This window comes from Carcharhinus amblyrhynchos, chromosome 1, assembly GCF_965287045.1.
Source record: "Carcharhinus amblyrhynchos chromosome 1, sCarAmb.v2.hapA, whole genome shotgun sequence".
NCBI lineage: Eukaryota > Metazoa > Chordata > Chondrichthyes > Carcharhiniformes > Carcharhinidae > Carcharhinus > Carcharhinus amblyrhynchos.
Window position 1 is genome coordinate 71,536,803 of NC_137324.1, and position 144,179 is coordinate 71,680,981.

Genomic DNA, 144,179 nt, shown 5'->3' on the forward strand with positions numbered 1-144,179 from the left:
TTTGTCTCTGTTTTTGCTGGGGGTTTACTATGCCTGTTTTTTTTAAACTCTGAACACTCCTCAGCAGACAGGTTAAAATATTAACCAAAGGCTGTTAACCCTGAGGCTGTTTTCGACTTCATCAATACCTTGTATCAGCACAATATTAAAAAAGAAAACTTTACTCTAGTATTCCTGTTTTTTCACTGAGGACTGATGTATCAAGTAATATGAAAAATCCGTAGTATCTACAAAATCCCTACAGTGCAGAAGGAGGCTGCTCGACCCATTGAGTCTACACCGACCACAATCCCACCCAGGCCCTATCCCCTTAGCCCCACATATCTAACCTGCTAATCCCCTGAGGCTAGAATCAATTTAGCATGTCCAATCAGCCTAACCCAGACAGCTTTGGACTGTGGGAGGAAACCAGAGTACCTGGAGAAAACCTACGCAGACACGGGGAGAATGTGCAAACTCCACATGGACAGTGACCCGGGACTGGAATTGAACCCGGGTCCCCGGTGCTGGGAGGCAGCAGTGCTAACCACTCTTGCAAATTGATTTGCAAGGATGCCAAAGGCAGCTTGGTTTTGACCCTTGGGGTTGGATGAGTTAGATTTATAATATATTTTGAAAATTTTAAAAGTCTGGGTACAGTTTTCACAGATTTCAGGATCCCAGGGTGGCATTGCCTATTGTTGCAGATCAATGGATCTTCCTGCAGTTGCTGGTTTTTGGTAGGCTTACCAAAATGGTAGCAGTACTTTTCTGCTTGAAATGAGGGGTCGGCAATGGCTCTGTGAGTCGGTCAGCTGCCAACTTAATTGAAACCACAGTAAAGTGTTGTGGGTTGGATTGTGTAGAAAAGAACACAGGCTTGGTGTTTAGGAAATCAGACAGTCATGTGCTACCCAAAGTACACAACATTAATTATTCATTTTCCTGTTTATCCTTTGCTGAACTCAGGACCCAAGTGTTAAGACTCCAAGTTCGGGATCGGGATTAGTGACAGGTTTCATTCAAATAACGCCTCCAAATGAATGAATGAAAAGGGGTTCCACAGGGCTGGCTGGCTTTAAAAACTTATCTCATCTTGCATGCTGTGAGCTCCACTTGCTGATGCTGCACTTCCAGTGGAAATTCAATGGAGTTTTATGCTGGAATAAGACTTCTACCCTTTCTCCTTCAGGCTCTTCTCTCTCTGGAGCTTTTTCTTTCAGCTGAACTTTTTGTGCATCTGTAGCTTCAGTTGGGAATTTCTTTCAACTCAGAATCCATTGAAGATGTCCTTTTGTTTTTAATTTTTCTGTGTTCTTGTGAGTATAAAGGCTTTTGATCCGGGTACTGCTATCATGAAGAAACCTGTCTCAGACACCATGAAGTAGACTTCATAGTCTTAAGTATATTAAGAGCAAGTCATCATTAACAGTTCATAACTGTCCATATTTACAATAGGGAGTATTGGTATGGAGCTAACTCCATCCTCGGTCTTTGTTCTCCTCTGCCCATCTCTAGACTGACCCTGACCCCGGGTCATGTTCCTTCTCACATCACAGTGTAGGCAGTTTTACTTTCAATCCCACATTAACCCTGTACGTCCCCTATCCTAATATAACAAATAACTCATCTCCTGACTCTGCAAGGGTTGCCCATCACGTACATAGTGTAGGTCAGGACTGTGATGGAATAGTCTCCACTTTCCTGGATGAGTGAGGCTCTCCCAATACACAAGAAGCTTGACACTATCAAGGGCAATGCAGTCTGTTTGTTTGGCATCACAAGCATTTTAATGAATATGGAGTGAGGACTTGGTTTGAAGGTTTATGCCCAGACACGCTGCTGTTTCAATGAGAAAGTCTCCAAACTGTCCTGAGTTTCAGTCTTCCATTCAATCTTCACTTCTATCCCTAAAATTTCAAAATTGTAAAGACACAAAATAATGTGTTAATCTTTTTATCCACATGTGACTGGAGCATTTATCAAGCAAAAGTAAAAGTAAGTCACATATCTCCCACACAGAGTAACCTGGAGGCTCATATGCACAAATCTTTGAAGATGACAGGACAAGTCAATAAAGCTGTTAATAAAGCATGTTGTTCTTTGGGTTTACTTTTGATGCATAGCCAGAAAGGCAAGGTAGCACTTGTAAATCTTTGTAAATCACTCAGCTGGAGTATTATATGCAATTCTAGGCATCACACTTCAGAAATTATCTCAAAGCTTTGGAGAGAAGACAGGGATGAGTGAAGTCAGTGATGTAAAGATACCAGGAAAACTTGTTTTGCTCTCCTCAGAGCAAAGAAGGTTAAGGGAAGATTTAATAGAGAGTTTTCAAAATCCTAAAGGGTTTTGGTAGGATGGATGGAGAGAACCTGTTTCAAATGGCAGGAAGGTTGTTAGCCAGAGGATTTGCATTCAAATTAATTGGCAAAATATGGCATACCAGAAGACAATTTTGTACTCAGCGTGATGTTATAATCTGGAATGCTTCCTGTAAAGGTGTCAAAGCAGACTAAAAAGTAGCTTTCAAATGGGAACTGGAAAAATGTATTAAAATAATTTTAAAAGTTGTGGGTTTATGGGGAAGGAACAGGTGAGTGGGACTAATAGATCCCTCAGAGAGACAGCACCAGCATGATGGGCTGAATGTTCTCATTCTGTGTTCAACTACTCTATAGTTATTTGATTATAGTAATGGTTCTCTGATTCTGATGAGCTAGTGCAGTGTTGAAGGAATGCTGAGTTGCATACAATCAATAGTGGTCAGATCATCTTTAAAACATTAAACAGGACTCATTCATCATATCTACAACAGCAATGTCCTGCTCCCATTAATACCTGTTTCAGGATGTGTAGCACTGTAGCCTTGGAATTATTTACCTCTTCATCAGGGTCAACCTGACCTTTATTGGATAGCAATTCCAAAAGAAGAGCTTATTGTCTTACCGAGTTTATTTAAAATGCACTGCTTTTATCTTGTGGCAGAAGAACAGTTGGATGATCTTTTATTTCATTATTTGTTTCTGTTCTCCTTGGGTTACTGGAGGAATTCCAGTCTAAAGAAAGTGTTCGTTTGCTGCTTGGATTACTGCAAGGTGATCGGGGTGGGGTCTTCTGAACACTCTTGCTGGAGGGGGGACAACCTATCCAGGTTGGAGAAAATTAACTTATCCTGTAGTTCTTGTTTGTCAAGCAGACATAAAGCACAGTGAGCTGATTGGGAACTATGGAATGGGAAAATATATCATGCTTATCTTGCAAAGAAAAATGTAAGCAGCACGTAACACAATATTTCATTGTGAAATCCAGATCACGATTGCCTTTAAAGGGTAGAGATGATTTTACTTGCATAACCAAAATAGGATAACAGTACTTGTTGCTTAGAGAATTCCATGTTGAAAGTATGGCCTAAGGTCAATTTGTGAAAATGGGTTTCATCTGTATAGGATAATAATGGAGGTAAAGCAGGCCTGTCAAAGCTCAGTGACAGGCTCTGCATTTTATGAACAAAAGGAACCTCTTTCACTGGGCTCACATAAAGTAAAATCACAGCCTTTCTCATTTCAAAATATCCCAGTTTTATTGCTGACCATCACTATTCAAATAGCTTGAACATCAAATGTATAAACCTTTACAAAAGCTTTTGAGATGAGCAACAAAAAGGATCTAAATTATATCGAAGGACATTTTGTTATTTATTTCAGCACCTGACAGCCCCTGTTTTTTCCTCACTAATTTATGAACATCAGAACTGTGCATAATTTGAATAATTTGGTGTTTCTTTCTTCAAGAAATGACACAAATCATATCCAGAGAAGGTAAAATATCCTTGCCATCTTTTGATTTAGTTCCACGTTGAATTTTATTTTAAAAGCTTCTATAAATTTTAAAAAGGAACCACTTGGTTAAGACAAATGTGTGCCAATACTGGCAGAGTCAGGAGAATTCATAATAGGGAATAAGAACTGACAGAGAAGCTAACTGATTGCTTTGTGTCTGTTTTCACTAAGGAATATACAAGAAATCTCCCAGATGTAGAGATCCAAGGGACTAAAGAAAATGTGGAGTTGAAGGAAATTATTATGAGTAAGAAGGTTGTATTGGACAAATTAATGGGACTGAAATTTGATAAGTCCCTGGGACCTGACACAATGCATCCCAGAGTGTTGAAATTGGTTGCTCCTGAGATGGTGAATGCATTGTTGGTCATCTTCCAAAATTCTATAGATTCTGGAAGGTCTCCTAATGATTGAAAGACTGCAAATGTCACCCCACTATTTAAGAAGGGAGTGAGAGAAAACAGGCAACTATAGACCTGTTAGCTTTATGTTGGCAGTAGGGAAAATGCTGGAACCTATTATAAAAGATGTAATAAGTAGGCACTTGTGCTAAAATCTTGCTGCCATTTATGCCGATGGGATCTCATGATTGTGCCAATGGAGCATCCCTGCTGTGGGTCTCCCTACACCCCATCTCTGTAACCCCTGACTAATCCCCTAATCTATATATCTTTGGGCACTTAGAGGCAAGTTAGCGTGGCCAATCCACCTAACCTGTACATTTTAGGGATAAGGGAGGAAACTGGAGCACCCAGTGGAAACCCACAGATACATGGGGAGAACATGCGAGCTCCACATAAACACCCATGGCCGGAATTGAACCCGGGCCATTGGCGCCGTGAGGCAGCAGTGATAATCAGTGTGCCATTGTGCCACCCTACAGCAGCTACTGGAGGATTTGGACTGACAATGAGTGGGCAAGAACTTGACAGATGAAATGAGGGGCTTACCTTATAAAGAAAAGTTGAACAGGTTGGGCTTGTATCCATTGGAGTTTAGAAGAATGAGAGCTGATGTACTGAAACAAAAAAAATTCTGAGGAGAATTAATAAGGTGGATACTGGGAGGGTGTTTCCACTTGGACTAGGAGACACATTTAAAGATGTTTTTTTTTCTCTCAAAGGATTGTTGCTACTTGGGATTCTCTTCCCCAGAAAGCAATGGAGGCTGACTTAGACAAATTTTTGGTAGACAAAGGGATCTAGGGTTATGAGGCCACAATTAGATTAGCATCATCTTCTTGGATTTCAGAGCATTCTTAAAGATCTAAATGGCCTATTTCTCCTCCCAAGCACTCTATTGCTCAGGTTAGGCAAATGTCTTATACATGGAAAGAAACAATAGGTTAAGAGTTGGTGAAAAGTTGTGAAACTTCTTTCAGAATGAGAAATTATCCATTTCAAAACTGTGGGAATCAGCATATGTCAACTTCTTTGACGTGGGAGCAAATGATTACCTTATTTTGGTTGGTAACATAGGGCAAATAAATGTTGACTCTATGTCCAATATCACAGGAACTGAAACTATTGAGAGTTTGGGAAGTTAGTTTGTAATTTATGGGTTGCCAGGGGTATTGGTGTTAGATATGGTTAGAACATAAGAACATAAGAACATAAGAAATAGGAGCAGGAGTAGGCCATCTAGCCCTTCGAGCCTGCCCCGCCATTCAATAAGATCATGGCTGATCTGTCGCTGCTCAGTTCCACTTTCCCGCCCTCTCCCCATAACCCTCAATCCCCTCTCTTATCAAAAACCCATCAACCCGCGTCTTAAAAATATTTAGCGAGGCAGCCTCCACCACTTCAACGGGCAGAGAATTCCAGAGATTCACCACCCTTTGAGTGAAGAAGTTCCTCCTCAACTCCGTTCTAAACCGCCCCCCTTTTATCTTGAGGCTGTGCCCCCTAGTCCTACTGTCTTTTTTGAGCGGGAAGAGTCTCTCCACCTCTATCCTATCCATCCCATTCATCATCTTATACGTCTCAATGAGATCTCCCCTCATTCTTCTAAACTCTAACGAGTACAAGCCCAGTTTATTCAGCCTCTCCTCATAGCTCAACCCCCTCAACTCCGGTATCAGTCTAGTAAACCTCCTCTGCACTCCCTCCAAGGCCAAAATATCTTTGCGCAGGTGCGGCGCCCAAAACTGCACACAGTACTCCAGCTGCGGCCTCACCAATGCCCTATACAGCTGCAGCAAGACCTCCCTACTTTTATATTCAATCCCCCTCGCTATGAAGGCCAGCATCCCATTCGCCTTCCTGACCACCTGCTGCACTTGCAAGCTGGGTTTTTGCGACTCATGCACAAGGACCCCGAGGTCCCTCTGCACCGTCGCCTGCTGCAGTTTTTCGCCCCGTAAATAATAGTCCTTCCTACCATTCTTCCTACCAAAGTGGACCACCTCACACTTGCCAACATTAAATTCCATTTGCCATTTCCTGGCCCATTCGCCCAGCCTATCTAGATCCTTCTGCAGACTCTCCACACCCTCCGCACAATTTGCCGTTCCCCCAATCTTGGTGTCATCTGCAAATTTCGACACCCTACACTCGGTTCCCTCCTCCAGATCATCTATATAAATGGTAAAAAGCTGAGGCCCCAGCACCGACCCCTGGGGCACTCCACTAGTCACCATCCGCCAATCCGAATAGCACCCGTTGACCCCCACTCTCTGCCTCCTATTTGACAACCAATCCTCTATCCACGCTAACACCCTACCCCCAACTCCATGTCCCTCGACCTTCTGCAATAACCTCTTGTGAGGTACTTTGTCAAACGCCTTCTGAAAATCTAGAAAGACCACATCCACCGGCTCTCCTCTATCCACAATTAAGTCAAGACAGTTTGAAATATTTCTGAATAAGAGTGGATTTTAACATACTCAAATCGCACCATATTATCCAGCATTGAATAATCCTGCAGAAAGGAGTGTACGATTGTGAAGGGGTCTTTGCTGAAGTATTTGTGAGTTGACAATCTAAATGGTAATAACTGTGTTTTCCTTTGACAGAGGCTAGATAATTTTTGTCCTCCCACAGAGCAGGCGGTTAGAAGATCTTGGTGTAAAACCACCGATAAGGAGAGGTATGTGAATGGGGCTGTTATAAAGCGGTCTGGTGAATTAACATGATTAGTGAAGGTGGGAGACAGATTCCATCAGGTGTCAGGTAGATCGCTTGCTCAATACAAGAACATGATAAACCCCCTATAGTCCAAATTCCTCCGACATTCCAAAGTGAAAATGGGAGGAAAGTGAAAGTCACAAAAATACTGAAAATTTGCTAATTGAGTTAATCTACCACTGGAGTAAAGTGAACAGGGTCTTTGCTTAAGACAAATCAATCAATGTCACAGCCCCAATCACCAGGTAAACGTGGTAGACAAAGTCAAAACTCAGGTTTTACACATAAGAGATGTTGAGAGATTAAAATCACACGAAATGGCAGAAGATACAAGGCATGAAGAGGAAGAAGCCAGATTGGTTAATTAATGTATGTAGGAAGGAAGAAGAAGCAATTTGACACCTTCATTATTTGATGACTGTAGACCGAGTTGTCACATCATGCAGATGCATCATGCATCATGTCACATCACATCATGTCGTGATCACATCACGACATGGCTACTTAAAGGTTCATGTGTCAGGAATGTGGGAGCTCTCCCCAGAATGCGGGTAGAATAACAACACATAAGAGTGCTCAAAGTACTAATAAATTATTGCTGTTGTAAGTCCTTGGTCACCAATCATTGGAACCCAGCACATCTACAAAATATTTTTATTACTGGTGATTGAGAAAAATCATTTGATTTTACATGGGAGATACTCGGTATATAATGGTCTTATATGTTTCATCTGTGATTACAATAACCATTAAACCTGTTAAATTTTCTCCTCTTGAGTGAGTTCACTTTCAAGGAGCTATGACCCCTACCCCTAGATCTCTTTGTTCTGTAACTCTCCCCAGTGCCCTACCATTAACTGAGTAAGTCCTGCTCTGGTTTGATCGACCAAAATACATCACCTCTCATTTATCTAAATTAAACCCCATCTGTCATTTGTCAACCCACTGGCCCAATTGATCAAGATCCCGTTGCAATCACAGATAACCTTCTTCACTGTCTACTATGCAACCAATCTTGGTTTCATCTGCAAACTTACTAACCAAGCCTCTTAAATTCTCATCCAAGTCATTAATGTAAATGACAAACAACAGTGGACCCAGCACTGATCTCTGAGGCACACCGCTGTTCACAGGCCTCCAGTTTGAAAAACAACCCTCTGCATCCACCATTTTCCAAGTTAATGTGCATATATTTTAAATGGGCAGTGTGTATTTTGCAAGAACTGAACATTTTGTTTTACTGCCCTCTCTGTTCAGGAGCTGTTAATAAAACTGTTCAATAATTGAATTTGTGTGGTGAGTGTTCCGAAGTGCAAACCATGATAAGAAAGTAAATAAAAGGTGCATGCTTACACCAGCTGCCGCTTTTAACTCAAAAGAAGTTAAGGAGTCAGAATGAAGTCAGATGGAGACAGGGATCAGGATGAGAGGAAATTAGGTATGATGATATTTTCGTCAGTGTTTTCAACCCCACCACTAGTCCTCCATGTACACAGTGAGAATATGCAGTGGAAACTGATAGTCATGGACATCATGCAAGGAGTTCAGCACTGAGGATCTGGGTGCAGTGCTGCAGGAATTTTAATAATCTCAAATGACCTGGTCAGTAAATGCATCTATAAATTCTATATCCCACCAATTGCACCACCAGCTTCACTGACTTCTCAATTCACCACATTTACTGATTGCATTGAACACAATAACAGGAACCTTTTTCAAGCTCTGATTCAGTGCTAACTACAGTATTGAATCCAGTTTTGGTCACCACATTTTAGGAAAGATCTGAAGGTCTTTAAGAGGGTGCAGAGGCGATTTATCAGACTAGTTTCAAAGGTGGGGTGCTTTAATTACAAAGGAAATTGAAGGAAGATTTGATGGAGGTATACAAGATTATGACAGGCTTAGATAAGGTAGACAAGAAAAGAATCTATCCATTAGCTGGTGGTACAAGGACTCCAAGGGGCACAGATTTAAGATTTTGGGTAAGAGAGCAGAGGAATGTGAGGAAGAACTTTTTTAAGCAATAACTGGTAATGTACAGGAACTCACTGCCTTCATGGATGGTGGAAGCAGAAACAATCAGTTATTCCAAAAATATATTGAAAGGGCACTTAAAGGAAATTAACTGGGCGGCACGGTAGCACAGTGGTTAGCACTGCTGCTTCACAGCTCCAGGGTCCTGGATTTGATTCCCGGCTTGGGTCACTGTCTGTGTGGAGTTTGCACATTCTCCTCATGTCTGTGTGGGTTTCCTTCCACAGTCCAAAGATGTGCGGGTTAGGTTGATTGGCCATGCTAAAATTGCCCCTTAGTGTCCTGAGATGCATAGGTTAGAGGGATTAGCGGGTAAAACATGTAGGGATAGGGGGGTATGGCCTGGGTGGCATTGTGGTCGGTGCAGACTCGATGGGCCAAAGGGCCTCTTTCTGCACTGTAGGGTTCTATGATTCTATGAACTTGCAGGGCCGCATGGACCAAGCAGAGGAGCGGAACTGATTAGGTTACTCCTCAGTCAGCTGGTATGGACTCTATGGGCCCGATTTTACCAAAAATTCATGCCTGTTTTCGAACACAAAATCGCGGCAAACTCAGGCGTTGGGCCTATAACGTGATCTGCACCCGAATCTGAGCAGATTGCGCCTTTACCGACACCCGATTAGCATGCATTTAAATCGATTTAATGAACCGCGCGCCCAACGCTACCACCAAATCCCACTTTACCTTCTTCGGATCTGTTTCGGATCCACGCTGTTACCAACCCGTAGAACAAAAATCCGAAGCGGATTCCTACTCTGCAGGGGAATCTCCAAAGCCCATCCTCCTCGAACACCCTTTGCAGACCCCCCTACCTCGGCAGTCGGACCCCCCGGGAGGCAGTCCCCCTCAGCAGAGCACACCATCCCCACGATCCACCCTCCCCCCCCGGAGTCGGCTCCCCCACCCCAGCGATCCACCCCCCTGGGAGGCAGGCCCCCCTGGCAAACCCCGCCCCCCAACACCGGTCAGATCTCCACGGGAGGGAGCCCCCAACCCCAGTGATCAGGCCCCTGGGCAGAGCACAGCCCCCAACCTACCTCGGATGCTGCACTCCCTCCACCATCCTTCTGACCTGCACTCGTTGATGTGGAGATGCCAGTGTTGGATTGGGGTGAACACAGCAAGAAGTCTCACAACACCAGGTTAAAGTCCTGTTGGAGTTTAACCTGGTGTTGTGAGACTTCTTACTGCACTCATTGGACATCCTGCAGCACCTTCCTGGCCTTGTGCTGGCATCTGCTGGAGGAAGGGGCAGATTCAGATGGATCTGTGGTGTGTGTGTGTGTGTGTGTGTGTGTGGGGCGGTGGGGGGGGCGGAGGTGGTGGCTTGTGGAGGATGGGGTGGGAGGAGGATGTACTTGGGAGAAACTCCACCACCACCCCCCCAACCAGAGATCCATCTGAGCCCACCCCTCTCCTCCGGCAGATGCCAGCGGAAGGCCAGGAAGGTGCTGGAGGCTCTCGAAGGATTGCAGGTCAGAAGGATGGTGGAGGGACAGCAGCAATTGAGGTAGGTTGGGGGTGGATTCTGCCGAGGGGGGGGGCCTGCCTCCCGGGGGTGGTCTGACTGTGGGGCGGTGGGGGGGGGGGTCTGCCGGAGGAGGGGTCTGCATCCCGGGGGGGTAGATCACAGGGGCGTGGTGGCATGCCTCCCAGGGGTGTCTGATTGGGGGGGCTGCCTCCAGGGGTGGGGCAGAGGGGGTCAGATCCGGGGGTGGGTGGGGGGGGGTGAGGAGGGGGTCTCTGCCAGGGGGCCTGTCTCCCAGGGGGGATCAGATCGTGGCTCATCCTCCCCGCCATCCCCCGGCTCTCTCTGCTGGTTTTGTCTTTCATGCCCAGGCACGCTGGTTCAGATTTTTTTCAATCGTTCAGGCAGTGTTAAGCCCCGCCTACAGTGCGGGCTGGACTGAAGCAGACAAAATGCATATGGGCGCGCAGGAACGAGGATTCCGGGCTCGGATCCATTTTACATCTAGATCCGGCCTTTCGCCTCCGATTGATAAAATCAGGCCCTTTGTCGTTCAAACGCCATGTAATCGATTAAAGCCAAGAAATGGAAATGAACTTGCTCCCCCATTTTGGATTATTACATTTCCTGTGGTCTTTATCCTGTAAAATTCCTTTTCTCTAACTCTCCTTTACTGTGCAGATTTGATGTGATAAACACTTACGTGAGTTTTGAATGTACAAAATAAATTAACCTTCTGAGTTAATCCTAATACAAGTTTGCTGTGGATTATTAGTAAAGCTAAATCCTAAAAATTGAGGGATTGTGAAAACATGCAATTGTCTACTCTTTTAAGAACTAATTCAAAATAGCTTGTGCTGACAGAGTGGTGGTTAGACTTAATCAGTGCAGTTCGACTATCTCTCTCCTGTCCATAACATTCACCTCTCAACAATCTCCATCACGATTCAGAACCTGTGAATTCACTCAATCTGCTCTTGTAAGATCTGTACAGAACTCTAACCACAACTGATGCTCTATTGATCTGGTTTGAGTCCACTACTGTCTTTTTAAAATGCATTCTTAACTAAATTAACCAAACCCAAGCAAGAACAGTTTTCCTTACAAAATTTTTGCTCTTGGGTTTGAAAATGTGTACAGTATTTTTTCTTTGATTCGGAGGACTTCAGAGTATCTCTGATGAAGCATTCCTGGAAAATTTGATCCCTTACAAGGATTGCTCTGGGCAGGTGTATTTGAAGTTTTTTTTGCAGATGCCAGGGACCAACCATAAACCTGGCAGCAGTCCTACTGTATGGTTTGGAAGACAGCTATGCTCAACTGCATGGGTAGACAGGAATCCTCTGTATGTGTCTTTTCCATTTCCAGAACTCTCTTAAATATTTCTACAACATCACCTCCCAGACATTTTTCTGGGCTGAAAGATCCAAGGATTTCCAGTTTTTCTACAAGCCTATCCTTTGATACTAATTCTTTGTTTTCTCAAAAATGCCGCAGTGCTGAAATTAGATGCTGTTCTCAAGTTGTGATCTAAATGAGTACTGCACAATTTACTTAAGCCTTCCTCTATATTGTATTCCACTATTCTAGCTGTGTGGTTCAATATTCAATTGGTTTTGCTGATTGCTGCTCTCCATTGCTTGGACATGTTTCTGAGTAAGTCTCCTTGGTCTTTTCCCGTGTCTACCTGAGAATTCTCAATAGAGTACATGTGTTGATTATTGTTTCCTTCCAATGTGTAGCGTTTTATTAATATTGAATATCTTCAACAACTCATTCTGTAGCTTTTGAATCTGCTCTGGATCCATTGGCCCTCATGGTTGAGTAACATTTACAAGTGCAAATTTCTGAACCCAGCTTATTGACATAAATTAGAAATAGTAGTGGTCCATACACTATGCAGCTTTGTTCTCAATGTTGTGCAGTTTTGATCTCCACATTTAAAACACAGGAACGCAAGAATTAGAAGTAGGCAAATTCAGCCCTTCGAGCCTGCTCCACCATTCAATCAGATCATGGCTGATCTCTCCCTAGTCTTAAATCCGTCTACCCACACGTTCTCCATACTCCTTCATCCTTTTTTTATTAGAAATATATCTATCTCAAAGAAGAGATGTGCTTGCATTGGAGGCAGCACAGCCTGGAATAAGATCCCTACAGTTCAGAGAAAGGCCATCTGGCCAATTGAGTCCACACTGACTCTCTGAAAAAGCATCCCACGGAACTCCCTCCTTCTGCCCTATCCCTGTAATCCCACATTAACCTACATATCTTTGGATACTAAAGGGCAATTTAGTATGACCAGTCCATCTAACTCATGCATCTTTGGATTGTAGGAGGAAACCAGAGCAACCGAAAGAAATGCACGCAGGCACGGAGAGAACATGCAAACTACATACAGTCACCGAAGGCTGGAATTTAACCCAAGGCCCTGGTGCTGTAAGGCAGCATTGTGCCACCGTGCCATCCCTAAAAGAAAGGGATGTCCTATTTTCAGAGGCTGAGTAAGTGATGGTAGACAGCTCTAGTAGCACCTTTCCTGCTGGTCAGAATGACAGAATCCCATGACAGATTTTGCGCTTAGAATCTCATCACTTATGCACCAGTGATATACCCCCTGAAGCACCTGGCAGGTGGTATCTGATTCGTCCACCCGCCATCGGCTGGCAGGTTTGAAAGCCCCAGTGTCATGTTTAAATACCAGTGCAGCACATTTATATTACTCAGTCCAGTCTTTACTAGACTGTGCAGGATGACAGCAACCCAGGGGGAAAAGGTGAGCAGCCTCAGGAAGAAGTCAATTCCTTGATTCAACCATCATCTCCACCGCCACCCCCCCCCAAGCCCATCACCTGCAAGGAGTCATTGCCCACTTGGACCTCTACTCACCACAGATGCAATTTGTATCCACCCCCTTCCAGTAATCAATGTGATATCTTTGTTTTTGAGATTTTCATGCAGCCTTGTCAGGGTCTAGTTCAATATCCTCAGTCTTCCCTCTGCCTTCCATTGTTCTTCTTCTTCATCCACCTCCTTGCCTGCCATCATGAGCCCTTTCACCCTCCCAACTCACCCTCCCCAACCCACAACCCCATCCCCACCAACCAGGTTGCACAGCCCTCCTTCCAAATTGTTCTCCATGCCTTTGTCAGGCCAGCCATTCTCCGGTCTCATTTCGCAGTCCACCCCCGATTTAACTTTGAACCTTTGCTGTGGGAGCTGTATGATTTCCACAGCACACTGCAGTCCAGATAGAGAGTGTGTATGGCATCAGGAGGAAGAAGACTCCTGCACTCTCCAACCTCAGGTGCTCTGTTGATCCGACTCAGTGACATAGGAGGATCCATGAGTCCAGCAGCATGGTGCTGTCCATGACGACCGGCTTGGCAAGAAGTGGTCTGCCCCAGCAGAGTGGTGAACTTCACATCAGGAGCAACACAGCACAATGGTAATGTTGCATTCCTCCTGCAATCTCTTGCAAATTGAGGACTACCTAGTGAACACAGTTCTTTAGCATTCTAGTTTTAGACCAATGTAATTTCACGCTGTGTGACACAAGATTGGAAGGCCTGATGGTATTCTGGTGGGCAGCTGTTTTAATGAGCATTCATGAGATGCAAATGAATGCAAATAGCATTCACACCACTAACAGAGGGGAAGATCAACCTGCCACTAACCCGCCATTCTTTGGGAGAATTGCAATGTGACTTTACGTTGGTGGGTTTCGCACTTTTTGGTGCCTGCTAGCCTTGCTGCTCCCGACTATAACCAAACCCACCGCAGATAGGATAAAAGGATTCCACCCCTCATGTTCTAGTGGGCACTAAAGTTCTTCCCTCCTCTGCCTGGCATAACCTATCTAAGTAGCACTTGCTACTCAGCTAATTTTTAATTTATTCTCTAGGTTTTTGTTGAATCCCTGCAGCTTTGAATTTACATACACTTTCATGTTTGCCCTTTTTCAGGCACCTTTCGGAAGTTGAGGTACAACATGTCTTTGAGCTTTTCACAGTCACCACCTCAAAATCACAATTCCCTGGCAAGTGCTCCTGTTCTGCTGTTGGGAAGGTTATTTATGCATACCAATGGTATTTCTGCTACACTTCCTGTGAAGCTGCAATATCCGAATGGAAACAAATCTGAGGGAGTTCCCAGCTGTAAAGAAACTTCTTTAGAAAGGATCATGTCTTCTGGATCCATGCTGATTATCGTTACATAGGTTATTTTTGTATAAATTAGCTTCACATTTCCCCTTGATATTTGTTTATTTATATGGAGCCAGTGCAAATGAGTTTGAAGAGTTGGAGGATTGGATATTTATGGAGACATAATGAGATAAGGTGCATTTTCCTGCAAATATTTGTCCAAGCCTAGTTTGTGGGAATGGGAGGTAAATTGGGATTTACATGTTAGGATCCTGCAAAAGTCCTGACACGTAGACATGTGTGAGGAATTTCCCGGGAAGTTTAAACTTGTAATGATCTGTCTTGCACAGCTTGGAGCTCTCTGCAAATGTCTCAGACCCTGAGGTCAGGGTGAGCTCTTGGGACTTAGCTGCAGACTTAACCTAGGAAGGTTAGATGGTTTAATAGTTATGAAGTGATTTTCCCAAAGAAATTCTAAATGCTGAATTCACATGAAAACTGGAATAAATGCATCCCCCTACAAACTTTTTAGCATGACTTTCAGAATTAATCTCTGACACTGAGCACTGCAGAATGCCCCAGTGGGATTCATACTGAAAGTAACTGATTGGGGTCTATTCTTACCCTAGAGGCCTGCAGCATAGTGCTGATTGAGCCACTGTGCATGCGCTGATCTTTCAGATCCGAGATCGGCGCATGTGCAGTGGCTCCACACGATTGGCGTCCTGATCGCTGGCCAGCCCTGCAACCCCCAGTCGCTGGCTTTCTGACCCTCCCCCAGCCATCAATTATTGGTGTCCCAGACCTCTCTGGGCAAGCCCTGATAACCCGAAATGACCCCTCCCCACCCGCTCCCCCAACAGCCCTGATCTCCCCCAACTGGATGGCCTGTCTCGATAACCCCTTTCCCTTCCCCTGTCTGTGATCCTTTTGCAGACCGCAGCACCCTCCTGGCTACCCCCCCACCCCCCACCCGGCCTGTATAGGCACCACGTCCAATAGGCCCCACCCTCCCCAATAGGCCCACCACTTTGGCATTGCCCACTGTCTGGTGAGCAGTGCCAAGGTGACCCTTGCATAGTGCCAGTTTGCCCATGGGGCAGTGCCAGGAATGAGGCTGGCACTGCACAGAGGGCATCCCCTGTCTTGACTTCCTGAGGGGATCTCCATGGCCTGTGTTCCCTCTGGAGTGAGCCACTCCTGGTGGGGAGGTGAGATGCTAGACTTCAGTCCTGGGCCTGCTAATGACATTTAAATTCAAATTTAAATCAGCCCTGTGCCGACTAACCCCTGATCAAACCTGACCATATCCCTTAGCAGCCAACTATATATGATCATGAGACTATAAGATATAGGAGCAGAATTAGGCCAATCAGCCCATTGAGTCTGCTCCAGCATTCAAGCATGGCCAATAAGTTTCTCAAACCCATTCTCCCACTTTTGTTCCGGTAATCTTTGATCTCTTTATCAATCAAGAACCTATCTATCTCTGTCTTAAGTACATATCTGACCATTTGACTGCCCCCTGACCAGAACTGAACACCACCCCCAACCAGAGTCAAACACCAAAATGGAACCCAACCTCACCTTAACCATTTGATTACCACCCCATCCTTCTCCAATTGCTTGAAAGCCAATGAATGCATTGCTACGCCTGGCCTGACCGTCCCCCTGACCTGATTACCCACTCATCCACCTACCCACCTCACCCACCTACCTATTCATCCACTCTCACACACACATCTACCTATCTACTCACCCACTTGTCCACTCACCCATCCAGTAACTCATTGACTTCCTGAAAGACCTGGACATTTAAGAACTGACCTGCACAAGGCAGTTACGGTGAGGAAAGGAGGGCATGTCCTCCCTTCATCCCTCTGATGTTCATCCCCTGGAGAGGCTGCACTGACCCTTTGATTCTTCAGCCAGGTATGGAAGACATCACTGAAAAGCCATGAAAGGGTCAGGTCATTGAAAGCTCTGAGGGCAGTGTCAATGCACTCAGCACTGATCCTGACTGAATGATTTGAGCAACACGTTTTATAAAATAGCACATCAGTCAGAGTTTTCTGCTCGCACACCTGGCAGCCTGTGACTTTCCTGTCCATGAAAGCAAATGGAGTAAAAAACATTACGGGCCAGTGAACACCTTGACGGAAAAGCTCAGGCCAAACCTACCCATTATGTTACAAAATAGAAAAGGGAAAAACAACAAAGTTTAAATGTATTTAATGTCACTGCTGTAACGGGCTGCTTAAATGCAAGTGGTACATAACTTATGATGCATAGACAAATTCTTTCACACAAAAACACCCTGCGGGCTAGATTACAGAACACTGGTAGCAACAGATAAGCTATGCTGAGCAATGATCCTGTTTCAATGTTTAAAACTGTTATGACTTGTGATTTCAGTCAGGATCCAGGATTTTCCCCCCTTGCTAAATACATTGTTGACCCACATTGCTTGGTTCAAAGTGGTGGCGTTACCAGCAGTGTAGGGAATAGACTACCTTTTAAGGCTACATTCCACAAATGCCAGCAGAGTCGGTTCATTAACACAGTACAGTCAGAGCTGCTATCATGGCAACACTGGCAGGTAAAAAAGCTTTTCAAAGTCATTTGAGCAGTGTAGTGGAGCACTGAGCAACAGTGGTTTACAGCAGTGCTTACAGTTCTCTGTAGGCTGCATTCCTGAAATATTCAAAGCTTTAAAAAAATTTCTTGCACAGGATGTGGGCGTCGCTGATTAGGTCAGTGTTTATTTTCCATCCTCAATTGCCCTTGAGAAGGTGGTGGTGATCTGCCTTCTTAAATCGCTGCATCCATGTGATGTGGGTACACCCACAATGCTGCTGGGAGGTCGTTCCAGAATTTTGAACCAACAACAGTGAAGAAACAGTGAAATATTTCCAAGTCAGGATATTGTGTGGTTTGGAGGGGATCTTGCACATGGTGGTCTTCCCATGGGTCTATTGCCCTTGTCTTTCTAAGTGGTAGAGGTCGCAGCTTTGGAAGATGCTGTCGAAGAAGTGTTGGTGAGTTGATGCAATGCACTTTGTAGGTGGTGCACACTGTTGTCACTGTGCATCAGTCTTGGAGGAAGTGAAAGTTAAAGGTGCAGATCAAGTAAGCTGCTTTGTCCTGGATGTTGTTGAGCTTCTCGGAACTTGTTGGAGCTGCAGTCATCCAGGCAAGTGGAGTTGAATGAGTGAGTGTGCATGAGTTAAATGAGTGAGTATTCTATTCCACTCTTGACTTATGCTGTGCAGATGGTGCACAGGCTTTGAGGAGTCAGGAGGTGAATTATTCATTGCAGGATTCCCAGCAGAATTCTTTGACCTGCTTTTGCAGTGTTTATTGGCTAGTCCAGTGTAGTTTCTAAAATGATAACTCCACGATGTCAACAGTGAGGGATTCCATGACTCTCAAGGGAAGATGATTATATTCTCCTTTTTCATAGAATCCCTACAGTACAGAAAGAGGCCATTTGGCCCTTCGAGTCTGCACCAACGACAATGCCACCCAGGCCCTACCCCCATATCCCTACATATTTTACCCACTAATCCTCTAACTTATGCATTTCAGGACACTAAGTGTCAATATTTTTCAGCATGGCCAATCAACCTAACCCGCACATCTTTGGACTGTGGGAGGAAACCGGAGCACCCAGAGGAAATCCACGCAGACATGAGGAGAATGTACAAACTCCACACAGACAGTGACCCAAGCCGGGAATCGACCCCTGGTCCCTGGAGCTGTGAAGCAGCAGTGCTAACCATTGTGCCACAGTGGGAGTAATACAAGTGACAATAATAAATCAAATCAAATCAAAAGGGATTCTATGACTCTGCCTATGATTCAATGTGAGTCCAGGTTCACAATAATGTGGTTGAGTCTGAAATGGCATCACAGGCCACTCTGATCAAGGGCAATTAGTGATGGGCAGCAAATGCTGTTTCTTGTCTCAGGAAAGAATAAAAGAAAGAACAAGGGCAGATTGATGGCACTTTCAGTATTATCTTTCTGTGTGATTGAGGGGAGGCTGATGCTGTAATTGGCTGGATTGAATTTGTCATGCTTTCTGTGGGTAGGCCAGAACTGGTCAATACTCCTCATTGCTGGGTAGATGCAGTGACCCCAGTATTGATGCCTGTAGAAGGCTATGTTCTGCGTTTTTTTTTTAATCAATTTTGCTTTCATTCAGCTTTTTGTTTCTCAGCTTCACATCTCCTAGTGTTTGCCACGAGCACACCATGTGGTGCCTAGTTGAAGGCTATATGACATTTGCTATATTATCCTTGTCTACTCTTTTTGTTACCTCTTCAAAGGATTCTGTCAGGTTATTTAAACTTGATTTAGCCTTTTGGGATCCAAGCTTTTTTTTTATTAGAACTTCTGTCTCTAGATGCTCTTTGAACACTTCCTTTCGTGTGGATTTCACAATATTTTTTATCTTTATGTTAAGCACACTGGTCTATAGTCCCTCAGCTTTAAGCTACATTCCTTGATATGTATATAATATACAGCACAGTCATACCACACACAGACACATACACATGCACACCCACACACATACACACCACACAAAGGCACACACACATCACAACACACAGACACAACCACACACACACGCACACATGCCTTGGCTTTCTCTCCAGCTTCCTTGAATATGTGTGATTACATATCCTACAGTTCATCGAGGGACGGGAAACAGAGAGGTCGAATTGTGAAATAAGGTGCCCTGCCAAGTGGTGGGGAAGGTGCCAAGTGGGTCAATCATCTCTGGCCTAATTTCAGCTCTTAATTCTTGTTTGCTGAAGGCCCTCATCCTGCCAATGCTCAGGTTTAATGGGCAGCAGGAGCGGCCTGCCCTTAACATGCAGACCAGCAGATTTGTCTCTGCAGGCTGCTGGTCAGTATTTCCTGCTGCGAGCAGAACAGAGAAATCCCACCCTTCAGTATATCTTTTAAATTCCTTGCTAATTTGATTTTCTCTGACTTCACGGTCATATTTTAAACTCCCTTCCTAAGTTTTCCCTATACCCTTCTTACCTTCTTCCTTTTCAAAAGACATCCAAAAGACATGCTGGTTAGGTGCATTGGCCATGATAAATTCTCCCTCAGTGTACCTGAACAGGTGTTGGAGTGTGACAATTTGGGAATTTTCACAGTAACTTGATTGTAGTGTTAATGTCAGCCTACTTGTGACACTAATGAATAAACTTTAAACTTTTCATATCCACATACTTCTTCAATTACTGCAGTTTTAGATACAATTGGTATATTAGTTCTTTATTCATTTACAGTGCTACATTCTTAGTTTACTTCTCTGTGGCTTTTAGTGGAATACTTTTCTCTTGAACTGTATTAGTTGTTGTGTTAAAGAGTTTCCACTGTTTTTTGCTGCATCAATGGATTGAGTTTTACACAAGGGATGGGGTACCTGGATGTAGAAATCGGGACAGAGATTTTTCTACTGACATTATGTTATTGTTAACCAGCACAACTTATCCACCCCTCTGATTTTCTTCCCGTTGCTTCCTATGTGTGTTATATTCTACAATACTTAATTGCTAATCCTGTTCTCTTGCACCATAAACTTTAGGATTATGTATTCAATGACTGAAGTAAGAAAAGAGTACACAGGCTAACATATCATAGAGGATTACTATCAGGAAGCAGAGGAAGGGATAAATTAGTTATTTTTAAGTTGGCAAGCTATAACAAGTGGAATGCCACATGGATCAGCACTGGGACCTCAACTATTTACAATATCAATAATTTAGAGGAAGGGACCAAATGTATGACAGCTAAGTTTGCCAATAACACCAAGATACATAGGAAAGTAAATTGCCAAGATGTGGTAGATATTCAGCAAAGTTGACTTTAGGTGAGTGGGCAAAAAATTGGCAGCTGGTGTATTATGTGGGAAAATGTGAACTTGTCCACTTTGGCAGGAAGATTAGAAAAACTGTATAATATTTAATTGGAGGGAGATTGCAGAACTTGTTGGTACAGAGCTGGTACGTGAATCATATAAAGTTAGCATGCAGGTACAGCCAATGATGAGGGAGACAAATGGAATGTTCGTGTTTATTGCAAGAGGAATGGCATATAAATGTAGGGAAGTTTTACCGCAGCTGCACAGGGCTTTGATGAGACCACATCCGGAGGACAAAGTATAGTTTTGGTCTCCTTATTTGAAAAATATATAAGTCTGTTAGAAGCAACACAAGGAAGGTTCGCTTGATGCATCTCTGGGACGAAGAGTTCATCTTCTGAGGAAAGGTTGAACAGATTCGAGTTTAAAAAAAGAGGTGAAATTATTGAAACATATTACACCCAGAAGGGATTTGATAGGTTATTTCCTCAAGGATGTTTCCACTTGTGGGAGAGACTGGAGCTGGGAAATACAGTTTAGGAATAAGGGATCTACCTCTTCGTAAAGGTACAAAGATGAGGGGTGGGATTTTCCACCTGCCAAAAGTGGAGGTGACCTTCCATTAGCCAGTCATGCAATCTTCCTATCCCATCGCTGTCAATGGGGGTTTCCTATTGTTCTCACCCACTGCCATTGGGGAACCCACAAGTTGATGTCATTGTCAACATGGCTGGAAGATCCCACCAGTGGGGACAGGCAGAAAGTCACGCCACCACCCCCCCCCCACCCATCCCGCTCCCCCCACCAAAGAGAGTTTCTTTCTTTCAGAATATATGTGGAATCCTCTTCCCCAGTGAGCAGTGGAGGCTCAGTCATCGTATATATTCAGGCAGAGGTAGAGAGGCTCTGATAGATAAGAGTTGTAGGGGATTGGCAGATGGCTAAGTGGAGCTGAGACCACAACCAGGTCAGCCACTGAATGGCCATCTCCTGCTCCTGAGTCCTATGTTCTTATGTACCTGTACACAATTTTATTTATTTATTAATCCCAAGTAGGCTTACATTAATACTGTAATGAAGTTACTGTGAAAATCCCCTAGTCTCCACACCTCCGACATCTGTTTGGATATACTGAGGGGGAATTTAGCCAATGGCCAATGCATCTAACCTGCACAACTTCGAACTGTGCAAGGAAACTGGAGCACCCAGAGGAAACCTACACAGACACAGGAAGAATGTGCAGACTCCACACAGACATGACCCAAGTCAGGAATCGATCCTGAGTCCTTGCCACTGTGAGGCAGCAGTGCTAACCGCTGTGCCACCGTGTTGCTCTTTTTATCAAAGTATTATGGCACAGTGGTCTAGTGAGTATGCAATAACAGAAATCCTTTTTGGAAAACAATATTCCACAACACATTTGCTCCTTTGTAAACACATATTTGAATACTTTGTGCTTTTTTTCTGAAAATATTGTCTTTGCCATTGTGGAAGTTTGAAATTGTATTTATTTTGAACATGTGCTGAACATAACCATTCATGAACTGGCTGCAAGAAGTATGGAAAAGCAATTGATACCACACACAGCAAGCAATTCTTGAAGAAAGATTCCTGTAAGTATTTGTGTTTCATTGTTCTCAGACTCCATTCTTTCTATGAAGGTGAGATTTAAGGCTGTGGATATGTCTCTGCAGGCTGACATATATTTTGTAATATATTTGCCAGGTCAAACATTAAACCCACATCAAACATATGTAGCAAGTGGGAGCTAACCAAACAATGGAAAAAGTTATCAAAAGAACTGTCAGCTTCACTATTATTTGCAAACTACATGCTCTGTCCAAACTAAAGTGATGCCTTATTTGCATTAATCTGAATTAAAAATAGTCTTGTCAAAAAGATTAATAAACAATACAGTGTGACCTATTCAAAAAAATCTTTCTGTAAGTTAATCCCACATTATGAATAGCTTATTGTTGAATAATGTACTCACTCTTTTTCTGATATGACCTTACAAATTCCATTTCATATTATCTGAAATAATTCCTCTAGATATGACTTTCAGTATCGTGCCAGTGTCGTGATTAGTCAGGATCCAGAACATAATAAATGTGTTAGTGATTTATTCAATGAATTATTGTTAAATCCATGGATTTTTACATTAATACCTATTTGGATTTCTTTAATGAAATCTGTCTTAGCAATCTCTCAACTCAAAATCAAATCGAGTGAAATTCACTGAGATTTTCTTGATCATGGTGCACCAGTGCTGAAGTTGTTGATTTAAGGTGAACTGCTTGGCTATAGAGAGAAATCCCTCCACACTGGATACATATCACTGGACAGGTGAATAGTAACTTTGCGGGATACTGAGAGGGGTATAAGCTCTTTAAAATGTTTTGTACTGCAACTGGCTATTCACAACAGGTCCATGTTGATGTTTCTGCACCACATGAGCTCCCACCTACCCTTCAAGTTCGCTTGCTCAATAGCATACTTCCTGGTGATGTACCATTGAATGCAACATGCCCAGGATTCATTCCTTGGGTTTCTGAGAGGTGGCATCAGCCACATTTTAAGTGGGGTTTCCTCGTCTCCTATCATCCAGTGGGATAAGTTTGTTTCAAGGTGCAAAAAGATCAATGAGGAATGCATCATGGCAGTTGCCTGGTGCATGCCTGCATAAAAATCCTTTTGCAAATGCACACTAGCAGTAAATTGATGGATTGGAAGTCTTTGTGGCTGATGAATAGTCCTGGGTAATCTATGGGTATTTCTATTGCTACATATGCATCCGTCACATATTAGGCAGGATTTTATGGCATTGCTCTTCCTGAAACCCTAAAATCCCACCCGAAAGGTCGACAGACCTTTCCATGGTCCACCCCTCACCCACTCTGATTCCCATGATGAGCAGGATGGTAAAATTCTGGTCATTGCATCTGTGGAAAACCAGCTAGGAATTCAAACCCGAGTGCTCGCTCATTCTGACTGGTATCATCTCAGGTGGAGTTGAATAACTGCTGGCCCTGGCAACCAAACCATCAGTCACTTGCCTTACCCATTTGGTGCTCCCACTGTAAGGTCCTGCACATGTCTCTACAGAGCCCTGGAAGAATCCAAATGCACAAAAATTGAGGGCAATATTGACTTTGATGGCCATTGGACCAGATGGCTGTAAACATTGCTCCAGCAGGTACAAGAGCCTTCCATCACCCGATACAACCATTGGGAGTCTGGTGCGACACCAGTGTTCAGACATGTTGAGGAGCTTATTCCTTGCTTGTAAACTGTGAGCCATCTGCGTGAACTTTTGCGAGCTGCACCTCTCTGTTGCCCCCCCCCTCTGTTCTGTGGACTAAAGATCAGTCAAGAGTAGCCTGTTGCAGCTTAATCCATTGCTGAAGTTTCTGAGGAACATCTTTGTCCTCATCAGAAGTCCAGCAGATGGCAACATAAGTGATACTAATCCAGCTGGCATGGAAATGAGCTCCAAATCACAGATCAGACCTCAAAGCTTCTGAAATATTGATGAAGTCTCTAAAATATGAAGAATATATATGAGGAACACAAGTACTTTCGTACAACCAGGTAAGAAAACATCTATCATTACTGAGTATTGGCATATACCGCTGAGATTACTTTAGTCTCTCCAGGTAAGATGGAGGAACAACACCTCCTCTTTCAGTGAGGCACTCTACAGTTTTCCAACTCAACATTAAATCCAACTATTTCAGCCCCTTCTATTCATGCCCTGACTCCACCAGAATCCTTCCCACCTTTATGCTCCAAACCACCTCATCCATTCTATAGACCCCACAACATCTCAATCTTTCCCCAACTACCAGCAACCCCCCCACACTCCCTGAGGCCTCCACATCCACATCACCTCATTATTCCTCTCCTCACTATCATTATTTGAATGAGAATATAGGGGGTATGGTTACTAAGTTTGCAGATGACACCAAAATTGGTGGCATAGTGGGCAGCGAAGAAGGTTATCTCCAATTGCAATGGAATCTTCACCAATTGGGCCAGTGGACTGGCAAATAGCAGATGGAGTTTAATTTAAATAAATGCAAGGTGATGTATTTTGGTAGATTGAACCAGGGCAGGACTTGCTCAGTTAATAGTAGGCATTGGGGAGAGTTACAGAACAAGAGATCTAGGGGTACATGTTCATAGCTCCTTGAAAGTGGAGTCACAGATGGACAGAGTGGTGAAGAAGGCATTCAGTGTGCTTGATTTCATTGGTCAGAACATTGAATATAGGAGTTGGGACATCTTGTTGAAGTTGTACAAGACACTGGTAAGGCCACACTTGGAATACCGTGGACAGTTCTGATCACCCTATTACAGAAAGGATCTTATTAAACTAGAAGGAGTACAGAAAAGATTTACTAAGATGCTACCAGGATTTGATGGATTGAGTTATAAAGAGAGATTGGATAAACTGGGACATTTTTCCTCTGGAGCATGGGAAGCTGAGGAGCGTTCTTACAGAGATTTATAAAATAATGAGGCAGAGGTCAGCTATATTTTCTTAAAGATGAGGGAGTCTAAAACTAGAGGGCATAAGTTTAAGGTGAGAGGGGAGAAATACAAGAGGGTCCAGAGGGGCAATTTTTTCACACAGAGGGTGGTGAGTGTCTGAGACAAGCTTCCAGAGGTAGTACTGGAGGCGGGTACAATTTTATCTTTTAAGAGACAAAATTGTACCCGCCTCTACTACTGTATCTGGCAACTTGTTTCAACCTTTTAAAAGGTGCTTGGAGAGTTACATGGGTAAGATGAGTATAGAAGGATATGGGCCAAATGCATGCAATTGGGACTAGTTCAGGAGTTTAAAAAAATGGCGTCATGGACAATTTGGGCCAAAGGGCCTGTTTCCATGCTGTAAATTTCTATGATTCCATGACTCTGATCCCCCCACCAGCTTAAACCCTCAGCATCGAACACTATCTCATACAACTGTTCACTTGCTGTCTGAAGATTAATCTCCCAAACACCCAACTATCCCCCAAACACCCGACTACCTCCCTAGCCACCCAACTACCCCCCAAACATCCAGCTATCCCTTAAACATCCTGATTATTTTATCCTGAATGACATTATTGTTACTAGAGAGGCGGTGCTCGACAGACTGGAGGGACTGATTGTGGGCAAGTCCCCAGGGCCGGATGGAATGCATCCGAGGGTTCTGAAAGAAATGGCGGAGGTGATAATGGATGGCTTGGTGATTATTTTCCAAACGTCGCTGGATCCCGGGGAAGTGCCGGAAGATTGGAAAACGGCTAATGTTACGCCATTGTTTAAGAAGGGTCCCAGGCAAAAAGCGGGGAATTATAGGCCGGTTAGTTTAACGTCTGTTGTAGGAAAAATGTTAGAATCCATGATCAAGGAGAAAATAGTGAGGCATCTTGAGGAGAATTGTTTGGTAGAGCAGACGCAGCACGGTTTCGTTAAGGGGAAGTTGTGTCTGACAAATTTATTGGAGTTCTATGAGGATGTGTCTAGGGCAGTGGATAGAGGAGAGCCGGTGGATGTGGTGTTTCTTGATTTTCAGAAGGCGTTTGACAAGGTGCCTCACAAGAGGTTATTACAGAAGGTCAGGGGGCATGGAGTTGGGGGTAGGGTGTTAGCGTGGATAGAGGATTGGCTGTCAAATAGGAGGCAGAGAGTGGGGGTCAATGGGTGCTATTCGGATTGGCGGTTGGTGACTAGTGGAGTGCCCCAGGGGTCGGTGCTGGGGCCTCAGCTATTTACCATTTATATAGATGATCTGGAGGAGGGAACCGAGTGTATGGTGTCGAAATTTGCTGATGACACCAAGATTGGTGGAATGGCAAATTGTGCGGAGGGTGTGGAGAGTCTGCAGAAGGATCTAGATAGGCTGGGCGAATGGGCCAGGAACTGGCAAATGGAATTTAATGTTGGCAAATGTGAGGTTGTCCACTTTGGTAGGAATTATGGTAGGAAGGACTATTACTTACATGGCGAAAAACTGCAGCAGGCGACGGTGCAGAGGGACCTCGGGGTCCTTGTGCATGAGTCGCAAAAACCCAGCCTGCAGGTGCAGCAGGTGGTCAGGAAAGCTAATGGGATGCTGGCCTTCATAGTGAGGGGGATTGAATATAAAAGTAGGGAGATCTTGCTGCAGCTGTATAGGGCACTGGTGAGGCCACAGCTGGAGTACTGTGCGCAGTTTTGGTCGCCGCACTTACGCAAGGATATTTTGGCCTTGGAGGGAGTGCAGAGGAGGTTTACTAGGCTGATCCCGGAGTTGAGGGGGTTGAGCTATGAGGAGAGGCTGAATAAACTAGGCTTGTACTCATTAGAGTTTAGAAGAATGAGGGGAGATCTCATCGAGACATATAAGATGATGAATGGGATGGATAGGATAGAGGTGGAGAGGCTGTTCCCGCTCAGAAAGGACAGTAGGACTAGAGGGCACAGCCTCAGGATAAAGGGGGGGACGGTTTAGAACGGAGTTGAGGAGGAACTTCTTCACTCAAAGGGTGGTGAATCTCTGGAATTCTCTGCCCGTTGAAGTGGTGGAGGCTGCCTCGCTAAATATATTTAAGACGCGGGTTGATAGGTTTTTGATAGGCAAGGGGATTAAGGATTATGGGGAGAGGGCGGGAATGTGGAACTGAGCCACGATGGATCAGCCATGATCTTATTGAATGGCGGGGCAGGCTCGAGGGGCTGTTTCTTATGTTCTTATGTTCTTAAACGCCTGACTCCCCTTGAACACGCAACTACTGCCCTCCCATCCATTCAACTACTCCCAAACACCTGACTACACCCCAAAACCAAACTAAATCCCTGACAGCTCAATGATTCTGCCCAAAACCCCCGACTTTCATTGATCTGACAACCTGGCTACCTTCCCGACATGACAACACCCTGACCAGCTGATTACCCCCATCCTGATTAACCCCGAGGCCTTTTAACCTCACCGTCCCCCTAACCACACCCCGACCACTTGACTACCCTCAATTTTGCTCTGAACCCCCAACCCCTGCACTACATCCCCCCTCACCACTCCCCCACCCCCTACCAACTCCCCCCCTCAGAACACAGGGTACCCATGACCACCCACCTGGTTCATGATGCAGAACAACGCCAACAGTGTGGGTTCAATTCCTGTATCAGCTAAGGTTATTCATGAAGGTCCCTCCTTCAAAACCTTGCCTCTCAGCTGAGGTGTGGTGACCCTCAGATTAAATCCCCACAAGTCAGCTCTCCCCCTCAAAGGAGAGAGGAACCAATGGTCATCTGGGACTATAGTGACTTTACCTTTCTGCCCTGGCACCTGACCCATGCTACCCCTCACCTCTTTACCCACCACCCTTCACCTCCAGCCCAACATCAGTCCCCCAAACACTCACCCATCCATTGCTTGAGGTTGGAATGAGCTTCCATCAGAAGATGGACATGTAAAATTGTAAAATCATACTGAGAGGTCGGGGAGGGTGGAGGGGTGCTGTGGGAGGTGGATGATGGTTAGTGATTCTGATCCAAATCGGAGGCTCTGTGCCTACTGGTGAGATTTTCCCATCCTGCTTGTTGCTGGGAATATCTAGCCCATCTGAAAGGCAATGGCCTTTTGGCTGGGCTGCCAAAACTCGGGCAATATGTCCTTCAATGACAGGGCAGACAATCCTAGCCTACTTCTAAAATGTTTCCCTGTTCTCATGAAAGGTTATAGGCCTGAAACGTTAAGTCTGCTTCTTTCTCCTGCGCAGATGTTTCCATTACCTGCTGAGAGTTTGCTGCACCTTCTGTGCTTATCTCAAATTTGCGGCTTTCTCATTATTCTGATTTTCAATCAATATTCTCTGCCCGTTGAAGTGGTGGAGGCTACCTCGCTAAATATATTTAAGTCACGGATAGATAGGTTTTTGACAGACAAGGGAATTAAGGGTTTTGGGGAGAAAACCGGAAAGTGGAACTGATCTTATTGAATGGCGGGGCAGGCTCGAAGGGCTAGATGGCCTACTCCTGTTCCTATTTCTTATGTTCTTATGTTCTTATTGCTGGAATTGAATAATTAACCTAAGTTAAGTGGCAACCCATCTCTCCCAGGGATGTTGATCGCATGTAGCCCATCATGCTGTGGTAAAATTCAGAGCTGGCTGTTTGGAATGGGCTTCCCAACATCCTGTCAAGTGTTTTAAACCCCCATCTGGTCCCAAACCCAGCTCACCGAATCCAGTCCCCTACTCTCATTGCAGACTGACCGCCAAATCTGAAAGACAGCTGATTATGTAGAACTCATTTCAAGATCACTGCTACACAGGGACTAAATGTCACAATACAAGAACAAGCAGGATTTATTAAATGAAGGCATTTTTCTAGACAGGAGTAGCAATCTTGAATTGAGTTTGAGTTCATGCTCTGCTAAATGAAAGGAAGTCAAATCAATTTGCTTGTGCTCGTGGATGGAGTATGTGACACGCAAACTGTTAGAGCAAGCAGTAAAGGCACCTTGAAAGCCAATTGAAGCAGTTACCCAAGGGACTGATTAAAAATTTCTGCTCACTCCAACCGAATTCCTGACTAAATCCCTACTTAGGTCCACACGTGTTTAAAAAAAATAGGATTGACAGTTCTACTTCCCCTTCACTGAAAAGGGTGAAAACTAATGATTCATTTGTATGTGTGACATCAGTGCACCTGTGCACACATATATGTGTGTGCATTCATGCATGTGTGTGTGTGTGCATGTGTATTTGTATACAAGTGTGCGTGAGCGTGTGTATGTACCTGCAGGTGTGCACGTATCCATATCTCTGCATGTATGTACGTGTGTGTCCGCAAGTGTGTGTGTATGTGTTTGTGTATGTGCATGCACATATCTGTGTTTGTGCGCATGTGTGTGTGTCTGTATATGTGCAAGTCTCTGTGCGCATGTATGTAGGGAGGCGTGGGGTAGAAATTCTGCATACAAAAACAAACTGTTCATCTCTGTAATTAAAATCCCACCCATAGAATTACTGGAATGCATGATTTGGAAAGGTATAAATTCTGAGAGTGAGAATTTGCCTGTTTGTTCATTTTAATACAGAGAGGTATTTCTCATTTTTGTATGAAAAAAAATCCAGAGATCAACTTTTTGTGGTGAAAATATCATATCCATAGAATCAGGAAAATGAATTATGCCATTGAAATGCGAGGCATGTTAGGAAAATAAGTCAGAAATGCTAGAAACATTCAACTGGTCTGTCAGCATCTATAAAATATAAAGATGATTTGTTGTTAGACAGGAATGTGAGTAAGCTGGAGCACGGAAAGGTTGTTTAGCACATTTTAAGTATTGCATTAGGAATTATTATGGCTTTAATCATAGATTTTTCCTCCTGTGCCACATGTTGATCTGTTTCTTTAGGAAATATTGATCTGTTTTCCTATCCTTGAAATAAATTGTTAAACATCTCTGCAACACTGTTTCTTGTTAGGGAGATAGGAGACTGAGAGTAGGAATCAAATATTTGTTCTGATTAATAAGGTATGACTAGTGGCGCTCCCTAGAATTCTGTGCTGAAGCTTCAACCTTTTGCTATATGATAATAACTTGGATGAAGGAATAGAGAGTTATATGTCCAAATTTAGAGATTACACTAAGTAGGAAGGCACAGTCAGTTGTTTGGAGGGGTGCAGTAAGTTATAAGGGAACAGAGATAGACTAAGTGAGTGGGCAAAGCTATGGCAGATGGAATTCAGCGAGGGAAGTGTCAGGTCAGTTCTCTGAATCTGGGAACAAGAAGTTGTAATATTTCCTTAATGGTGAAAGATTAGAAACTAAAGAGGAGCAAAAGAATGGAGGTGCCCATGTACACAAATCACTGCAAATTAGTGCACAGATACATAAAGTAATTATTGAAATTTCTTTGTCTCAAGGGGATTGGAATTGAAAAATAAAGCAATTAGGAAATATTTTGTTCACACAATGGGTGATGGAACTCTGGAACTCTCCCCCAAAAGGTTGAAGCAATCGAAATTTTCAACATTGAGATCAATATGTTTTGGTTAGCTTAAGGGTTTCAGGAGAAATGAAACAAAGCCAGGTAAACGGAGTCGAGCTACAGATCAGTCGTGATCAAATAGAAGGGCAGAATAGGAGTTAACTGATCTATTCATGTTCCCATGCAGCACTCAGCTCCAGTATTCAACAGAGATCAATTTGGCTTCTTTAAAAGATCCTGGAATTGTGTTTTTTCACTAGTGTAGTCACGACTTTTCACTTTATACATCCAGATGGACCTATTGTGTAGTTCCAGCATTTTGGGGGAGAAGTTAGTTTTCATAGCATTGCTTCACTGGTTAGCATTGATGAATGCTGCATGCACCATATGAGGAATGCTCCATTGCATTGTCTGCCCCATTGAATCGAAGTAATGAACAAACTTCTGCCTTTTGAAGTTTGTTTCTTTTTTGCTTACATCCCAGTTCATTTCTGTCCTTAGATAATAGATAACCACATTCTGCCATATATTTTTTCAAACAAAACTTTGATTCAGCAATGACTTGCAATTCAAGGATTTTCTTCAGTTCTTCAGAGATAAAGGTCTCTGCAATAAAGGTCACAAGGTCAAATCTACTCCTCAGAGGACATCACATGGTGTGATTATGCTGCCTGCTTAAATTTGACAATGAGATGACCCATTTCGAGGGACAGATTTCAATTTCTCATTCCTGAGGACCTGAAATGCTATTTTAACACTCACAATTTGCCAGTTGAATGGGGAGGGATTGGAAATTTTGACTCCTTTGTAGAATCCAGTCAGAAATGTCCTGTGGAAAAAGCAATTGTGCTGGCTTTGACTGGGGGCTGTGGGTGGGTGGGCGGAAGTGAGGGCAGTAGTCAAAGGTGAGGAGGGGGGAGTGAGGGAGGTGATTTCCCACATGGGCCAGCAGCAAACTGGAAGGTATTAGTACCACTCTCTGGAAACACTTAAGAAAATTCTGCTTACTTCAATCTAAATGTATTCATCCAGAAAACTATTAACTTTACCACATGCATACACACAAATGCACAGTCCCTCCCCCCCATACTATACCACCTCGACCCTTGCCAAAATGTGACTGAAATAAGTCATAAAACCTCTTCTGGAGCTGTTTAATAATGACTGCATTTGAATGTAACTGCTTGAATTGGCATTTTATTCAGTGAAGCATTTTCTGAAGCATCTGAGTAATCCATTGCAAATTGTAACCTTACAATAAATGTTTCAATGGAAGCAAGTAACACAAAGGTGCTGGTGCTGTTAATGTACTCCATTTGCTTCATAGGCTATAACTGGTAAGAAGCTGTTCTAATACCAGAGCATGTGAGGGCTCACACAAGCACAGTTACTGAAAAATAATATTCATTATTTTATATGTGAGGCTCCAAACTTTCTTTAATGCTCTGAGGGGAGTCTTGGGGCATTTGGAAGTAACCAGGTCATTACATTTGAATTACAACTCAATCTCTAAAGACAAGTGTCTCTCTAAAAGCTGTATTGTAATATAAGCAGAGTACAACATGCTGATTTAGAAAGTCTAAATAATTTTGCTATGAAAAATGCTAAATCAAAAGAGCTAAATGTTTATCTTAAAAGCTCACTGCATTTATAATAACATCACACATTGGCAGAAAAAGTAAAACATTTCTCAAGCTCTTTCCATTTGGTCTCACTCAGAGGCACAGGGGAGAATGCAAAGAGACTACAATAGCCGGCACAAGTTTCTCCTAACTGTACATTTTCGTTATTTCAGGATACAGAAAGGATTACTTTCCTTTGACCTCACTTCAAGTTGAATCAGCAACAATGAACCCTGAGGACACTTTGTCTGTATTTTAGCATATGTTAAATGCAAAAGATCACTGCCTAAAATTAAAGTGCCTGGCTACTTTATATTTCCAAACATTGATGAATCGAGGATAAAATGAATGCCTATTCTAGGAAGACAATGTAATTTTCCACAGTGTGCAATGTCAAAATTACAGTCACGTAAGATACACTTAGCACCTGGCAAAGAGTGGGAGGGAAAAGGAGGTCTACTGACACAATCAATTTGTGACAGACCATACAGGATGAAAATTAATGTCACAGTGCTGACAAATTGGGCAGCTCAAATAATTATCTTGCACATATGGTTCTAGACCTTGTACAGTAAAGGAGAAAAATAGAAACAAGTCCTGGGCTAGTTATGCTAGCCCTAATTCAGTTAAATGAATACCTTTGAGGTAAATTTGAGCCCGTGTTTGCTGTACATGCGAATACTGGTGGGGTCTCATGGTCCGTAAGTCGCAGTTCTCACCAGGGAGAATATGATTTTGGATCTTGCCCACCCCTCGCTGGTGACATCTTCAGATTCATGCCCATAACGACATGAATACATTTGACATTCATTTACATGAACTCAACGCCATTCCAGATATTGACAGCACCACCACCACTGCCCCTGCCCCCCCCCCCCCGCCCCCCCCCCCCCCCCCCCCCGCCGGTTATATATTACAATAGATTCTCATGGACCTGAACTTGCTGTGGAGGTTTCCTCAGGGGTACAAAGTAAGTATAGCACCCTAGGGATAGGGACATGCTCTAGCCTTGCCCCTGGCTTTGCCCCATGGCACATATTGGCACTGCAACACTGGCACTGCCAGGTTGGCACCACAGCTATGCCAACTTGACACCTTGATGGTGGGAGAGAAGGTTCAATGATCAGAAGGAGGGGGAGAGGGGAGAAGGGTCTGATGGTCAGGTGGAGGAAAGTAGGGGCCGACTCCAATTGAGACTGGGGAGACGAGCTCTTAAGACCTCCATGGTAGGCTGGTGGGCGGCTTATACAGGTAATGATTAGGGCACTCCATAAAGATGGTGCCCCGATCTCTGTGTCTGGTTTTTCTGGCATGTTGAGGCAGCTCTCTCCCCCAGCCACCCAATCTGATGGCGTGAAACACGTCTATTTGATTTTTTATGGCAGGGTCTTAGGATCTGGAGAGAAAACTGACTAATTTCTCTGGCGAAAAACACACCATTTTTCAAGCCAAAAACAACACCATTTTTTGGTAAGATTTAGCCCATAAATACCATTTATGGCAGCCAGTGGAACAATTAATGTAAGTGATTTGGTTTTTATCATCATATGGTTATTACGACGTATATTTCTGGGCTTACATTCAGAACATGGAAAGCCAAATAGAAATGATTATAGCAAGCTTCATGAAGCAATTGGTCTGTGCGTATGTTAGTGGATTATCCACAAGCAGCTTTCCAAAGTAACTGGAGCACTTAAATAAATCAGTATGAGGGCAGCCACAATTGTGTTTGCATAGCAGCATGGAACTTTAAAGGATAACCAATCAGCAAATTATGGAATTGGTCCAAAGGGTTGCAGCACAATGCCAATTGTAAACCAGGGGGAGACTCAGAGTGCATATATGATTTAGAGGATTTTTTTCATTTCATATCTGTATCTTGTAATAACATGCCACTTTAGTGACTGGGCCCATATTGTTATTGGAGTCTTTTCACATTAAAGAGTGCCAGTACTAAAGAAATAAGTTTGAACACATCAATTGACTCAAAAGTGGATGAATATATTTGATTATAACAAATGGAATTTTGTCATTCATTGCTAGAGGGATAGAGTTTAAAAACAGCGAGGTTATGTTGCAGCTGTATAAGATGCTGGTAAGGCCACACCTGGAGTACTGTGTACAATTTTTGTCTTTTTACTTGAGAAAGGATATACTGGCATGAGAGGGAATGCAGAGGAGATTCACTAGGTTGATTCCGGTGTTGAGAGGGTTGGCTTATGAGGAGAGACTGAGTAACTGGGGCTATAGTCTTTGGAATTCAGAAGAATGAGGGGAGATCTTAAAGAAACATATAAGATTATGAAGGGAATAGGTAAGATAGAAACAGGGAAGTTGTTTCCACTGGCAGGTGAAACTAGAACTAGGGGGCATAACTTCAAAATAAGGGGAAGGAGATTTAATCATAGAATCATAGAAACCCTACAGTGCATAAAGAGGCCCTACCCCCATGTCCCCACATATTATACCCACTAATCCCTCTAACCTACGCATCCCTGGACCCTTAGGGGCAATTTCTTAGCATGGCCAATCAACCTAACCCGCACATCTTTGGACTGTGGGAGGAATCCGGAGTACATAGAACATAAAACAATAGATAAGGGTCATGGGTGGAGGGGGGGACGTAGTGTTAAAATGGCGGCGCGGGCTTGTCGGGCCGAAGGGCCTGTTTCCCGGGCTGTTTTTGTTCTTTGTTCCTAGAACATAGAACCCTACAATGCAGAAACAGGCCCTTCGGCCCATCGAGTCTACACCGACCACAATCCCACCCAGGCCCTATCCCCATATCCCCTACATATTATACCCACTAATCCCTCTAACCTACGCATCCATGGACACTAAGGGGCAATTTCTTACCATGGCCAATCAACCTAACCTGCACACCTTTGGACTGTGGGACGAAACTGGGAAAAATTGTATAGATTCCCAAGTAGAGGGCTGGCTAAAAACCAATAACATCTAACATAATATAAGGCCCATTTTCTACATATTCTGGAATAGTTCCCACCAGCACTGTAAAGAACCCCTAGGATGATGCAGCATAGGAGGTCATCATTTGATCCATTTTGTCCTAAATCTTTCCTGAAGATCTCCAGTTAATCCCATGCCCCTGCCCTTTCCACATCCCTCTGAGAATCCCACACCCCCTTCTTATGTTGCTTCTGGTCCTCATTTTAAATTCATAGTTACCAAACCTTCTGCAACTGGAAACAATCTCTTCTTATTGACTCTATCGAAACCTTCATGGTTTTGAACACCCCCATCAAATTTCTTATTAACCTGAAGTCGAGAACCATCTCAGCTCTGCTCATCTGTTCACTTAACTGAAGTTCCACATTAATGGTACAATTTGAGTACATTTCCTCTGCATGCTCTCAAAAATCTTGACATCTTTCTTAGTGTGGCATCATAGAATTGAACAGAATATTCCAGCTGGGGCCTAAACTGTATATATCATTTTCTCTCCATAGATTTCTGCTTTTATTAGCATGATTTTATCTTTGTACCTTTTGTTTATTATTAATGCTAAGGATCCTATTTTAAAAAAAGAGCCTGCCTTCTAAACCTGTCCTGTTACATTCAAAGATTTGTGTACATGCACCCTCAGGTCACTCTGTTCCTGCTCCCACACTTTAAGGTTTACCAAATGAGGGGAACATACACTTGACAAAGCTTTGACAAAGGGTCATCTGGACTCAATGTCAGCTCTTTCCTCTCCTTGCAGATGCTGCCAGACCTGCTGACGTTTTCCAGCGTTATCTGTTTGGAGGGGAATATTGCCCTGTGCAGTCTGCATTGACAAGACCACAGTGTAAATCCTGATGAGATGCATCCTCTTATTTAATCCAATTAGGAAAAGCAATTTTTTTTCTCGTTTTAAACACGTTTAAATATTGCTGAAGAGAGACACACTGAAGCTTTTTTTTGTCTTGTACTCATCACAACAAACTTACAGGGTCTCCTGTCTGGCACCTCTTTGAAGGTTACAGAATCCTATCATTAATAAAATAAAGTCTCATCACCAACTCCCACAAAATGGAGGAAAAAAGATGATCCGGGACACAAATATTTTAGCTTCCAACCCACTGAGCAGCATGGCATGTCAGTTCAGCATCAGTACAGCCTGATAATAGAAAGAGACATCCCAGAATCCAGAGTTGAAAACTTAGCTAGCTGAAATGTCTTCAGGTCAATTTGATAATTAATGTTTCAGAATACTGGCACAGAGACAATGGGCCAAATGGGAAAGGCAGATCAGTATCCGGAGGAAACCCACACAGACAGGAGGAGAATGTGCGAACTCCGCACAGATAACGACCCAAGCCAGGAATCGAACCCAGGACTCTGGAGCTGTGAAGGAGCAGTGCTAACTACTGTGCTATCTTGCCGCCCCCACTGTGCTATCATGCCGCCATCTTGGTGTAGGTACACCTACTGTGTTGTTCCGGCACAAGTTCCAGGATTCTAACCAATGCTAATGAAGTGAAGACGATATAGCTGCAATCAACATAGTGGACTGAGTTGAGGAGGAACTTCCTCACACAAAGCGTTGTGAATCTATGGAATTCCCTGCCCAATGAAGCAGTTGAGGCTACCTGATTGAATGTTTTTAAGGCAAGGGTAGATAAATTTTTGAACAGTAAGGGAATTAAGGTTATGATGAGTGGGAGGGTAAGTGGAGCTGAGTCCACAAAAAATCAGCCATGATCGTATTGAATGGTGGACTGGCTCGAGGGGCCAGGTGGCCTACTCCTGCTCCTACTTCTTATGTTCTTGTAACCCTGAAACAATGCAGAACAAACAGAGTTACGGTTCACACTTTTGGAAAGATTAGTTTTCTCATATAATTATTTTCCTTCTAATAAATTCGTGAAACTGAATACAACATTAATGGAAAGCTGTCCTTTTTTATTCATTTGCAGGACATGGACATCTCTGGTTTGCCAGCATTTATTGCTCTTTCCCAGTTGTCCTTGGAGGGCAGTTGAGAGTCAACCACTTTGCTGTGGCTCTGGAGTCACATGTAGGCCAAACCAGGTAAGGCCGGCAGATTTCTGATTTCCTTCCCTGAAGGACATTAGTGAACCAGTGGTTTTTCAGGCAATGGTTTCATGGTCATCAGTGGATTCTTAATTTCAGATATATTTTACTGAATTCAAATTCTATCACCTGCTCTGTCGGGATTCGAACCCAGTTGCCCACAACAATGGATGAGTTTCTGGATTAATAGTCTGGCAATAATGCCACTAGGCCATCACCTCCCTGATCATATCACAGTCAGTGGTTGTTAATCTTTAAGAAGGTAAATGATCCATTCATTTCAATATGGCTGGTGACTTTGCAAACCTGGAATTAAAGTTCTGGAAGTGGATGCCCTAATGGATGGTGCTCTAACAAAAAGAAACACTTGCTTTTAACCCCGCTGGATAGTCAAATCTTATGCAGAGGAGCGTGCAAATGCATCATAAACCAGGAGAAGCCGCAACACAAACAAATGGAAGGAAATGAGTAAGAGCTTGTGTGATAAGAAAAAGGCAGACTAGAATGCTAAGACACAATGCCCCAAAAATAAAAAAAATTGTTATGCCAGTTTGTATAAAATGAAAGGATTTCAAGATGTTATGTAACCATTACTAAGTTTTTTTCTTAATTTGTTCATGGGATGTAGGTGTCTCTGGCAAGGCCAGCATTTATTGCCCATCTCTAATTGCCCTTGAACTGATTGATTTGCCAGGTCATTTCAGAAGGCAGTTAAGAGTCAACCAGATTACTGTAGATTGAGATGGGGATTTTCTGTCCACGCTCGCTCCAAAGCCAGAAATCCTGCCCAAGGTCAACAGACCTTTGCATGGTCTGTGTCCTGCCCATTATAATTCCTGGGGAAAATTTCACCCCTAGGGTCTCATGTAGGCCAGATTGAGGAAAGAAGACAGATTTCATTCCCTAAAGGGGCATTTAAATATAAGAGGCATGTTCGGATGTGAACCTGACTCTTTGCCACTAATGGGGGAAAATGAATGATTTTTTTTGTGCCATATGAACCTTGTGTTGACACAACGGATATACATGGATGAAAATTGGTTATTTTCACTGAAAAATGAATCGATTTCAAATTGCCAATTCAACCGACTTAATTGCACAGCTCTAATTTCACCCTTGCACCTAAGGGTGGCATGGTGGCACAGTGGTTAGCACTGGTGCCTCACACCACAGGGACACTTGTTTGACTCCAGCCTTGGCTGACTGCGTGGAGATAGTCCATGGCTCAGGCCTGACTCGACCTGATCCTACAACAGCCCTATTCCCCTGACTCCATATATTTACCTTGCTAATCCCCTAACGCTAGGGTCAATTTAGCATGGCCAATCCACTGAACCCACAAACCTTTGGACTTGCCCAGATGAGTGCGGCTCCAACAACACTCAACATTCAGGTGCCCTTGGAGGTGTAGGCTCCTCAGGGTGAAGGGGATGCTACTACAGTGAAGTCACTTGGGCAATATTCACGACTTTTCCTCCCTGCAGCCCTGTCATTAGGGCATAGAGTCTGCGATTCCCAGGAGTGTCAGCCTGCTGCAAAGGGACTATTCTGCTGATGGAAAAATGCCAGCAAGGCCTCACAATCACCCTTAATTGGCACATTGATCATTCTAATTAGTTGCCTGCCCTAAGGTGGAGGCATCCAATCAAGCTCTCCACCCTCCCCTGGGAAATTTCAGTGGTGGTGGCAAAACTTCAGGAAGCTGATCTGATGCAGCTCCTCCTCATTTCTCCAGCCCTCCCACTTCCAGTCCATCCCTACAGGACTGCAACCTCCAACCGTATGTTTCTGTAATGGTTATTAGATCAAACTCATTGATTGCTACCTGTGCTATTAATTGGTCTATTTTATTGTGAATGGTTCACATATTCAAATAGATGTTTTTAGCTTTAACTGTTTTCCAGTTTTCCCTCCGTCCTTAATGCTCTAGATTTTGAGCATTTAGGGCTATTTTATGCAAATTGCTGCTCCGCTGCATGGATTTGACAGAGTATTTAATCTCTATTGCTTTTGAATTGACCATGTCGTGGATTTTCCACCTTCAGCTCCCATAATGTCATTAATTTTTAACCCTGTCTGCTCCCCAATTATTCACTTTGCAAGGACACTAATCCTAACCTGGTTTAAGTAGTTTAAACCCCAGGTACCTCAACAGAACAGCTCCCTTGTTCACTGTACTAGAGTCAGAGATCCCTTCTTCCCATCCCACTCTTGTGGTTGTGTGTATAACCTTCTAATCTGTGGTCCCTTTGCAAATTTGTGTTTGGCTGAGGTGTTAATCCGGAGATTATTACCTGTGGATCTCTAATTTTAATCTTTTGGTCCTGACTCCTCAAACTCAATCAGCAGAACCTCATTCTGAGTTCTGCTAATGTTCCGATGTGAACAGAATCCTGCGCCTCCCATTCCAAGTTCTTTGACAGCTATGAGGAGCAACCTTTAACCAAGGCACCAGGGAAACACTATAAAGATCTGAACTCCCAGCCTCAGCTGCAGAGAAGAGTATCTATCACCTCATCGCTGTCACATTCCTTTTCACTCCTGTCATCATATTATGGCCATTTGCTCCTCCTTTCGGCAGATATTGTCCTCACCCACACAGGCTGCCTCCTGGTTTTTGAATAAAGTTGGCAGACCCCAAGGCTCTTCTGGAAGTCCACTGGGACCCCTTTCCATGTCTAACTCACAGTCAAACCCTCCTGTCCTGGTCACTGACCAGATACATGCCATTAACGCACCTAAAAGTGTAATTGCATCCTAGAAAAAATGTCCAGGTAATTCTCCTGATTCCTGGCACCCCACAATTTGCACTTCAGCCTCCAGCTCAACAACTCAGCTGATGCCCCTTAAAGTTGCAGACACTACAGATGCAGTTCTCTCAGATTGCATTGTTCTTCATTGTTGCTGCACTGCCATCTCTATAAAGTCTTATTTCATTTATTTAATGAAGTAATTAAAAATTAATTAAACCTGAGGACTCTATGCATACTGCGCCAGTTCCTGCTCTGCTCCATACTTTTGTTTATCAGCTTATTATTTTCTGCTTTAAGTTTGTACATGCCAGATCATAATGAAAATTCAGAACGCTTCCTCTATTCCTCTTATCCTCTATTTGGTTAATTTTAATTTAAGCCCCAACATAATTATTTAAACACAAAACATAACAAATGAGATATTTGAATTAGTTCTAATCACAGCTGTGGTTCCTTGGGCTGCTTCTCCTGATGTCACCTTTTAAGATGTAGGATTGTTTCTTTTTCAGATTCTTCCCTCCGTCACAGGGAGACTTCTGTACCCTCGTGATTCATGAATTCTGCTTTCTTCTCTTCTTGGATTTTCGGGCTTTTGTTGTCCATTGCCCTTGCAATTTTATCGGCTTATCATGGGGGCAACCCTCCCAAAAAAATTCAAAGTGCCGAATTCGTGTGAAAACTGGAGTAACTCCCGCTGATTTTTGATATGAGTTTAAGAATGAATCTTCCACACTATGAGCACTGCAGAGTGCCTTAGTGAGATTCACACTGAAAATCTGGGCGAGGCTTATTCCCGCCAGAGAGGCCAGCAGCATAGTGTTGAGATGGCCACTGTGCATACGCCAATCTGTCATAGTGGAGATCAGCACGTGCGCAGTAGCATTACCGGCCTCCTGGTCACTGGCCAGGTCGATTGCTGGCCAGCTCAATCACTACCCAGCCCAGCAACCTTGCATTGCTGCCCCTCCGACCTTCAACCCCCAATCATTGACCTCTTGGACCTCTCTTGGCCAGCCCTGACATCTAGCACGGCAGACTGGGGGAATCACCCCCACCATATCTTTTAACATAAATTTCTATTCTTTTCCCTCTCATATAGCTTCCTCTTAAATGCATCAGTGCTATTTGCTTCAACTATTCCTTGTGGCAGTGTGCTCCATATTCCAACCCTTCTTGTGCGTAAAGACATTTCTTCTGGATTCCTTAATTATTAGCGACATTCTGGCATTTATTATCCCTAGTTTTGGTCTCCTCACAGGTGAAAGCATTTTCTTTACATATCCCCCTATTAAATTCATGCACAATCTATCAGGAATCCACCCCTACCCCCCCCCCCACTGCCCCCCCAGTATTTCGCATGCCCCCATCCCTAAGCCCTCACTGATCACTGCCACCCTTCTCTTTTCTGGAGAAAAGAACCCTCAGCATTTTCAATCTTCCCAGGTGGATATTTGCTCTCCATTTAGGGACAATTCTAATAATTTTTTGTTACATCCTCCAGCTCCTCTAAACCATTATAATATGCAGACTATAGAAATGCACTGCATTCTTAAGTAGTTTGCATTATATTTGACACAAGATTTGTTGCATATTTTACTCCACTGTGTCCAAAAATAATGATTGTGCCAGCCCTTCATACCGGAGTTGAGGGGATTGAGCTATGAGGAGAGGCTGAATAAACTAGGCTTGTACTCGTTAGAGTTTAGAAGAATGAGGGGAGATCTCATTGAGACGTATAAGATGATGAATGGGATGGATAGGATAGAGGTGGAGAGACTCTTCCCGCTCAAAAAAGACAGTAGGACTAGGGGGCACAGCCTCAAGATAAAGGGGAGGCGGTTTAGAACGGAGTTGAGGAGGAACTTCTTCACTCAAAGGGTGGTGAATCTCTGGAATTCTCTGCCCGTTGAAGTGGTGGAGGCTGCCTCGCTAAATATTTTTAAGAAGCGGGTTGATGGGTTTTTGATAAGAGAAGGGATTAAGGGTTATGGGGAGAGGGCGGGAAAGTGGAACTGAGCCACGACAGATCAGCCATGATCTTATTGAATGGCGGGGCAGGCTCGAAGGGCTAGATGGCCTACTCCTGCTCCTATTTCTTATGTTCTTATGTTCTTATGTTCATAGTTTATATAATGACAATGTACTATCCAAATGAATAAGTATGCTTCTGTCCCCCTCAAGAATGTCCCATTTGTTCTCTTCACCAGGGAAGAAATGCAGTAAACTGCAGCAGCCTATAACTCTGATGTCAGTTGTCGGCATCAATGTTTTTATTCATTAGGGTTACATTAACACTGCAATGAAGTTACTGTGAAGATCCCCCAGCCGCCACACTCCAGTGCCTGTTCGGGTATGCTGAGGGAGAATTTAGCATGGCCAATACATCTAACTGGCCTGAATTGAGACTGTGGGAGGGATCTAGTGCACCCAGATATGGGGAGAGCTTGCAAACTCCACACAGACTGTGAGCCAAGCCGGGAATCGAACCCAGGTCCCTGATGCTGTAAGGCAAGAGTGCCAACCACTGTGCCTCCATGCCGTCCATTCCTTCATAATTTTTAGGTCTGCAGTAGCACCCTATTTAATTGCTCTGCTGCTTCAGGGCACTAGACTCTGCCAGGTGAGTGGGCTAGCGCTGGAGAGCATTAGTTCTGATATAAGTGATATGACAGCAGATTTAGATGGTACAGATCAAATTGGGTGAAGTGAACCTATGGTGTGCTCCACAGGAAAGCTGCTCAAATGGATGCTGGATGAAGAAAGATAGCCCATGTTTTAATGCTTCCACTTACTTGGGGGAAAATGCAACTTGAGGTAGCAATAAAAAGTTAATTTACTTTATCAATAATATTAACAAGCAGAAAACATTACATCCCTATTATTGTGTCAGCATCATAAGGGCACAGTTCATTAGTAATTAGCCTTTGGTCCAAGCCAATGGAGCGAAATGAGTTCACACTAAATTGCCAGCTGATTCTTCACTGCTCCAGTTTCTATTTTCCATTGGAAAATATTGCCAAGGTTTTGAATTTTGAATTTCAAACCTTGTAAAGTGACACTGAGACGGGAAAATGAGCTTCAAATAGAGTTTGATGATTGTTCTTTGAATTTCAGTGGAAAGAGGTTCAGCACAATAAAAAATTGGCTGCTGATTTGTTACATATCCATTGCCTGATGGCAGCAGAGACCATATAGAGAATAACCTTTATATTGGGAATATTACACCAATGAATGTACATATAAGCATACAAGTTAGGGGCAGCAGTTGAAAACTCAGCCATTCAATTCAACTTCCCTATTCAATAAGATCATGGCTGGTCTGACTGTGGCCTCAACTTCACTTTCCAGCCATACTGCCGGTACGCTGACAGCCAAGAACCGATCTACCTCAACCTTAAAAATATTCAATGGCTCTACATCCGCCGCTCTCTATAGAAAAGAGTGCCACAGAATCACAACATTCTGCGAGAAAGAAATTCTCCTCATCTCTATCTGAAGTAGGAGACCCCTTATTTTTAAACCATATTCCCTTGTTCTGGTCTCACTCACAAGGGGAAACATCTTTTCAGCATTCATCCTGCCAAGTCCTCTCAGGATCTCATATGTTTCAACAAGATCAGGCAGAATTTTGAGCCCGCACTCTCTACCTGTGAAATCACTGGTGAGGGCTCAAGATCCGACAAAACCCGGAAATCAGGGATCTCATCGATGAGATTGCAATCTCTGATTTTCGCTGCTCCTCACTGTTGGTATAATCAGTTCATGGTTTCGGGGCAAATGTGGCCTGAAAATCCCACTCTTCTACTTTAATACAAGCGTACGTTTCTCTGAAGCAGTGATTTTAAGGGAAGTTATAGCTACCTATACATTGATAATCCATACCTGAGGCAAGATGTCAAATACCTGTAACTTAACCAGTCCAGACAGGTGGCACAGTTAGTTGACTGCAAGTTAACTTGTACCTAGCATTGATAGATTGGATTTTAATTGACACTGATACTTTTTGGCTTTGTCTTTATGTTTTTATTGCATTTTAGCTTTAAAATATATATAAGATGAAACTTAAAATACCTTAAAAATGTGAAAAGCAAAGGGATACCAAAGTTACTGTGAACGATCTATGAAATTTATAGCGCAAACTCTCACCAAGAATTGGCAAAGCATCAGGATCTGATGTAATTATTGTGCTTCTGTCCACAGAAACAGGCTGATTTTCTCTTCAGATCTCCTGACACCTTATCATAAAAACGGTAGGCATGTTTCATGCCATTGTTTTGAGGGTGGGGCCTAACCACACTGAGATTGAAGCACCCTTTGTAAATCAAAGCAAAAGATATCCTTCTCTCCACTCCACCACAGAGGTCTTAGTGATACCCCTCCACAATCAAAACTGACATCTCCCCACATCTCCATGACAAAGTCACGTCTGGGTGAAGCTCTTGTGAACCTTGCCAGCTTGGCATCCCATCAGTGAAGTTTGGAAATTCGGCAAGAGGTCAATATATGTGGCACTGGCGAGATTTGCAATTTCTGGGTTTCGCCGGATAATGAGCTCCACCACCATTCGCGCAGATGGAAAGCATGGGATTCAGATCACCCCTATAGAGTTCCTTATTGTGCTAGTTTATTGAAACGCACTTGTTGACTGTGTTGTAAAGATCTGGATTTAGTTACTGACAGTATACCAGCAGTAAAATGTATATCAGCAACAGCTAATGCTAAGTATTTAATAGATTGCATTAATTTGGATTGTTGAAAGAGTGGATGACATTGTACTTTGCAGTGAATTTATTTGCAAAGTCAGTTGTGACACTCCAGATATGTAGAGTTGAAAGAATATTGCTGACAGAAACAGTTGTGTGTAAACAGCTCTGTTTCTCTCTCCACAGAAGCTGCCTGGCTAGCTACCTGATTTCCTGCTTTTATTTCAAACTTAAAGCATTTGCAGCATTTTGCTTTCATATCAGCTAGTTCACATTCCTGGGAGATGAGTTTTAAAAGGTGTTTGATCTGTGGAAGAGTGATACTTTATAGTGTGCCGCAGGGATCAGTGTGGGGGCCTCAACATTTTACAATTTATACAAATGACTTGGACGAAGTGATGAAGATACTCCAAAATCTGCTGATGACAAAGTTTATTCATTAGTATCACAAGTAGGCTTACATTAACACTGCAATGAAATAACTATGAAAACTCCCCCCCCACTAGTTGTCACACTCCAGCACTTATGCGTGTACATCGAAGAGTATTTAGCATGGCCAATGCACCTAACCAGCACACCTTTCAGGCTGTGGGAGGAAACCGGAGATGACACAGGGAGAACATGCAAACTCCACACAGACTGCGACCAAAGCTGGGAATTGAACCCGGGTCCCCAGCACTGTGAGGTAACAGTACGAACCATTGTGCCACCGTGCCGCCCCTGTGCACTCCTAGTGAAGTACAGTCTTTGAAGTGAACAATTGAGACGGTAATGATGTAGACTAACTAGCCAAGTGAAAGCCAGTCTGCAATCATTCCAATAATGTTAATGAGATTAAGCAGAAAAATATTGGTGCTTAATCTGCTTACTGCAATTATTAAAAGGATTCTGGCAGACTTGAAACTGAATGCAATGTCATATCATGCAAAGTGATTGGTCTGTTTTAAATTAGATACGTCTGATTTGCAAGGCAAAAATTCCAGCGCTCTTTTATAAGAGATACACTGGTCCCCATCATATTTGACCTGATGTTTAAAGTGTCGTTTGCTATAATAAATATTTTTTTCTGGGATGGCTTGAATCATCGCTTGCAAACCTAACATGAGGACAAAGTTTGCAGTGTGTAATGATTGACAATTACGTTGTCGTATTCATTTTCATTCCTTTATGCCAGGCAAAAATATTCCCTTAGGTGTTAAATATTCAGCAAAACATGAAAATGAAGTGAAAAGTAAATTAATGAATATTTATTACTTTCCCTGAATACATAGGAGAATAATCGCTTGATATTAGAAATAAAATAGACCAGTTTCTTTAAATAACTCACATGCAATAGCCATTCGCATCCCAGGAGTAAATTGCCAATAGATCTGACTGGCAACTATTCAAGGAGAATTTCAGCGTCAGTTAAAGCAGATGTGTGTGAAGTATTTTTCACTCTATAACACCTTTGTTGTCATTTTCCCAGTGCTAAACGGATGCAAAAAAGTCAGGGGCCAGTTTCATGTGACTGAATAGTCCCTTGTGCATGAGAATACTAGGGTCGAAATTCATTATTGTTCTGTTTCAGTAATAAGACAGAGGGTGGAACTTCAATGCATTTTCAAAATTAGGCTTCAGTTTTTAGGTCCCTGCTCATTGCAAATGTATTTCCCAGCCGGGCCCTTCATCAGGCATTACACCTGTTATGAACAGAGACAAGGGCCAGGATTTTGCAATATTTACATCCTTGGCTTTTCTCAGGTACCTGACATCTTTGATGGAGCACAGCGGCTGCATGGTTGGCTTCTCAGCGGATACCCTCTGAGGATGTGGCTGATGATACTTGTGCAGAGGCCAGAGAGTGCAGCAGCAAAAATCAGATATAATGAGGTTCATGCTGCTACTCGCACTTCACTGAAGCAGACCATTAGGATGTTGAAGCTAAGGTACCAATGCCTACACAACTCTCGTGAAGCTCTGCAATATAATATGCAGAGGGTGTCGAGCATCACGGTTGTTTGCTGCACCTTTCATAATCTGGCATTGCATCAGGCCTAGGAGGAGCTGGAGGAGTGGCATATTTCCTCAGGTGAAGAAGACATCAATTTGGATGAGGAAGTGGAGGTTCTAGAGGGAGGGGAGAAAGACAATCAGGCATGTCGATGGCCAGACGGGACAGGAGAGCTTGGGAAGTGCACATAGCCTCCTATTTCATGGATGATGATGATTAGAACATATGATAACAGCCCATCATCTGAGGTCCCTTCTATGTGCACTGCTCTCCCATCTGACTGCTGGAAGAACACACACTTACTGATAAGACTTGTGTCAGTAAGGCAGTTGCCCATCATTGTGTTGCAGGATGATGATGATGACTTGCAGTGGGGACTCTACATTCTCCCTCAAAGAGCTCCTGTGAATATCAGACTCTGGCTGAAGGCAGCTCACAAACTCTCAGTGACCAGTGTGATATTGCACAGGATCCTTTTTAGTTAGCTGTGCCCCTGAGGCTGAGTGTAACCAGAGTCAGATGCACTTTCCATAAGAGTCTAGTCGCTGGGTTTTATGCACTGAGATCAGGCGCTCAGAATGATTGGGTTGACTGGGAGTCCTGACTATTGTGAGCAATGTCCTCATTCCCAGGGAGACACTGGCATTACTGATGTGTTCTGTCACTGTGAGGGACATCAACAAATAATCTGGCAGCATTGCAGAGGGCAGGTGGAAGAAGCACTGTGTGTGGCCACCCAGCCTTCAGTGGAAGATGGACACAGTTGTCTCAGGGGCATTCCATGAAAAAATTTTGTGGGAGCAGAGACCCAGGTTCGAATCCCACCATGGCAGGTTGTGGAAATTGAATTCAATAAAATATAACTGGAATTAAGAATCCGCTGATGACCATGAAACCATTGTCGACTGTCGGAAAAACCCATCTAGTTCAATAATGTCCTTCAGGGAAGGAAATCTCCATCCTTACCTGGTCTGGCTTACATATGACTCCAGGGCAAGGGCAATGTGGTTGACTCTCAACTGCCCTTAGACAACTAGGGATGGGCAATAAATGCTGGTGAGCCAGTATTGCCAATGTCCCATGAATGAATAAAAGTAAACACAGATTTCAGAAGTGAGGTCTGTTAATTGACAGAGGTAGTTGATTACTGGTCACCACCTACATGTACTTAATACTTCTGCCCATGCTGTGAAACTAAACCTTCTTAACCTTGCTAACCTTGGCCTCTAAGCCCTGGTATATCCCAGGATCCACAGCAGAGGTGGAGGCTACCTGCTGTCTGCCACATCTTATTGTTTGTGATGACCTTGGTGGCCCTCCTCTGGCCAATATTCGCTATGTCTTTGGTGTGCTGCTGTGTGATGGTCCATCCTTCTCAGCTGGAGCTGATTTGGCCAAAGGAAGAGGGTAGTCAGGTGGGCTAGGCACTAACAGAATTTCGTGGGTGAAATGCACCAGCTGATTGTCCTCCTTAACTTCTGTAGTAGGGAAAATGCTTGAATCTATCATCAAGGAAGAAATAGCGAGACATCTGGATATAATTTGTCCTACTGGTAAGATGCAGCATTGATCCATAAAGGGAAGGTCATGCTTTACTAATTTGATGGAATTCTTTGAAACATTACATGTGCAGTGGACAATGGGGAACCTGTGGATGTGGTGTATCTGGATTTCCAGAAGTCATTTGACAATGTGCCGCACCAAAGATTGCTACATAAAATAAAGGTGCATGGTGTTATGGGTAATGTATCAGTATTGATAGAGGATTGGTTAACTAACAGGAAGTAAAGAGTGGCGGTAAATGGGTGTTTTTCTGGTTGGCGATCAATGACTAGTGGTGTGCCTCAGGGATCAGTGTTGGGACCGCAATTGTTTACGATTTACATAGATGATTTGGAGTTGGGGATCAAGTGTAGTGTGTCAAAATTCACAGATGACACTAAAATGGATGGCAGAGCAATGTGTGCGGAGGACGCTGAAAGTTTGCAAAGGGATATAGATAGTCTGTGAGTGGGCGAGGATCTGGCAGATGGAGTACAATGTTGGTAAATGTGAGGTCATCCATTTTGGTAGGAATAACAGCAAAATGGACTATTATTTAAATGATAAAAAATTGCAGCATGCAGTTGTGCAGAGGGATCTGGGTGTCCTTGTGCAGGAATCTCAAGGGGTTGGTTTGCAGGTGCAGCAGGTAATTAAGAAGGTAAATGGAATTTTGTCCTTTGCTAGGGAAATGGAGTTCAAAAACAGTGAGGTTATGTTGCAGCTGTATAGTGTGCTGGTAAGGCCACACCCGGAGTACTATGTACAGTTTTGGTCTCCTTGCTTGAGAAAGGATATACTGGCACTGGAGGGGGTACAGAGGGGATTCACTAGGTTGATTCCACAGTTGAGAGGATTGGCTTATGAGGAGAGACTGAGTAGACTGGGACTATAACCATTGGAATTCAGAAGAATGAGGGGAGAACTTGTAGAAATATATAACATTATGAAGGGAACAGATAAGATAGAAGGAGGGAAGTTGTTTCCACTGGCGGGTGAAACTAGAACTAGTGGCATGGCCTCAAAATAAGGGGAAGTAGATTTAGGACTGAGTTGAGGAGGAACTTCTTCACACAAAGGGTTGTGAATCTATGGAATTCCCTGCCCAGTGACGCAGTTGAGAATACCTCATTGAATGTTTTTAAGGCAAGGATAGATAAATTTTTGAACAGTGAGGGAATTAAGGGTTATGGTGAGTGAGCAGATAAGTGGAGCTGAATCCACAAAAAGATCAGCCATGATCAGCCATGATCATGGCAGGGAGCAGGCTTGAGGGGCCAGATGGCCTACTCCTGCTCCTAGTTCTTATGTTCTTACATTCTTATGGGTGCTTGAGGATCCCTGGCTTCCTCTTTGGGATACAGGAGCAGCTGGAGTGAGATTGAGAAGCCCTGCTATCCTCTAGTGCTGGCACTTGTGTATGCCCTGAACCATAGCATTCATGTCCGACATCAAGTTAACCACTGCATCTGCCACCCTTACAGTGTTGACCTGGCTTGGAGTATTGCCATGATTTCCTCAGAGGGAAGCTGTTGGGACTCCTCCTGTTGGCTTTGCAATCTGAAGAGCGATGCAAACATCTCTTTCTGATGTTCCTGACTTTAGAGCTCCAGCAACTGGGGAATGACTGGGTCCAGGGGCATGTCATCTGACTGTGGTTCATCACAGCCCTGGCCTCCAGCAATCCTCTGAGTGCAGGATCGCTGGGACTTATCTGTCTCAATCTGGTGTGGATCAGAAGAAGTGAGGTGTTTACCAATTTGTGACCCCAAAGCCTCTCTACTACTAAATTATAACAAGGTGTGTATCTCTGCAGTGTGGGTGAAAGTTGTGACACCAATCCTCTCCGGGCTTCTGAGAACTCTTCGGAGCTGCTGTCTAGGCTGGTGTCTGGAGCTTGGCTGGTAGAGATAATGAGCTGCTCTCCTCATGTTCCTGCAAGAGAAGGGAGATGGCATTCGTGCATGCCAGGGGCAGTAGGATATAAGAGACAGAGCTCAGGTAAGGTTGGTGAGATAGATGATGGTGTTGTGGATCCTCACTCTGTTTTTGAGCCAAGCTCACCCTGTGAGCAGGAGTGGTTCTCTTCCTCCCCGGTCCACTGGAGAACTCTCTCCTCAAAAGGCGAGACGATTTTTAACTCCCATCTGTGCTGTCTTTTTGTGGTCAGTTAGCTTGTCCTACAAGGCTTTGGATGGGAAGAGTATAAGAAGCAGCGTGCTGGGCTAAGTGGTAAGTATGCTTGGCATGTGTGGTTGTTGGGTAGGAACAGGGATGTGATGAGGAGAGGAGCCACAAGGGAGATGGGGAAGGGTGTGGGAAGGCGAGTCGTAGTTCTCTGGCAGAGAGTGAGTTTCCTGTTGGTACGTGCTGTGTATGTGAGTGTGGCAAATGAAAAGAGAGATTTACCTTGGCTGAAGTAGGGGAGTTATTCATCTCCTGCCCTCACAGGATGCCTGTTCTTTTGTACAGGGAGCTGGTGGGGTTCGTGACCTTGCCGGAGGGTCTTCTCCCCAGCTGTGGGTACAGGACGTGGCTCCCTTTCTCCAGCACATCAAACATTTGGGTCAGGTCTCCTTTCGAAAACCTTGGGGCAGATTTTCTTACATCCATTCTACTCGATTGACTTTGAAGAATTGCTGGCGAGGTGTTTAAATGGAGTTCCCCACTGATTGGAGCAATGAACAAAGAACAATGCAGCACAGAAACAGGCCCTTCGGCCGTCTAGGCCTGCGCTGATCACGTTGACCTATCTAGACCAACAGCTTATATCCGCCTATTCCCCGTCTGTCCATGTGTCTATCCATTTAAGTCTTAAATGTCGCTAATGTATCTGCCTCAACCACCTCGCTTGCCAGTGCATTCCAGGCCTCCAACATCCTCTGTCAAAAAATTTCCCCACTCAGCTGATGATAGGACAGGAAAAGCAGAGATCACTTGCCATGGAGGTGGTGTGAAACCTGTGATTTTTTTTTCGAAGTGCCCAAAAATATGATGGGAAAAACTGCCAATGCCACAGGTGGGCAACACTTCACTATACCTGACACTTAGCCAAAAAAGTCAGAAAATTCCACCCCTAATATCTTTTGTCTCCAATTCTTTTAAACAGCTCTTTTGTTGCTGTGCTCCCTTTGGGCACATTAACAATTACAAAGGGAAAACCTGGTTGCCTTCCATGTAACTCCTCAGAATTTCAGTACCTTTCCCAAATACGGTAATGATGTGGGGTTGATTAGCCACATTCTATTTTGTTGTTTTCAGCCAATCATCCTGAGAGGGCGGGGTGGGGGTGGGGTTAAGATGAGGACATTCTTTGCTTTAAAAAAGGACCCATTCAATTTAGGAATATCTTTAGATGGTCTCAGGATAAATGCAGGTAACACCTTTTTGTCTGGAATGTGTCCTTTGGTCTGTTTTACACAATGAGGCGGATTTCAAATACACAGTGCAGGTCATCTGACCATTGGCAGCCATCTTTGCAGTAACACGCGATTCCTTTTTAGAACCAAAGGCTCATTTCAAAGAGTCCACATTGAGCAAAGTTTGTATCTTAAAAGTTGGAATATATTTCTTCCTTGGACATGACAGATAAAAAACAAATTGCATTGTACAAGTTATCAATGAAAAGTAGATCATAAAGATACATTTCTGTATTGAAGCAAGTAATCAACTTTACTCCGTGGCAACATTTTTGAAAACCTGAAGGTTCTGTTTCCTTTGGTATAACATCAGCAATGGACATAGACATTGAGGAGAGAACAAGCTCATAAACCAGTTATAACAGTGGAACTTAATGTTCCCCAAATACTTAATTGTTTCTTCAAAGTCATTTTTCTTTTGAAAGCTGTGTAGCGGACAATACTGAAACACTGATGAAATTGAAATTCTCATACGCCGCTCGTGGTGAGAAACATAGATAGCCCAATCTACAACTCATTCATGGTTTCAACAGCAACAAAAACAGTGACCAAATTCAATCTGCTTCACATTGGGTAAAAATCCTTTGCGTAAAAATACACTTAACACTAGCAATATTTTTCTGTTCAGAACAATGAAGGGATACAGAATGTGGGAAACAAAAACATCCCTGGTACATTTGGAAGTAATTTTGCATGGTTGGGAATGAGCGTTACTTTTCCATAGACCACAATAACATTTCAAATGAGCGTGCTAAAATGGCATTTCACAAATAAAAGTATTATTTGTCTGACTGCAATTTTATAGTCTCTGTTTTTGTCTCATTTTAAACAATATCATACATTTGGTTCATTTCACAAATCCTCAGTAGGCACAGATGTTATGGTTTTGTTTTCTGTGGCATTTTTGAAAACAGCTGCCTTCTTCATACCAGTTCTCATGAATTGAAGAATCACTGCTCTCTTTTTTCTGGTAAATGCAGAATGCCCTGATCCCCAAAGCAGCTGATCTTCCTAAAATGGACAGTCTGCCCTGTAGCTGCCATAATCATGTCTTGTCTACATCTCCAAACAACTCTGGATTTAATGAAGTATTTAATTGCTTTTTTCTTTCTTTTATATTTATTTACTTTATTCCCCTCCAAGTAGACCTTCTGTTTCTGGGATACAAATTAATAATGCAATTATACAGGGAAGATGAGTAGAACATTTTTAGCCCAATTTCTCGTTGTTGCTGTATCCATTTTCCAGTGCAAAATGTGCACCTAAATGTCCAACACATTACCATCACTCTGAACCATATGACAACCCACCATTTGAACCAACTTTTTCATAGGCATTCAGGATGTGCAATAGGAGGATGGGCCAGATTTTTGCTCTTGGGTTGGGTGCACTGAGATGAGGGAATTGCCAGGTCCATGAACCCAACCTCTAAACATGTCTGCCCAAGCTTCCGATTTTCAGTGGGGAGTGAGGTGGGGTGCATGTGGAACTCATTGCCACAAAGGGCTGTGGAAACCAGGTCACTGAGTGTCTTTAAGGTAGAGATAGATAGGTTCTTGAACAATAAGGGGATCAAGATTTACTGGGAGAAGGCAGGAGAATGGGAATGAGAATCATATCAGCCATGATTGCATAGCGGAGCAGACCCTAACCCTAATGGCTCCTATACCTTATAGTCTTACAGTCTAGAATAAGAATCAGGGTGGGTGACATAGTGAGGAGTCGGAGGTGGGCCTAGTATGGGTTGTGACACAGGTACAGATGAAAGGTGGGCCTTTTGAAAAGCCTATTTGATGGCTAGATCATCAGTAATGAAGTCTCTGTGCCCCAGAGGAAATGTCATTGCCTTGTCAGGAGTGTGTACAAGCTGCTTATGTTGTCCAACCATTAGCCGGCCCTTGAACTGATAGCCTGTCTTGGGCTTTCCCTATGGGAGGATTGTCATTGTTGCTCCTTGGTCAATGAGTCCTCCACTGAAGTACTGAAAGCCTGGAATGGATTCATAAGACACAGCTATAGAGATGGTATCATCTTGTATCGTTGTTAGACAACCATGTACTTTGTTGCTGAAACTCAGTGAGAGGATGAATGATAAACAGTACCATGCCCATATTTGCAACCACTTTCCCAGTTATCAGAGCAAAGGAGGGTGAGAGAATGCTCTGCATCACATCGCTTTTCCCAAGATTCAAAGTGCTCCAGGCTAGATTCCCTTGTGTGTTCCTCATTGTCAGCCTGGATTACTTCCAGAAGAAGTGATGACATCTTCATCCTGCATAAGCCTAAGATGAAACTTATTATCTCAGTAAAAAAAACACCATACACTAGACCCCCAGGAACATTGATTGTGCAAGAAATAATATCCGTAGAGCGCTGCGAACAATGGTGGGAGGCAATGTACCCATCACTACCCATCTCCACAAGTATTTCACCAGTTGTGGGGTTTCCTTTCGGTCCATAAGAAGGTTGCATGGGGCTTACTAAAGAAAAAGCTGATCAGTGCGTACACTGGTGGAGTCAAATCTGAGCAATTTATAATTAACGCACATAAAAAAAATGCAAACATAGAAATGAGAAGCAGGAGGAGGCTACTCCATATTCCTGCCTGCCCCAGTAACTGGATTTTTATGTTTGAGGTGGGATCTGGATGTTCGGAAATTTCCAGGTTGTGATCCTAAAGATCATAACTCTTTATAAAACATTAATTGAATAGCTACTTGAAACCATTATCCTCATAAGTCTGTCAAATGAACAAGCTCATGATATATCGGACAGCTGTGTAAACAACCCCTCCAGGAAACCCCTACCCAGCAGAGCTGCCTGCTGAGATTTTCTTTGAGACAACCAAGCAATTGTCTGAGCTGAACTCAAAGCAAAATGGTAGCACAGTAGAACAGTGGTTAGCACTGCTGCTTCACAACTCCATGGACCAGGGTTCGAATCCCGGCCTGGGTCACTGTCTGTGCTGAGTTTGCACATTCTCCCTGTGTCTGTATGGGTTTCCTCCAGGTGCTCCAGTTTCCTCCCACAGTCCAAAGGTGTGCAGGCCAGGTTGGTTAGCCATTCTCAATTGCCCCTTAGTGTTCTGAGATGCATAGTTTAAAAGGATTTGTGGGTAAATATATATGGGGATAGGGCCTGGGTGGGAATGTGGTTGGTGCAGACTTGATGGGCCAAATGGCCTCTTTCTGCACTGTAGCATTCTATGATTCTATGAAAACTTTGAAACAGCAAACAGATGGCTAAGCCAAAACACATGAAAAAATGGAAGCATTTGGGTATTTCGTACAATATGATCTGAATTTAAAACATGAATGCAGAATAGCACTTTTACCTAGTGGATAATCTATCCTAATGTATTTAAAGACTTTTCAGATTGCTGCTCTTACACATGGCAGCTTGCTAAATCTAGCAGCTCAAGGCTGGGCAATCATGAGGTGGTGTGGGCCATCGGCAGAAACAGAATTGTACTCAACCACAATCTGTATTTCATTGCTCAGGACAGCACTCACTCCATCATTGCCACCTAGCCAGGGAATCAACCCTGGATCAATGAAGAGTGCAGGAGGGTACGCCAGGAGCAGCACCAGGCATACCTAAAAATGAAGTATCAAATCAGTGAAGCTACTATACAGAATTTGAATATCAAACAGCATAAGCAACAAGTTACAGGCAAAGCTAAATGATTCTACAACTAACAGAGCAGATCAGCAGTCCTGCTACTTTGTGTTATGAATGGTGGTGGAAATTGAAGAACTGACTGGAGGAGGAATATCACCATTTTCAATAGTGGGGGAGCCCACTGCTACAGTGCAAAAGATAAGACTGAAGCATTTTGCAACAGTCCTCAGTTAGAATGCTGGGTAGATGTTTCATCTTGGACTCCTCCTCAGTATCACAGATAAGGGTGTTCAGCCAATTCAATTCACTCCATGTGATGTCAAAAAACAGCTGAAGGCACTGGATACTGCAAAACCTTTGTGCCCTGACAGCATTATGGCAATTGTACTGAAGACTTGTGCTCCAAGCTTTTCCGAGAACCTAGCCAAGATGCTCCAGAGTACCTACACCACCTGAACTGATGTGATTAAAGAAGACAGCACATACCACCTTCTCAAGAGCAACTAAGGATGGGCAATAAATTTTGGATGGATTGAAAAATAAAAGTAACAACTTAGAACCAGATTATGTAATGGTCGTTTATCTTTTCAAATCAAAGCACTATCTTCATTCCTTGTTGTAAAAATAGATACAAGTTATAGTAGAACAATTCTCAGTGACATCTGAAGTCATCAGTACCTACTGTACATACGATTCCTGATTCCATACCAAGGACATCCGCCAGTGTGATTAATGTCTACTTGCCTCGATCAAAATTACAAAAGATCTGAGACTCGCACTTTCACAATGTGGCATCAATGTTGGGACATTCAGTCTCCTGAATCACCTTTCCCCCACCAGTGAAAATTGGCAGGGAACCCTGGGTCCAGTTTTCATCTGCAATCTGCAAAGTCTACCTGAAGCACTTCAGCATTGTGTCAGGATGGAATGGGAAAATCTAGTCTTTGGTCATTATCCTTGAACATTTGACTGAAAGTTTCTCAATATACGAAAATTATTTAATGTGAAGTTACATTATTTATTTTCAAAAATCCAATGCCAGAAAGTAACAACATGGGGGCATCATTTCGATATAGATTGTAACAACCTGGGGGCATCATTTCAATTATAGATTGTAACAACCTGGGGGCATCATTTCGATATAGATTGTAACAACCTCAGGGCATCATTTCGATATAAATTGTAACAACCTCGGGGCATCATTTCGATATAGATTGTAACAACCTGGGGGCATCATTTCAATATGGATTGTAACAACCTGGGAGCATTGTTTTGATATAGATTGTAACAACCTGGGGGCATCATTTTGATATAGATTGTAACAACCTGGGAGCATTGTTTTGATATAGATTGTAACAACCTGGGGGCATCATTTCGATATAGATTGTAACAAACAGCATTATTTTGAGTTACTTTTCTATGGTCCACACAAAATTTTCCAATTTCACTTGTGAAAATGTGGACATTAAATTTAACCTAATCAGAACGGGCAACACAATTGATTATAAAATAATAGTTACTGCACTTCAAAAAAATTCTGTGACCAACCTTTAGGTGTTTTAACATAATAAGGTGCTTTACAAATGCAAATATCTTTCTTGATTTTAGAAGTTAGACAACAATATTTTAAAGAAATATATTGTTGTTCAGAAGTAAAGATTAGGATTGAAGTCTGAACATGCCTCCAATCTCTAAGACAACTTTAATTTTTATTGAATCCAAATGTCACCATTTGCCATGGTGGGATTTGAACCCAGGTCTCCAGAGTATCAACCTGGATCTCCTTAATCTATTGTTAAAGGAAAATCATTAACCAATTTAAAATAAGCTGTTAATTACTTTATTAATAAACCAAGTGGAAAAAAATTCATTAAACTGAATTAACCAATTAATGAAAATTAACTCACCGAGGAATTTCTGTTTTTGGATTCAATTTTGATCATGTTAAAATGGTATCCTCAATCTCAAATTGCTTTACCTAATCAAAGATCCATAGTATTTTGAAGCAAATTATTGTAGCTGAGTTTGGATGACAATCAAAATAAATTCAAATTGAGTAAAGCTTTCTTTATACCAATATATCTACAAAGAATGTCTTATTGTCTATGGAAAGTCTTCTCTGAAAAACACTGAGGCAACATTGTGAAAGAGAGAATTAATGTAAATTTCGAATTATCAAGAGAAATTTGGGTTTTTTTTCCTTTCTCCACCCAGACTGCTATATTACATTGACGTCCTTTCCGATATTTAAATGAATCAAAAGTTATGGCAAGGTCATTATGAGCAGAACTGTTACCTCCAGGATACAGGATCAATATAAATTGCCTTCTAGATTTTTGGAGTCCCTGTTTTTAAAGTAAGAACTCTGGGACACAGGGAAGATTCATAACTTTAGTACAAACATAATTCATTTAGTCCCAGACACCTACCTTTTCCTTTCTTTAACCATCAGCAACCTTGGTCTTTTCAGTGCTTCAAGCTAAAACTGTCTTCTCCATCAAAAAAACTGCCTCAGCGAAGCTTTGCACCTTTTCTAAAAGGACACATTTTATCCACGGAAGTTTTTCGTTCTGTAAGTCCATCCGAGACAAAAATATTGTTCTCATATCTGGGGATGCGTTTCCAATATTGTTCTTATATTCTTGGACAGAAAACCGCAAAAATCTAACTGTTTGATACACTTTTGTTGCAGCTGACTTTTGGCTAATCTATCTTGGTTACAACCTTTCTTGACTCTCTATTTTATCAAAAACCCAGAAGGTCATTATGCTTCTGAACTTTCCTCTATTTTTGCTTTTAAGCTTCAAATGATCCTTTGCCTGCTCTGGGTATCAGTCCTTCACCTTGGTTTTTCAATAAGTAAAAAGGTTACGCTTCTTCTAACTAAGAGCTGCAGATGCAGAGGCATAGAAAATATCTCATGAAATGGCACAGAAAATCTAACAGTTCCCGTGCCTTTGAGACTTCTATAATTCTAATGGTCTATAACATTTCTAAAGTTCAAGTCCTGCTTATCTCTCATCTATTGAAGCTGTTAGCTTAGTAGCACATGCTTTTTAAAAGGATGTAGGAAGTTCTTTTTTTCTCAGTTGAATAATACATGAATTAATAGATATATTTATAAAGTTGTTCTTGCGTATTTACCTTCATCAGTTGTGCCAATATTTTGGCTGGAACTCTACCACTTTGCCCACCATGCCATCAATGCAGGCGAGGGTCCAACAATGGAAATTGCTGTTGACCTGGGTTGGGGATTATCGGTCTCACCCGAGCGACACCGTAAAATCCTGCAAATAACTTTCCAGTGAAGTTTCCTTATTCAGAGTAGTTTCATATTAACCATTTCAAGTATACAATTTTGTTTGCTTTTTGCTTGACTTCAATTTTTTAATGCAGAGCTAAATACCTAGAGCTTCTGTTGTCATAACTTTGGTGGATGATGGGCAGAATGCCTCAGAGAAGGGCTGTTAATGGCCATTTGAAAGATTGTTCAAGTGATGTTGTGGAAGAATCATTCTGAAGTTCTCCTCCACCATGAAATAGCTCTCTTCATCAATACCTTACAGAAAAGTGTATTTTTCTAATCAGTATCTAATCAGAATTTTCCATAAATTCTATACAGTTTGGTAGAACAGAACTTGAGTACTGGTTAAAAAGGAATATGCTGTCAAAATTTTTCATCTTGCAATCAACAGGACAGGATCATAAGAACATCAAATCTCAATTTATACTGCATAACATGGGCTCTTCTAGTAGCTAGTAGAAGGTACTATTTGGTTGGCAAGTGGGCTCTAATTGGTAGAGGCATTGCCATGATGTAGGGAACAGTTAACAGTCAAGCTTTTGTTAATTTTCAAACCAGGCAACTCAAGGCATTGCCATGTGAAATGAACTTGAGAATTGCTGCTCCACAATCTTCTGTTCAGTTGAAAATGCTACTGTGTGTGGGCATGCATTTCTGTCTGCCTTTTATGTGTGAATATATGTAGCTTCTAGCACATGTAACTAGGCCACACTGCAAGCCCAGCTGCCAATCCTAAATTAGTACGATTGGGATTGTTTCGTAAGTATTTTATAACAAGGAATCACATCTAGGCTGGTATTTTACCATCCTGCCTGCCATGGGATCAGAGTAGGTGGGGCGGTGGGGGTGGGGTGGATCATGGAAAGGTTTGTCGACCTGATAGAGTCATAGAATCATAGAACCCTACAGTGCAGAAAGAGGCCCTTCGGCCCATCGAGTCTACACCAAACACAATCCCACCCAGGCCCTACCCCCATATCCCTACATATTATACCCACTAATCCCTCTAACCTAGCATCCCTGGACACTAAAGGGCAATTTCTTAGCATGGCCAATCAACCTAACCCGCACATCTTTGGACTGTGGGAGGAAACCGGAGTACCAGGAGGAAACCCACGCAGACACGAGGAGAATGCGCAAACTACACACAGACAGTGACTCGAGCCTGGAATCGAACCCAGGACCCTGGAACTGTGAAGCAGCAGTGCTAACCACTGTGCTACTGTGCCGTCCATTGCTATTGTGCCAACCAAAATCCCAACCTCTGGCAGGATTTTACAGTTTTGGGATGGGCAAGGCCATAAAATCTCATCCCTAATGTTTAAAAACGTATTTTGAGTTTTGCAAGCAGAGGCTGGTTGGGTGCGATCAGTACTTTGCCTGTTGCAAACAGCTGAAGTGGTGTGTTGTTTATGATCTACCACTTAGTGGGACATGATGTGGAGATGCCAGCGTTGGACTGGGGTAAACACAGAAAGAAGTCTCACAACACCAGATTAAAGTCTAACAGGTTTATTTGGTAGCACAAGCCACTAGCTTTCGGAATGCTGCCTCTTCAAGAGGTAAGTGGGAGTTCTGTTCACAAACAGGGCATACAAAGAAATCTTCAACCTGGTGTTGTGAGACTTCTTACTTTGTGGGACACACTGCCTACATATCTGGCATCACACCAGCACTGAAATTCACACACCACGTTAATCATTTGTGTGATAGGCAGAATGTCTTCTTGGCTTGACATCACATCCTGTTAGTGGAGAATACCACTCATGTTCTACTGCATAGCCACAGTGTGAAATGACGAGCTTTACCTGTTGCTCAGATTTTGGAGCTGTCTTGCCACTGCAGGGTAATGCAAAGTAGACTGGGTACTTTTCAGGACCAAATGTGTAGCCATAGGCCCTTTCATTAGTTTGTGTGATGTACAGCAAGCAATGATCTGATTGAGAAAGAAACTATCTTGCAGGATAGATTTGAGGCATGCTCAATCGGCATCAAGCTTGCGAGGTGAACAAATGGCTCAGGCCCTATTTACGAGGATGCCAATAACGCCCATCTTACGGGATATGGTGCTGTCAGTATCCCAATGTATATGTTGACTAGCGGGATGTAGACAGCAATAGAGAACCCCTTCGCAGAATGGAACTCCCTCTCTAACAGCACTGTGGGTGCACCTACATCGCATGGATCCCCTTTAGGAGATCCTGCAGCAGTTCAATATAGCAGCTCACCACCACCTTCTCAAGGAAATTTAGGGAGGGGCAATAAATGCTGACCTTGTCAGTGATGACCACATTCCATGAATGAAAAGAAATTTCTCAATCAGCATGTCAAAAAAAGGTAGCTTGCTTGATTGCTCCATTCTAAAAGTGAATTTGAGCATAGGGTATAGCCCGCAAAGGTGTGTAAAGACATTCTTACATACAGCTGCAATATATAAATACAGGAAACACATCATTTACATGTCAGAAATATGCAAGGATTAGGAAGTTAGGGGCATTCCAGCAAAGATACATTTCTCATGGAAAAGATGAGCCCTGGGCCTAAAGGGGGTCCCACTGAAACCTAATTTACTTGTGCATACATGGTGTCATTAAAGCTGAACTCAATGAGTGAGTTCAAAAGTTCAGTGACTACTGATCCATGGTAGCAAGTTTGCATTGCCATGATATAGTGACATGGGGCCAGATTCTCCCAAAAAATTCTAAGTGCTGAATTTGCAGGAAAACGGATGTAATTCACTATTGTGGCTTTAGTGGGAGTTCACACTCAAACCTCCCACACTTTGTGCAATGCAGACGTCACAATTATTAAACATTCATGAGGTGGGACCTATTCTGACCATCCTGGAACTCTGCGCCTCTCATTTGCTGGCCAGCTCAATGGTTGGCTAGCCTGTCACCCTTGCAGTGCTGCCCCTCCAACCCCTCTCATGGCCTGATTGCGGTCCCCAATGACCATTCCCTGGCCACCCTGACACCCGCCCACCCACCCCCTCACACTGTGCTGGAGTGCCCCAATCTCCAACACTTCCCTCCTCCCAGCAGTGCCAATCCGACCCCCCCAACCCCGGCAGATCCCCTGCCACCTCAGCAGACCCATCCTTCCATGGGAGGTGGACTCCCGCTGAAAGGCAGACCACCCCCGGCAGACCAGCCCCCTCAACCTGTCCCGATCACTAACCTCCCTCCTGCCCCAACTGATCCCCGTGCACAGTGGTAGTGGGACCCCCACCCCATGATCACCCCTAAGGCCCGCCCACAATAGGCCCTTTCCCCTTGGCATTACCCCATTCCTGAAGGGCAATGCCAAAGTGCCCACTGGGCATGGGGTCATAGGTTGACATTGTCAGGGTGTTCATGCCCACTGCCCAATCCCCTGGGGGGCACCAATTGCCCCCCTTTCACTTCAGCTGGGTTGCCCACTAGTTCCTGAATGTGGAGAGCTACTTTAAACCCCGCCAGAATGAAATGCTCCTGGAGGGGTAGGAGATGCTAGCGGGCCAGGAGAATTCAGTCCTGGGCCCGATAATCACTCATAAATAACATTAAAAATACATTCAAATGACTTACCTGGTCTTCCCGTCGGTTTCCAGCATGGTCTTGACTGTGTCTGCTCTCCAGTGGCGGGAGACGCGCATGCATCGGGAACGCATGTGGGAATCCCGCAAAATGGCTGACACACATCTCCCAACTTGACGCGTAAAAAAATTAGCACATCGCAATGGGAGAATTGTGCCCATAGTACATGTCAATGGCTTGAGCAGTGCATCAGCATCACATTAGGTCTATCAACATTCAACAAACTGACGCACAGAACATTATTATTGAGGTGCAAGTCCAGCATGGTCTTCACAAAGATGAAGAAATGGTTCACTGAGTACATGGAAAACATGCTCAGAACTGTCTGTCGCAGCTTCTCAACTATTTTGCCAAGTCATGTTATGCAGAACCAGTCATAGGTCAGATAGACAGACATAAAGAGACATCACTTTTGTGTGTTTTGGACAACCCATTCAAACACGGATGCAGTGAACCATGCAATGTCCCTCTGTTGCTTCCAGCAAGTCAAAAAGGTGTTCTGCCTGCCATACAGATTACCCTGGATTAGTAAGGCACCTCAAAAATGTAAGCAACAGGTGAAGCTAGCCGTGAGATGCTGCTACTACGCAATAACAAGTGCTATTCTTCCCAAACAGATGGCGCAATCAAACTAAAAAGACATTCTGCCCACCACACGAATAAGCAATGTAGCGTATGATTTTTAATAGTGGTGTGATGAGAGGTATGAAGTGCCGTACATTCCAATGACTGGTAGATCATATCAAACAACGTGTCCCTTCAACTGTTTGCAACAGGAAAAGTACTGTTCAACTCATTCATGCAAAGCTGAAAACATGGGGTGGGATTCTTCGGCCATGTTCACCAAAAAACTGGAGAATCCTGCCTAAAGTCAATGAACCTTTGCATGGTCTGCCCTCCACCCGCTACAATTCACATGGCAGGCGGGCCAGGGAGTTACGACCATGGTGTCTAAAGACAGATATGATTCAATGACTGGTTAGTGTAATTCTTAACACTGATTGTGTTAAGAATTACACTAACAATCAATTTATGATTATCAGTCAGGCTTGCTGTGTGGCTTACTTACATGTGCTAGAAGCTACATATATTCACACACAGGGCTCAATCTTTTTTAAGGGGTGGCATAGTGGCACAGTGGTTAGCCTCACAGCACCAGGGTTTGATTCCCGGCTTGGGTCACTGCCTGTGTGGAATCTGCACACTCTCCTCGTATCTGTGTGGGTTTCCTCCAGGTTCTCCAGTTCCGTCCCACAGTCCAAAAGACATGCTGGTTAGATGCATTTGCCGCGCTAAATTCTCCCTCAGTGTATCCGAGCAGGCACCAGAGTGTGGCGACTAGAGGATTTTCATGGTAACTTCATTCCAGTGCTAATATAGGCTTCCTTGTGACACTAATAAATAAACTTTAAACAACATTTTATTATTTTTCTATAATATTCTTTTATTTCAAATGTATTCACATATCTCAGAATTATACACCACAATATAAACTATATGCTATCTAGTGAATTGTTTAATACTTGGAAAAGAAGTCAAGACCTCATCTGTATTCACTGCAATGCTGTGCCATAGATTATCACCTAGATTAGAAGCCAGGGCTGCATTGCATCAGCTTCTACTTGATAGCTATCTGGATACTGGTGATAATATAGTTTGATAAAATAGTTCGACTCTTTCACTGTATAACAAACTAATGTTTATTTCAACACAGTATTACATCAAAATGATATTCCCCACCAGGGAAAGTTGCATTGGAAAGGTATTTACTTCTATCTTACTTAACAGCGTGAGTTCAATAACCTCATCCTAAACTAATACGCTCATCTTCTATTGATAAACGTGGTTTCTCCTCAGAGAATGAAGCACTTTCCATTTATATACTATTAATCTTTAAATTGTAATCTTTGTCGTGAATTCACTCATCTGGTTTACACCGGTAACCTAAGCTTCCTGTGCAGAGCATTTCCTTTCTTCAATCCGTGGAAATTTAAGTCTCTGTGGCATTATGATAAGATTTAATTTAGCACATTTTAATATACTTGTCTGTTTTGTAGCTTTGTTACAAGTCTGTTGGAAATTTATAATTAGTAGACACAGGAGCAGAATGCAAATTCAGAACCCATCTAAATCAGGAGGTAGCTTTACTTTCAAAAATACAACGATGAAGCAGAAACAGAGCTTTCATTTTGCTATGGAGTTAGGGTGAGCAGTAATGGAATAAACATTGGCCCTTGTTATGTTGACTTTGCAGGCATAAAAAGGGATGCAATGCTGTCCAATTTCACAGATCAATATCCTGTGAAATTGGGTTGTATCACTTTTCAAGCCGGGGTGTTACGGTGGCACAGTGGTTAGCACTGCTGCCACAAAGCACCAGGGATCCAAGTTCAATCCCGCCGTTGGGTGGCTGTCTATGTGGAGCTAGCATGTTCTCCCCTTGTATGCATGACTATCCTCTGGATGCTTCGGTTTCCTCCCACACTCCAATGATGTGCGGACTAGGTGGATTGGCCATGATCAATTTACGGGTTATGGGTTTGGGGCAGGAGATTGGCCTTAGGTAGGGTGCTCTTTTGGAGGTTTGGTGCAGACCCGGTGGGCCAAATGGCCTCCTTCTGCACTGCTGAGATTATATGAAGTGCTCCTGGTGGCCCCATGACAGCTCTTTCTCTACTTTGCAATGCGAGGATTTCCTCAGCTTTCTAACGATGCACCATGGATTTGAGCCTGAAATAGATGCAGGTCCACACAAGCATGGAACTAAGACGGAAGAATCATTTGTCAGCCTCCAACCTCACTTTTCTTATCTTCAGGCTGTTGGGTGTCCTATTGGAGGAGTCCTGGAAGAAAGAAAGCTGCAAACAGTTCAAAGATTCATGCACAGTTTATTCCTTGTAGTCCAAGCCTCCCTGGACAGCTTTGGAGCCTCAGGGACTTTGAGCTGCTGCTTTTCTGCTGGAAAGCTGAAGCCACAGACATTGATGCTGCTAGTTAGGTTGCAAGCAAAGCATGCATACCTATTAGGCCTCAAGTCAACAAGGAAAATCAACACAAAGATATCCAATAGTTAATTAGAGTCATAGAGGTTTACAGCATAGAAACAGGCCCTTTGGCCCAACTTGTTCATACCACCCAGTTTTTACCATTAAGCTAATTCCAATTGCCTGCATTTGGTCCATATCCCGCTATACCCATCTTACCCAACTGTCTAAATGCTTTTTTAAAAGACAAAATTTCACCCCCCTCTACTACTGCTTCCAGCAGTTTGTTCCAGATGCTCACTCACCCTGTGTGAAAAAAGTGCCGCTCTGGGCCCTTTTGTATCTCTTCCCTCTCACCTTAAACCAATGCCCTCTGGTTTTAGACCCCCCTAACTTCAGGAAAAGATGTTGACTATCTACTTTATCAATGCCCCTCATTATTTTATAGACCTCTATAAGATCACCCCTAAGCATTCTATACTCCAGAGAAAAAAGTTCCAGTCTATGCAGCCTCTCCTTTTAACTCAAACCATCAAGTCCTGGTAGTATGCTAGTAAATATTTTCTACACTCTTTCTAGTTTAGTAATATCTTTTTATAATAGGGTGACCAGAACTGTATACAGTATTCCAGGTGTAGCCTTACCAATGTCTTGTACAACTTTAACAAGGTGCCCCAACTCTGTATTCAATGTTCTGACCAATGAAGCCAAGCATGCTGAGTGTCTCCTTCACCACTCTATCCACCCGTGACTCCACTTCCAAGGAGCTATGAACCTGTGCCCCTGGATCTTTTTGTTCTGTAACTCTCCCCAGTGACCAACCATTAACTGGATAAGTCCTGCCTTGGTTCGATCTACCACAATGCATCACCTCACATTTATTTAAATTAAACTCCATCTGCCAATCATCAGCCGATTGGCCCAATTGATCAAGATCTTATTGCAACCCTAGATAATCTTCTTCACTGTCAACTATGCCACCAATTTTGGTGTCATCTGCAAACTTACTATCCATGCCTCCTAAATTCTCATCCAAATCATTAATATAAATGACAAATAAGAGTGGACCCAGTACTGATCCCTGAGGCACATTACTGGTCACAGGCCTCTACAACAACACTCTGTCTTCTGTCATCAAGGCAATTTTGTAACCAATTGGCCACCTCACGCTGGATCCTGTGAGATTTAACCTTATGCAACAACCTTACCATGTGGGACCTTGTCAAAGGCCTTGCTAATGTTCATGTAGACAATGTCGACTGCACTGTCGTCATCTACTATTTTTGGTTACCTCTTCAAAAAATTCAATTAAATTCATGAGACATGATTTTCCGCACACAAAGACATGCTGACAGTCCTTAATCAGTCCTTGCCTCTCTAGATGCCTGTCGATCCTGTCTCTCAGAATACCTTCTAACAACATACCTGCCACAGATATTAGGCTCATTAGCCTATAGTTCCCAGGCTTTTCCCTGCAGCCCTTCTTAAATAAAGGCACATTTGCAACCCTCCAATCTGCAGGCACTTCATCTGTGGCTGTCGATGATTCAAATATCTTGGTTACAGGTGTCACAGTTTCCTCCCTAGCCTCTCACAACATCCTGGGATACACTTCATCAGGTTCTGGGAACTTACCTACCTTGACAGTGGGTAGGGAGCAGCTGCTCTCCTTAGAGGAAGGGTCAGTTATGAGGGGACACAAATTAAAAGTGAGAGTGGGAAGTTTAGTGTGGATTTGAGGAACAACTTCCTTACCCAGAGGGTGGTGACGATCTGGAATGTACTGCATGGGAGGTTGGTGGAGGCGGGATGCTTTACATTCTTTAAAAAACATCTGGATGAGCACTTGGCATGCCATAACATTCAAGGCTATGGGCCAAGTGCTGGCAAATGGGATTAGGCAGGCAGCTCTGGGCCTTTCATATGTTGGTGCAGACTCGATGGGCCGAAGCGTCTCTTCTGCAATGTAGTATTCTGTGATTGTGTGATGCACTTTAAGACTTTAAGCACCTCCTTGTCTGTATATGTGCACTGCTCAAGACATCACTATTTATTTCCCCAAGTTCCCTCATATCAGTGCCTTTCTCAACAGTAAATACTGATGAAAAATATTCATTTAAGAACTCACCCACCTCTTGTGGATCTGCACATAGATGACCTTGTTGATCCTTAAGAAGTCATATTCTGTCCCTAGTTACTCTTTTACCCTTTATGTATTTGTAGAAGCTCTTTGGATTCTCCTTTGCCATATCTGCCAAAGCAACCTCGTGTTCCCTTTCTGCCCTCCTGACTTGTCTCTTAACTCTATTCCAATACTCTCTATACTCTTGAAGGGATCTATTTGATCCCAGCTGTCTATGCTTGTCATATGCCTCCTTCTTCTTGACCAGGGCCTCAATATCCTGAGTCATCCAGGGTTCCCTACTTCGACTGGCCTTGCCCTTCACCGTAAAAGGAAAGTGCTTACCCTGAACCCTGATTAACACACTTTTAAAGGCCTTCCACTTACCAGCCATCCCTTTGCTGAATTCTGAAAGTACCATCAAAATTGGCCTTGTCCCAATTTTGAACTTTTGGGGCCAGACCTATCATTCTCTATAACTATCTTAAAAGTAATGGAACAATGGTCACTGATCCCAAAGTGATCTCTCACTAATGCTTTTGTCACCTCCCCTCCCTTTCTCCCCAAGAGAAAGTCAAGTTTTGCCTCCTCTCTAGTCAGGCCATCCATATACTAAATGAAATATTCCTCCTGAATAGACTCAACAAATTTCTCTCCATCTAAGCCCCTAATGCAATGGCAGCAGAGTTAATGTTGGGAAAATTAAAGTCCCCTACTATTACCACCCTATTTTCCTTGGAACTATTTGTAATCTCCTTACATACTTACTCACCAATTTCCCACTGACTACTTGGAGCCTATAGCACAATCCAATCAAAGTGATTTCCCCTTTCCTATTTCTTACTTCTACCCTTATAGCCTCAGGGCACGACCCCTCAGAAATATCCCCTCTCCGTACTGCTGTGATGTTCTCCCTAATCACAAATGCAACTCCCCCTCCTCTCCTACCTCCTGTTCTTTCTTTCCTATAACATCTGTACTTTGGAACATTGAGCTGCCAGCCCTGACGCTACCTTTGCCAGTGTGAAACATTAATCAGACATCCTCCTTAATTTGAATAAACAAATGTATCCGCAGTTAGTCAATAGCATGATAGCTTAGCTCATGGATAACACTCACATCTAAGACGAATGGTTTCAGGATCTAGCTCCACTCCAGGAACAGAATGTATAATTAGGTCATTGCTTTACAACACTGAGCAAGTGTTAAATACTTAAAGGTACCATTTGGAGATGAATTAACCTGAGTTTCTGGCTGCTTTTTCAAAAGAAGGTAAAATATCCAATGACAAAGTATCAAGAAGCACCTTGGCTGTCGTCACGAAACAAATGACTGCCTGATTATTCATCTCACTTGATGTTTATAGTGCTTGCCTTGAACAATTTGCTGCTACCTTATCCTTGATAACAAATGTGGCTACACTTCAGAAGTAATTTATTGGCTGTGAAGAGCCTTGAGACCTAAGGACATGATAAGACATTATATAAATGCATGTCACTGCCTTTCAGATGGTGATAAAAGTTACTTCCAAAAACAAACTTCAAAATTCTAAATACTTTAGCTGTTAGAATCTTTATTTGTGCACAAGCCTTTTAGCATTTGCAGGTTCCTTTGGAAACGTATATTTTTGTTCAGCAACTGCATTTGGTATATATTTGCTTTGTCTTACAGAAACATAAACGGTTGCTTGAATACTAGCATGACCTCATATACTCAATCTTCAGTAGCAAGCTATAGTCATTTTCCCATTAAGTAAAGCAGGTACATATTGAAGGTTAGAGTGAGTTACAAACAGATAAAAATGATTGATGGTTGGGATAATGGTTGGGGCACTAGAATTAGCCTCAATTACTCTGAACTAAAGAGGGCAAGAAATCACCCAGTGTTTCCACTGCTGACACAATGAGTCCTGTTGAAAAATGACATGCATGGATGTTAGATTCAGGCAAGTTTGTCTTGGCCATGAGACCCCTTAGGAGGCAGTAGCCTGTTGCACATAAGGGGTGACATTAGCCCAGTTTGTGGGAGAGCAGTTTAAATTGCCAATGGAATTGGCCAATAATATCCCTCACTGATCAGCCGGCTATGATTTTAATCGGTTCTTCTGAGAAAACGAGAACGACAGCCATCTCACACTTTTCTTTAAATATTCAAAAAGGGTTCCAATGATCTTATTGAGGCTCAGCTGCTATATTGACCATGGGCCTGAGTGAGGATGTTTGTTGTGCTGCCAGGTTGATCTAATGGGGCCAGAAGAGGCCCAAAAAAGGTCAACTTTTCAACTCTGTGAGCGAGAAGGAGCAGGCATCTACTTCCAGCAACTGGCTTCAAGTGGATATGATGTGGAGATGCCGTTGGACTGGGGTAAACACAGTAGGAAGTCTCACAACACTAGGTTAAAGGTTTATTTGGCAGCACAAGCCACTAGCTTAAGGAGCGCTGCTCCTTCATCAGGTGGGTGGGATTTCAGTTCACAAATGGGGCATATTTTTAATAACAATATTGTTCACAACAATAAAACAGGGCACAGTGTCTTTACATGCCCTGTTTGTGAACTGAAATCCCATTCACTTGATGATGGAGCAGCGCTCTGAAAGCTAGTGTCTTGTGCTACCAAATAAACCTGTTGGACTCTAACCTGGTGTTGTGAGACTTCTTACTGTGTTCAAGTGAATAATGCGACCGGGGGCATGAAGCTGTGAATTGAAATCTATTGCTGCTAAGTTCATGATGGTTTTTTATCTGCTCTGTTATCTGGCTGCCACATTCCTGGCTGAGTTAAGGAAAAATGAAAGAAAGATTTGCATTGCCATAGTGCCTCAGATACCTCAAACTAGCTAACAGTCAACAAAAGCAAATCAAATGCCTCTTCAGCCCAGTCTGCCTTTCAATAAAATCACAGCTGATCCTCAACCTCAACTCAATGCTTCTGTCCTTATCCCTCGTTTCCTTAGAATCTAAAAATCTGTCAATCTCAATCTTGTATAAACCAAGAGCTGAGCACCCACCACACTCCTGAGCGGAGGAAGATATTTCTCCTTATGTCAGCTTCAACGACTGATCCCCTATCTGGAGACTGCACTCATTTTCTAGATTCCCCGACCAGTCTTTCAGCATTGACTCAGTCCCACTTCTCAGAAACATTGAAATAAAATGCTTGTAATATATGTAAATAATTCGGAGGAAAATGTAACTGGTTTGATTAGTGAGTTTGTGAACAATACAAAGGTTGGTGGATTTGAACCCTTAAGAGTAGTGATAGGCAGAGGGATCTGAGTGTACAGATACACAGGTCACTGAAAGTAGCAATGCAGGTGGCGAAGGTAGCCAAGAAGGCATATGGCATGTTTGCCTTCATCTGCCAGGCATTGAGCTTAAAAATTGGCAAGTCATGTTGCAGCTTTACAGAACTATAGTTAGGCCACACTTGGCATATTTTGTTCAATTCTGGTCGCCACACTACCAGAAAGATGTGGAGGCTTTGGACAGGGTACAGAGAAAATTTACCAGGATGTTGCCTGGTGTGGAGGGCATTAACTATGAGGAGAGTTTGGAGACACTTGGTTTGTTCTTAGTGGAATGACGGAGGTTAAGGGGGTGACCTGATTGAAATTTATAAGATTATGAGGGACATGGACAGAGTGGATAATCAGAAGCTTTTTCCCAGGGTGGAACAGTCAATTACTAGCGGGCATAGTTTAAAGTATGGGGGGCAAAGTTTAAAGGAGATGTATGAGGCAAGTTTTTTACAGAGAATGGTGAGTGCCTGGAACTCGCTGCTGGGGGAAGTAGGGGAAATGGATACAGTAGTGACTTTTAAGGAACGTCTTGACAAATACATGAATGAAATGGGAATAGAGGGATATGGTCCCTGGAAGCATAAGGGGTTTTAGTTCAGTCGGGCATGTGGTTAGTGCAGGCTTGGAGGGCTGAAGGGCCTATTCCTGTGCTGTAATTTTTTTTGTTCTTTGTTCTAAAAGCACAATACCGCTGATGCTGGTAGTCTGAAATAAAAACAGAAAAATGCTGGAAAAATTTGGCAGATTTGGAAGTATCTGTGGAGAGACAAACAAAATCAATGCTTCAAGTGCATAAGACTTATTTCAGAAATCCTATTTGTTTCATTGAAGTTATTCTTCTCAGCTTTAGAAAGTTGAGGACAGTACTGTCATCATAGCTGACAATATGGATCTTCATTACACTATATCTAAGACAGGTGTACCCTTCTCTAGTTTAGAGATGAAAAGTTTATGTGCTGTCTCAGCAAAGCCTTAAGTAGCAAGACTTCTTTACCCTTGAAATCCAATCCCCTTACAATGAGCATGCCATTTGCTTTCTTAATTACTCACTATAACCGTATGTTAACTTTCTGTGTTTCATGTACAGACACCCAAAATCCCCTGAACACCAACATTTAACCTCTCACCACCATTTGAAAAGTATTCTGTTTTCTGAATCTTCCCAGTAGATTGAATAACTGAACGGATGATATTGCATCCATTTTAACTGATCGTATCTCTTTTTTGGGCTGTGTGAAATAAGACTGCATCATTTGTTTTGATGCTATGAGTATTGTTTTGCCTCTAAAATGGTGCTCGTAATGCATGTGCAAAATTCTGATACCAACCACACCACTAATATTTTGTTGTGGGCTTTAGTGGGTGTGGAGGGAGCAGCTACTGGAATAAGCAGAGTAGGCAGATTATGATGGCTATCTCAATGGAACATTCATTTGATAGCAGCACTGCCATTTTGGAACTCATAGTCCAACCAGCACAATCTCCCAACCTCACAAAAGATGCAAACAGTAGCAGGAACCAACCCCCCCCACTGTAGCTGCAGAACAATCTACCTCCTTTGGAGTGAAAAATAAATAAAGGTGACACAGAGCAGGTCAAACTTGTCGAAGAAGCCGGGGGGATCAAGGAAGGCTTTCAACAACAGATTACATTTGAAGGTAAAGTAGTGCTAACAATCTAATGGCTGTCTTTGATTATTGTTTTGCTCTCTCACTCTTCCTCAACCTTTTATCCCAACCACTTTTGGCCACTGGTTCCATAAGAACATAAGAACATGAGAAATAGGAGCAGGAGTAGGCCATCCAGCCCTTCGAGCCTGCCCCGCCATTCAATAAGATCATGGCTGATCTGTCTTGGCTCAGTTCCACTTTCCCGCCCTCTCCCCATAACCCTTAATCCCCTCTCCTATCAAAAACCCATCAACCCGCGTCTTAAATATATTTAGCGAGGCAGCCTCCACCACTTCAACGGGCAGAGAATTCCAGAGATTCACCACCCTTTGAGTGAAGAAGTTCCTCCTCAACTCCGTTCTAAACCGCCCCCCTTTTATCTTGAGGCTGTGCCCCCTAGTCCTACTGTCTTTTTTGAGCGGGAAGAGTCTTTCCACCTCTATCCTATCCATCCCATTCATCATCTTATACGTCTCAATGAGATCTCCCTTCATTCCTCTAAACTCTAATGAGTACAAGCCCAGTTTATTCAGCCTCTCCTCATAGCTCAACCCCCTCAACTCCGGTATCAGCCTAGTAAACCTCCTCTGCACTCCCTCCAAGGCCAAAATATCTTTGCGCAGGTGCGGCGCCCAAAACTGCACACAGTACTCCAGCTGCGGCCTCACCAATGCCCTATATAGCCGCAGCAAGACCTCCCTACTTTTATATTCAATCCCCCTCGCTATGAAGGCCAGCATCCCATTCGCCTTCCTGACCACCTGCTGCACCTGCAAGCTGGGTTTTTGCGACTCATGCACAAGGACCCCGAGGTCCCTCTGCACCATCGCATGCTGCAGTTTTTCGCCCCGTAAGTAATAGTCCTTCCTACCATTCTTCCTACCAAAGTGGACCACCTCACACTTGCCAACATTAAATTCCATTTGCCATTTCCTGGCCCATTCGCCCAGCCTATCTAGATCCTTCTGCAGACTCTCCACACCCTCCGCACAATTTGCCGTTCCCCCAATCTTGGTGTCATCAGCAAATTTCGACACTCTACACTCGGTTCCCTCCTCCAGATCATCTATATAAATGGTAAATAGCTGAGGCCCCAGCACCGACCCCTGGGGCACTCCACTAGTTACCATCCGCCAATCCGAATAGTACCCGTTGACCCCCACTCTCTGTCTCCTATTTGACAACCAATCCTCTATCCACGCTAACACCCTACCCCCAACTCCATGACACTCGACCTTCTGCAATAACCTCTTGTGAGGCACTTTGTCAAACGCCTTCTGAAAATCTAGAAAGACCACATCCACCGGCTCTCCTCTATCCACCGCCCTAGACACATCCTCATAGAACTCCAGTAAATTTGTCAGACACGACTTCCCTTTAATGAAACCGTGTTGCGTCTGCTCTATCAAGCAATTCCCTTCAAGATGACTCGCAATTTCCTCCTTAAAGACAGATTCTAACATTTTACCTACCACAGACGTTAAACTAACCGGTCTATAATTCCCCGCCTTTTGCCTGGCACCCTTCTTAAACAACGGTGTAACATTAGCCATTTTCCAATCATCCGGCACTTCCCCGGAATCCAGCGACGTCTGGAAAATAACCACCAAGGCATCCACTACCACCTCTGCCATTTCTTTCAGAACCCTCGGATGCATTCCATCCGGTCCTGGGGACTTGTCCACAATCAGCCCCTCCAGCCTGTCGAGCACCGCCTCTCTAGTGACAGTAATGTCATTAAGACCCTCCAGTCCTACCACCTTTCCATCGCTAACACCCGGCAAATTATTCACGTCCTCCTCCGTGAAGACAGAAACAAAAAAGTTATTCAATACCTTAGCCATATTCCCATCCCCTACCACTAGGTCCCCTTTCTTATCCTCTAAAGGACCAACATTCACCCTAGCCAGCCTCTTCCTTTTTATATATTTATAAAAACTCTTGCTATCCTTTTTTATATTAAGCGCTAGCCCAGCTTCATAGTTTCTCCTACTCTTCTTTATCAACTTCTTTGTCAATCTTTGTTGACATTTAAACCTCTCCCAATCCTCTTCTCGCCCACTACTCTTCGCTACTCTAAACGCCTCCGCTTTTAATTTAATACTTTCCTTCACCTCCTTCGTTATCCACGGCTTATTACCTCTCCTCCTACAGTCCTTTTTGACCATCGGAATAAATTTCCGCTGAGTACCAAGAAAGATCTCCTTAAAGATCCTCCACTGCTCCTCAACAGACCCTCCCTCCAACGCGCTCCCCCAGTCCACATTCGCTAATTCTTCTCTCATCCTACCGTACTCCCCTCTATTCAAACAAAGGACGCGTGTCCGGGAACCTACTTTCTCCTCCTCCATCTGCACCAGAAACTCCACCATACAATGATCACTCTCCCCAAGAGGATCCTTCACCACAAGGTCCCTAATTCTACCCGCTTCATTACATAGCACCAGATCCAAGATAGCTCGCTCCCTCGTCGGCTCCAACACACACTGTTCGAGGAAACTATCCTGGCAGCATTCCAAGAACTCTTCCTTGAGCCCCCCACGTCCAACATGGGTCGACCAATCAATATGCAGATTGAAATCCCCCATAACTACGGCCGTCCCATTCCTGCACGCCGCACTTATTTGCGCGTTAACAGCCCGCCCCACCTCCAGATCATTATTCAGAGGCCTATAGACGACACCCACCAGCGTCTTCCTCCCTTTGCTGTTCCTAATCTCCACCCACAACGATTCCACCCTCTGTTCCTTGGCTCCAATATCATCCCTTGCTACCACCGTGATGCTATCCTTAATCAGCAGAGCTACGCCCCCCCCTTTCCCTCCTGCCTATCCTTCCTAAACACTTGATAGCCCTGTACATTCAGCTCCCAGTCCCTGTCACCCTGCAGCCACGTCTCTGTAATGGCCACCAGATCGTATCCATTTGTGTCGATCTGTGCCACCAGCTCACCCACTTTATTCCGAATGCTTCGTGCATTCAGATAAAGTGCTTTCATCCCAGCCTTCACCTGGACCCTATTTGCCGTAACGCCACCAACTATACTCACGCCCCCTACTCCCTTTATTATTGGGATATCCTCGGCCTCTTCCCTTACCTGTACCCTCTCCTTAAATTTAGACCTCGTACCATCACCTACCCTCGCACCCTCCCCCCCCCTAATTAGTTTAAAGCCCTGTCTACAGTCCTCTTTACTCGATTCGCCAGCACTCTGATCCCAGCACGGTTCAGACCAACCCCAACCCCAAAGTTCCACTCTAGCTATGCTCTCAGAATGCAACTCCCACTCTTCTAACCCCACCCAGCTGTTCTCTCAGGTCTCTGCTCCCATTTCTTTCATCTGTACCATTCTCAATCATTGGTTTTACTCTTGCTGTGTTTGCAATAACCCTCCTGTTCCTTGTATTTCCCCCACTCTTGGTTACTGGCCACAGTCTCACTGTCAACCAGAGACTCACTCCTGCTCCCTTATCCCTTTCACTGGTCCCTCTGTCACTATATTATTTTAATTAAGTACGTTTGAAGTGTACTCTGTTATCGTAAAGGAATTGTGGCAGTCAATTCATGCATAACAAAGTCCCACATAGTAATATATCCAGGTAATTTGATTTTGTGGTGCAGGTTGAGAGATAAATATTTGCCAGGATGCCTGGAACAACTTCCCTCAATTTCTTTAATGTACGGCCATGGGATTGTTCACTCCTTCAGATTTTGCATTCCCATCTCTAGAATGGGACTTGAACCGGCAGACTTCTGAATCAGACACAGAGCCAAGGCTGATTGGAATTGTATTGCAGGATGAATCACACCCTTCTGGAAAGGAGGGGGTGAAGATTAGAGTAAATAGATAGATGAGCTGCAATTCATCAAGAATTTGTGCTGGTAAACAACACTAATGCGGCTGTTGAAATAATAGTTTTCACACAATGACTTGCCTGAAAACAGCTGCAAATTACTTTCAAAACAGTTAAGCATCTGTGACGGAGAAGAATGTAGAAACTGCAATTGCACTAGTTAATAATTGTTATGACCGTGTCAATTGATTCATATTGAAGGTAAATTGGCTTGCATATTTTGTATTAAATAATCTTACTGTTGTGTCTCCTGTTTTTTTCTAGATAAGAACATGACTGTAGGAAAATTGGCAGAAAACATTTAACAGACTCCTGCAATGTGACTCCAATAAAACTGCAACTATTAAAAAAAATGTAAATTGTTTTTCTTATTTGTTGTTTTGCAACTGACTTAAACTCTACTGCAAATCATGCATTTGGCAGAAAAAACCCATATATTGTTAAGGCCCGTCCTACCTAGTATTCTTTATTCAGAAATGATAATAGATGAAAACTAAACATTTTGATGGCAAGATAATTGTATTCATTTGTACTTCAGTTCTGGTGTCTTGGGCCATTATGCTTGAAGCAATTCCTGTATCGGAAATAGTAAACAATAGGGAGTGCGTGGAGAATAAGCAAACATTGATACGTAGTCAAGGAAACTCATGCCCACACCATGTACCTGCAGCAAGAATTTTTTTACAAATAAATAAACCTCACTAGTTGCAAAAGGAAAAAGAAGTCAATGCATTTATGGATTGGTATTTAGTATCTGAGGGACCAAAGGGCAGTCTTTAATGATTTTAAGTTGAAATTATCCTTTAACATTTCCATGCATGTACTGGTGAATAATATTCATAATATTAATCTTTTGAAGTATAAAATTCAAATGACACTGCTTTTGCAAGGTACAATATGACATGTGACATATTCTCCTATTATTGTAAATTGATCTGAGTTTATTTAGTATTTAGAAAAAGACAGAAATGAATTTAGAACAGCTGATCACAAAATGGATTTGATTAGTTCAAAATTAACTGGTGAATTTATAGACAGACAGAACGTATAGGAGCCATAATTGTAGGAAGCCTATTAAAGATCAAGTAAATATATTGCAGAAGACACAATTTTTAGAACAAATCTCATTTGATGACGGAATAATCACACATGACTTGTCACTTCTGCCAGTACAGCTGACAGGAGGAATAACTGGGATACAAGTGACTTGGAAAATACAAGCACTCATTCATTTAGAACACAAAAGATAAGGTGCAACATAAATTATGTGCCAACGATAAACCCCAAATTATCACAACTTTCGAGACAATGAAGGTCTGTAGTCTATAGCCGTTCCACATTCAACTCTGTGAATAAGGCTTTTCTCTTTTTTTGTCAGCTTCCTCAAGCTACATTTCAGAACCATCAAAGCAGCAATATAACAAAGACATGCATCAACTTTAGAAAAGAAGCCTCTGTATAATCCTTTGCAAAACCGAACACTGCTTTTTTCTTTAAAGTGCTCAGAATGTTATATCAAAGCCAAGATAAGTCATTCTGTTGCATAGGTTTGTGCTTGCCCTCGAAATGCCGCGGCTATGTGTCTTGAACCAAAATTGGGATTACTCATTTCATACAAAAATGCCTGTACACGACTTGAAACCTTATTGGCTTCAGCATTATCTTACACAAAAGATAATTCAAACAGTTAACAGAAAAAAAGCTTCACAAAGAAGATTGTTATCCGGGATAGTGCTATCAATGATAATTAATCACCCTAACATCACCATATGTTTCGAGTTGTTTTGTTATCTTACCAAAAGGACTTGTCCGCAGGGACTTCGTACAGCATATTTTGTTCTTTAGGAATGCAATGATATCCACGCCAAGGTCACTGGAAGAAGACTGTATAGGATTTGCTTAATGCTTGGCATGGGGCACTGTAGTTAACACTGCTGCTTCACAAGTGTGTGTGTGTGTGTGTGGAGTTTGCATGTTCTCCCTGCATCTAAATGAATTTCCTCCCACAGCCAAAGATGTATAAGGTGTATAATGATGTATAATGTATAAGGTATAAGGTGTATAAGATTTTGATGGGTATAGATAGAATGAATGCAAACAGGCTTTTTCCACTGAGGCTAGGGGAGAAAAAAACCAGAGGGCATGGGTTATGGGTGAAAGGAGAAAAGTTTAAAGGGAATATTAAGGGGAGCTTCTTCATGCAGAGAGTGGCGGGAGTGTGGAATGAGCTGCCAGACAAAGTGGTAAATGCGGGGTCACTTTTAACATTTAAGAAAAACTTGGATGGGTTCATGGATGAGATGAGAGGGGTGTGGAGGGATATGGTCCAAGAGCAGGTCAGTGGGACTAGGCAGAAAAATGGTTCGGCACAGACAAGGGCCAAAAGGCCTGTTTCTGAGCTGTAAATTTTCTATGGTTTCTATGTGCACGTTAGGTAGATTGGCCATGCCAAATTTCCTCTGAGGACAGGATTTTCTGGCCATGCTTGTCCCAAGACCAGAAAATTCTACCTATAGTCAATGGACCTTTCCATGTTCCAGCGCCATCCTCTATGATCCCTGGTGGAGCGGGGGTGGTGGTGGTGGGGGGGGGGGTGCGGGGCAGGGGGAGGCGGGGGAGGAGGTGAATTTCAGCTATTAGTGTCCAAAGATCTGTAGGATAGTAAATGCATGGGTTTATGGGGATAGGTCAAGGGGTTGGGGGGCAGGGGGTGGGGGTGGGTGGCTCCTGGGTAAGATGATCTTTCAAGGAGTCAGTGCATACATGATGAGCTGAATGGCCTCCTTTTGTACTGAATGAATTCCATAAATACAAACAATTGCTCAATTTGAACTTTGCCATACTTCTAAAATGTTTTCACTACAAAGTTCACAGTATGAAATTGCAGGATTTTCCACTGCGATCATTTGCTCCTGAATTCAATGGTATTGTGTTTTCCAACATTAGGAATGTCAATTTAATACATTGAATACCATGCATGCTCATTATAACAGCTCCTCATCAGAATCAATATTGGACACTGGATCAATATACCATGTTGTGCTTCACAACATGTATATAAGCAGCATGCACTTGGCAAGCTGAACTTCGCCCATGATTTCAAGGTGCGTTCACCAATCTTGCATTGAGCAGCACTTGTGACACCTCAGAATCAGCACCTGATTTCGTAGGCAGCACCACATTGCTTTCAGGGGGTATCACAGGCAAGGCTGTACCTACCAGACCAGCAATAAGACAGAGCCTGAAATATGTTGCAGGACAAGGTCTCGATTGGAGGAAGCTGGGAAGTTGGACAACGGAACGAGAAGGGGCTGCAGGGCAAAGGCTTGACTAGGGATGAGTACAGAATGATACAGTTGGCATTCAGATGCATGACTAGTGGGGCTGTAGGGTAAAGGCATTCCCTGGACCAGAATGGGGACTTATCTCTTAATGAGGGACAGAGGAGAATAGGGACCAGAATGGGAAGATGCGGGAGTGAAGAGCTGCTTTAATTTACATTCCAGTTCTTGCAAAGACTGTCCTTGTTCCAGGCCATGGAGGGAGAGAGCATGTCAGTCCAGTGGCAATAGTACTCAACATGTGTGTAGGGCATGATTGTTACATGAGGTGCATCGGTCTGGGGTACTTCTGGCATAATATTGAACTGCAGATGGTACACTGACAGTTATAGGAGGTGGAGAAGCTTTTAAATTTTAGTTTAACTAATTTGATTGCAATTAGAAAGAGGTTGTGTGAGAGAGAAGGCAGCTGTCACAGCTCTGCTAGAACATATTGGGTTTAGAAGGCAAAAGAAGGAACATCTCTCTCAGCCTTGCAAGAAGAAAAGCCAGACTACGAAGTGATGGTTAAGAGAACAGATGCCGAAAATTTAAAGTCCAACTCGTTAAGGAAACTAGAGAAATGAAAAGATGTTTCTAAGAAGTGTGGAGTTAATAGGACAGTGAAACTGGGATCTGGGACAAATTACCATTCAGTAAAGCCAAAGAGAGTTGAGAAGGCATTGGATCATGAGAGCCCAGAAGATAACTGCAATAGTACTAAGGTTTATGAGAAATTATTGTAGTCTGTGAGATATTGGCCACGATTCTCCCAAAAGTGCTGAATTGGTGGGAAAACTGTTATAGATCTCGACTGCTTTTTCCGTTCAGCTTCTCACTCGAATTTCTGCACTCTGTGCACTGCAGAGGTCACAATCGTGAATATCATTAAAAGCCCTGTGGGAGGGGCTTATTAGTGCCAAAGAGGCTGAAATTGGAGGGATGGGAGGCAACCTGCGCATGTGCACAGTGCTGGAAGATCGCTGAAAAAGCTCCCAGCATCCTGATCACTAGGCCATCCAAACCCCACAGACATTGCTGGCCTCATTGCTGGCTCCCACAACCCCCCCACACACATCACTGGCCTCATTGCTGACACCTCCCCCCCAACTCTTCCTACACACAGACATGGCTGTCTGCTCACGTCCTGCCTCCATGGATCTGGATAATGTGGGTACCCAATCCCTTGAACATACTGTCCTCACTGCTGCCCTGCAGAGAACTCTCATTGTGCTGACATGCACAACCCAGTTTGTGATCATTCCCTCTCTTGAATGGGAGCCTTGAGTATTGCACCCCTCCGGATACAGCAGCCTATTGAATGGCAGACAATCAGCACCCTGAGGGATGAATAATACTCAGCTGAATGCAAACCTTAAAATTTTCATCTCACAAGCATTTGTTGCCGATATGCCCTTGACTGGCCACACTCACTGCAGCTGCACTCCCCTAATAAGCCCGAGCTGTATATAAGCTGCAGGAATGGACACACAGCCTGTCACACCACAAAGATGGCTGCACGGAAACCGGCACCCAGATTTTCAGAGGCTGACCAGGACCACCTGCTAGATGCCGTGGGGGAGAGGCGTCATCGTCTGTTCCCTGGCCAGGGCCCTCACCCAAGGGGTGCATCTGCCATGGCATTGTGGGAGGAGGTGGCAGAAGTGGTGAATGCCAGGTGCCTGACACCGTGCTCTGGCAGGCAGTGTCACAAAAAAATGTACGGCCTTCTTCGAGCAGCAAGGGTGATTGAGCCTCCCACTTGGAAACCTGCACATGCTTGGCATGGATCTCCAACCCTGCTTAGACATCTGAAGAGCATGCAACAAGTGACCTTTCCCCTCACCTCTCAACGAGCACCCTTCAGTGGTGACCGCTTTCCCTGAAACTGTCAGCACAACACCCGAGACACAGGCATACATTGTGCAGCATGCACTGCAATATGTTAATGCTTACTATCAATCTTCTGTTCCCACAGGAAAAGAACATCCATAAAGCAGGGGAAATGACACAGACTGGTGGTGGTGGTGTGCCTGACCTGTGGCAGCTGAGTAGCATGGAGGAGTGCGCCATGGAGCTGGCAGGGGGTGATGGGTCGTCCTGAATGGCCACCGACAGGCAAGTCTGTGTCCAGCATACTAGTGAGCAGAAGCGCACCCTCAACCTTGGCCCTCCTCGAAGTAAGTGCGATGCTGCCCTCCCTCCCCTAATGTGTGTTCTTATTTACAGTTCTGGACCCAGAGGAACCCGGTCCTTTGGGTGTTGCCACCGCCCCCGCTGCTCTGAAGCAAACTGCCCACAGCTTCCTGAATGACACCTCGGAGGGAGACACTGAGGGATCCTCCGAGGGCAACACCACAAAAACCATCATGTACCACACAATACAGAGTCGGTCACCATTGTGGGTACCTTTGCTGTTGAGGCTTCTGGGTTACAAACTGGTGAGCACATCACAGACACTGATGAACATCGGGAGGCGGAGGGCACATCAGAGGGCTCGGGCACTTGGAGGTCTGCCAGAGGCCAAGATTCAGCTGTCCCCAAGCCAGCTGTTGGGCCTCTGGGTTTGTTCCTCCCAGGGCTGGTGGAGATGCATCAGGAAACCCGGGGAGTTGTGGAAAGGCTGTCAGCAAACATGCTGCGACTGCAAGGCTGTTTAGGGGAGTCAAACAGAGTGCTGTTGCAGGAGGTGGTGGCGACACAGCGTGAGACCCAGGCCATCACTGTAAGGGTGGCAATCTGAGGTGGAAAGTTTGGCTCAGGGGTCTGTCCTCATCGGTGACAGGGTCCAATCCATCCTGGAGGCCACAGGCGAGTGTGTTTCCAGCATCCAGGAGGCACAGCGTTCGATGGCTATGGGTGTCAGTGGCATGTGGGAGACATCTCATGCCATGGCTGGGACTCTCGCTGGCATTCTGGAGACACAGCAGGCTGTGGATCTGAGCCTCGACAATTTAGCACAGGCTCAGAGGGCTACTGCTGAGGGGCTCCAGAGCCTGGCTTGCTCACAGAATGCTGTAGTGGAGGGGCTCGAGAGGTTGGCCAGGTCTCAGAGGGCCGGGGCTGAGGGATCACACATCATGGGGCAGACGTATCTACACCTCCAGGATTGGCAGAGCCAGGCGACGCTGGAGCTTCTGGAGCTCAGTCCAGCTATCCTGGCATCTCATGGAATGCCCCTGGGGCCTCTGGACATCCCAAGGGAGGAGGAAAGGTTTGGGCCCATGCTGGGGTCTTCCACCTAGGACTTTCCGATTCCTCCTTTCCTCACACGGGAGCATCTCAGAGCCGGCAAGATGAACAGAGTGGCACCGAAACAGTGCCATCTGCAAGTTAACCCGAGTCTTCCAGGTCCTGGCCACCCAGGGGATGTCCACCAAGGGTATCACAGACCAGGGATGTGCATCACAGCTGGACATCTCCACCTCTGATGTGCATCCTGGGGTAACACTGAGAAAAAGCAGTAGGCAGCACAAAGTTAGGCAGTGGTAGTTCATTAAAGGGCAGGGGCGAAGGTCAGCATTAGTCAGGGTTTGGTAATCATTTATGTTAAGAGCACAATAAACTGTTAATTGCACATCCTGCTGTGACTAATGTATCTCTGATTCTCATCCCTCCGGCACAGCTCAGTGTTCCCGACTCCCAAACATAGAGGTGCTGTGTGTTGCAGACTCAGCCACATGTTTCAGTGTGCCTGCCTTACCTTCCCCAACATTCACTAGACTCTTGCTGCAAGTGTCCCAGCTCCCCCGCTTTGCCAAAAAACATGTCTCCCCAACGCTTACAGCTACATGGGCCAGCGTGGCAGTGTGCATTCGCAGTACAGGTAGGAGTCAGACATGAGTGGCACCAGGGGCAGGATCCCAATGTGCACAACAACAAGTCGTCATCATCCTCCAGCTTTCAACCACGACTCACAACCATTGCCAGCCCAGGGACATTAACAGGGTCAGATGTTTCTGGGGGTTAGGGTGGTGGGATAACAGGAGCAGGGGAAGGGTGATGTGGTGGTTTGTGGGCCCAGGTCAGTATGAAGGAGGAATAGCAGTGGTACTTGATCCTGGGGTGTGGGGGATGTGCGTGGGGGGTGTGTGTTGCACTGCCCTCACTGCACAATGCCAGCCAGGTGAAGCAGGTTGCAATCAAGATGTGCCTTGCTGCCCTTCCTTGCCAGACACCTGCCATCGCTGCCCACCCTTTTCCCTCCGACTTTTCATATGGCGGGACGTCCACCTCGCCCCCTCGCTTCTCCTTCTCCTCCTCCTGTTCCAGCTGGTCTCCCTGCTGCTGGGCGATGTTGTGCAGAGAGCAGCAAACAATCATGATGCTTGAAGTATGCACAAGATCATATACTGGGGGGCCCCTCAAGAGCGATCCAACAACGGGACCGCATCTTCAGCAGGCCGATGCACCGCTCTATAACGGACCAGGTGATTGCACGGGCCTCGTTGTAGTGGGTCTCTGCCTCGGTCTGGGGCTTCCGCACAGGCATCATCAGCCATGACCTTACCGGGTAACCCTTGTCACCCAGTAACCATCCTGGGAGCCTGGGCTGGTCTTCAAAGAGCCCAGCGATGTCCGACTGCTGGATTACAAACTGTCATAGACACTCCCTGGGTGGTGTGCACTGACCTGCATGACCTTCAGTTGATGGTCGCAGATAATTTGGACATTCAGGGAGTGAAACCCCTTCCTGTTCACAAATTGCTGTGGCCCTGCATGGGGGGCCTGCGAGACGATGTGCGTCCCATCCACTGCTCCCTGCACATTCAGAATCCCAGTGATGGATGTGAAGTTGAGAGCCCAGGACTCCAGCTGTGCACGGCCCACATCAAAATTAATGAACTGTCCTGCCTGGGCATACAGGGCATCTGTGACCTGCCACACACATCTGTGCACGGAGACCTGGGAGAGCCCAGCTAGGTCACCACTGGGAGCCTGGAATGATCCGGAGGCACAGAAATTCAGGGCAGCCGGCACCGTCACTTCCACAGGGAGTGGGTGACCACCCCTTCCCCAGGTGTGAGAGCACCTCACAAATCTGTCGCACCGCGGTCTTGGATAGGCACAGCCAGCAATGGCACATCTCCTCCGAGAGGGCCGAGAAGGAATTGTGGGGCCTGGACTTCTTTGCCCTCAGCACCATCCACCTTCTGTGCACTCTTTCGGAGGCTGCTCACCCACCTCCTGGCCCTCAGTGGCAGCCCCCTGCCCTCTTTCCTAAGGGTCTGGTGATGGCTGCTCTTGAAGTGGTCTCTCCGTGCCCACCACCTCCTCCTCCATCCCTGCTGCCACCAACATGGGAGCTCCAGATCGAGCAAACCGAAATCCATCCGCACAGAGGGGTTTGGAAAGAGCATAGAATGACGGATTTTCCTCATTGGCTGCATAGACCCAGCACCACTCCAATCCCTCACTTGGGCCGGCATTCCCACTTGTGGAAGCTGGCAAAACCACACAATCCATGGTGCCTTGCGTGGCCCGATTAGGGTTGTGTGAGATTCCCATCATGACAAACGCTGGCACATATTATGCAGGTCAGTGTGCAGATGTGGGCAATGTGCACCCTTGAGCCATTGCTATGTGTGGAACTGCAGCATCTGTTACAGGCATGTGTTACTGGTCTGTGTCACAGGGCAGGGACAGACTGTAGATCAGCACCAGATGTGTGCCCAGTGACAGCAGATTCCATGCAGTCCATGTCTGAACCTCTGCACCCTGGCCTGGAGCAGCAGCTGCTTCACCTGGTTAGGCCTCAGTCAGCACATGGTACACTCCTCCCCCACCCATGGAACACCAGTACTTAGCAGAATCTCTGACCACACCCCGTGGCAAGACAATACGACTTCAAAGTGCCGTGGAGGGCACAGTGTGCTACAGTGCTGCCCAGGAGTCGGGGAGAGGGAGGGTGCGCGGGAACCCTCGATGCTGCCTTCTACGCTGCGCTACAGCATTGCCTGAGGTGGGAGGGGAGGCGGGCAGAGGGGTGAGTGGGACTCCCTAGCAGAACTTCATCCAGAAAGTTGTGAGGAAATAGAAGCCCCCCAATCCCCACCCCAGATATCACTGGCCTATGGGCCAGCATCTGAAGGCAGCAGGAAGAAGGCCGCCAAGCATCTGCAGGGCCTGTCTTCAACATCTCCCCTGCTCCGCTAGCAGCACTTAGCTCCTCACATTAGTTCAAGGCTGCCACGCCACGTTGTGACTTTTAAATACCTACTCTGATTTGCACCAAAGTTACATCACGCCAAAGAGATGGGAGACGCAAACATGGGTGGAGATTACCGTGGATCCCGATAATAGCACGTAAAAGTACGTAAACCCATGCTAATCAGCAGCCTACCAGTTTTCAGTGCGTTGTTGGTGGCGCCTTTTTTTCTGGGTGGGAGATGCGCGCAGGCTGTAAAACCTGGTGGAGAACCTGCGAAATGACCAACAAGCTCATCTTCCAGCCTGACTGCCAGAAAAGTTATGGGTTGCAGTGGTAGAATCGCAGCCATTATTTTGAAAAAAATTGTGGAAATTAGTGGCTGTACCTTGGCGGTTGTGTAAAAGCCTTTCAGATAAAGGAAACCTGAAGGAAACGGTATAATACCTGAAAACAAAACCTTGAAGGAAGCAACAGAGGGAAAGCGTAACTTAAAAGGCAATTTGAAATTGTGACTTAGACAGAATTTGAAATCACTCGAGTGGAGGCCAGAGTTCAGTGAGACAAGGTGGCACATTTGGAAGGATTTTAGAAGAAATCCACAGACATTCACTTCAGTTCACAAAGGAGTGTGTCTTACCACAGTCATCTTGTGTACTTAAAAGGGACTTTGTGTATTATTAAGACCATTATACTTTAAAATTTATGTTGTAATCTTTTAAAATCTGTGTGTAATTGTTAAGATAAGGTGAGAGTAAAGGAGTGCTTTATTATAATCAATTTTTTTCATGTTTAGTAACTTTTTTGTTTTCTTGTTGTTTAAATTACTTAGCAGTCCTGTGATCCTGTTGTTCCATGTTTTGTGAAAATGTAGAAGTTACTGTCTTTTGAGCCAGTTTCTATTCTGGGATCTTCCCATCCAGTTACAAAGCCAAGTAGGATTGTAAAATCAATCCCTCGACAGCACCCTTATCCATTACAGTGCCCATTCTTTCCCATCACCACTGGTAACATTGACCCTGTCTCAGCTTGCATTTCAAGCTAGCCGGCAATGAAGTGGCCAGCCTGTGTGAAAATGAGAAGGTGAGTCGATTGGGGTTGGCAGCAGATTTTCCATCCAGAGAAACATAGAATATAGGAGCAAGAGTCGGCCATTCAACCCTGCGAGCTTGCTCCATCACGATCGTGGCTGATCCTTCATTTCCACTCCTGCCATCGAGTAGATAACTTTTTCCTTACAAATTCATCAACTTTAAGTGCAGATCCAAGGGGCTCCTGTGGAATTTTCCAGAGATGTGTGCATGCATGCAGTTGTCTCCTCTGTGTAGATCTGAGCCGTTATCATCATGTCTCACAGCTCAGACAACAGACCTGAGTCCAGAATTACACATTTGGACAATACAGATCTTGTTATTAATTTTAAGGTTATTTATTAGTGTAACATGTAGGCTTACGTTAGCATTTTTACAAAGTTACTTAAGTTGCAGTGAAAATCCTCTTGTCTACTCTTAATAAAGGAAGAGTGAAGCAAGCAAGATGGGCCCTGCAATAGTGTTATTTACTTGATGAGAGATAAAGCTACATTTTTGGAAGCTTTCCATTCAAAAGTACACAAGAGTATTTTTGGAGGTACTTTTGTGCATTTGCCAAAGAGTGTTCAGCACTATCACAGGATGGCAGAGGAGTAGGTAACTGCCCACACAAAGGTGACTGTGGCAGGGTCACTGGGTCTTCAGCTCATTACGGAGATGGAGCAGAGGCTGCAGAGAGAGCAGGTTCTGCATCATGTCTTATGCCAAATTGGAGTGTAACTACTCCATCCTCATTAACAGTGAGAAAAAGCTTTCTGGCAGGCCAGCCAATGCATTCAGCAACTTTATATCCATGCCCATTCAGCAGTCTCCTCCATACCACCTGTCAGGTTCCTCATCTGAATCTGCTGACTCATTTTCTGTGAGCTGGCAACTAAACCATCCTTTCATCTTGGCCTGGTTACAATTCACTTGCACCCAGCGACTCATGTTGTGCTGATTCCAACTCTATAATGATCTCCAAGGTAAGTACAGTACCAGAATCTGAGCTAGTGACTGCAAGTATGAGATAATTGATGATGGCCTGTTGCGATGGTCCCAGTTGATGTTACCACTGCACAGTAGGGTATCAGGGAGGACCGTGGCTCATTAGATTGTAACTTTTATTTTTTATTCAGTGGCATGGATGAACACAGGAATGCCAATTAATTTGTAAGAAAAGGATAAAACATTTTTTAAAGGAGAAGATTAACTACATAAATAATTAAATAAGGTCAAGTAAGGATTAGCTACATACTACTCCTTCACTAAAGTATACCTTCACAATTATACTCAGAACTCTAAGGATAACACAAGTTACAAATCTATCTCATGCTCTAATGTCCTCAGTAAGCACACAGCCCATGTAAACCAATAGGCAAAATGTGGTCTGACACCCCACACTCCAAAATCAAATGACAGATGCCACACAAAAAATTGGATTTCACATCCACTTCCCCTCAGATGTTTGTCACACTGAACTAACTGGACTCCCTGGAACTCTGGCTGTTACATGAGGCTTTCTAAATTCCGTTTTCTCAAAACACACTCTAGAATCTTTTCCTAAATCGCAGTTTCTCTGGGGTGCCTACACCAGAGATCCACACCAAGGAATTAGAGCCATAGGACGCAATTTTCCTGTCCCACCTGCCATAGGAATCATACTGAGCAGGACACAGGACATGCATAGTTCCATTAACGTTGGGTGGGTTTTCCGGTCCTGGGATGAGCGTGGCTGGAAAACCCAGTCATACATTGCAGAAAAGGCCCTTCAGCCCATCCAGCCTACACCGGCAATAATTACCACTAAAGACATGCTAATCACATTTTCCTGCACTTGTCCCATATCCTTGAATATTATGATATTTCAAGTGCTCATCCAAATACTTTTTAAAGGTTGTAAGGTGTCCGGTCTCGACTACCTTCCCAGGGAGTGCATTTCAGATTCCCACCACCCATGCTCTATCTAGGGATCTATGAATAAGCACCCCAAGATCCATCGGTTTCTCTGAGCTTCCCAATGTCCTGTCATTCATTCAATCACTCCCTTGTTTTACTTCTTCTTGCAGAATGCCTCATCTCTCAGTTAGGATTAAATACTGTCTGCTACTGCTCAGGCCATTTGACCAATCCATCTATATCTTTCTAGAACCTATGACTACCTTCTTTACTATTAACCATCCTACCAATCTTGGTGTAATCTGCAAACTTGCCTATCATTCCCCCCACATTATCATCTACATCAATCATTTCAACATCCTGTCAGTATTCCTTTACCCTGGATCAATCCACACAATCTCTCAGATACCCAGCCATGGACATTATTGCTTCACACACTCCATTAAGAAGTTGCCAAACTTTTGAACACTTTAGATGTCTGGATTCTGAATAGCCAACATTGGTTCTTGCAGTTATCTCTCTAACTCAGCGCTTTCTCTACTTTTTAACCTGAATTCTCCTGAACAGGAACTTGTTTGACTTTTTGCTTTTTGTTCCTTTAACTTAACTGTCCCCCTGAGGTATACCTTTTGTCCTCATTCCCTGTTTTTTGGAACATTTTTTATTCGTTTGGGAAATCTGCTCTCTGCAGTTCTCTTGTTCAACTTCTTCTGGCATTAACTTACAATTTTAACTCAAAGAGCACTTCCTGCCAGAGGGTGCTAACCAACACTTCGTTTTCAAGTAAACCCTGTATTCTTTCACATCGTAAACCTTCAGTACCATGCAGGTAGGTATCTGAACCAACCTGAAGCCATTAACCCTTTTCAAATACGGAAATTTACATCAGTGGTGATATTTTCCACCAACCGGATTTCCGCTCCAGTGTAAGTCAATATACTTTTGAATGGCTCTCAGCATTTCCCCCTCAGTGACGGAGCCATATATAATTCAGTCCAATACCCACAAATCAAATAGAAATTATTTAAGCCAACTCTAGTTCCTAACACAGAGCCACATTTGTCAGACCAGACAGTTAGGTTCAAGAATTTCCATTGCAGTATCTTTTTCTGCAGCTTCTCTTTACTGTAGGAAGGATGCAATTCCACTAGAAAGGGTGCAGGGGAGACTCACCAGGACGTTCCCTGGGCTGGAGTGTTTCAGCAATGAAGAGAAGCAGGTTAGGCTGGGGTTGTTATTTTTAAGGCAGAGAAGGCTGATTGAGGTGTACAAAATTATGAAAGATGTAGATAGGATGAATAGGAAGAAGCTTTTCCCCTCAGCAGAGGATCAATAACCCAGGGCATCGAATTAAATAAGGGGCAGGAGATTTAGAGGGGATTTACGGAAAAACTTTTCCACCCAGAAGATGGTGAGAATCTGGAACTCACTGCCTGAAAGAATGGTTGAGGTGGGAAGCTTCACAACATTTAAGAAGCATTAGACGAGTACTTAAAATGCTATAGCATATGAGGCTATGGATTTACTGCTGGAAAATAAGGTTAGAATAAATAGGTGCTTGATGGCCAGCACATACACGATGGGCTGAAAGTCTCTTTCTGTGTTACATGATTCTAATAGGCAATGTGCCTTTAAGGTACCTGCGCCATATGGTTTGCTATACAACATTACTTGGGCCTCCTGCAGTGTTCAGAGCTCACCAGCAGCGCAGAGAAGGGGAAAGCAAGTTGAAGGTGCTGGAACCAGAATTATTCAGATGAGTTGAGTAGATGAACCATGTGCCTTACCCACCTCAATCTGAATAGGTGGGTGCACACGACTAAGCAAAGCCCCAACATCCAAAAAAAGGGCAGAAGGATTTTGTGCCCAATATTCATTCACAGGATGTGGACATCACTGGCTGGGCCAGCATTTATGCCCACCACTTGAATTCGTTTACTAGGCCATTTCAGAGAACATTGCTATGGCTCTGGAGTCACACGCCACGCCGGGTAATGATGGCAGGTTTCCATTCAAAAAGGACATTAGTGAACCAGGAAGGTTTTTACAACAATTGACAATGGCTTCATGTTGTCATTAGTTTTAATTCCAGGTTTTTATTAAATTCAAATTCCACCATCTGCTGTAGTGGGATTCGAACCCAGAACCCCAGAACATTAACGTTTTGTATTACTAGTCCAGTGGTAATATTACAATGCCACGCTAATGAGAAAATCAATTATGGTGATTCAAATTACAAATTAAAAAAAACAAGACTTTACTAATTTGTTGTTCAGTTAGCTGCAACTTCCAGGGAAAAGAAACACTTCACAAGAATCAGGAAAATTTATGGTTCTAGTACAACTGGTCCCAATTTTTACACTATAGCAACTATTATGTTTAATTTTGAACTGAAGTAAGAGGACAACTTTTAAGTGCAAAGAAAAGCATGGCATTTGGAATGATTTTCAGCTTTCTATTGCAAAGTTCTCCAGCATTTAATCTAAACTAAACACCTCGCATAGGAGCCACTCAACCACTATGAGTTCCCCTTTTGGCAAGCAACAAAGATTAAGTGCTGGAATCGGCCTTGCAGGAAATGTTGCCTGCTCACCCATAAGGCTGATAAATCAAGAAGACAGTCATTAATATGCATGCATAAACTACATTTAAAAAGGATAGTAACAACACCTCACAGAAGCACAGACACACAGATCTTTATAGTGTAAAAGGATAGGGATGCGGCAAGTTCTGATGCATAGATCTCCATATTGTCAGGAATATTGTCAGGGCTCATAACCTCTGTGGTATCCAGTGTCTTCAACAATTTCATGATATTATGTGGAGTGAATCTAATTGGCTGAAGTTAGCATCCATGATTTTTTGGGGGGGTGGGCATGGGGGGTGGTGGGGGCACCATTGTTTATGGGCAGCACAGTGGCACAATGATTAGCAGTTTTGCCTCACAGCACAAGTGACATGGGTTCAATTTATGGCTTGGGTCACTGTCTGTGCAGAGTCTGCATGTTTGCCCTATGTCTGTGTGGGTTTCCTCCGGGTGCTCTGGTTTCTTCCCACAGTCTGAAAGACATGTTGGTTAGGCGCATTGGTTATGTTAAGTTCTCTCTCAGTATATCTGAACAGGCGGCGGAGTGTCACAACTAGGGGATTTTCACAGCAACTTCATTGCAGTGTTATTGTAAGCTAATAAATAAACTTTAAAACTCTGGAGCAGGCTGAGATGGATCATCCAGTTGACACTTCTGGTTGAAGATTGTTGTGAATGCCTTATCTTTTGCACTGATGTACTGGGCTCCCGCATCACTGAGGATAGGGATATTTGTGAAGCTTCCGCTGCCAGTGAATTTTTTAAATGTCCACTGCCATTCAGGCTGGATGTTGCGGGACTGCAGAACTTAAATTTGAACTGTTGGTTGTGGGTCGCTTAGCTTTGTCTATCACTTGCTGTTTGGCATGCAAGTAGTCCTGTATTGTAGCTTCACTAAGTTGACACCTCAGTTTTAGGTATGCCTGGTGCTGCTTATGGATTGGCCTTCTGCCCTCTTCATTGAATGTGAACTTGTTTCCAGAGGTTTCCCTACCACTGCAGTCAATCTACCTGATCTGTAGTTGCCGGCTTTATCCTTGCACCCATCTTGAACAGGAGTAACATTTGCAGTTCTCCAGTCCTCTAGTGCCATACCTGTGTCGAAGGTTGTCCCTACTGACGCTACTATTTCCACTCCACCTCCCTCAGTAACCTTGGATACATTTCATCAGGCCCTTGTACTTTGTCAATTTTAAGTAAAGATAGCCTCTCCTCCCTCTCAATTGTAAATTCTTCTAGTATACAAATTGCTTCCTCTCTCACCAGAAGGTAGTATCTTCTGCCTTTGTAAAGACAGAGGCAAAGTACTTGTTTAACATCGTCATTATTTTCCCTGCCTCCAGGAGCATATCTCCTTTTTATCCATAATTGGTCCTATCCTTTGTTTTACCACCATTTTATTATTTACACTAGGCAGAGACCTTGGGATTCGTTTTCATGTTAGCTGTCAGTCGCTTTTCACGCTCTCCCATACTTTTATTATTAGTAGACACAGTGGCACAGTGGTTAGCACTGCTACTTCACAGCGAATCGACCCAGGTTCGATTCGTGGCTTGGATCACTGTGCGGAGTCTGCACATTCTCTCTGCGTCCTCCGGTTTCCTCCCACAGTCTGAAAGGCATGCTGGCTAGGTGCATTGGCCATGCTAAATCCTGCCTCAATATACCCGAAGAGGCACTGGAGTGTGGCAACCAGGGGAATTTCACAGTAACTACAATGCAGTGTTAATGTAAGCTGACTTGTGACTACTAAATAAAGTTTAGTTTCTCATTCCCCCTCTGATCCTTCCATATTCAGCCATTATCTTTTCTACCTGACATCTGTTGTACGCACATCCTTTTTACCTTCACCGCTATCTCTCTCATCCTAAAGTGTTCTAAGTTTATTTGTCCTACCCTTCCCCTTCAAGGGAATAGACCTTGAAATTGCATTCAATACTTCTTCTTTGTAGGTGATCCATTGATCAACCACCATCTACTCTCTCAATTTAGCTGAGAATTTGGATTTTTTTTTAGCAGGTCAAAGAAATGCAATTGGATTTGTGTCTGGATTAGGTTAGATTTTAAAACTAATTTGACTATTTAAAAAAATTGAGTAATATTTGATTGAGGCACAGAAAAACCCTTTAGTGAACAGTTCAGTTAAACTCACCAACTAATGTTCTTAGATTTTCCTTTTGGAAAATTCCTGAAGCTTTCAGCTGATCATGGATTGTACTTAAAAACTACTCTTGGTGCAACCAGCTGATGATTGCCAAAATAACGAGTGACTGATAAAACAAAAATGCTCTCATTTTGTATTTCCTAGAATCATAGGCCATAAGCATAGTTGCAGAATTAGACCACTCGGCTCATCGAGTTTGCTCTGCCATTCAAGAATGACTGATATTTTTCTTATTAGTAGACATGGAATCACATAGAATCACTACAGTGCAGAAGGAGATCACTCAGCCCATCAAACTTGCTCCAAGAACAATCCCACCTAGGCCCTGTTCCCATAATCCTATGTATTTACCCTGCTAATCCCCCTGACACAAAGGGGCAATTTAATATGCAACTCCATACAGTCACTCAAGATCGGAATTGAACCCAGGCCTCTGGTGCTGCAAGACAGCACTACGAACCACTGCGTCCCTGTCTCATTAATTGTTATTTTCTGTTACAATGTTGTCCTGTTGATCACTGGAATAGATTTTTCTCATATATTTGGTTAAAAAAATAAAGATGGTAAAGTCGGATGTGAGGCCTTTATCGCAATCTGCACCCCTGTCTGTGCAGATCGCCACTTTACCGAGACCCGCAAATGGTGGGGATCCGTTCTGCACCCAAATCGGGTGCAACAATGATTTAAATGCATTTGCATGCATTTAAATTGGATTAGTGAACTGCCTGCCCAACGCTATCAGTATTTCCCCCTTTACCACCGCGTTTACCAATCCGGAACCGCTTTTAGGGACCTACTGAATAAAAGACTGAGTCGGGCGCTTCAGCCTCTGAAGAGCGTGATCAGTGTTCCCAACGGCTCTTTGACTCAGAACAATGGTGGGGGTGGGGTGGAGGCAGGTCAGATCATTCTCTGGTTGCAGGGGGAGGAGGGGAGTGAGATCAGATTGTTGTCTGGTTGGGGAGGGGAGGGCGAGGAGGCGGGTCAGATGTATCTCTGGCAGGGGGGACGGCTGCTCATTACCTGGTGGTGGGGGTGAGGGCTGATTGTTGTCTGGTGGGGGGGCGGGGGAGGAAGCGGGTCAGGCGTTCTTCTGAAGGGGAGGGGGAGTGACGCCAGACCATTCTCTGAAGGGGGAGTGAGGCACATTCATTGATAGGGAGGGGTGGAGTGAGGTCAGATCATTGTCTTGTGAGGGGGGAAAAGGGAGGTGGGTCAGATGGATCTCTGGTGGGGGGGCAGGAGCGTCTGTGTCCCTGACCCATCCTCCCACTACCCACACACATCACTGCCCCCCTTATCCACCCCCCCCCCCACTACCCAGCCCGAACACCACCACTGCCCCCTCCCACCCCACCGATCACCCGCAATGTGGCAGCAGACCCCCGCCACCCCCCCCCACTAGAGATCCAATGGCCCCCCCCAGAGATCCATTTGCCCCCCACCCTCTGCTAAGATAACCTTACCCGCCTTTCTCCCCCCCACCCCCCAACGAGATACACCCTCACTTCCGCTTTTTGCTCCCGGGCCGCTTTCTCCACTTTCTGCAGCTCAGGAGCGATCTGATACGGGCGCACTTTTTCCAATTTTTTTTCTAACTGCGCATGCGCAGTTCAGATCTCTGAACATTTTGGCATTGCTAAGCCCTGTCCACAGTGCAAATCGTACTGGAGATGGCTGAGAGCATATGGGGGTGCCTGAAAGCAGATTTCTAAGTCGGATCTGTACTGCGCCCAGAATGAAAATGGTAAAATCGGACCCCATGTGTTAGATTTTCCTTATCGGGACTTGGCAGAATGGAAATCCTTATTGCAGAATGGAGCTTTTGGTTGGATGTGATTTTCAAGCTATTCAAAAGAATGGATGAAAAATAATGAGTAGCTTGAGCCCAATTTTGCAATGGGGGCAGCTTTCATCCTGCTATGATTTAATGCCCCAAAGTGACAGAGGAAAATTTGCCCCTATATGTACAGTTTCAGATCAGGTTTAATCAGCAGAGCTTTATACTCATCTCTGTGCCAGCAGTGATGTTGCAGCACATTCCTCACACATAACTGAGGACATTCACAAAATATACTGAACCTTTCTATTACCTCTGCAAATTGAAGGCCCGATTGTTTTGAATTTATGCCATGGGATACTGGTATAAGAACAGCCACACATTTGTTCAAAATTCCTCTCTGCTTTTTAATGAAGATATAATTACATGAGGTAGTTCAGTGCTGAGATATTTCCCAGTAGGTTATTTCACAGCCAGTACATATCTACATGCTAATCAATGCACATTATAAACACAACAGAGCATTTGACTGCATTGGTTGATACATAATAGAATAATCTTCACCACATTACAATACAATTACAATTTAAAGATGGAAAATGCATCAGTAAATTCCAGTTGTAACTTTACAAAAAACCACAACTTTAAAACTAATATATGTGACCATAGAGAATTTACTCAGAGTTGGCTGGAACATAATGGGTGGAGAAATGAGTGGGAATTAATATCTATAGGAAAATTGCAAGCATAAAGCAACTTGGGTAAATAATACTTCATTAAATTAAGTTATGATTGACAAACTAAGTTATAATGTTAAGCGTCATATCTGACTAATGGGTTTGACTCCACTGTATCAGTTTTAATTGAGACATCTCTCATTTAATTAATTTTAGGGTCCTACATTAAATTATCGCAGAATCTTTACTGTGCAGATCAAGGCTATTCAGCCCAACAGCCCTGCACTAACTCATTGAACGAGTATTCTACCCAGTCCCATTCCTATGCCTTATCCTCGTTACTTTGCACATTCTCCCTTTTCAGATAGAAATCCAATTCCTTTTTGAATAATTCAATCGAACCTGCCTCAGCCATCTTCACATGACATTTGCCCCACATCCTAACCAAGCTCTGAGTAAAGATACTTTTCCTCACATTACTTTTACTCCTTTTGCCAATTATTTTGGATCTGGGCCCATTTGTTCTTGATGATCTTTAGATTGCAAACAGTTTCTCACTATCCCTAAGATATTTCAACCTCCTTTCAGCCTTCTTTTCCACATGGAAAATTGTCTTTAACCTCTCCCATCTATCCTCATAGCTACATATCTTTATCCCTGCAAACATTCTTGCAAATCTCCTCTGTACTTCTCCAATGTCTTCATATCCTTACATAAGTATGGCGTCCAGAATTGGACACAGCATGCTTGATGAGGCCTAACTAGTGTCTTATACAAGCTCAACATGACCTCCTTCCTCTTGTACTCAATGCTCTTGTTAATAAAGCCTAAGATATTATATGCTTCATTAAATGCTCTCTTGATATGCCCCGTTATCTTTAGTGAACATATATAATGATGTCCCCTCTGTTCATGCACCTCCATTAAAATTTCTCTGTCTCTCCATATTCTTACGGCCAAAATCAATCATCTGATACTTTTCTGTAGTGAACTTGAATTGCCACTTGTCTTTTCACTTCTCTACTAAACCTCCTTTACTCAGCCTGATTCTCCATTGTATTTTCTACTTGACCTTTGCTGTATGTCTACTTCTTTTGATCTTCATCACTATCGCTCTCGTCATCCAGGGCCTCTGGATTTATTTGTCCTACCTTTCCCCTTCAAGGGAATATACTTTGATATTTACTGCAATAATTATTCTTGGAAGACAGCCCATTGTTCAGCAATCATCTTTTCTGCCAACTTGTGATTTCAACTCACTCAACTTAGATGCATTCCCATCCCAATGAAGTTGGCTTTCCCCCAATGATTTCTGCCCTAGATTGTTCCTTGTCCTTTTCCATGGGCAACCTTAACCTTATAATCATTTGTCATTGCCCCTTAAATATTTGACCCACTTGAGCCAACTCCTTCCCTAGAACAGGATCCAACAGTCCCTGCCCTCTCATTGGACTGCAAATTTGCTGCTGCAGGAAGTTATCTTAAATACTTTCCAGGAACTCTCACCCCGATTGTCCCTTAGTACTATTCCTATCCCAATCTACATTTGGATAATTGAAGTTCCCCAGTTCAATTACTCTGTAATTTATTTGCAAATTTGTTGATGGACTGTATACTGCACTGATCAATGTTATTGCACCGTTTTCATTCTTTGCCTTGAGTCAGAAAGATTCCATCCTTGACCCTCTGGAACATCCTCTCTTTCCGGTATCGTAATACCATCTCTAATCAGTATTGTTGCTCACTCCCATGTGCCTTTTTCTTCTTTTCCAATCTGCCCTAAATACCATGCACCCAGGAATATTTAACACATACTCCTGTCCTTCCTGAGCCAGGTCTCTGTATTTATAATTTCATTTGTCAGCCGATGCCTGTGGTTCATCAATCTTAATCACAGTCCATGCATTCACATACATGCACATAGGTTCTGATCTAGACTATTTTTACTTTCCCCCTTATTCTGACACTATTGAACAACTTACCATTGCCTATTCTAGTTCTATCAAACTCTCCAAGTAAGCTACTTACCTTGTTAGTACTCTCCAATATACTGTCCTGATCAATTAATACCTCTCCAGTTCCCAGTGCCAGTTTTTCTCATCTTCACACTTAATTTTCCCTCAGATTCCCATCCCTTTGCCAATCTAGTTTCAACCTTCCCCAAAAGCACTAGCAAACCTCCTCACAAGGACATTAGTCCCCCTGTTTGGGTGCAACCCATCCTTCTTGTGCAGATCAATTTCAGGGGAAAATTAGGGATTGGGAACAAACATTGGCCTCATTTGTGTTGACCACAATCCATGAAAGAACAAAGAGGAAAAATATTATGGACAAACAGGTGAAATTGGGGGAACAACCATTCTTAGATTCAAGGTTAATGAATATTACAAGGGGTATGTAGAAGGAAGTCTTACTCTACATTATTTGAAATTTTACAGAAAAATTTAGCACCAGCATTTTCATTACTGCACTTGACAGTGCAGTGATGGGGTTCCAATGCTGGGGTTCCAATAGAAATACTGAGTGTTAGATTCATTCTTTAAACACTGAAGGAATCCACTGAGTAACGCATCAGTATTAAAAACCTTTATAGAATGTGGAACCTCACTTAAATAATCCCCAATGACTAATAAAATAGAACGTTTGAGTGCAATGAATTAATTTGTCTTAAATGAATGAACTGATTGGAATTACCATGTAACTGAAGATAAAAAAAATTGATTAAACAAAGACATAACGGTGTTAGTGCTTTTATTAGTTTTAGTTCCCACTTTCATGTAAAGAAGTTGCTGAAACATTCATTGTCATCATTTACAGTTACTAAAATAGAATTTCTATGCAAATTCCCTGCGCTTTAATCTCCCATTATAGTGTCAGAGGGGGATCAGCAGAATCAATATGAATGAAGGTGTGGTGGGAGATCAGGGTAACCCCTGTAACCATTACTGGCGATTACATTTATATGACAAAACAAACATATTTTTGCATTTGATGAACAGTTAAGGATTTTGAATGTGGTTTTGGAAAGCTATGTAACTCTATTTTCCTATTGGTAACTCTGGATTTGGAATCTGAATCTTGAATTTGAAAATCTGAATGCAATCAGGCAGAATAATATTGGTTTTGTGAAAGGGAAATCATGTTGGACTAATTTATTGGAGTTCTTTGAGGAAGTAACAAGCATAATGAATAAAGGGGAACCTGTAGATGTGCTGTACATTGATTTCGGGAAGGCATTTGACAAGGTACCAAATCAAAGATAAGAGCACATAGTGTAATGGGTAATGTATTAGCATAGATAGAGGATTGGTATGCTAAAAGGAAGCAGAGAGTAGGGATAAAAGGGTCTTTTTCAGGTTGGCACAGGATTGCCACAGGGATTAGTTCTCAGGCCTCAAATATCTACGATTTACGTCAATGAATCTGATTAAGGGACTGAATGTATGGTTACTAAGTTTTATGTTGGCGCAAAGATAGGGAGAAGAGTAAATTGTGAGGAGGCCATAAGGAGTGGAATTTTCCTGTCCCACTCATTACGGGAATCGAGGGGCAAACCATGCAAAGCTCTGTTGCCCTCGGGTGGAATTTTCCAGTCTTGCGGCAAGCACAGGCAGAAAATCCTGCCCAAGAAGTCTGCAGAACAATTAGATAGATTAAATGAGTGGGCAAACATTTGTCAGCTGGAAAATAATGTGGCAAAATGTGAACTTATCCAATTTGGCAGGAGGGATAAAAACCAGCATATTATTAAAGTGTGGCAGGATGGCACACTGGTTAGCATTGCTGCCTCACAACACTGGGGATCTGGATTCAATTCCAGCCTCGAGTCACTGTGTGGAGTTTGTATGTTCTTGCCGTGTCTGCGTGAGGTTCCTCTGGAGAAACATTGCAAAACTTTAAAGGACAGAAGGATTTGGGTGTCACACAGATCAGGAAATGTTACAATGCAGATGCAGCAAGTGATTAGGAAAGCAAATAGAATATTGTTGCAAGGGAATGGAATATAAATGTAGGGATTATTTGCAACTGTAGTATCTGAAATTGGAGATCATGAGACACCTCTAGATACTGTATGCAGTTTTGATTCTCTTATTTAAGAATGGATGTAAATGTATTACTAGGAGGTGAGAGGTGATTCACTCGACTAATATCTGGAATGAGGAAAGGCTGGATGAGCTGGTCCTGTCTCCAGTGGATCTAGAAGATTGAATGACACGGTGGCACAGTAGTTAGCACTGCTGCCTCACAGTGCCAGGAACCTAGGTTCAATTCCCAGCTTGGGTCACCGTCTGTGTGGAGTTTGCACGTTCTCCCCATGTCTGCATGGGTTTCTTCCAGGTGCTCTGGTTTCCTCCTACGTCCAAAGGTGTGTGGGTTAGGTTGATTGGTCATGTTAATTTGTCCCTTAGTGTCAGGGGGATTAGGAGGGGATATGGGGTTACAGAGATAGGATTTGGGTGGGATTGTTATCAGTCCAGGCTCGATGGGCTGATGGCCTCCTTCTGCATTGTAGGGATTCTATTCTATTCTATATTATATGAAGATTTGGTCCTCTTATTTATTTACAAGGAGGTGAGAGGTGGTTCACTCGACTAATATCTGGAGTCTAGAAGATTGAAATAGTGAAACATACAAATCCTGAGGAAACTTAACAGGTGCATGCTGAGAGGATGCTCCCTGTCATAGGAGAAATGAGAATTAAGGAACATGGTTTAAAAAGAAGGGAGGGTGGGGTCACACATTTAAGACAGAGATGAGAAGAAAGGTTTTCTCTCAGTGGATTGTGAATCTTTGAAACTCCAATCCCCAGAGAGTGGTGGAGGCAGTGTCAATGAATATTTTTAAGGCAGCGATAGCTTGCTGATTAACAAGGGAGTCAAAGGTTATCAAGGGTTGGCAAAATGTTGAGTTGAGGTCACAATCAGATCAGCTGAATGATAGAGCAGATTTGAGGAGCTGAGTGGCTTCCTCCTGCTCCTAATTTACATGTTCATCCTTAAATTTTAATGTTCTTCTGTGCTGACTGTTGAAGAGCTTTAGTTTTTTTCTCAATTCAGAGTAATTCTCCAGAAATGAATAATGGTCATGGTATTACAAGTTATATGCCAACATTGGCAAATTAAACTAAAACAAACACTTTCATATCGCATTTCATATCATTAAATGGCCCGAGCACTTTACAACATCTTATACAAGTTGATTGGGTCACAGAAGGTGGGGAAGTGTTCAACTGTTTTGCTGAAGAAGTATTTTTTGAGAAGGCCATTTTAAGAAGAGGCGGCATGGTGGCACAATGATTAGCACTGCTGCCCCTCAGCACCAGGGACCCCGGTTCAATTCTGGCCTCGGGTGACTTTTTGTGTGGAATTTGCACGTTCTCCCTGTGGCTATGTGGGTTTCCTCTGGATGCTCCGGTTTCCTCCCATGGTCCAAAGCTGTGTCAGTTAGTGGGGTAATTGCGCAAGGTTACAGGGGCAGGGCAGAGGGTGGATCCTGGGTGGGATGTCCTTTCTGAGAGTCAGTGCATACTTGATGGGCCAAATGGCCCATTTCTGCACTGTAGTGGTAAAATTGAAGTGTAAGGAATCAGAATCTCCTCATGCAGTTACAATCTACATGCTTGAACACAAGCCTGTCAGTACATTCTTGGGGTGGAATCACCGTTAAGTTGTAAAATTCTGAAAACTGCTGATGAAAATGGTGCCCAGCTAAATAACAGACAGCACAAAGCAGATTTCTGTCAGGTGAACAAAACTTACTGTGCTAAATAGTTGAGAATAAATGCACAGATATAGCCTGGTACTTCATTATCAACATTTATCACATATCTGTTTCTTTAAAAACGGACACCTGAAAATAAGTATTTGATAGACATTTACGTCTAAGTGATAAACCGAAACAGTGGAAAGAGGGAGGCGGAAGAAAAGCATTCTCGAACGTTCAGCGAATCTCAACTGTCATTGGTGAAACAGAATAGGGGACAGCACAATAGACCACAGCTGGAAGAACAGCTTAGTGGGAGTTTAGGATTTAGTTATGAGGATTTTAAAGACAGAATGCTAGAGGACAAGAGCCAAAAGATTTGGCACAAGGGATAATTTGCCCAGGATAAGAAGTAACAGAGTTTTTGATGGATCGGAGTTTAAGGTCTAAAATCTAATGGCCCTGGGAATGAGATGGGAAGCAGGGATGGGTGTCATAAAATCGTGGTGCCTTTCCTAGTGATTACCTGTTCTATCCACCTCGATTGTAATTTTACCAGTGGTGAGGAGAGTTTGAGCACCTCTCTTTAATTAATTAATTGCCATTTCAGGGCCTCCTGTTATGGTCGCTGGATTTCACCAGCAGTGGGGGTATGGCACCTTGTCATCAGGCCACTAGGTAAAACCTGGTGAGACTTGGTGCCAGTCTGTGGGGGTTGCCTCTTGATGAGCACCCTGAGCTCCTCCACTTACTCTTTCCAACTGTGCCGTCCACCCACCCTGGCCCCTTCACTGGGGCCTGCCAATCTGGCTGTGGAGACACCCCAGAATCAGCTTACATCTGGCTCCAGTGCTGAACAACCTTGCTGCAGTCCCAGCAGTGGCCACAGCTTTCATTGGTGTTGCTGGGAGATGAAAGTTGCCACTCTTTTGATTGGCTCTCTGAGACAGGACCCTTTCTTGGTGAGAGGTCGATGTCCTAACTCAAAACAATTAAAAGGCTGTCAGCCACTTAATGATATAGAGATGCCAGCGTCGGACCGGGGTAAGCACAGTAAGAAATCTCACAGGTTAAAGTCCAACAGGTTTATTTGGCAGCACAAGCTTTCAGAGTCTCACTCCTTCATCAGATGTGTGAGGACTTGTGTTCACAAACAGGGCATTTGCAGACACAAACTCAATTTACAAGATAATGCGTCGGAGCATGATACATTGGGGAGGCCACACAGACGCTACGACAACAGATGAATGAACACCGCTTGACAATCACCAGGCAAGGAACACTTCAGCAGTCATGGGCATTCAGCCTCTGACCTTTGGGTAGGTGTTCTCCAAGGCAGCCTTCACGATACACGACAATGCAGAATCGCTGAGCAGCAACCAATAGCCAAGTTCAGGACACATGAAGATGATCTCAACCTGGATCTTGGGTTCATGTCACACTATCAGTAACTCCCATGATTTACCTGGGCATGCAAAATCTCACTAACTGTCCTGACTGGAGACAATACACATCTCTTTAACCTGTGCTTAACCCTCTCTCCACTCACATTGTCTGTACCTTTAGGATTTGATTACCTGTAAAGATTTGCATTCCAACTATTATCTTGTAAATTGAGTTTGTGTCTGTATCTGTCCTCTTGGTGAACACAACTCCTCACTCACTGGATGAAGGAGCGAGACTCCGAAAGCTTGTGCTGCTAAATAAACCTGTTGGACTTTAACCTGGTGTTGTAATACTTCTTACTGAGCTACTTAATGGCCACAGAGCAAACTGGCCAAGTGGAGGACAACGAAAAATAATTTTCAAATGACTTGTGAAAACGAACGCAAATCTCTCACTACAGAATTGGCCAGTTTTCAAACTAAAATTAAATGCAGCAAGCCAATTCACTACTGCAGCAATGAAAACATTCAATCAAAGTAGAAAAATAATTAAAATCCTCAAATCAACATTCAGACTGAATATACCTGGGTTCTTCACAGTAGAGTAAAAGTCAATCATGGTTTGCTTTGGGATTGTACGATAACGGGGAGGCGATGGCCTAATGGAATTATCAGTAGTCTATTAATCCAGAAACTCAGCCAATGTTCTGGGTTCGAGTCTTGTTATGGTAATGATGGAATTTGAATTCAGTAAAAATATCTGGAATTAACAATTCCAGATGACCATGAACCCTTTCCTGATTGTCAGGAAAAAAACCCACCTGGTTCACTAATGTCCTTTAGGGAAAGAAATCTGCTGTCTTTACCTGGTCTGGCTTTCATGTGATTCCACATCCACAGCAATGTGGTTGACTCTCAACTGCCCTTGCAGTGCAACTAGGGTTGGACAATAAATGCTGTCCTATGAACGAATAAAAAAAGTTCCCTGTCGGAGTTGGATTGGCTTCTTTATCTGTCAAGGTAAAGGTGGCCATGTTCATCATCTGTGGTGTTTGATGGGTTTTCTGGATTAATGGGGACTGGATGATATTCAAATGAGCAAACTGGGAGGTACATTTGAATCCAAGCAAGAATGAAGTCATGAAAATCAACATAAACTGATTTCAGTTAAACCATCAGTTTCCGTTCTAAGAAAGGCAACAATGAAAGCTAAAGTAATAATTGGGAACAATTATCAAACAAATCTGTCTGGTGCAGCATTCTGAGATTTGTGTTTAATGGGGTGGTGTTGTGGTAATGTTACTGGACTAGTAATCCAGAGGCCCAACCTAATATGCTGGAGAAGTGGGTTTGAATTCCAGCTGGTGAAATTTAAATTTAATTGCTAAATTTGGAATTAAAAAGCTAGTCTCCATAACAGTGAACCAGTCTTCACAAAAAAACCCATTTGCTTCACGATGGAAAATAAATCTTCTGCTATTACCCAGTCTAACCTATATTAACTCCAGACACACAGAAATGTGGTTAAATCTTAAATGCTCTCTGAAATTGCCTAGCAAACTACTCAGAAAAATCAATAAGGAACGAAACTGAATCACCTGGAATCAACCTATGCACCAAAAACAACATTGGCAAACCCAACCCTCCACCCCTGCAAAGTCCTCCTTACTAACACCTCAGATCCTGTGCCATAAGGGGGAGAGCTGTCTCACAGACTAGTCAAGCAACAGCCTGACAGTTATACTCATGGAATCCTAGATAGTGGCTGGAATTTTATCACTTGCCTACTATGGGAAGCAGAGCAGGCAAGGGGCGGAACATAGAAATGTTCATTGACCTCTGGCCAGATTTTACAGTTCTGGGACAAGTGAAGCTGTAAAATCCTGCCCATGTCCCAGATGTCACCATCACCATTCATGGATATGTCCTGTCCCACCAACAAGACAGATCCACCAGAGCTGGCAGCACAGTGGCATATAGGCAGGAGGGAATTGCCCTGGACATCCTCAACACTGACTTCAGATTCCATAACATCTCATGGCAACATATAAAACATGCGCTGGGAAACCTCATCCCACAGGCTGATGAATCTGAAACACGCTGAACGCCAATTGAAGAAGCAATGAGAGTGGCAAGGGCTGAGAATGTCTTCTGGGTCGGAGAACTTCAATGTCCATCACCGAGAATGGTTCAGCAGCATCACTATGGAATATGGCTAAATCCTAAACGATGCAACTGCAAGACTGGGTCTGCATTGGTGGTAACGGAATCAACAAGTAGGGAAAAGCTAGCTGATGTTGTCCTCACCAATCTACCTGTCACCAATTCATCTGTCCATGAGTGTGAACCACCCATCCCCTGTGCTCCCCCCACCCCCCCAACCCTCCCTGCAAAAGCCTGTGCATCTACAAAGCCAAATCACAAGTGTGATAAAATATTCTCCACTTGCCTGGACATGTGCATCTGCAACAGCAGCCCCCTTAACTGGCAAGTCATCCACCACCGCCTTAAACATTCACTCCTTCCACTACAGTGGCAGAAATGGGTACCATGTACCAGATGCACTGCAACAACTCACCAAAGCTTTTTTAACAGAACTTTATGAACCTTCTATCTCTACCACCTAAGACAAGGGAAGTAGACACATGGGAACTTCACCACCTGCAAGCCCCTCCAACCACACACTATCCTGACTTGGGAATATGTTGCTATTCTTTCACTATTGTTGAGTGAAAAGCCTGGGGTTTCTCCTAACTGCACAGTAAGTGTACCTACACCACACAGACCACAGTGGTTCAAGAAGATGAATCGTCACCTCCTCCTCAAGGACAACTTGGGATGGGCAGAACATGCTGGTCTAGCCAGCGCCACCCACACCCTGTCAAAGAATAGGTACAGGAAAAACAGTTGCTTGGGGAGAAGCAGAGGATTAGGCCTGACTGAGGAATGATTGGCATTTGGAATATAAAAAAGCATTTTCATTTCTGTGAGAGCCCAACAAAATCATAAACCATTTGCTTTTTCTCAGCGTGTGTATGATTACTTTACACCTAGTACAATGAGGAAATTGTTCCTCTGATAAAAATAGAAAAGACATTCACGAATGTATAACAGCCTGACCTAATAATTCACACCTATATTTATATGAAGTCTGCATTACCTTTCTTCATTTTTGCTTGCTTCATCTCAGTCCTTTTCCCATGTGGATTTTTTTGTTGGAATACAGGTTGCCAGGCAATCAGACGTCCTGATCTACTGGTTCGCTTTATTTATTCATAATAGGGATGTGAGAACCTCATTGCTCTCAGTCGGGCTGACATTCTATTTACAAATCATTAAAAAAACATTGATGCTTGGTGGCAAACCAAAACATGTTTCCAAATCTCCCCGTTAACAAAAGCACAGACAGCTCCAAATGAAGGAGGTTCTTCAGGTTAAGCTATTTATCATACTCCAAATAGTGTCCAGGAAACTCAGACATATGTAAATTAACTTACAACCCATAAACAGTGGACAGCTTACTTTACGGATAATTCACTGTTTAATGCAAATGCCTTTATTATGAAACAAAACATCCAAATCAAAAGAAAGAGCTTGAAAGAATGCTTTTTATAACCTCAGAAAGCATTTCATAGCCAATGGATAGCTTGAAGTTACTGCTAACATAGCAGCCAATCTGCACATGGTGAACAATGATGAGATAAATAACCGGAAATAGGTTTTATTGTTCACGGGTACCTGGAAGATGCATCGGTCCCTCTGTGAATGTTCACCCTGTGGATCTGAGGCCTCACTTTGTAAGCAACAGGACCAGGAACTAATTATGAGTGTCCTGAAAAGCAGCAGCAACTGTTTGCATCCACAAACTTGACACAGCAAAGTAACACATTCAGGAACAATAGATTTCCACAGGCTTCATGTTAGGCTGCAGGTTCCAGCAAGGCACCTCTAGGCTCTAGGAAGGAGACACCAAATGTGGGGCCTGCCTGCTGAAATACTGCTCCTAAGCCTGTTACATTGCCTGGAGTTTGCTAATTAGAATGGAGCCTGTTGAAACACATCAGTCCTGAGTTTGATTTTGCCTTGCTGAGCCTGGAATCTGAAGGCAGGTGCACTGCTCATTTCTAACTGCTGGTTCATGTTGCGGATCAGAGAGAAGTCATAATGTCCCTGTATTAACTCAGGAAGAACGATTGGAAAGGAACATAGCTGATTACAGAATGCAAAGTGAAACCACGACTGTGGCATACACGCACTAGTCCCTGCCTGGGACTACAGTTCAGCAGGCCAAGTCCTTTGCCTGTCTTATAAAAGGCTCACGTAATGAGTTCCAGTGGGAGACACAGGCAGGCCACTGCCTGTTACCAGGGGAACTCATACTCAACAAGCCCTACAGGGAGGTCAATCAGTGATTTCCCCATGGAGCTTGTTAGCTTTGTCACAATACTCATGCAATTAATGCTGTGTTGTGATGCTTATCAAAACGCTTATAGGTCATTCCTGGTTCTTGCCTCGTCTATTAAGTGAGGTCCCAGGTCCACATTCTTGCATTCTCTAATGAGCTAGAGTCTAACCTCTGAGTTGAGCAGTGGGGGAGGAGTGGGGCTGTGGAGGAAGCAAGAGGGGAAGGTGAATAATGTCTTTTTGAGATAGAAATGGCTGCAGCATCTGATGATGGAAGTTCAGGATCACCACAATTTGGCATGGTTGTCTCCGTAATCCAACCTCCGAGTTCTGGGAAGAAAGTCGGGGTTTAAATGAATAAATGGAAGACCATGTGCTGGGGAGCTCAGATGCAGAATGCCCTTGAAATTGATACTATCAGACAAGATAATCAAGGCTGGTGCAATGAAAACTATGGAAGAACATGTCATTTGCAGCTACAACTGAGTTGCTAGCCCAGTGAAACTACAAAACAAACATAAAATCTTATATTACAGAAGGAAGCCTTTTGACCCTTCACAGCTGTGCAAGCTTTTTGAAAGGGCCATCCAATTTAGTTCCAGATATTAACTTTTAGCCCGTAACTCTGCAAATCAGTCCTCTTCAAGTACACAACCTTTAAAAAGCATTAAGATGAGCACTTGAAATGCTATAAATATAGCTCCTGCTCTGACCAAGAGCACAAGAAACTACAAATATTGTGAACAAAGCCCATCCATCATGCAAACCAGCCTCCCATCCACTTCTGGAAAAGTAGCCAACATAATCAAGGACCCCAAGCACCCCCAGACATATTCTCTTCCACCTTCTTCCATCGGGAAAAATGATACAAAAGTCTGAGAATTCGTGCCAATCAAGTAAAGAACAGCTTCTTCCCTGCTGTCATCAGGCTTTTGAATGGACCAACCATACATTAAACTGAGCTTTCTTTTCACCCTATTGATAACTGGAACACTATATTCTGAACACTATCTTTTCCTTCTTCCCTTTGTATTCTATGAATGGTATATTTTGTCTGTATAGCATGGGAGAAATAATCTTTCTCACTGTATCCTAATATATAGTATCCATAGAATCCCTACAGTGCAGAAGGAGGACATGTGACCTATTGAGCCTGCACCAACAATCCCACCCAGGCCCAATCCCCATAACCCCATGTATTTACCCTGCTAATTCCCCTGTCACCAAGAGGCAATTTAGCATGGCCAGTTCACTCTACCTGCACGTCTTTGGATGTGGTAGGAAACCCATGAAGACATAGGGGGAATGTGCTGACTAAACACAGACAGTGACCTAAGCCAGGAATCGAACCTGGGTCCCTGGTGTTGTGACATGATGGGCCGAAGGGCCTCTTTTTGTGCTGTAAAATCTCTATGATTCTATGACTACATATGCCCCCACAAACCCAGACCCAACACACACACACACACACACACACACACACACACACACACACACACACACACACACACACGCTTTGCCAACATACTAACATTCCATATAAAAATTTTAAAAATATCCTCCCTGTCCTAACATGCAGCCCACACACCTGCACTGGTTTAATGACTGGCGCATTTTATATAGCTTCCTGTAACATTAGCATCATCGAGATCCAGAAGCCAGTGAGTATTTGCACTTAAATACAATTTGAAACTGCTGGAAATATTCAGCAGATCTGGTAGCATGTGTGGAGACAGAAACAGAGTTAACATTTCATGTCTGTGATCGGTCATGATGTGGAGATGCCGGCGTTAGACTGGGGTAAACACAGCAGGAAGTCTCACAACACCAGGTTAACGTCCAACCAATTTATTTGATAATAAATTCACAAGCTTTTGGGGTTTGCCCCTTCGTCAGGTGAATGGAGAGTGAATGGAGAACTCTCCATTCGCCTGACGAAGGGGCAAACCCTAAAAGCTTGTGAGTTTACTATCAAATAAATTGGTTGGACTTTATCCTGGTGTTGTGAGACTTAGAACATAAGAACATAAGAAATAGGAGCAGGAGTAGGCCATCTAGCTCTTCGAGCCTGCCCGCCATTCAATAAGATCATGGCTGATCTGTCGTGGCTCAGTTCCACATTCCCGCCCTCTCCCCATAACCCTTAATCCCCTTGCTTATCAAAAACCTATCAACCCGCGTCTTAAAAATATTTAGCGAGGCAGCCTCCACCACTTCAACGGGCAGAGAATTCCAGAGATTCACCGCCCTTTGAGTGAAGAAGTTCCTCCTCAACTCCGTTCTAAACCGCACCCCCCTTTATCTTGAGGCTGTGCCCCCTAGTCCTACTGTCCTTTCTGAGCGGGAAGAGTCTCTCCACCTCTATCCTATCCATCCCATTCATCATCTTATATGTCTCAATGAGATCTCCCCTCATTCTTCTAAACTCTAACGAGTACAATCCTAGTTTATTCAGCCTCTCCTCATAGCTCAACCCCCTCAACTCCGGTATCAGCCTAGTAAACCTCCTCTGCACTCCCTCCAATGCCAAAATATCCTTGCGTAAGTGCGGCAACCAAAACTGCACACAGTACTCCAGCTGTGGCCTCACCAATGCCCTATACAGCTGCAGCAAGACCTCCCTACTTTTATATTCAATCCCCCTCGCTATGAAAGCCAGCATCCCATTCGCCTTCCTGACCACCTGCTGCACCTGCAGGCTGGTTTTTGCGACTCATGCACAAGGACCCCGAGGTCCCTCTGCACCGTCGCCTGCTGCAGTTTTTTGCCACATAAGTAATAGTCCTTCCTACCATTATTCCTACCAAAGTGGACCACCTCGCACTTGCCAACATTAAATTCCATTTGCCAGTTCCTGGCCCATTCGCCCAGCCTATCTAGATCCTTCTGCAGACTTTCCACACCCTCCGCGCAATTTGCTGTTCCACCAATCTTGGTGTCATCAGCAAATTTCGACACCATACACTCGGTTCCCTCCTCCAGATCATCGAGATAAATGGTAAATAGCTGAGGCCCCAGCACCGACCCCTGGGGCACTCCAGTAGTCACCAACCGCCAATCCGAATAGCACCCATTAACCCCCACTCTCTGCCTCCTATTTGACAACCAATCCTCTATCCACGCTAACACCCTACCCCCAACTCCATGCCCCCTTACCTTCTGCAATAACCTCTTGTGAGGTACCTTGTCAAACGCCTTCTGAAAATCAAGAAAGACCACATCCACCGGCTCTCCTCTATCCACCGCCCTAGACACATCCTTGTAGAACTCCAATAAATTTGTCAGACACGACTTCCCCTTAACGAAACTGTGCTGCATCTGCTCTATCAAGCAATTCCCCTCAAGATGCCTCGCTATTTCCTCCTTGATGACGGATTCTAACATTTTACCTACAACAGACGTTAAACTAACTGGCCTATAATTCCCTGCCTTTTGCCTGCCACCCTTCTTAAACAACAGCGTAACATTAGCCATTTTCCAATCTTCTGGCACTTCCCCGGAATCCAGCAACGTTTGGAAAATAACCACCAAGGCATCCACTATCACCTCCGCCATTTCTTTCAGAACCCTCGGATGCATTCCATCCGGTCCTGGGGACTTGTCCACAATCAGCCCCTCCAGTCTGTTGAGCACCGCCTCTCTAGTAACAATAATGTTATTGAGACCCTCCAGTCCTACCACCTTTCCATTGCTAACACCCGACAAATTATTCACGTCCTCCTCCGTGAAGTCCGAAACAAAAAAGTTATTCAAGACCTCAGCCATTTCCCCATCCCCTACCACTAAGTCCCCCCTCTTATCCTCTAAGGGTCCAACGTTCACCCTAGCTAGCCTCTTCCTTTTTATATATTTATAAAAACTCTTGCTATCCTTTTTTATATTAAGCGCTAGCCCAGCTTCATAGTTTCTCCTACCCTTCTTTATCAACTTCTTTGTCAATCTTTGTTGACATTTAAACCTCTCCCAATCCTTTTCTAGCCCACTACTCTTAGCTACTCTAAACGCCTCCGCTTTTAATTTAACACTTTCCTTCACCTCCTTCGTTATCCACGGCTTATTACCTCTCCTCCTACGGTCCTTTTTAACCATCGGAATAAATTTCTGCTGAGCACCAAGAAAGATCTCCTTAAAGATCCTCCACTGCTCCTCAGCAGACCTACCTTCCAATGCGCTCCCCCAGTCAACATTCGCCAATTCTTCTCTCATCCTACCGTACTCCCCTCTGTTCAAACAAAGGATGCGTGTCCGGGAACCCACTTTCTCCTCCTCCATCTGCACCAGAAACTCCACCATACAATGATCACTCTCCCCAAGAGGATCCTTCACCACAAGGTCCCTAATTCTGCCTGCCTCATTACATAACACCAGATCCAAGATAGCTCTCTCCCTCGTCGGCTCCAACACACACTGTTCAAGGAAACTATCCCGGCAGCATTCCAAGAACTCCTCCTCGCGCCCACCGCGTCCAACATGGGTCGACCAATCAACATGTAGATTGAAATCCCCCATAATTATCGCCGTTCCATTCCTGCACGCCGCACTTATTTGCGCGTTAACAGCCCGCCCCACCTCCAGATCATTATTCGGGGGCCTATAGATGACACCCACCAACGTCTTCCTCCCTTTGCTGTTCCTAATCTCCACCCACAACGATTCCACTTTCTGCTCTTTGGTTCCTATATCATCCCTTGCTACCACCCTGACGCTATCCTTAATCAGCAGAGCTACGCCCCCCCCTTTTTCCTCCCGCCTATCCTTCCTAAACACTTGATACCCCTGGACATTCAGCTCCCAGTCCCTGTCACCTTACAGCCACGTCTCTGTAATGGCCACCAGACCATATCCATTTGTGCTGATCTGCACCACCAGCTCATCCACTTTATTCCGAATGCTTCGTGCATTCAGATAAAGTGCCTTCATCCCAGCCTTCACCTGTACCCTATTTGCCAGAACGCCACCAACCATACTCATGCCCCCTACTCCCTTTATTATTGGGACATTCTCGGCCTTTTCCCTTACCTGAACCCTCTCCTTAACTTTAGACCCCGTAATGTCACCTACCCTTGCACCCTCCCCCTCCCTAATTAGTTTAAAGCCCTGTCTACAGTCCTATTTACACGATTCGCCAGGACTCTGGTCCCAGCACAGTTCAGACCAACCCCATCCCACCTGAACAGGTCCCACCTACCCCAATACTGGTGCCAATGCCCCATAAATTCAAACCCATTCCTCCCACACCAATCCCTGAGCCACCCGTTCACTTCCTTAATCTTATCAACCCTACGCCTATCTGCACTCGGTTCAGGCAGTAGCCCAGAGATAACCACCTTGTCGGTTCTACTTTTTAATTCCATTCCCAGCTTTTCATACTCCCTTCCCAGATCCTCAGTTCGACTTCTTACTGTGATCTTTCAACCAGGAAAAGTGGAAATGTGACAGGCTTGGGGGTGTGGAACGTTGGTAGGTGGGGTAGGAAAAAGAATAATAGAATGGAGCTGTTGTAGGGTAGGTAGGAGGGCAAGGGTGATTAGATATCATTCTGCAAAGCCAAAGGGAGTGGTAAGGGGACAAAGGAAAAAAAAAGGTGTGTTTGGAAGAGGTGTGAATGGCAAGTTACTGAGTATTTGTATTTCCCATCTGAATGAATGTTTCTGCCATAAAATTGTTGCCTTAACTTATAAAAACATACAAATTAGGACCAGGACCATGTGTCCCTTCAGACCCGCTCTGTCATTGGCTAAGATTATGGTTAATCTGATTGTGACATGAGCTCTACTGCCCTATCTATTCCTATAAGCTTTGTCAATCAAGAACCTAATTCAGCCTTGAAAATATTCAATGACCCTGCCTCCACTTCTCTCTGGGGAAGAGAATTCCATAGACTAATGACTCTCTGAGTGAAATAAAATTCTCTTAATCTGAGCTGAAAATGTGAGATCCTTTATTTTTAAACTCTGTTCCCCAGTGCCAGAGTGGCATTTTCCGTTTTCATTGCAGAATGTCACAGCAGGAACGGGGGTGGGGGAGGGAAAATAGCATGGCTGGCCCCAATGCCAGTTTTCTACACCGTATTGTGAGGAGCTCTTGAAAAAATCCAAGTTGCGGGTTCCACAACATCATGCTGGCGGGACAGGTTGTGATTTAGCCTGACCTTCCAGCAATTTTGTTTAGAAAGCGAGGGCACCATATTTAAAGGCTGTCCCAATGCATAAAGGTAAAAACAGAGCATGCCTCCCTGTCAATGTAAGCACACCTCCCCCACCACCTCACAACATTCCCCCAGCACTGCTCCCTGGGCACTGCAATTTCCAGACATTGCCAAGGGCTCCACCTGGTCACTGCCAGGGATAGTGCTAGGGGGCAGTGTCTAGGGGATCCTCTTCTCCCCTCAACAAAGCACTCACCTGAGCTCATCTGTTTTGCTCCCTATTTGCACACTGTGAGAGCTGAATTGTAATTCATGGTGAATAATTTAACATTGTGGGGGGGGGGGGAAATTACCAGGCACACAATCTTGGTAATTAGATTTTAATTTATTCAAAAGGGGCTCCTTGCCTAATTTTCATTAGATTACTGGTGTGGTGTGCGCTCAATCTCAATGGGAAATCCGGCTGATAAAACACAATTTGGGCCTCTTGTGGTATTTAGCGTTCCAGTCACTGTTCACGTCCAACGTGAAAATTCCTTCCTTAGTCTCTCTCAAAAGGGGAAGCATCTCCCAACATTCGTTCTGTCTATACTCCCCCAGAATTTAATAAGATCACCTCATTCTTCTAAACTCCAACAGATACAGACACACCTTTCCAAACTTTCCTCATAGGATTACTCTTTTGCTTCTACCATTCATTCTAAATTAAAGTATTGTTTTATCACTTCTTGCACAGAGGAAACCACAAAGAACGAAGTAACTAACCCATTAATCAGGATATAAAGTCTTCATTTTCTCAGTCAAGGAGAACTCTAAGTACAATTGCAAGACAGATAACAGAGGACCTTCAGAAAGCTGACCACAGCTCCACTCTGTACATTCGCATTGTGAGCTCTGAAGCTGGCTTGCCTGCCTGACAATGACTGGATAATCTTACACATAGTAAAAAGTCTCACAACACCAGGTTAAAGTCCAACCAATTTATTTGATAGTTAACTCACAGCTTTTGGGGTTTGCCCCTTCGTCAGGTGAATGGAGAGTTCTGGCCTCAGGCAGAGCATATAACAGCACACAGTTTACAGATTACTGATTAGACTGTGAGTCTTTATAACTAACCTGCTATTCAAGTCTTAAAGATGCAGACAATGTAAGTGGAAAGAGCATTAGGCATAGGTTAAAGAGATGTGTATTATCTCCAGACAGTACAGTAAGTGAGGTTTAGAAAACCCAGGCAAGTCATAGGGTTACAGATAGTGCAACATGAACCCAAGATCCCGGTTGAGACCGTCCTCATGCTATCAGTCTCTGCTCAGCAACTCTGCGCTGCCATATGTCGTGAAGGCTGCCTTGGAGAATGCTTACCTGAAGGTCAGAGGCCGAATGCCCGTGACCACTGAAATGTTCACCAACAGGAAGGGAACAGTCTTGCCTGGTGATTGTCGAGAGATGTTCATTCATCTGTTGTCGTAGCGTCTTACACGTTTCAGAGATTGCTGAGTCATTTAATAGCAGGTAGGATCAAATTACACACTCTAGCCAAGCTGTTTGGATATGGGTGGCACAGTGGCACAGTGATTAGCACTAGTCCCTCACAGCTCCAGGAATCTGGGTTCAAATCCAGCCTTGGGTCACTGTGTGTATTTCCCCCAGGTGCTCTGGTTTCCTCCCATAGTCCAAAGATATGCAGATTAGATTGATTGGCCATGCTAAATTGTCCCTTCATGTTAGGGGGACTAGCAGGGTAAATAGGCGGAGTTACAGGGATATTGCTGGATGGAATTGTGGTCAGTGCAGACTTGATGGACTGTCTTTCTGCACTGTAGGTACATATGACTTGTCCTCTCAGGGGACTCATCAGAAATCTCGTCAAAGACGCTTTTTCGGAGATTCAATGCATGCTCGATGGGCAAAATGACCTCCTTCTGCACTGTAGGAGCACTATGATTCTATGATTAATTTATATAGCAACCTGAAGTGGCAGATAGGACCACACTGCATTCAAAAGTCAGCTTCTCTGGCAATGCTGCACTCCCTTGATACTGCACTGAAATGTCAGTCTCAATCATATCCTCAAGTCTCTGGGGCAGGGTTAGAACACATAACCTTCTGACTCAGAGGTGAGTGTGCTCCCACTGAGTGAGGATTGACACAAATGTGAGCAAAGCCAAACTCTAGAACACAGAAGCACATGATATGCAACAATACTCCTTTCTTTCTTCATGCTGACTCTGCTTACTTTGGCTGGAACTTTTGCCATCTGGCTCCAAAAGTATGTTCTTTGGGTATTGGTAATTCATTGCAAGGTTGCTGCATAGCAAGTCTTATTAAGCAAAAATAGCTTTTCAAATTATAGCTAATACCAAAATATTCATAAATTCTTGACAAGAGAATAATAAAGCTGTTGCCAGAAGATCTTTTAGATAAATTGGATTTAATTGACCTTAACCAAGCTGAAAGACTTTTTACCATAAACAAATTATTTTACACAGCTGAAGGGAAAATTTAACCCATTGAATCACACACTATTTCCTTTTGTGAAATGCTACACAGCCATGGTTGACCATCCCTTCATGACAGGAATTAATCCAAATGGAATGTTAGCTCAAATTAGCAATTAAGATTCCTTGCCATAGGGTCTGTTTCTTTCCAGTGCAACAGAAAGGATTTCAACATATACAGGGTAACAAGCATTGTAAATTATTTTTACTCTCGCAGTGTCCTCAGTATGAGGGCTGGGCATATTAACTAATGTGACACAAAGTAAACATAGAAGTGCAAGACAGAACAGAAAATACTGGAAAATTTCGGCAGGTCTGGCGCAGACTCCTGACACGAAACGTTGGCTCTATTCTCTCTCCGCAGATGCTGTCAGACCTGCTGAGATCTTCCAGCAGCTTCCGTTTCAGATTCCAACATCCACAATAATTTGCTTTTATTTTTATAATGCAAATACAAAAATTTGGGGCAGGAATAGGCCATTCAGCCCCTCAAACTCTGGCCCTAATCCCACCTCTGCCTACCCCTGCTAACCTTCGATTCCCCTGTTAGTCAAGAATCTGTTTAACTCTGCCGTAAAAATATTTAATGGCTCTGCCTCCAATGGACTCCAGGGAAGAATGTTTCAAAGACTCACGACTCTCTGAGATAAAAAAATTCTCTTCATCTCCATCTTAAATCAGAGACCCCTTATCCCTTTATTTTTAAATCTGTGTTCCATGGCTCTAGATCCCCCCAACTGGGGAAACATCCTTTCAGCACACACCTTTTACCCTCAGGGTCTTGTGTGTTTCAGTAAAATCACCTCTCAATCTTTGAAAATCCAGGTCCAAACTTTCCTCACAAGATAACTGTACCATTCCAGGTATCAGTCAAGTGGACCTTCTCTGAACACATTCATATCCTTTCTTAAGTGAGGAGACTACACTGTACTCCAGATGTATCTCACCAACACCCTATACAACTGTATCAAAACATTCCTACTTTTTCATTCCATTCACCTTGCAATAAATAACATTAGATGACAACATAAGTGATGATGTGGAGTTGCTGGTGTTGGACTGGGGTGGGTACAGTAAGAACTCTCATAACATCAGGTTAAAGTCCAACAGGTTTATTTGGAATCACGTAATTCCAAATAAACCTGTTGGACTTTAACCTGCTGTTGTGAGACTTCTTGCTGAAAATAAATGATAACGTTCCATTCCTGGAAGTTCTCAGTTATTTACATCCCTTTGATCAGAATTACCCTCCTTGTACATATTGAAGTGGAATAATTTTGCTTGTCTTTTTTTGATAATCTGTTTAGCACAGAGGACTATGATGAATAATCCTCTATGTCTCTGGATCCAACAAAATATTTCAAATACAGGGATCAGCAGAAAAAAAAACTGCTGTCAGTGATTTTAGATGCTAACATTTCCATAAATGATAACTTGTTTAGTAAGCAAGTGCACTGTCTACACAGGTTTATAGCAACAAGAGACATTTCTTCTTAATCGTCTGTTAGCTTTTGTTCTGTTAAAATCTGTGATTGCCCAACACTGGAGCACTATAACTCTAAAATATCTACAATAAATCTCATTACATTGTGAATTAGAAATTTAAATAGTTCAAACAGTAAGTTTTAAACCTAAATTGCATTTTAAATTGATTAGCATATTATTCACTGTGGCGAAAGGGAGGTAACTAAGGTTCCATATACAAAGATGGCTAGATGTATTTCATTTCCTTTGAGAAGTGGATGAAGCAAACATGTGGCTCCCCTAAGTGCAGGGTGCTGTTGACTGCACCCACATCGCTTTGCAGATGCTGCATATAAATTCTGAGTTATACTGAAACTGAACAAATTCCACTGCCTCCAAATTTGCCTATAGTGTCATCACATACAATGTATCATTGCAGGTCAATGCTTGGTATCCTGGCAACAGACACAATGGCTTCATAAGACCATAAGATATAGGATGAGAATTAGGCCACTCAGCCCATCGAATCTGCTCTGCCATTCAATTAGGGCTGATATTTTTCTCATTACCATTCCCCTGCCTTTTCTCCATTACCCCTGGTCCCCTTATTAATCAAGAATCTATCTAACTCTGTCTTAAAGACACTCAATGACCTGGCCTCCCCAGCCTTCTGTGGCAAAGAATTCCACAGATTCACCACCCTCTGGCTGAAGAAATTCCTCCTCATCTCTGTTTAAAGGATCTTCCCTTCAGCCTGAGGTTGTGCCCTCTGGTTCCAGTTTTTCCTACTAGTGGAAACATACTTACCCACTCTATCCAGGCCTCGCAGTCGTCTGTAAGTTTCAATAAGATCTCCCCTCATCCTTCTAAACTCCAACGAGTACAGACCCAGAGTCCTCAACCATTCATCATATGACAAGCTCTTCATTCCAGGAATCATTCTTGTGAACTTCCTCTGGATCCGAGGCCAGCACATCTTTCCTTAGATATGGGGTCCATAACTGCTCACAATATTTCAAATGGGGTCTGACCAGAGCCTTATGTAGCCTCAGGAGTACATGCTGTGACAGTCCACTGCATCTATTTTAGTCGCCTCCAAAATCCAAAGGGTGGCTACTGCACAGCAAAGGTTTTTGGCTAATCACCTGGCTTATCATTCCAGTGCATCATTCACACACACATGGGCAGCACTCATATCACAAAACACATGCTGCCATCTTGAACACGATTAAGCACAGTGCACCGTCTGGTTCACAGCAGGGACACCCCAAGTTTCCAGCATTCGGAAGACTGTTGGAGGCCCGGCTGAGTCTGAATCAAATAACCAAATTCTGGACTCGGCCCTAAAGCAAGTGGTTGTGCCTCAGCAACAGTCAAGGCAATATCAGGAAGGGGTGTCAGTTGCACTCCTCAGATTGCATGTATGATTGAGGAGTACGTCTGCCCTCAGTCCGAGGTGATGGCACTGGCATGCCAATGGGCAGAGGTCAACACTGACAGGTTGGCAGCCACCTTGGAGTCATTGGTCTAGGATATTGGTTCTGCATGGCTGCACTTAATCACTGTAACTATTGAGAATCAACTATTGGGAATCAATCAGCGTCAATATGAGAGGACTACAGGGTACCTCGATCTCACTGCAGCTGTCCCTTCTCCTCAGGGTGTCAATCAGGGGCCCTTCGGTTTGTCCTCGAAGGACAAGAAGGTGGAAGTGTGGAAGTTAGAACCAGCCATTAGCAGGCGAAGGGCCTGAGTCTGTTTTGCAGCATGAGTGGGTCCTTGAGAAACCACAGAATGTTCCAAGCATTGATTGTGGTTAAAGGAAATAAGGATGTTTACTGAACATTGCCAGCTAAAAATGTCAAGGATTCTGTAAGCTGCGTGCAAATGAAGGATTGAAATGATGCTGAATTCTACTGATTGAAAGTACACACCAATACTGTACGGCAATTAGTGCTTTAACTAACATGTCCTCTCTCATTGGCTAAGAAGTGTTGTAACTGACACTGTTTTGCGGAACTTGGCTAGAACATCAGTGAGAGTCACTGCGTTTGCTCTCCTTGCGAGTGAGTAATAAAGCTTGGAAGGCTCAGTACTCACCGTGCGTTGTCTATTTAATACTTAACACGGACACCCAATGGAGCAGCAGCTTGACACCACAGGCCCATCCATCCAGGTGACTCCGGAGAGTGTCTGGCTGATCCAAATCCCTTTTTCCTGTGACCCCCATCAGTTCCACGGGCTGAGGAGGGAACACCTGGCCCGCAGGGAGTCAGGGCCATCCATTTGTCAGCCTGGCAGAGGATGCCCACTAATGTCATCACAGAGAACAAGTGTAGCAGTCAACTACGTCTACCTCCGTTGTGGGAGCACCAAGACATTAATAGCAGGGTGAGGAAAGTGAAGATGCACAACCTGAGCCCAGGTGTTAATTACACAAATATAATGTTCACAAATGTAAATAGACTCGCAATCATTTCAGATCTCCTCACGTCTATGTCTCCTTATTGTAATGAGCGGTATTAATGTCAGCCATGTGTGAAACCTTGGCTCCTGCACACACTAATGGCAATTGTCTCTACACTGTGCCTTTCCTCTGTGCAGTGTGTTACCATCTGACCACAGTGTGAGTCCTGTTTCAAGGTCAGCTCAGTAATCCCTCCACCTTAATATAAAGAGTGGTTGCTGAAGAATTTTGTACCCAAGCATCACAGGGGCCTGCAATGTGCTCTGTTGGCTCTGTGCCATTGAAGAGGTGTTCCCCCTATTTTGTCTGCAATCTTGAGAGTTGAAAGTGTGCTATTGAAGGGAACAGGTGATGATGCTTGCTCATGTATTCTGAAACTCCATGTTTCTACTGCCTCTCAGCAGGGTCTCTGTGCTCTGAGACTCGCCACAGAGATTATGGCCGGAATGTTACTGCCTGCCGGCCGCAGGATTCAGAGCAGGTGAAAGGCAGAGCATGGGAAGGTCTGTTAACTGTGGGTGGGATTTTACGGTTTACAGTGAGTCTGTAAAACCCCACCCATTACACATGCTGCCATCAGCCAGACAAGTGTCAGACATCCCCTGACAGAATATGACGATTTCAGCTGAAAGCAGGGGAACCTTGCCACCTCAAGTTGAAGAAGCAATGGCACAGTTATGTGCAGACATTGAGACATCCAAACCTGAATTTGTGACTATTGCGGAGAGAATAGTATCTTTGCGCAGTTGGTTAACAGCGATGTTCATCCCACTATTTCAGTCTCCAGCAGGTTACTGATGCAATTTGCAAATGGTCATCTCTGAGGGCCACATCAGCCTTTAGGCCTACACTAGAATCGCTCAACGCTGCTTCTCACAATGTGCTGAGCAGCAATGTGATAGTATCGAGTGTGTGATGGACCAGAACAGGGCTCCTCATAAGCCAAGACCAATACACTTGAGGCTTTGTGTTGTCTCATTATTTTGGATTTCGCAAGGGCAGGGTCTGTTCATGAGTTAACATGTTGCATGTCAGAGGAAGAATCTCAATGTCATACAGCCAAGTTTCTGGCCTTGTCATTCTCAGATGTGCAACCTCCATGTTGCTTTGTGATTAATGAAACTATTCAACCCGAACTGAAATTTCTGGATGAGAATGTCATTCTGGGAGAATGCCACCACCACCAAGGCATCTGTACGTGCTGTCAGATCAGCGAGGCTTCATCGGGCCCCTTGTCCAAAGTGTAATATTTATCTGTCACCAACAAGGTAACACATGTTGCATGGCTGCTTTGATCATGATGGATCACAGAGAGGAGCTTTAGCAGGTCAAAAACACGCAGGCATTATCACATTCATGATAGTCCGAGTGCATCTTTTATGGTGGTGCTGTGACTCGGATGCTAGGCGAATGTGCCAGGATACAGCAGTTTCTGATGTCTGAGGCTGGAAAGACATCCTTCAGGTAGCACCTCATCTCAGGACTGACGTATGCCCACAAGACATCCTCATCCTCAAAGCATCAGGTTGATTGTGAGCAAGCCATGCAATGATGCAGTGTCATCAAGAGGTTCATAGCTGAAATTAGAGTAGCCATGATTGTCCTCATGCTGGCCCATGATGTTCAGGATGGTCATCGGCGCACCTCATCATCCTCTTTCTGGAATCTTCTGGCCATGAAGGCCTCACAAGCATGCCCAACTCGTCTGCACCCTTGATTTTATAGACCTTATCACCATCATCTCCTTCAACACGCTCCTCATCACAGGAGACATGCAGCTCCTGTATCTCCTCATCATTGAAGTCCTCTCCCCGTGGCATGGCGAGGTTATGTTGTATGCAACAAGACATGATAATGTTTGACACCCTCTGGGCAGTGGACTGGAGTGCTCTGCCAGATCTGTCCAGACATTGGAATCACATTTCCCAGATCCCCATGATGTGTTCCACCAAAGTCCAAGTTGTGACCTGAACCTCATTATAATTTCTTTCAGCAGGAGTCTGAGATCACTGCATGAGTTTCATCAGCCACATCCTTTGTGGGTAGTCCTTCTCCCTGAGGACCAAATCCTGCATCCTGTGTGATCCCAGGAAAATACCCGGGATCTGAGACCTACGGAGAATGTAAGGAGTCATTGATGCTTCTGGGCTTTCGCGCATACACCTACTTAATCTAATTGTTATGGTTGCAGACCAGCTGAGCACTGAGGGAATGGAAGCCTTTTTGGTTTACATACTGGATCACTTGATGCCAGGAAGACATAAGAGCCATGTGGATGCAGTCAATGTCACCCTCCTCCACCTGTAGGAATCAAAAAATCTCAGCAAAGCCCAGTGCATCCAATATTGCACTCAGACAGTGGGTGACTTCTGCTGGTTCTGCAAATGAATGCTGAGACATTGGCCTTTGGAAAATGAATCATGGCTTGGTTCGCAAGTATTCTGGTTAAGTTGACCAACATTCCTATGCTGGAAAGATTGGGCTCTGGGCTCCAGGTAAAACCCCCTACCAAGTGCATGGAAGATTTCTCTATGCTCCAGGGCAAGAATTTCTTTGTTGCTTATCTTTCAATCTCTTTCTGCAGGCAGGCTGTTCAGCAAAGTGCTCATCTGAGTGTTTAGCAGCAAAACTCATGCAAAGCTTCAGCTTCTGGCACCACTTTATCCTCAATGAATATGCTGCAATGTGTTTCAGTGTTGTGACTGGCATGGCTTTGTAGCTTTAAATATGTGTAAACTGTGAGATGTGTGTGTAGAGCGTGTAGCATTGCTAATCTTGCGATGGCCAGGTAAAGCTATAAATATGAAAAATGAGTCATCATTGACAGAGCGTGTTTGTCAGTGAGTGATGGGGGTGTGGTGTTTTCTGTGGTTTAATGAGGTTAGTGCTTCAGGGATTTGAAAGTGAATTCACTGATCTTGATTATTCACAAAAATTGTAAAAGTTCTTGCAGGCAATACATCCAGGTCCTTTGAGCTCCGCTACTGGCATTGTGTTGGAATATCTGCTCACATTGCCTTCTTGGAATTTGCCTCGAGGGCTCCTACAGTTGATGGATAGAGGAACTTTCTCTTCCTGTCCACAACTTGCACCGTGAATTTTAGTGTTGTGTTTAAGGATCTTGGAGAAACTCTCTGCTGTTTTGGGACATCAGTGATTTTTCTCCCTGCTTTTAATGTCTTCCTCAGTAACTTCCAGGAGTGTTCCTTTAAGAAGTACAGCACGTAGGTGAATACTGAAGTCGGAACATCGGAATTAGGAGCAGAAGTAGGCAATTCAGCCCTTTGAGCCTGCTCCGCCATTCAATCAGATCACGACCAATCTCTTCCTGGTCTCAAATTCACCTCCCTACCTGTTCCCCATATCCAAATGATAGTAAAAATTTGCATGTTGTCTGCAGTGGAAGGAATGGGCATGTGTTAATCATGATTCACAAGCTTTGCACTATTCTTTGGGCTATTCAATTTTGTCCCCTGTGGCACATCGAAGGCAGGGTATTGAACAAGTCAGCTGACAACATAGAGATTGTGCAGGAGTTAATAGATTTGGTGGAAATGTAGAACTAGGTGCCTTCGTGTGTAGTAGGCAAATCTATGTCTCCAGATGATGCTGTTGAGAAGTGGAATGTAGATCATAAAAGAGGACAGATCCTTGGGAAGATTACACTGCGGAGAACGGGCAGAGAGAGTGCTGCCGAAAATGATCGATTAGCAAGAGTTGAACCATGTCAGAGCAACCCTATTGAGCTGGGCACAGGAGGAAAGGGCTTGGAGGAGGATGATTGAGGACCAATATACCACTATCCCAGTAGCATTTGAGGTTTTGTTTCTTGCCTTTCATGGCAGTGAATGAAATTGCAAGGTGCCAGGCGATGGTATAGTCAGACTCAAAGTAAATATGATGTGGAGATGCTGGTGTTGGACTGGGGTGAAACAGAAAGAAATCCCACGACACCAGTTTAAAGTCCAAACAGGATTTATTTATAGCAAAAGCCGCAAGCTTTCAGGACAGCCTGTCCCTTTGTCAGGCCAGCTACCTGACGAAGGGACAGGCTGTCCTGAAAGCTTGCAGCTTTTGCTACAAATAAACCCTGTTTGGACTTTAAATTGGTGTTGTGGGATTTCTTTCAAAGTAGCTAACCAGAAGACCAAGTCAAATCAATAAACAATTATTGATAATCATACGTGAATCCCCTGGTTCAACAATGAGCCTCCCTTCACTTTTCAATGTTTCCCGATCTATAGCACTAGTCCGTTCATCGGGAAAAAGAAACACTCAGATCCAGATAACTAGAGACAGTCTTTCAAAGGGGATAGCCAAGCTTGTGGTCATATAGACAGAAAGATGGCTCATAAGGTCTTTACTTAGGTTTCAAAGTGAGTTCATTTTCTGACCCAAGTCATAATCCACAGAGCAGATTGCACACAGCAATCAATCCACTCAGGAAGCCAGCACCATCTTCACTTTCACCCTAAGGGATTCTCCTTTCACTATTGCCCTACAATTGATCTACTTACATAGTCTATCTAAGAGTTTACAACTGAACCTCATCTCCTCGATTAACACGGAAGAGCTTCCAGATTGTGGATCGCCAGTTCTTTCTGGGGTTGCTAATGTTGTGTGACGCATTGCTGTACTCATGGGAGCAAGTATCTAAAATACAATGCCCCCAACCCCAGCACCCAACCCCTTGTAACATCACAAGTGTCCTGATGTAAATCTGATTCTAACACAAGTTGCTGATAGATTGGCACAGCATTGGGAGTGACAACCTTCAAGAGGTGGAATTGATGAGGCTTTTCTAATCTAACAGTACCTTTGTGATGAACTTTTAAGTAAAATCAGCCAAATCAAATGTAACCTGTAGAAAGCACAATAATATTTACATTCAGTATTCACCTTTAAGGAAATAAATGAGATTAAGAAATATATCTGAGCATATTGGGTCAACACAGTGACACAATGGTTAGCACTGCTGCCTCATAGCACTAGCAACCTGGGTTCGATTCTCAGCTTGGTCACTGTCCGTGTGGAGTTTACATGTTCTGCCTATGTCTGTGTGAGTTTCCTCCGAGTTTCCTCCCACAGTCCAAATATGTGTGGGTTAGGTGGATTGGACATGATAAATTGCCCTATAGTGTCAAGGGGAATTCATGGGGTTATGGGGAAAAGGCCTGGGATTGTGGTCAGTGCGGACTCAATGGGCCAAATGGTCTCCTTCTGCACTCTATGATATGTCACTGATGATGGAAAGAAGACTGACTGCCTCTGTGGTTGTAGCAAATTGATGAGAACTGTAATCTTTTAGTCTTGGTTTTTATAATATTTTGTTGAAAAGCTCAATGAAAATCATAAACTCTGCTGTTTGTTTTACTTAAATGAAATAGTTAGCACAGTGCCAGGAATCCAGGTTCAATTCCAGCCTTGGGTGACTGGCTGTGTGGAGTTTGCACATTCTCCCTGTGTCTGCATGGGTTTCCTCTGGGTGCACCAGTTTCTTCCCACACATTGAGGAGGTTAGGTGGATTGGCCATGCTAAATTGCTCCTTAGTGTCATAGGGACGAGCAGAGCTAATACATGGGGTTACGGGGATAGGGTCTGGGTGGGATTGTGGCTGGTGCAGGCTTAATGGCATCCTTCTGCACTGTAGGGATTCTACGATTCTATGACATCCAAAGATGTGCAGCTTAGATGAATTGGCCATGGTAAATGTGCGGGGTTATAGGGATGTGGTGGACGGGTGGACCTGGCTGGATGCCCTTTCAGAAAGTCAGTGGAGATTGGCCTCCTTCTGCCCTGTAGGTATTCAATAATTCTGACTCTATGAATGACAATAGAAGTCAGACATTCTTAGGAATATTCTTTGCAACTGTAGAGTTAAAAACAAATAAATTTCTTTCAATCTTCATATCGTGAAAATAAAGGAGAAACATCTAAAGTCTGAAAGGTTTCCATGTGGTTGTAAAAGCTGCATTGATATCAACCCACCTGTATCAGATGTCAACTATCATGTAGTACATTTCCAGCATGTTAATTTTTCTGTCTTTGGAGACGTCCTCACAATGGAAAAGCTGAGATCAAACAGCAAATTCAACATTCTTTTCACTCATCCAAGTGCAAGAATGTGAAATGAAAGTCATATTCTAACTTCATTATCATGATGATGCAGGGTGAGTTATGAATATAACTGACCTAGATTATAGACCATAAAGAATGCCTAGAAATGTTATTGGATACCATCTGAGAACTTTACTTTCAACTGTGCCATCCATGTGATAAATTATTCATAAAATTACCTAGAATATGGCAGAGCAGAGACTCTGCTGGTATTTTGCACTTTCTGAGGCTAAATCTGGCCATGTAAAGCCCACTTATTAGGTACAATGCAGCCACATAAGTATTGATAAGGGGGTGTGAGATGTGTGGTCACATTTCTAATGGAATGTGCAGGGGGTGTCATCTTGATAGAGATTTGTGCATGTATCCAATGGCACGGGTAAGCTAGTACAAACCATTCTTCCCACCCTGGTTCCTGGCAGCGGGACAGGTGAGCCGTACAAAACACCATAGATATTGGTGGAACGGGAAGGTCCTACAAGTGATGCCTCCACCATCTGAAAATATGCTGCTGGGGGTAGTTCTGGTGGGGGGACGGAGGTTTAGAAAATCCTGGCCACAGTTTCAGTTGCTGAGTTGGTGTCAGATCATGTAATGGCTTCTCTTCATTTTCATCGTTACCTTGCCCTTCTTCCAGTGATTGAGAAGGTCACAGTTCTTGGATATCTGAAAGTGTTAAATTTATTTATTAGTGTCACAAGTAGGCTTACTTTCACATTGCAACAAAGTTACAGTGAAAATCCCCTAATTGCCACACTCCAGCACCTGTCTGGGTACACTGAGGGAGAATTTAGCATGGCCAAGGCACCTAAATGACATGTCTTTCAAACTGTGGGAGAAAACCAGAGCACCCGGAGGAAACCCACACAGACACTAGGAGAACGCGCAGATTCCACAAAGACAGTGCCAAAATTTGCTGGACTTTGGGGTGGTTCCCACACATTGGAAATGATAAAATATTACAGCATGTTGCTGTGCAGAGGGACCTGGGTGTCCTTGTGCATGAACGACAAAAAGTTGGTTTGTAGGTGCAGCGGGTAATTAAGAAGGCAAATGGAACTTTGTTCTTCATTGCTGGAGGGATGGAGTTTAAAAATAACGAGGTTATGTTGCAGCTGTATAAGGTGCTGGTGAGGCCACACCTGGGAAACTGTGTACAGTTTTGGTCTCCATACTTGAGAAAGGATGTACTGGCACTGAGGAGATACAGGGGAGATTTACTAGGTTGATTCCGGAGTTGAGAGGGTTAGCTTCTGAGGAGAGACTGGTAGACTGGAACTATACTCATTGGAATTTAGAAGAATGAGGGGAGGTCTTATAGAAACATATAAGATTAGGAAGGGACTAGATAAGGTAGAAGCAGGGAAGTTGTTTCTATTGGCAGACAAAACTAGAACGGGGGGGCATGGCCTCAAAATAAGAGGGAGCAAATTTAGGACTGAGTTGAGGAGGAACTTCTTCACACAAAGGATTGTGAATCTGTGGAATTCCCTACCCAGTGAAGCAGTTAAGGTTTCCTCATTGGATGTTTTTAAGGCAAGAATAGATAATTTTTTGAACAATAAAGGAATTAAGAGTTATGGTGAATGGGCGGGTAAGTGGAACTGATTGCATGAAAAGATCAGCCATGATCTTATTGAATGGCAGAGCAGAAAGGCAAGATGGTCTATTCCTGCTCCTAGTTCTTCTGTGATCTAAGCTGGGAATTGAACCTGGGTTCCTGGCACTGTGAAGCAGGAGTGCTGCCACTGTGCCACCATACCACCTAAAATGAGAAAGCAATAAATGTAAATTTGTGATGAAGGGTGTTTGGAACGTAAGAGGCCCCCTGGATTATACCATCTGAAACTTCTGAGTCGTATGAGATTGTGAGGCCAAGTAGGAGTAAGAGGAAAGGAGCACGATTCGTTATGCGGAAGCCCTCATGGTCCAGCATACAAACTGAAGGGTTGAGTATAGATTTATGGGTTGTTAGCAGGTGAGTGAGGGGATTGCACTGAGTTGAAGAGTAGTTGAGGATAGTGATAAATTGGCAGGACATGTCATTTAAAAATTGAGTTTACTACACCAGGAATTTCCAGTTCCTTTGGGACAGCCATGGAGATGGAAGACGGGAGTTGGGAGTGGGGAATGGTGGGGTGGTGGCTGGTCAGGGGGTAGGTGGGTGCAGAAAAGAATCACAAAATCACAGGATCACACAGTGCAGAAGAGGCCCTTTAAACCATCAAATCTGCACTGACACGTGAGAAATACCTGACCTATCTCCTAATCCCATTCTCCAGCACTTAGCCCATAGCCTTGAATGCTTTGAGGTGTCAAGTACTCATCCAGATACTTTTTAAAAGATGTGAGACAACCTGCCTCCACCAGTCTCCCAGGCAGCACATTTCAGACCATCGCCACCCTCTGAGTAAAAAAGCTTTTCCTCACATCCCCCGCTAAACCTCCTGCCCCTCACTTTAAACCTGTGTCCCCTCATGACTGACCCTTCAACAAAGGGGAACGGCTGCTCCCTTTCCACCCCTCATAATGTTGTACATCTCGATCAGGTCACCCCCTCAGTATTCTCTACACCAATGAAAACAACCCAAGTCTATCCAACCTCTCTTCATCTCCTCTCTTAGACATTCCCAGGTAGAATCCTGGTGAATCTCCTCTGCACGCCCTCCAGGACAATCACATCCTTCCTATAGGCCCCATGGTTAATAAGGAAATAGTGAAGTGTGAGGCAGTCTCCTACATTATCATTCGAACCAACTAAAGGTCTATCTTTACCCTCACTGTTCTTGTTTACCTCAAGTGAAACTGTTGGCTCTCTCATCCATTGCCATCTGTTGCTTCTGCACAGTCAAAAAGGCAACCACAAATATTCACTGAGCTAGCCTCCACTGCTTTCTGGGGAAGAGGATTCCACAGGAAAAGCGGTCCTTTCGATTGGCACCCTATCCACCATGTTAAACATTCACCACCATGCCACTGATCCTCAGTAGCAGCAGTGAGTACTATCCACAAGATGTATTGCAGCAACTCACCAAGACTCCTTTGAGGAGCACTATCCAAACCCACGACATCTACCAGCGGCAAGACAAGAGAAGCAGATGCCTGGGAATGCCACCACCTGCAAGTTGCCTGTCCAAGACATTCACTATCCTGACTTGGAAATATATCAACTGTTCCTTCATTGTTGGTGGGTCAAAATCCTGGAACTCCCCTTCCCAACCGCACTTTGGGTGTACCTATGCCAAATGGACTGCAGCGGTTCAAGAAGATGGCTCACCATCACCTCCTTAAGGGCAATTAGGGATGGGCAATAAATGCTTACCTAGCCAGTGATGCCCACAACCTGTGAAAGAATAAAAGCATTTGGTATGTATTTATTTTCAATGACGATACCAAGGCTGAATGTTCAGCACACATGCGTTACCTGGAATGCTGGTCTCTGACAATGGGGCTACATTCATGAACATGGAATTCCAACACTTCATTTCAACACTTTGATGGTAGCACGGTGGCACAATGGTTAGCACTGTTGCTTTGCAGCGCCAGGGACCTGAGTTCAATTCCAGCCTTGGGTGACTGCTTGTATGGAGTCTGTATATTCTCCCAAGTTTGCGTGGGTTTCCTTGGGGTGCTCCGGTTCCCTCTCTCAGTCTAAAAATATGCTGGTTCGGTAATTGGCCATTCTAAATTGCCCTTTGTGTCGGGGGATCAGCAGAGTAAATACATGGGGATAGGGCCTGGGTGGATTTTTGCCAGTCTAATTGGCCGTATAGTCTCCTTCTGCATTGTAAGGATTCTATGATTCATTCAAACCGATGGGATTCAGCGTGTTATAAGAGCCCTCTGGCCTCAGATTTAAATCTGCCATAAAAAAAATCCTCTGTGTCTTTACAACTTCACCTTTATCTACTAATGCGCAGAATTCATATCACTAAAGGAAGTACCCCAGCTGAATTGCTCATCGGCAGATACCTTCAGACAAGATTTAATATTTCCAAATTTGGCAGGAAGGTGGAGGAAAAACAAACTTGGTGGAAGAAATATCATGACTCCACCAAGGTAGAGGGGGCTTTTCAGGCAAATGATTCAGTACCAAATGAGCAGTCTGTCCCTACTATACCGACAGTGTGACTCCAGCGATTGCAATTGGAACCGAATCGAACAGCACTGAGGAGGGGTTGAATATTGTTCCTGTGGGAACTGGACAGGTTATCTGCACTAGAGCACCTTCGCAAACTGAACGCCTTCCTGCTGTTGTTCAAGACGAAATTACCTTTGTTGATGAAGGACCTGCTGAAGAATTACGACACACTCAAGAATTAAAAAGCCTGCAGTTACATTTACTTTACGAGAGACTGTGTAAAGTTTCCCACTTTTGCTGTATAATATTGTAAATAGTTTTATTGTTACTGTAAAATCTTAATTAAGGACTTAAAGGGTTTGGGATATGGTAATATGCCCCTTTGAGGGGTGAGTTATTGGGGGTCACATGACCTATCAGGCCAATCACGGTGAGACATGCAGATTGAGGGCGGGAACATGAGCTTTCTAGATGTTGGAGTTCGGATGTCATGGACTTTAGAAACATCCTAATCTCGATCTTATACATAACCATTTTCTCTCAAATAAACCCTTGCTTGTTTATCTGCCTTGTTGGTCATCTGTTCCTCACAGATATTAGACTTGGTTTCTGCTTTTTCTGCTGAAATACGGGAACCGTTAACATGTGAACAGAGGAGCATAGGGCTAGAGGCAGCAATGTTATTTAACCCTTTGAACCTGCTCTGCCATTCAGCAAGATCATGGCTGATCTGATTGTGTTCTCAATTCCACTTTCCTGTCTGCCCTTCCATCTCTCTTGACTATCTTAACTACCAATATTCAGTCCAATTCAGCCTTGAATTGACTCCACTGCTCTCTAGGGAAGAGCATTCCACAAACTAACCACCCTCTGAGAAAAAGTCTATTTATCTCCATGTTAAAGGAGGCAAAGGTTTCTTATTTTTAAATTGTGTCCCTTGTTCTTGTCTGTCACCCTGTCAGGTCCCCTCAGAATCACGAATGAAATGACTCAAGAACAGCTTCTTCCCTGCTGCCATCAGACTTTTGAATGGACCTACCTCATATTTAGTTGAACTTTCTCTACACCCTAGCTATGACATTAACACTACATGCTGCATTTTCTCCTTTCCTTCTCTATGAATGATATGCTTTATCTGTATAGCATGAAAGAAACTATACTTGTCACTATATACTAATACACGTGACAATAATAAAAAAAAGGGTGGCATTGACAAGTTGGGCAAAGGGCCTGTTTCCATGCTGTAAACTTCTATGACTTTATGACTCTAATAAATCAAATCAAATCAAATCAAAATGTTTCAATAAGATCACCTCTCATTCTTCTAAACTCACAAGAACTTACGAATTAGGAGCAGAAGTAGGCAAATTCAGCCCTTCAAGTCTGCTTTGCTATTGAATCAGATCATGGCTGATGTATCCCTGGTCTCAAATCCAAATCGTGTATTGGCCCAATCTGCTCAATTTTTGCGCATGGTAGCATAGTGGTTAGCACTGCTGCCTCATAGAGCCAGGGACCTGGTTCAATTCCAGCCCTGGGTGACTGTGTGGAGTCTGCATGTTCTCCCCATGTCTGTGTGTGTTTCCTCCAGGTGCTCCGGTTTCCTCCCACAGTCCAAAAGACGTGCTGGTTAGGTGCATTGACCATGCTAAATTCTCTGCCACTGTACCACAAGTGCCGGAGTGTGCCAACTAGGGGATTTTCACAGTAACTTCATTGCAGTGTTCATGTAAGCCTAATTGTGACACTAATAAATAAACTTTAAAACTTTTCATTTAATTCTTCATCCCTAGAATAAGTCAAATGAAACTTCTCTGAAATGCTTCTGACGCATTTATATCTTTTTTCAATTTATATCTTTTTTCAGGACTGTACACGAAATTTCAGGTATGATCCTACCAAGACCCTGTGCAGCATCAGTACAATGTCCCTACTTTTATATTCCATTCCCCAGTTCAGCCAATCAGAATAATCGCTTTGATCTCCAAAAGAAAGAAAACAAAGTCAATACCAAACAGTGGGGTGTCAAACAATAGGCAGTGACCATTGCCTTGTGATTGAAGAGCATGGATAGATCTGGCATGTTGTTCTTAGTATTCCCTTTGATAAAATGAAGGGATCGTTTGCAATTGCCGGACAGAGAAGTACATGGATAGATCTGGTGTGTTGTTCTTAGTATTCTCTTTGATAAAATGAAGGATCATTTGCAACTGCTGGACAGAAAAGTACTGTGTCTGATAAGTTCATATTGGAATTCCAAACTCTTGTGAGAGATAAAGGTTGCAAAATGTTGAATGACAGCAGATTTTTGTTAAGTAAATATAAATATGATGTACATTTGCCTAAATTAAATGCCTCTGTCTAAATCAATGAGAATGACGTGGAAATGGTTGACAGCTTCAAAGTTTCTAGGTGTCCAGATCACCTACAACCTATCCTGGTTCCCCCATGCCGACATTATAGTTAAGAAAGCCCACCAATGCCCCTACTTTCTCAGAAAACTAAGAAAATTTGGCGTGTTCATTACAACTCTCACCAGCCTTTACAGATGCATCATAGAAAGCTTTCTTTCTAGTTGTATCACAGCTTGGTATGGCTCCTGCTCTGACCAAGACCACAAGAAACAAAAGGTCATGATCAAAACCCAGTCCATCACTCAAACCAGCTTCCCATCTATTGACTTTGTCTACACTTCCCACTGCTTCAGGAAAGCAGCCAGCGTAATCAAGGGCCCCACACATCCCGGACATTCTCTCTTCCACCTTCTTCCATCGATAAAAAAATACAAAAGTTTGAGGTCACGTACCAACCACTTAAGAACATCTTTTTCCCTGCTACCGTCAGGTTTTTGAATGGACCTACCGTGTATTAAGTTGTTCTTTCTGTACACCCTAGCCATGACTGTAACATTACATTCTGCATCCTTTCCTTTCCTTTCCTTCTCTATGTATGGTATGCTTTGTCTGTATAGCATGCAAGAAACAATACTTTTCACTCCATACAAATAAATATGACAACAATAAATCAAATCAAATCAAATATAAGATGCTTTCTATGTAAATTAATAAGTGCCTCAAACAGTGGCATATAGACACACCAATTATTCCTCAAAGATACTTATTGGGCAACATAAAAATAAAACGAACTTCTTTATTTTTCATTTCCAAAACACATATACAATTCAGCAGACAGGATGGGCCAATTCAAATCATAATTGTTTATTTTATCTGCTAAATCACAGTGTTACAAAATATCTTTCACAGTAATGTTAATTGCTCAACGAAGGGCACATTTATGTAACAAATAAGATCATGCCAGAAATTTTAACAAAGGCACATTCAAACAAACAGGTGAACAATAGCTTCAGTGTTAGTCCAAAGAAAACAATTTAAATCTAAATCATTCATTGAAAAATATCTGCACTGCACCATGACTTAACTACATGCCACTGCCCTTGATGATGAGATTAGATTGCTTGGTCAAAGTCTAGCATTCTTTCAGCTTCAGAATGAGGACTTTCAAAATGGATCCAATGGAGGAAATAGCTATTTCTAAGACTTAAAAAATGTAGAATATTATTTCAATTATGAAAGAAGCTTTGGAAAGCAGGAAAATAGTCAAATTTATGAGAGAATTTCAGCAACATTTGAAACTATCGTGGGATAATAGGCCCACTTACGCTACAGCTGGGCACAAAAAGCTTTCTTCCTTTCTGAGGTGGGCACAATACTTCTGTGTCAAAGGGCTTGGGTACTTGCCGTTTATAAGATGTTGTTGCCACGGACATTAGTCAAGAGTTCAGCTCAGATTTGTCCAAAAAAGCCTCTAGAATTTCTGAGACCACACATTTTGAGAAAGCAGGAAAAATGGCTGTTTTTTTCCTTCATTTGTAACCTGCAAGCAACCGTGTTAAAAGAGTGCAGCGCTTTCACCTCCCAGTCCCTCAAGATAAGTTTCTGATGGCAAGAAATGAGCAGCCAAACACAATATATGTGATATGATCTTTAAATGGTTCTCAAGGGCGTAATGTACCCCTTAATCAGTTGAAATGCAGAGAGATTCTTTTAATGCACATTTATAGCAAGTTTGAGCAGGATGGCTCAATGGATTGAAAGAAATGTAATTGTACAAACCAGAATTGCCTCAAGTGCGCATAAGATGCTACAGTAATATGTCATTGAAAGAATGAACTTTGTCAAGAAACTCAGGGGGTTGTTCATGAATAGGTAGCTGACTCTGAAAGGTTTATTGCCTAGGGTAGTACCAGTCTTGAGTTATGCTCTTTGTGCTCAACACACTTTCATATTCTCAGCACCCACAGGAATGGTTGCTACAGCCCTGCTCTTGAGCTAAGAAATTGCCGTGCATTCTTCACTTCTGCAAAATCTTCTCTTTTGTGAAATCCATTAATCTCTTGAGATTAATCTTCGACTGGATTGTGCAGTTTCCTGTGTGATTTTTCCATTTAATGACCTTTACAAGGCTTTAACAAGCAATAAACCAATTTGCTGATGTTTATGAATGAAGTTTGGGAGCAGTTTTCTCAGAGCAGCAATAGCACAGATAACTGATCTGTTAGTGATTTGTGTGCCTGATATTACGCCTGTTTTAATCACTTCTTGCAAAGATAATAAAGCAAATGAAAATATATCTCAAGGAACTAAATACCAGTGCGAATGTCAATCCTATAATATCAGTGCATACATCAGTCCATCGCACCATAGAAGTGTAGCAAAGAAATAACAGACTTACATGCCCAAAAGACACAATGAAATGAATACATCACACAGAATACACTTTGGGGGAATCCAGATTTGCAGAATGTGAAGAATTTGGCTGGGATTTGCCCTAACAAGACCATTGACTCTGCCACCATTACTTTGCACGGTACCACAATGGTTGGCACTGCTGCCTCACAGTCCCAGTGACCTGGGTTCGATTCCAGGCTTGGGTCACTGTCTGTGTGGAGTCTACACATTCTCCTTGTATCTGCATGAGTTTCCCCCAGGTGCTCCAGTTTCCCCCACAATCCAAAGATGTGCTGGTTAGGTCAATTGGCCATGCTAAATTCTCCCTCAGTGTACCCGAACAGATGCAGGAGTAGGCGACTGGGGGATTTTCACAGCAACTTTATTGCAGTGTTAATGTAAGCCTTACTTGTGACACTAATAAATAAACTCAAACTTCACCAGAATTGGAATAAAAAAGCCCTTATGTTATGACAAATTTAACTCCCTCAGCCCTTGTTATGCATGAGCACGTTTTCCCAATAGTTCTTTTCTACCAACTCATCAGTCATCCATGTTATTACCCATGTATGTTAGGGTGATTTGTGAATGAAGAAATTTAAGCAACTTAGCATTGCAAAACTAAATAGCTAAAATTGTTTTTTATATGCAACATACATATGTGATGGCCAAGAGGAGACAAGTGGGAATCATGAAGTAGTTCTTTCAAAGAAGGTGGCCTCCTTCTTTGCAGTATGATTCTACGGCCGCAATATGAGCTCTGATTGTTGCATAAGGATCTGAAATATCCAATGCAGAAGGAAATTTAACATGGCTGTCAGTGACATTCTAGTGCAACCACTCCATTTATAGTTTTATTTCCAGTCTTGGTGTTGAATGGCTGGACCTGCATGATGGCACCTCAACTCCTGTATTTCAAAGACTGTATCAAAGATGTAAATGTTGGAGTCGAGAAGTTTGGCACAGAAGCAGTCTATATGTAAAATGTTCACGGGTTGCTGAAGGGCTGCGCCCTGCTGGAACAACACCTCCGTTGATGTACTGCTAAATGCAGTCCATTGGACAGATACTTGGCCAGCAACTGGAAGAAGAAACTTGCTGCTGCTGCTGTGAACCAACGTGACTGCATGTGGCCCAGGAGGTCAGTGGCAGTTGCATACTGCTGGTTTCAGTACAGGACTTAGTTGAATAGCCTAACCAGGATTGGAAAGGTGAATGTGAAACTCTGTTGAGTTGTATATAATGTTATATGTCTCATTCTTGTCCTCCCACCCTCGTCCCTGGCACCCCCTATCTGCCTTGTCAAACCTATTCCATCACATCACTCCCCACCTGCATTTACCATTCAAATATATGCATCATTCTCTTTCTATATACCTTCTCACACCCCCATCTATTCATTTAGGTTGGACTGTATCCATTGGGTGAGAGGAGTTTTTATTGTAACATATGAGATTTTGAGGGGGCTTGTTATGGTGGATGCTAGAAGAATGAAAAAGGCTAGAAATAAGTGATATAGTTTAAAAATAAAGCGTCTCCAAGTTGAGGTGGAAACGAGGAGATATTTTTCTCTGAGTATGTTGTTAATTGAAATTCCCTTCCTCAGAGAGTTGGGGACGTAGGATCATTGAATACATTCAAAGCTGAGCTTTTTTTATTCATTGAAGGGATGTGGGCAGCGCAGGCAAGGCCAGCATTTATTGCCCGTCTCTAATTGCCCTTGAGAAGGAGTTAGATAGATTTTTGATTAACAAGGGAGTCAAAGGTTACAGGAGTAGACAGGAAAGTAGAATTGAGATCACAATCAGATTAATCATGATTTTACCAAATGGCAGAGAAGGCTTAAGGAGCTGAATGGTCTACTCTTGCTTATAATTTGATAATTCATGTGTTCTTGCAGGTTCAGAGAGTTCAGTGAGCTGGGACTGGAGATCAGGTGCGCATTGACGTGAAATGTAAATCCAAGTACATGCTCACTTTGACTGACAAAGTTCACACTTGGCAGCCCTGGCAAACAACGCATCAGTGACCTTAGCTTGGCATTTGTGTGCAGGGAGGCTTAGTGATATTATCGCTAGACTATTAATCCAGAAGCTCGGCTAATGTTCTGGGGACCCGAGTTCACATCCCACCACGGCAATTGGTGGAATTTAAATTCAATAAGAAATATCTGAAATTAAGAATCAACTGATGACCATGAAACCATTGTTGATTGTCTGAAAAACCAATCTGGTTCACTAATGTCCTTTAGGGAAGGAAATCTGTCGTCCTCACCTGGTCTGGCCTTCATGTGACTCCAGAGCACAGCAATGTGGTCGACTCTCAACTGCCTCTGAAATGATCTAGCAAGCCACACAGTTCACACTCAGTTCCAGGGCAACTAAAGATGGGCAATAAATGCTGGCCCAGTCAGCGATACCCACATCCCACAGATTAATTTTTTAAAAAACTCAGCTGGCAGATCCTACATATGTCTCCGGCGTAGTCATGGAAGGATAAGGAGGCTGAAAATGTCAAAGTCACTTTCACAGCCTCTGAATAAATTCCTTTTCCAGTAGATCAACTATTGAACCTGTATCTGTGCACCATGAGCTGATTAATACAGGGATGGTGAGGATGCAGAAAGCAGAACCGCCAGTCCCCAGAAACCATGTCTGCAGGCAGCTGACATGCTCCATATCAGCCAACCCTGCAGCTATGAAACTGGATGTATTAACAAGAGTCCACTTTTTGCTGCTTCTGCTCCTTATCAATTTCTCTGCTACTCCCATCTCCACTACTCTCCTCTCTGCCACTCTTATCTATGCCGCTCTCTCTGCCACTGTCTGTCTGCCACTCTCCTCTCCACCATTTTCCTCTTTGCTCTCTCTCTCTCTATTGCCCTCCTCTGCACTGCTCTCCTTTTCACTGCTCTACTCTTCATCACTCTCCTGTCTGCTGACCATCTACAGGCCTTGTCACATAGGCTGTTGTTGTCACAAATGTCATTTTGCTCCTCATCCCATAGCCTGTCTAAGGCAGTCAATGTACCACTGATTTGAGCCTCAATAAATCAAAAGTGTACTTTTGTGTACTACAATAGATCACATGTACTCAAACAAACTCTTAAGAAAAGAGAAGTAAGAATTCATTGGCTGGAATTCTCTGGCTGTTCACGCCGACAGGATTCTCTGGTCCCACCGGCGGTGCATCCCCTGCTGTGGGTTTTCTGGTGGCATGGGGTGGCTTCAATGGGAATTCCCACTGATTGTGGCAAGACCAGAGAATCTGGTCAAGACCAGAGAATTTGCCTCTGGCAAATGGCACACTGTGTCCCACTACTGAGAAAAGTGTTTCGGGGAGGGCAGATATTCACACCCATTGTTTATTGCAGTAGTTATTTAATGTGCTGTATGACATTTGTTTCACCTTGATTTCGATGGTACGTATGGGAAAGCCCAGAAAGCAGATAGACAGGATGTTAAATATGAATGGAATGAATTGATTAGCAGATTTAAGTTGGTGATTTGCCTGTCCAGTTGGGGTGACTCAGAATGAGCCAATTGCACCTGAGTTACACCTGGAGGTTGGTGCAGTGGATTTGTCTTCCACACACAAACACATATTCAGCCACGCCTTAGATATGTGCCCTGCTCCTTGTTAAAACTCCGCCAGCAGGTCGGGGTGGGGGAAACTGCAGATCATTTGCGTCTTAGTCTAATTATCAAACATTGAATCAAAAGCAGAACTCCTTTTCCATTTCATTCCAGTTACATTCCTCACGGTGTGAGCTGAACAATATTACTTAGACTTTGACCCAGCAAACATAGCTTCTTACTCAGTTCAAGAAAGAACTCAAGGTCCCACCTACTTCTAAGAATAGCAGATTGGAAATAATGTGCCTCTCGTTATTTGATTTGTGCCTCGCGTTACCACTAATGCCCCTGCTGGGCCAACATTTCAGTCCCTGGGCTGCCTGCCATCCTCCCATCTGTGGTTGCTGAAACCTAGACGTCTCTTCCTGCTTCTGCCACTTTTAAAAGAAAGGAACAAATTCTCTCTTAACCTTGTTCAACAATGACTCACTGATTGAACAAAAACTCATTATCATAGCCCACATGCAGCCTTGAACTTTAAATAAATACTGATCATATTTCAAATAAAAAAAATTGTTTGTACTTATTTAAAGTGTTCCTATACACAAAACCATTCTTGTTTAAAGTATCTTTGAATCGGGGGATTATTTTCCCCTTTTCCTGTTTATTTTCTTCATTGATGCTCCAGCACTACCACCACCAGGAAGATTGGTGGCACGTAACAAAGTCGCAGACTTCTGTGTAACAGCTCACAAATAGGTGTGAGAAAATAACTGGAATGGATTGCAATCCAGCTTTCAGAAGACCCAGATTTGGATTTTAGCAGCCTTGGGAGATGGGCTGGTGAATGGTGTTGGAAAGTGAGGCGAGGGAAGCCAGGGCCTTTCTTCTTGGCCTTGATGTAGTTAAAATAAATTTACCTGGTCTTACCTCAGCCTGGAGTTACCCTCGTCTTCTCTCTACAGCCTCAGCAGTGATCACCTCTGTTGGTGATGCTGTAGAGGTGGCAGTGTTGCTGGCCTTCTGACTGGGCCGGTAACTCTGGAAGGTGGACCACCATCCTCAAAAACACAGCATGCCATATTCCACAAGGGCTGTGCAGTGGTCACTTCTCCTGACACTGTCATGGACAGGTATGTCTGCAGCAGACAGGTTGGTGAGAATGAGGTCAAGTATGCTTTTCCCTCTTGCTGCAGTTCCAGTCTGACAGCTATGGCCTATAGTGCCCAGCCAACTTGGTCTGTGATGGTACTATTGAAATCAATCTTGGTGATGGACATTGAAGTTTGCCACCTAGAGAACATTCTGCATCCTTGCCACCCTCGGTGCTTCCTTCAGGTGGTGTTAAACGTGGAGAAGTACTGATCCATCAGCTGAGGGGGTAAGCAGCAGGAGGTTTCCTTGCCCATGTTTGAGCTGGTGCCATGAGACTTTATGGAATCAATGTTCTGGACTCCCAGGACAACTCCCTCCCAACTGTATATGATTGTGCCGCCAACTCTGTCCTACCAGTGAGACATGACATACTCAGGAATAGTGATGATGGTGTCTGGGACATTTTCTGGAAGGTATAATTCTGTGAATGATTATGTCAGGCTGTTTCTTGACTAGTCTGTGAGACAGCTCTCCCAATTTCAGAATGCCCTCAGGTGTTAATCAGAAGGACTTCACAGGGTTGACAGAGCTGGGTTCACCATTGCCATTTCCAGTGTTTGGGTCCATCTAGTTGCACTCATTTTTGTTTTTTTTGTAATGGTTGAATACAACTGAGTAGCTTGCTCTGTCATTCCAGAGGGCATTTAAAGAGGCAACTATGTTACTGTAGGACTGGAGTCACATGTAGGACAGACCAGGCAAAAATGGCAGATTCCTTTCCCTAAAGGACATTGGTGAACCAGGGATTTTATGACAAGCGACAATGGTTTCATGGTCATCATTAGACTTTTTAATTCCAGATTTTTTATTGAGTTTTTAAATTCCACCATCTGCAGTGGGATTTGAACCAGAGTGCCCAGAGCATTGCCCTAGGTCTCTGGATCCCTGGTCAACCAATATTCAACTGTACCACCATTGCCCTCACTGATGCATTGATGTTGCACCTTGCCAAGGAAAGGGCTCCCTGCTTCAGTGGCATGGCCCTAGAGGCACTCGTGAGACAAGATGCCACGTTTTTGCCCAGGGTGTGGAGTGGGGGTTTTGCAGAATCCTCGGGCTTACCACTTTGCCACATTGTATGGTTTCTTTCAGTTTAATACATTCCTTGCCTTCCTTGGTTAACCATGGTTGATTTATCCCCTTCTGAGAATCCTTCTTCCTCTCTGGGATATGTCTTTGTTGTGAGCCATGGGTGAGTAGCTGGTAGTCAATGTCTCAGCTCCCAGTGCAGCGCTAGTGGAATTCTCTCCGCTGGTTGAGTACTGCAGTTGGATGTCCTGAGATTCCTGGCCACAGAATCAGAATTAGACTGCTGTCAGCATGGGCTCAGATCTCAGCATTCAGCAAGGCATACAGGTTTCCTCAGCTCTTTAGCATTCAATCCTCTAAATAGGATCATAAAATCCCCACAGTGCAGCAGGAGGCCATTCAACCCATCGAGTCTACACCAACATCAGTCCTATCCAGGTCCTATCCTGATATATACCCTGCCAATCCCCGTGATACTAAGGGGCAATTTAGCACAGCCAATCTACCTAACCTGCACATCTTTGGACTGTGGAAGGAAACCAGAGCACCCAAAGAAAACCCATACAGACATGGGGAGAACATACAAACCCCAGACAGACAGTGACCTGAGGCTGGAATTGCACCGGGATCCCTGGTGCTGTGAGATTGCAGTGCTGACCACTGCGCCACCGTGCCGCCCATTTAGTAGGAAGAGATCCCACTCCCAAGGAAGCGGCAGCAAGTCTGTGGCATGTGAGCCTGAAGCTCTCTCTCACAGTGGCATCTTCCCATCACTGCCACTCATCTAGTGCCCTTGCTGTTGCCTCTCAACCAGTCAGCTCAGCCTCTACCGCTCACAGTTAGATGTTGCAGTCTCAAGCCAGGCGCACAAGACACAGAGCTGGCGTTTTACTGCAAGGCCACCTGCAGTCTCCACCAGCAATGAAATAATCATTATGGTAGCAATGTTAGGAAAGGAGGCCAGACAAGGGCACCTGTACGACAACCATGAAGGAGGTGCACAAGGGTGATTGGTTCACTTCTTTTTGATTATTCTTAATTATTGCTGTATAAAGTTGTTGCATGAAGAATTTTGCTGTTAGTCTTTATTGATTGATTCTTGTCAAAGGGACTTTGAGATTCTGATATCAATGTACAGTTGGAGAATGATGGAACAATGTTGGTCTGAGGGAGGCCCTTCAAATTAGAGCAAAACCTCACAATATTGCTTGTCCAATTGTTCATGCCAAATGTTGTTTCCTCCTTTGCGTCATCCTTTGCTTCCTCTTAGCCTGGAAAGTGAACACCAGATCCCAGAGTGGGCTCTCAGAGTAGCTAGATTTTGATACATACACCAAAAACATGGTCACTGTCTTGGCCATGGACTTCAGTGGTCCATCTGAGCTATCTAGGCAGTGAAAACACACCTTGTCACCTTTCATTGGCACATCTGTGGGGCGTGCCAGTGAAAGCACATCCCACAGTCTCCTCTAATAAGCAAAAGTGATTTTGATGAAGGTGCACACAAGTTCCATCTTAACATTAAACAACGTACTGTGGGCCAATGCAAAAGACTTTACCGTAGTGCAGTTCAGCCCATGGTCAGGTTTTGGCTGGATGTATTATTATCAAAACTGCAAAGGATTAATGTCCAGTGTAAATCTCACAATGGCTCACTGGCCTTTCCAAGTAATGACCCACGGACAGATCAATACCTACACTAAAGACTGTCATGCAGAGGATCAGTGGAGTATATCTATTAGGGGCAGTCTGCAGCCATTTGCCTGGTGACCAGATTGACGGTTTATTTGTTTGACTGGATGTGTAACCAGCTCTCTGTATTCATGAGGAAATAAAGAGAACATAGACAAAGTGAACAATCATGTGGAGAATCTACAATCATTAAAACTTGATTATGGGAAAAATGGATTGATATCTCATGACAAACTGTAAAATAACCGACCCAACGTTTGTGCTGCTTTTTCTTGCACAGTTTGGCCAAAATTGGTCAAGTTACACTGCATGCAAATTGAGGACAAGTAATCTTTTGAGTTATTTCAAATGCATTGTTCTGGAAACTGGCTCCTCCCAGAAACTGGCCACCTTCCCTAATCGAATTCATCACCATAGTGAGTTTCTGCCAATTAGTCTTGTTTCTGAACCTTGAAGGAGCCTTTTTAAATGAAGCTGTGTTTTTTAGACATACAGGCACAAGTCAGCACATTTTAAAAACTTTAACATGTTAAAGAATATTCAATTCACTGAGAAACGCACTTCTGTACACCAATGAAACTTGTAAACGGTTTTGTAAAGTCTATGGAAGTCATTTTCAACTATTTAAAATAAGTGTTACTCACAGGTGGTGCACACAATTATTAGATATGCCGTTTTTTTGTGGTAAACTCATTTTCAGCTGTATTAATCAAACTGCACTGGGTTGTCACTGTTAAATATATTAAGGAAGTTTTTTTAATACAAGATTAATAAAACAATTATTTTCTAAAAAGCTGCTCAAATGCAGTGGTCCATGGAAGATTGTATGTTTAGTCCTCTTCAAGTAATTTGAGTGGAGATTTGAGCCAAAAAGCAAGTTAAAATGAGTGCAATTTTGAGCGCAATTTTCACCCAATATGCTTAATCTGCTAAAAGTAGTAACTGTTCCACAACTCAGATAATAGACACCCCGAGAAAATTGGTTCACTGAATATTTTCCACTGAATTAATTCACGATTATCTGTGTCATTATGTTCTGGTCGGCATGAACAGAATTGGCAAAATTTAGGCATGAATTCTTCAGTTGGCAGAGGCCATCCAGAGTCACCAGGGAACACTGACCTCTGGCTACAACTGGCTCACTGACATTTAACAACCCTAATGAGCATTGATTGGCAGCAGGCAGGACTTCTGTCCTTGTTTGGGTGCCTTGGAGAGCTGCCAGCCAGTCAGGTTGACCGGCAGCTTGCCAGGCCCTCCAGGCATAGTGCCACAGTGGCTGAAAGAGGCACCGGAGCTACATGCCCAGGACTCAGTGTTGGGACATGCGGAACCAGGTTAGTGCAAGGGAACGTTAGAGGGGAGGGTAGAGGTCGCCTGGGGGACTTGTGAGGTGGGTACGAATGGAATCCCGGGGATAGGCTGGGGTGGGAGTGAGGAACATCTGGATGTCTCTGAACTTTCAGGGGAAGACACCCACTATCAGAAGAGGTCTCATAAGAACATAAGAAATAGGAGCAGGAGTAGGCCATCTAGCCCTTCAAGCCTGCCCCGCCATTCAATAAGATACGGCTGATCTGAAGTGGATCAGTTCCACTTTCCCGCTTTCTCCCCATAACCCTTAATTCCCTTGTCTATCAGAAATCTATCTACCCGTGACTTAAATATATTCAACGAGGTAGCCTCCACCACCTCAATGGGCAGAGAATTCCAGAGGTTCACCACACTTTGAGTGAAGAAGTTCCTCCTCAACTCCGTTCTAAACTGCCCCTGCCCCCCCTTATTTTGAGGCGGTGCCCTCGAGTTCTGTTTCCCTTTCTGAGCGAGAAGAATCTCTCTACCTCTACCCTATCTATCCCCTTCATTATCTTGTAAGTCTCTATAAGATCCCCCCTCAGCCTTCTAAACTCCAACGAGTACAGGCCTAGTCTATCCAATCTCTCTTCATAAGCTAACCCCTCATCTCCAGATGGAGGTCTCCTGATGGAGGAGCCCCAACCCCCACCCCCACCCTGTTCCCATCTGAGATTTAAGTGGTTGAGTAATGAGCTGGATTTTCTGTTTAGAAAGGTGTTGTTTCAGATTCACATTGAAAACCTCAAACATCTCCCA